Here is a 117747-nt window from a genome sequence, read left to right on the forward strand (position 1 = left end):
ACTTGGCAAGGAGAGAGATTTAAACCACTATGGTGACCAAATGCAAAGTATGTAACCATAACATGCACAGTGTTTCCCTCTTTTTCATGCACTGAAATCTTCATCAACTGTCAAGTCACTGCCTTATTTCCAGGTTCCACATACTTTATTTCACTTGCTCCCAAAGTAATGTGTATTAAGCCAGTTTTTACATAGAAACATAGGGCAAAGGAAATAAGGTGTTTCCAACACAGCAGGGAAGAGGAGAGCTGGAGTAATGAAGTTTTCCCTATGGAGGCAGAAAACTCGGGTTACAGAGTCGGAGCATGCTAGGAGGTAACTTGCTTTGAGGCATCTGTGGAAAGAAAGAGGAAAGAAAAGGCAAAGTGCCTGATGAATTTTTAGGAAGGTGTCTGTAGACTAAGAGATCTTATGGGATGAGTTGCAATCTTTTTATCATTGACATAGGCATTTTCAGTTGTACTTAGATTTGGGATGCTGTGAGGACTGTATGGAAATTAAATAAAAAGAGATAATTTAAACCTTCTATGGTATGCTCAAGCCTTAGTCTACACTGAGATTAATACCTGGGCTAGAAACTGTGCCCACAACACAGTTGTGTTGTAGTAAGTAGATCCCAGTTGTGATCTAGTAAGTAGATCCCAATTCAACCTGCATTCCAAGAAAGCTCTACATCACATGGCAGGATTAAATGCAGAGCAGAGGTGGGATGGTTTTCCTGCTCTGTTCCAGCTGGAAGCCTGTTGACACTAACCTGAACTGCAAGGGGAAGCATATTCTCTTGCCGTGCGGTCACCTGTAGAAACAAGAGGGAAAGGGTGGTGAGCTGCAGGACTGCATGGCAGGGTACTGACAAACTTCTTTCTTAGTAGCACAACCATCCCACTGCCTTAATTTTTCACTCCTCAGACTGTGAATGCAGGAACAAAGAAATGTCTGTAGTGGGTCAGGCCAGTAATCTGTCCCCACAACATGTATTCCATACAGCTGTAAAAGATCACCTTGTGCACTGTGATACCTTCTAATGCAAGGACATTTTTTGCAAATAAAAAACCTTTTCACAGCATGTCCTGATAGCCATGCTTATTTAGTGATAATTAGTATTTTCACATCAGATAACACTCTTTAAATTGTATGTACTAAGCACAAAAATTCTTGTACAGGATGAAATAGCAGAGAGAGAGCATATTCAGTTCTGTAACAGCTGAATTAAAAAGTTTCCTTTTCTTGCCATGGTGTGGAAGGGGGAAGAAGAGTGGAATTTAGTACAAAACATGTAGTGCTGCTTTCTAAATCTCCAGCAGCAGTTTTTCCATTTTGTTCTCAAATTTAAAAAAAAAATAATTCTTAATGTTCCATCTGGTGTTTTGTCTCATACTGAGCACAGAATAATCAGAGGGACTTAAAATATCATCAAGATCTCTCTTCTCTGTGCCAACAAATCATTTAGAGCTTTAAAGGGTAAGAAATTATTTTCCTGTTAACCTCTGAGACATGGCAGGACACAATGGATGGTAGGATTATTACACAATACTTGAAATGCATACAACTAAATTTTGCCTTCTAGTGGACCAGGGTAGCACTGTGCGAGACTGATGTTAAATAAATGCCTGAGTATTCTCAAGGGAGCTAAAAAGCTGGAGAAATCATGGCAAATTATCAGAGAAGTCTTCTAGCTTGGAGCTAGAGGAAGAAAACAAACAGTTGGGGAACACATAACACCCCATAACATAATCATAGTGCTAGGCAGCCTTGTCTCAAGAACTTTTCTAAGCAAGTGGCTACTTGAATATTGAAGTTTTGTACAGAGGAAATCCAAGTTTGAAGTTGCAGGAGGACATGCACTGGAATAAGGGAGTTAAAGGGAACTAGGATCACAGACATAATTATGTCTGAGTGGGGGGTAGAATAGTTACTTTACACAATGTCAGTGAAATCTCACCTGGCTTATAGTAGTCATAGACATGCACTGTGGCAGCTTTCAGATTCTGAACTTCAACATCTTGTTCCACTGAGATGTTAAGCTTCAGAGAACTCTCACCCAGCTGGAGAGAAGAATGGAAGTGAGCAGAAATGCACTGATCATCTCAAAATCACCTACATACTAACTTTACTCCCTCTGCATCAGAAGGTTTTTTTTTCTCTTTCCAGGTTCTTCCACCCTCTTCCTCTTCTGTGAAAAGTTTAGCCTCCTTGATCAGCCTAGAGATTTGCATTTCTAATCTTCAAAAGTCCCCATGCAAAGTACTTCATTTGCTACTGCTTGAATGGGCAGTTCCCCAAGGTCTTCCTCTTACCTCCTCCAAGTAGATTGTGATTTTGTCTGGTTTTATCTCTGTCTTTTTCACGAGGGGTACCTTCTCCAGCTGTATAAGAAGGCAAGAGATGAGCTTGGTTAACATCAGCTTAGTGAACTTCCCTGTTTCACAGCAGGTTTGGTATTTGTCAGTGAACCACTGTTGACAAGAGCACTTAGCCTAGCCTGAAGACTAGTCAGGTTTGCCTTCCTTGGCATTGAGATTGTTAGGAGCACACATCAGGCCTTAGAAAATATTTTTCAGTTTTGGTTACAGGAGTCCTTGGACTTTGAGTCCTACTTTCATCACTTGTAGCAAAGGGAACTGGTTAGTACAAGGCTATGTTGGATCTTCCTAGCTGTTGTGTGGAGCATTGGAGCATGTCATTGAGCAACTCAATGGGATTCAACACCACTTTATGGAATATCCCTAAAAATGGCACTGGTAACTGTGAAGAGGTCCAATGCGCCCCAGATGATTCTAAGTAGGTGCTTTTTCATCTTCTCTCTGACCTCTTCCTATGTATGCAATCCTCACTATGAACACGAAAAACTGGACAACCACTTATGCAAGTGGAAAGTTGCCTTGTGAAATAGCCTGTAATATCTGCACTTGTAATTACTGTTCTCTGACACTTCTTAAATGTTTGGATATTTCTGACTGAGATACATTGGGAAATTAGATTTTGATATCCTCAAGGAAAGCTGAAGGAAAAGTCTTACCTCTTTCACAGAGTTCTGAACAGGAATGAACCCTGACAGCATCTCCACCTCCAGCAGGGCCATGTTACTCGTCCCACGGTCCCCTACATATCTGAAGGGGGTCAGGAGAGAAGCACGTTAGATGTGGAAGGCAGCACAGCATTTCTAGGAGATACTAATGGAAACTTCCAACCTTTGCCCTGCCTACAGTGATATGAAAGCTCAGCAGTATGTCTGATTGGTGGGACAAATGGACACAAAAAATGGTCCCCATCTACTCATTCAATATGGACACAGATTCTGCAGAAAATGCATTATGGTTAGTGTGGAAATAATATAGTTTCATGTTGCCCTCTCCAACAGGTGGAAATGACCTTTGCTGTTACATACTGAGAGTGGAAACATTGCTGTTGTTCTCTTTCAGTAAAGGGATGGAGAATATGGATCAAGACTCTCACTGTAGACAGCAGCAGGCAAGTGAAATGTGGGTAGGGACTGGAGTTTCTGTTGTCTAGTTCCAGCAGAGGTTCCCACTGCAGGGAGATGCACCTCAGGGCTGGTTCAGCCCAGGGTGCCAAGGGTCCCCCAACATGGGAGCTCAGCTGCTGGTGCTCTGGGGACTGCTGAGCTGATCTGTGCTGCCTGAGATGGTTGCTGTAGTTCCACAAGACACTGTCAGTGCACTGCCATGGTTCTCCAGGACTTAATTCTCAATTAACTATTTCCTTGGGATCTGTAGAGAAGAAGAGGGTCATCCCTGTGTCTCTGATTCTACAGACAGGAAGCTTTCATGGGATTCTAGGCATACAACTGGGTTCATACTTTTTTTCCACTGAAGAAAGAGCCTCAAGGGATCTCATACCTGACAGACACATGGATGTCAAACTCTTTCCTGACACCATCACATTCTTTTGGTACAGTTTCCACATCCAGGACAAAGACCACTTCTGTTTTTGGTGGTGGGATGTTATAGTACAAAGTAGTCTGGGGGAGAGAAAACATGGGTGTGAGATGCCCCAGAATTTCCCTGAGTAAAGCACTACCTGTGCCTCCAGCTTTAACAGATTGCTAGCCAGTGGCTAACACAGTTGGATTCAGATGCACTTTTTGTTCAGAGATGTGCTGTTTAGCACATTGCATCAGATACACCTGCCAAATGCAACCCCAAACCTGGAGACTCATCTATCTGTGATTCAAGACCTCATTCAGTCTCATTAAAAAAAGTTGCTGTTAAGGTTCAAGGCAGCACATCAGCTAAAACACTGCCCCACAAGGTGAAAGAAGTCTAACTGTTAATAGTTATAATAATATACTGACATGCTAATAGTCAGTAGTTCTAGGTCTCAAGGAGAAAATACTGGTAAAACAATTACAAATTCCTTAAGAAGAACAAAAAATTGGAAAAAGACAACCCAGCAGGTGGGATGGTCACACTCATTCAAAAAGCAGCATAGGCAAATCTTCCTTCACCTGCCTGGTGACTTACTGCCTCCCCAGCATGTGCTCATCAGATGTCTTATGCTCATTGACTGTATGCAAGTGTATCCAAGCATTATGGTTCTAGTTACCTCCTACATGCATTAACAATTAATAATTGTTGTGTCCCCTTCACTAGACACTGCTTGCAGATTCTCTGTGAGCATTGTAAGATTCTCTGTGGTCATCATCTGAACAGAAGTGACCCAGCAAAAAAGGTTTTCACAGGGAGTGACTTGAATTCTTCGTTGCATGAATGGCTCACAAGTGAACGACTATCAAAACTGCCAGAAAAATAAGATGTATCCTCCTGACGGACCAGCTGTGTTGGTGTACTGGAATAAGAAAACCGTGGTACCACATCACTCCTCCTCTCTGCATAACGACCCAAATAATTTTGTGTCAGAAGAGATACACTGCTCCTGAAGCAGTGACATCAACAACAGAAATTCAAAATAGAAGCATGTACTCTTCTGTGTCTCATTACTCGTGACTTAAGATCTACGGGTCTCTTAATAGTGGCATGCCTCCCTAGGATAGGACAGCAAAGCTGAGACATTTCTGAGAAGATACCAGAGACAGTTACATGAAACCCTGTCAACAAAGTACACCTGAGTACCTTCAAGTTTGACATGGTTATGCCTTAGAAGGCAAAATCCTACTCAGAACTTGAGGCTATAGTACCTGCTTAAAGCCAAACCTCACTTCAGCAGTCAGAGGCAAAACCTGAGAGCTCTGCTCCTTACACATACACACCTGGACATAAACGCAGCCACTGCCTGTCGCTTCCACAGTGTACGTCCCTGTGTCTGCAAGGAGAGATGCCTGATGCAGGACCAACTTGTTGTTCTTGTGCACATGGAACTCCAGTGGAGAAGCCCCCATGCCTTTCACTGCCACCTTGACATCTCTGATCTCCTGAGGAATCAGGGCTGCATACTGAGCGAGGGCCTGCAGGCTGACAACCGTGTCCTGGGGGGAGAGTCAGAGTCACTCTGCTGTGAGGCCATGCAGGACAAGACCCAGCACACCAGTTCACCAGAGAGAACTGCAGCCCTCATGGCCCTGATTCACACTCTGACACAGACAGGCTCTATCTCACTAAGTGCATAGGTAGGGTCTATGCCAGAAGCAGCAGGATGATTTCTGTTACCTGGAATGGGCAGCTTGTGAGCTCTGGGTTTAGCAGTGCCAGAGACCCTGGGTAATCCCAATTATACTACACAGAGAAGAGTTTCCCCATGGCACTCTCTTTCCCTGAGCAAACAGGGCTCATATACCTTTGTCTGCAAAGAATGGGTCTAGGGTGACATGCACATGAGAGATGTGCACATCACTCCAGGCACAACAACTCCCCCATGATTTTCCCTGTTTTGTTACCTGTGTGGAAGCAAATCCTCCAAAGGCATTTCTCTGTGCACTGAGCCAGCGCACAAGCTTGCTCACTGAGGCTTCATTGGGCAACAAGTCTGGTTTGGAGACATGAGCCAGGAGGATGTAGGCTACTGTCTCAATCGTGGAAGAAGACTTTTCATCAGCAGATTGTGATGTCAATAGCTGTGCTGATGGGGGAAGAAATATGTGGAAGAGAAGAACTGTAGATCCCTGTATATTTGAACTTATGTCTCCAAGCTTCAGCACTTTTGCTGTTTCTGTATTTGCCTAGCATAGAGTAATGAAACCCTCCGTGCTGAAAAGCTCTAGGACTCATTTCCAGTCACTTGTACCTATTGTACAAGAACTGCTCAGTCTTTGGGCGAATTGCTGTCAGGCTGCTGGAGGAGAAAGACTACCCAACTTACTTTGCTGGCATCCTCACTATGCAGTGCAATAGTGAAAGGCAATTTAAGCAAGAGCTGGGCTCCCACTTCAGGTCCAAGCTCACAAGCATTGAATACATCTGAGTCCAGTTGAATATTTGCTGCAGTGGTAGTAGAGGATTAATGAAATTCAGCTAAGAATTTAGCACAATTAATTGTGCAAGGCTTAATTATGTAGGAATCTTCTGCTGTGGTACAAGTGTGAAAACCTGATATGCTTTTAAGTTCCAAGTCAGTTTTCAGAACAAACTTTCACTTTTGAAAGAAGAGCCACAAAATCACTTGTTTGCATAATACCAGCCTCAAGATTTCAGAATTTAGCTAACGTCCTCTACAGAGAACTTTCATTTTGTGTATCACAGTGGTAGGTGTTTTTCCTTGTTCCATGTATATTATCACAGAGGCAGCTCTGAAGAAGTACTGCACTAAATGTGTGCTAATCTGCTCCTTCCAGTTTGCCCACTGGCTGTCCTGTGAAGCCAGCTGGCAGCTTGAGTGGCTATGCATTGAGGAACACTCAGCACTGGTAGCTGGTCAGGCTGAAAAATCATCTCTTCCTTTGGTTTTTTTTGTATGTTACTTTACAACCCTCAATGTGGTTCACCACACTGCCAGATAAGCAAATGTGGGAAAGAACTCACTCAAACTAACTTAGGTAATATTACCAACTGTCTAACCACAGGCTTAGGTTCTTTGAACACCCACCCCAGCATCCTCACTCAGGACAGAAGCCTATTTTTTTCCCCAAGCAAATGAGACAAAAGGAAGAACCAAGCTTGGCAGCACAGCAGTAAAGGTACACCCACCCAATGGCCCTCAGCTTGAGCAGAGCAGCAGTGGGAAAGCAGTCAAAAGGTTTGAATTTTTCAAGTCAGTGTCCTGACCAGCAGCTGAACAGACATAGTGAAACAAGTTTTCTCTGCAAGATCTCTTTACTATGCATGAACTGCTGAAGAATGAGAGGAGCACCATGACACAAATAAGCATTTTAACTGCACAAATTAGGCATGGATCACCTCTGCTGCTTTTGATTAGCAATTGTTTCCTGGGTTTGAGAAAACTAGAGATTCTCATAGCTTGAATAAATTATGATTGTCTGACACAAAAGCATATTTGTGAATAGCTAAGTTTCCCAGAATATTGCAATTAAATGCTACAGATATCATACCTTGAACACAGTCATGATCTCTAGGACCCCAAAGCAACAACTTACCTGTTTCCTTCTCTACCATATCCAGGACCTGCTTTCTCATCTCCATGTCCTTACTCAAGGTGAAGACATAAGCCATCAAAGCCTTGACATAAAGGTTTGTCTCATCAAGTTTTACTTTCTTGAGGCAATGCAAGGCATTATCCAACATGGTGTCCTGAAAAAGGAATCCAAACCAAGTGAATTTCCTCTGACCAAACAACATGTTGTGAACATCTATCCCAAACACATCCTTGATGTATTTTAGTGCTAGCATCTCTCCCAGGACTGTGAAGTGTGAGGTAAAGTGGTCAAAGCATCACTGACTGTGGGTTGAAAGCAAAGGTGTGCTGGACTTATCCTTGGGATAGGGGATTGCTAATACACTGGAGAATCCAGCTGTAGGAAGGGTCTGGTAACATGCTGGCTCAGAATTGTCAGACACACATGTTGTGGGTGTCTGATCCTGAAGAGTATGATGTATTTAGAACTACCATTCTGCCTGGAATATCAGTTCTATTGTTCTAGAGCAGTCTACACTTGTCTTGAAGATCATTGCTTTTATTTGGAGAGAGTGCATACCTGAAAAGTAGTCCTTTTTTTCTTCTTTAGCTCTGCTGATCAGTTTAATGAAAGCCATTGCCTCTTCCTGCAAGCCTTTTGTTATTTTCAGACACAATTGTTTCCCTTGAGGTGAGCTGGGAAAAGCAAGTGCTCTGCTTTGCTGCAATTCAGGCCTTTTATATTAAGAACTCCTCGCCAAGTTAAAATTTTCCTTTTTAGTTTATTGTGTAGCAAGGTGGGAATGACAGAACCTTTCACCAGCTCAAGCTGGATATTCCCTGAAGCCCCCAGCCAGAGGAAGAATGAATGGTGGAACATGCTCCCAAGCCCTGAAGGAGTTCAGGTGTGACTTACATTCCTCTCCAGATGGAGTTCCACCAGTGCAGCAGCAATATAGGCTGTTAATGAGATCGTATCATCCACACCGCCCTGCAAGCACACAGACAATCATCAGAAAAGGACAAACCCAACCTCTGCTTGCCTGTCATTGTATAGACCCAAAAACTGCTTCTGAGACAGTACAGCAATATGCTTCTAGGCATTCTTGGACAGGAAAGCTCTCCAGGCTCACTTGCTGAATATCCTGAAAGTTTGCTGTTGAGGGCAGTTCTCAGCCGTGTTGTTCACACAGCCTAGACATCCCTTCTCATAGAAAGGCATGAAGCAAACTGTAAACCAATTTATTTTATTAAATATGTTACCACTGTACACTTGAATAAAGTTTTTATGATGCAGGATTTGCATACAAGAAGTTATGCAAGTTTACATATAAGTCATCTGACTTTGGCAAACCATGGGTTAATACATGTTAAACAGGCTTCAGGAGCTTTTCATCTCAGAGGACATTCATTCTTGGGGAGGTTCTGCTTATATCCTCAGATATGAGACAAGAATACATCTAAAATGAGAGGAGGAAATTGGGCTAAGATGCTAAGAAACATCATTCACACTGACTAGAAGAAAGTTTGTAAGTGTGAAGCAGGTGGTGGTGCAAAACCTGTTCCAAAAAGTTTTGTTCTGATAGAAAGCTCAAGGCAGGAAATGAATGACAGTCAGACAAGGATGAACAGTCTACATGTACACTATGCTTTTATTTTGTACTGCATCCAAATTTTAGGAAAAAAATGTGTAACCCTCTTCTTTAGTAATGTAACAGCCTGTTTTCTTTCATAATTTTGCCATGTATTTAATGTGGGCAATTTTGCAATCTGACCGGTGTGGATTATTTGTACTTTTACAAGGGCAGTGAACCCAAGTACTGCCATACTGCACACACACTGTTCAGTACCTAAGCTCTAGGGCATGTTCACCAAGAGTTTGATGCATTTCCAGCTACACTGCAGGGATAATTTGGGGGATGCCAAGGTCCAGAAGAAGTAATATTTTTGGTGCAGTGGAGGAACAACTGTGTCTTCAGACAATCCTGTATTAGAGCACATAGAATACTGTGCACTGTAAGATACGAGAAGAGGGAAAATCCAACCAGGGTATTCTAGACAAGCACTAAAATATAAAAATATTTCTCATTTCCCTGTGCCTTTGTAGTACCTTGGCACAACTAGCTCTGTTGTCTTTTGGTTAGAGTGAAAATTAAGAAAGCCTAGCAGAACCTAAAACCTCACACAGAGGAAATGATTGCTGTTTTAGGCCATATTTTTCATCTTGCTCTGGGCAGATGCCTTAGCTGTGCTAGTCCATGGGAACATTGCTTTGTGCTACCGTTCACTGTGGAAAAGCCTGAGGAAGCAACCCTGTGCCTCACATGGAGTTCCTCCTGCTCCCACTCCCACGTCAGGCAGCCATACCTTCAGGTCATTGTTGAAGAGCTTCCCCACACTCTGGAAGCAGCCACTGGGCAGCTGGTGCTCCTGCAGCCAGCGCAGAGCGCTGCGCACGTGGTCCTTATCGATGTAAATGTGGGAGCTGGCCTGTCCAAAGGACCTGGCTACAAAAGCTGTCAGCCTGTGAGCAGAGCACAGGGAATCTCATGTCACAGCCAGGAGATGAGCCAGCAGAGGTGATAGGTTTAGGATGACCATAGAAATTCTGGTCACTCACCACGTGTTGCCCTGCTCATCCCCTTTCCCAAAGGCGCTGTAGGAGCCATCGTCGTGTTTGTAAAGCAGCTGGCGCTGGTAACCTGTGACAACAGGACATGACTGATCGTGAGCACCTGTAGCACCTCAAACTGTATCCTGCCCATGGGAAGATGGCTTCACAGAAAGAGGCTTCACCAGCTCCTACAGTCAGAGCTATTGAGATGAGCAAACCCCCCCCCCAGTTCCCCCTGGATGCCACAGCATCACTGAGACAAGAAGCAGTTGTACAGCACTGCTGAAGTGGCCATGCAGCTGCTCTGCATTACTGGAGCTGTTTGGAGCAGGTGTTGTGGGTTCCTGCCCTGCTGTTTTGCAGAAGGTGACATGCTCAGCCACCTCATGGCTCCCCACGTGCCAGGGAGCTGTGAATAAAAAGAGCAGTAGGAGTGAGGAGGAAGGCTTTTCCTAGTGGGGACACAAATGAAATCCCAAGTGCTTTTCAGCACTTCTCCCAGCCCTGTTGGGACTCAACAAAGCACTTTTTAATGAGATATACATGAAGCAACAGGGCCATGCCTTTGAGCTCTGAGGGCAGAATGCTGTCTGCATCTATTTGTTCTCCCTCTACCCTCCTCTGCCTTATTGTTTACCCTTTGTCTTTCCTCTCTGCCCCCACCACCCTCTTGGGTAGGCCCCCCTCTCCAGATACATGTACATGTTCTCAGTACATGCTTGCAGTACCAGAGAAAAAGGAGGAAAGAAAAGGAATCAAATCCTGTCCAGACAAGGAGACTGGCAGGCTGAAATATGAGACACATTACAACATGAGACAGACACTGCCACTATATTAAATTCAGATTATACTGGAGAGAACTGACATGACCCCAATATATGTTTTCTAAAACGTGGGAAAACACTAAGCTACTGAACTCCTATCTATTTCCAAAGGCCACTCTTTATTCCATGTAATAGCAGCTGATGCCCTCTTTTCACAAAGTGCTTCTGTCAGCCTCAGACTGATAAGGAAACAAACAGGCATCACATAATGATGGAAATCACTAATTACCTACACCTTTCCCAAAAAAGCAGACTTTGTACCTCAATTACTAGCAAAGACAGTACTTTCTTCAGAAACTTCTTTCCATGAGATATTTCCCTTTTCTGTGATACTTTCCTTTGTCACACCTTTGGCAGCCCTTCAGCTCCCCACCAGACCTGTGCCCCACACTCTTGATTTATTGCAGCTTCATTTTGCAGCAGAAAGAAGGACAACACTTACCTGTTGTCAGAAACCTCAGCGCTTTATCCTCAATTTCTGGGTTCAGTTGTTTAGTCTTGTTCAGGTACTGGAGTATGAAGATGTTTGGTGCAAACTGGACCATGTTCTGCTCACCACAGCCAAAGGGCATGCTTAGCAGCCGGTCTAAGTTTTGAAGTGCTGGGCCCATGATGTCACCTTACATTTGAGAGGAGAGACAGGATAAAGGAAAAGCACAGACACTGAGCAGTGTGAGTCAAAAGGACTGCTGCCCTCCCTAGATCCAGATGGGATCCTAGAAAAGAGCCCTGACTGAACAGACTTGATTGAGATTTCTGGTGACCCCTCCTACATTAGGCCAGCACCACAAGGGAAGACAGAATGGTTCTGGGAGAAGGAAGGACAGTTTGAGGGATCTGAAGAAAGGTAAAGAGAACTGTCTTTCCTGAGTGAGTACCAAGGTGGGAAAAGAATTACACAGACAAAGTTGGTGGAAATATGCAAAGATTACTTGATCCACATTTCTGAGGCCAACATCACATCCCTTACAGATTGGTCAATGCATCAGTAAGGCCAAAGCTTTGTGCATTTATTTTTTTTTTCACTACAAACCCAAGAGCAGAGAAAGCCTTTCTCACCAATCACAGAGAACGTGACTCGGGCAGATCCCTCCAGCACTTCTGCAGGCAGAGTCAGGGAGAACTCTTCAGAGATGGTGTTATCTGAAGAAGGCAGAACCCAGACATTTATCCCATGGAGTATTATCCCATACGAGTGTAACATCCAAGGAGACTCAGGTGAAGCTTAGTGTCACATCAAGGCACAGGAGCCAAGACTTGCAAACAAATGCCTCAATATAGGAAATTTTGCCAGGTAAAAGATTGATATGGACAAATTATAGTGGTTGTTCTCCCAGGCAGGATGGTGTCACCAGTGCTTGCTCTCTGATTAATTTCACCACTCCACCCCCCCACCCCTGGGTATTTGCAGTAACCCTGTGCCTTCCATCCTGGTCTCATGATCAATGGCAGTCAGGAATTTTTTCCCCTACCTGCAGGACAGAGAAAGGCATTTTGAGTCTTCTCTTGTAGGACACCTCCTGGCTGCAGATGGAGAAAGAGTAGTTCAGATAAGGAAGACAGGAAAGGAAGACAAACTGCCTTAGCAAGTTTGTCTGATGTCCAACAATGGGTTAAACTTCCCCTTAGCATCTTCCTGACTGCCCCAGGGGAAAAACCCCCTGCCCCAAGGGGTCCTCCACCCTGAGATGTGACCAACCTTCACAAGCAGAGATTTTATCACTGTGTCTCTCCCTCCTTGCAAAGGTGTCACAGCAATCCTGTTACCACACAGACTGTGTGACTCTTCTGCCACACTGCTCACAGTGACGTTCACTCTGCCTGCAGGGAACACAGGGACACGTTGAGCTCACAGTGTCTGCTGAGCACTCACAGCAGACAGCTGTATGTACAGGCATTAGGTCCAGACATGCAGACTGGGCAAATTCCCTCCCTCTTCCCACCAGCCACCACACAATCCCTCTGCCCAGCCTCACCCAGCCTGGTGGCCGTCACGTTCCACACAAAGGTTTTTGCTTCGTTGGCACAGAGGCAGCTGGAGAACTGGCAGCTTGGACAGGCATCCACTTTTAGTTCTGGGATCTCCGTGAGGGTGGTGTGGACCTGAGCATGGTTGGATGTACCAGCACACATTGTGTTAATGTTAGTAACAGGCACTGCACCAAACAGCAAATATCCTGGGTCATAAAGTGCAAGGTTGTGCTTTATGGCCCAGACACCAGTATCTAGGGCTCCTGAGGAGCTCAGAGCTTGCCTCTGGGCTCAAGGTTTTGTTCTGATAGATGCCATGTAATTGGGGAAACCTTCTTGGAGGAACTCACCTGGATACAGTCCTTGAGGTAGTTGAAAACAGTGGCTTTTAGCTTGAAAGTCTCTCCTTGGATCACAGAGTAAGGCAATGATACATCCACAAAGAAAGGCTGAAAGACCCTAAGAGGGGTCAGAGGTGAGAAACCAAAGCCAGTATCGGCAACACAGAAGGTGTTGGCATTCCATTCTGTGATGGTGTCAGGTACAGCCACTTGGAGAGATGCTTGTCCATCGCCCCTACAGCAGGAAGCAGAAGAGAAGGACTTGCTTAGAAGCAATCAGAATACTCTAGGAGCGTCCCTGGGGAAGGAAGGCAGAGACTTTTACCAACCCAACAGAGACTAAATCCCAAATCCAGGTCTCTGGGAAAAGTGTCCGTGGTTTTGGCTTCTCCTTGTCATCAGAGTGAGGTTTAGAACCAGCAGGGATAGCTTGGCTGCCTGGTAGAAAGCGAGTGATACCTCAGAAAACAGCATATATAGCTACAGGTGAAAATAGCTCTTCATTCACAGCCAGTCTAACACAAACCACAAATGTTCTGTGACACAGAACAAGAGTGGACAGGGCTGGTGTTTCAATGAGAATCTGACACAGTGTGGGTATCTTTGGGGAGCAGACCTTTAGGGAGACAGAATTGGACAGAGTTTAGCCCAGGGCTCAGTCTGATGGATTCAAATTTTGTCTGGATCCAGGGAGAGACAGCATGCTAAAATGGAGTCACACTCTTTTAAATAATCTGTGAAAGTGCTGGCAGAAAGCACACTACATTTTATATGAAAAACACTGAACACAGGAACATGAAGAAAGCATGGAGATTTGAGCTTTTACCCGTGATTTGTAAATCAGCTCAATTGAAATGGAAACAAGTTTTGTTGCTCTCAATATACAAACAAGAAACACAGCAGGAATGGGGGTCAATTGTCTCAGCTGCAGGCTGACCAGAACTGGGAAAGACCTTTCACTCAAGAAGTTGGACATGTGTGTTCCTTACCAGTAATAGGCTCTTTTATTAGATATATCTTCCTTTCAAAGTCTGGAAGCACACAGGAAACAGGTTTCTTAATTCTAGTGTTGGTAAATATTTTCATGCGCAGTTTCTGGGAAAATAGTGCAGACAGTAAATAATTTATAAATAAAAGGGAACAAGGAATGTTGAAACTATCTCATGATCATGGGTATCAAATAGGAGCTGGTGGTCAGTGGTGAAACACTTAAGTGCTGCTTGTTTATAACAACATGTGTAACCTTGTATGCTCAGACTGACCAGTGCATGAGGAATGGAAACCAGTTTCTGAGGAATGCTGGAGCCAACTATTACTTCTCATACAAGTAGATTTCAACTAGATGTGCCCTTCATATGCCCAACCCTAGCAATGATACATAATCTAAGGAATAAGCATCTAGGAGACAGCATAGTAACATGCCTTTTGAAGGGAATCAGAGTCTGTATTTGAATGGTAGAGTTGCGTCAACTTAAGAAACCCATGCAATTCAGACTACATTTTGGGTTGTTTTCAGTGTGTTGTTACTCTCTTCTCCTATTTTGAGGTGCTTGCATATATTTTGTTAAAGAGCATTCTGCCAGAAGCAGCACTTCTTGCATTTCAGTTAGCAGACATGTTAACACTTTTCTGGCTGGCATGCTTGTTAGCACATTAGTTTATTTTGTTGTTTGTCTCAACAGTTAGCTATAAAGCCAAACTGTGACAGACTTCACTTTATTAAAACTGCTTTGAGGATAAGTAAGTAGACAGTCAATGAAACACTGAGTAAAGTAGTTTGTAAATAAAATAATAGCCAAGTGGTGATTGGTCAGAATACGGTGAGGTGCTCAGGTATTATTGCTGTATTCTTGCCACTCCCCCTTTGTAGTTACGAGAGCCTGAAGTAAATTTGTTTGTTCTTACAGTATCTTTTTCTTATCAGGTGGTTTGTATTATGTTTACTCAGCTTTCCTCATAATCCCCAAATGAGTGGGAACACTGAACAACAAGGAACAGATGACTTCTCGTAGGCATTCAGGACTGCATACTGGAACTCACTAGCTCAAGAAAAGTTTAGAGGAGATGCAGGCACTCACCTTAAACAGGCTATAGACATCAGCCTCACTTTGGTACCACGGTGCACCCATCTGAGCCTTCTTGCGTGGGCTGGGCTGCTGGGGCAGGCAAGGGTATGCCTCAAAGTCTTCCAGGCGGTAGGGCAAGCCTCGGCCTCCCACTGTGAAGCTGTCCTTGAAGATTTCCTCATACAACTGCCATGGGAAAACATGGGACTTCAAACTGAGCTGGCCAACAAGCATGTGTATGGGTCAAACTTTTGGGTTGTAGCTCTCTATTACATGTTGAAGAGCTTTGGTGTTGAGAAAGTTGGCACTGACCCAGCTTACACTAAAGGACATAATATAAAGGACACATATAGGATAATATATGCCGAAGGACATAAATCCAAGCAGTGGATGTAGGCAAGCAGCTTTTAGGCTGCAAGACAGTTCAAGCCTTTCAACACTAGGGTGCAAAATTAGGATAAAAATGCTTCAGTTTAAACACAAGGCATTGACACCTCTGACCTACGTATTTTAAGATTACTACTTTAAATATCTGTTAGTAGATGATGCAGTTCTCTGCACTAGGATAGCATCCTTATGAAATGGACCACCAGATTACACTCTCGGCCCTATCAACAGGTGTAGTGTATCCCCCTGGATTCAGTGAGGCTTTGTAACACACTGTACTGATATAGTTTAACTTACAGCTTTGCATGAGGCATATACCTGTTTTATCTCTGGTACACGTTGTGGATTTATGTTAGGATTTTCAAATTTGCAGTATTTTTGCTCCAAGTTTTAAATTCATTCCTCTGAAACACACAGCTGCTTTAAGGTAGGTGCCTCCAACCCTTCTGATTCTCAGAATCCACCTGGGTGCTGACAGAATACTGACCACTTTTCACTAGCCACTGTGTGTTTGGGGTGCTCTGGTCTAGTTACTGTTTTCTAAACAACTGCTCTGAACCACTGACCTGTCACATGGTTATAACTCAGCAGTGATTGGGCCAGAGGGATAGGAAGACCCTGCCAGGGCAAAATTCAATTTTAAAGGCTTAACCCCACTGGCTGGTGGAAGATGGTAGAGCAGAGATGTGGATGTGAGGGAGGCTGCTAAGCCCCCTCCCTCCAAGCAGGAAGCAGCAGCATCTCCTTGAAGCAACTCTCCCTGCAGTGCCGTGTAACATCCACCACCCTTCAGGCAGAGGCTGACAGCACAGAGCTGAGGTTGAGGAACAGGATCACCCCATAACTGCTTAGACAAGGCTGAGGAGGGGGAATGGCAGGGCAGCCACCTAACCCTGCACTGTCCTGGGATGTACTGTGGGCTTCCTGCCACCCATGCATGGAGGCAGAAGGCCAGCAGACCTGAGGGGGTTGGACAGGGCAGGCTGCACTCACCCCGTCTGCTGTTAGGGTTTGGTTCGTCTTCAGCAGGACACTTTTGTCAACAGCTCGAACAGAGCACAAGGACCCTGGAGCAGCCTTGAGGTTCAGTCTGACTTTTGATCCTGGGACCTCCTCCTTGTGTGAGAATTCCAGTGCCACCTGCAAAAGAAGACAAGGTCTGGGGGCTTAGCCTTGGAGAGTGGGACCCTGTGACTCTTATTTTTCTGGGTAGCAGAGTGAAAGCCTTTGAATAAGGTAGGGAAGGAGGATGAGGTGCTGAATCAGGCCATCCTGGAAATCCTTTGGGAAGGTTGAAGAGGCTGCAGTGCACACAGCCTTAGCCAGAATTCCTCTACCACCACACATCTACAACCCTCTGATCCAGAACTACTATAGGGAGCTAAACAGATGAGCTTCTCCTCTGCATTAGGGAGTGCATGAGGGACAGTGTGTTCCCAAGTCAGTAAAGGGGAGCAGGGGGAGAAAACAGAGTTCAAGGCGACCTGGTTTACAACCCTGAGCAAAGCTTGCCAGTTGGTGTTGTGGAAAGCAGGACTAGGAATTCAGGGAGAAGGAGGTTACCTGTCTTGTTCCCCAGCCAAAAATACTGGGCATCTGCTTTTGCATATATCCAGCTTACACCATTCAGATGAGGATAAAACAGGACCAGGACCCACAGCAGACCAGAGCACATCAACGATGCCATCCCACTCCTTGTGTGATTTCTACTCACCTTATGTCTAAAGCACTTTTCTACTTCAAACTGCTCCACATCAGCCACCACCTCTCCATCTGAGAAGACCGCAAACACCAGAAGCTTGATGTCAGGCAGGAAGTCATTGCCAACAGGCAGAGTCAATGAGAAGGAGCCCTGCAGATCTGCACAAGACAGCAGCCAGGAAGAGAGGGAGAAGAGAGGGACAACATCCAAATGAATCAACTCACTGGAGGGGGGACACACATTAAGAATCAAAGGAGGGTCTTAATTTCTACCTTGCAGATAAGAGCACCCCACAGAGACAATGTCACAAATTAACAATAAACCAAGTCTACCAGCCATTTCTTTGACTCATGTCTTCTCCAAAGCAGCAAAGTCAAAAGACTGGATATTAGATCAATTAGACAAGACAGAAGGAGGACAGTTGCCTAGAAAGACACTGAGTTGAGAGGAGATTGTGTTGGTCTTAGGAGAAGGATCACCACTAAGAACTCAGTTCAATATTTCCCACCTGCAGATAAGAATAACACCTACAGACAGAGTCACTGGAGAGTGGTCAGTTTTCTGGGGTGTGTTATGAGACACTTAACTTCTCATGTTTGTACTCACTCTCATGCTGGGTAATTCGCACCTTCTTCTCTCTGCTGAAAAGGATCTCTCCTTTTGCTATCACCTGAAGAACAAAGAGAAGCACCACTCAAGGGTCTGAATTCTGAGAGCATGAAGAGTGGAGTGTATGAAAAGAACACAAGAAGAGAGAATGACATCTGACAAATGTTGCCTTGGAAGTTCCTCTGGCAGGACATGATTTCCAGAGTTCTGCAGCAGAGATGCTGATGGTATAGCTGGGTAGGACTTGAGATTTTTTGCTTAGGCCATGAGAAGGTGGGGCTGCTTGCAAAGCCAGAGGTACTTTTGAAGCTATGGGCTGATGCTCTTTAGACCCAGTGAACTCTGATCTTTGCATCACTAGGATACAGTCCTTTTTGATTGTATGAGTGAGTCCAGTTCAGTAACCAAGACAGTCATAACCTCTCAGCTAGGCTTTAGTCACACCCTTGCTTTGACTCACTTTCTTGAAAGTGGATTTCATCAAAACACTATTACATATCTCTAGTGTGCATCAAGGCCCCATGCAAGGGCCTTTCAAGCTTTTCCCTGCAAAGACACAGGCAGGGGAATGTCAGCTGCCCCAGAGACTGCCTCTTGGTTCTCAGACAGATTGCTCCAGATACAGACAGACATCTGGGGCACACCTTCTGGGCAGATTTTGGGCTAGTCCTCCGCTGCCATCCATGTGGACATAAGCGAAAGTAGGGCAAATGGCAGGCATCTATCACCCAAGCTTAGGTCAGGACATGGATAACAAAGTGACACAGCTGGGGGCTAGGAGCAGGTCCAGGAATTGGAAAGCAGGCACAAGTTTGGGCAGAACAGAAGTCACAAACTGACTGTCTATGAATAGCTTTACCTTTCCTTTAAGTATCTCTGTGCTGTGAGGAAAGGGTAAAATGCCAGTAAGCATAACCTTGCCCTGAGAATCAGCTGTCTTCTGCTCACCAAGTAGTAGAAATGAATGTGGTCTTCTTCAGAGCTGAGCTTATTCTGGGAAAGGATATAATCCACCTGCACTTCCTGCTCTTGATCACAGGACATCACATCATCCTTGGCCTTGATCTCAAGGAAGCTGTCACTCTCAGAGTAGAAAGGTTTCAGCCAGTGGAAGCTGTCCTCTCTTTCACTTTCACCAGGAAATGGACTGTTGTCACTTGGAGGGTTGTAGGTACCCTTGTGAGCACAAAAACACAAGGCGGCAATACAATTAGTATCAAGTGGTGCAAGGGAACTTGTACACCTGCTGAAACTCTGTTATCACCTGAGCTGATGGCAGACTGCACATCTGTATACATAAAGTAATTTGTTGAAATGTCATTTTAAAGTCTCTTATGAGATTACCTCTTACAAAGTTGTAGCAAAAATTTCAGGCAAGTAGATTTGACCACAATCTCATTTTTTCTCCTTTATCTTTTCTTGGGACACATCCCACACCTGACAAAAGATTTTCAGTGGCTGATACTCACCCTCAGAGAAACCATAGTGCTGTTCCAGCTGGTGGTATCCAATGTGAAGTGAGCTTCCCCCTTCTCATCTGTGAGGAATGACAGCTGTGTCTCTTCATCATTGACGTCAACTATTAGATAGACTGTTTCATTTCTGAGGGGAGACTCTGCACTGTGGCAGGACATCTGTAGGGAAGGGGATGAAGTTAATACCCTGTTGTGCCAGTGATTAATATTAATAGCTTCTATCACTGGGTTGCCTCAGCCCTCCTAGCTTTCAGACTGGTTGGAAGGATCCAAATAGAAGTCCAATAAATACACAAAACCAACAATTTGAAGCTGTTCAGGACTGGAACAAAATGGTAATACAGGCAAATGAGACACCTCTTTTGGAGGAAAAGGTGAATTCCTCAGATTCTGAGATGTTTCTTGAACAATGCTGCAGGATCTTTGATGATCAGAAAGAAAGAGATTTGTTCCCAACAATTTAACTCTTGCTTTTCTTTGCCCTCCATGCTGGAGTCAGTGCTGGCTCAGGTGAAAGTGTTTCTAGCCCCAGGACAGCATCACCCAGGGGGCCTGAGTCAGAAATGACTGCCAGTGAACTGATATGCAAGGCTTTAGAGATTTCTGCCAAGTTACCATCAGTAACCAGCTGATGTTACCAGCTTTCATCCAAAGGGAATGTTATGTGCTTGCTGATGCCACCCCCATCCCATATGTACAGATTAGTTTCAGGAGATGCCCCTGGGGAAGCCTCCAGAAACTGCAGCTGGCCCCAGAATTCCAGTCCAGGAAATACAGTATGTTAGGATGGGGAAAAAAAATTTCTTCTACTGGAGGCTTCACTCCTAGTTTCTGGGTGCCAGCAGAGCAGCATTTACTTTCGTGGAGACTATTCATTTCTTCCTACAAAAGGTTATATCTGTCATACGTTCTTAGCAGAGAAGGGATCCATGAATGTTACCTTCCCTGTGTATGGTATCCCACGTTTGTAGAATGGATGGAGGTTGATAAACTCTACAGATTTCGTTATCGTTGCAACAGGAATTAAAGCTGTTTCCACAGAATGGGCTCCTGGTGGGGAGATGAAAAACCTGTTGAATCTGAAGCGTTCTTAGGAAAGCAGAAGAAAAAAAGGCACTTCAACACTATCTACAACATCTACAAGCTCTAAATTTAGGAGAGTAAATACATTCTTCTAGGATATGATTCCCTCAAGCTTTCTGGGCTTCCTGCTTCATGACATGATGCATCATAGCCGATAAGTATTTATTTATATGTTTATTGTTTATGTTTTCTGGAGATAAAGGGAAACTAGATAACTTATAAACAGTCTGGCTGAGGAACACCCTGATTTCCAGGCAATCACTAAAAAGTTATACACATGCAAAGTGAGATGAACAGTGGAAAGGATTAGGAAATCTGGTGAAAACAGATGGAAGAGGTACTAGAATAGAGACTATTACCATGACAGAAGATTTGGGAGCCTTCAGGTTACTTTTTCAAAAGAAATTCCACTGCCACAGAAAGACGAAAACCAAAAATGTTGCCTGAGAATAAGAGAATGCTCCACATATTATTCAGTACCTGTCCCATTTTCCACTATTTTTCCTGCTGCAATTATGTGGCTGTCAGCTTCATTTATTTCCAGAGATGCTGTCTTGATTGTGAAAGTAGTGCAGCCATCCTTATTTGTCTGCAGAGAGAGAGGAGAGGAGAACAGAAAGACAGAGAGTGGTGTGGAGGAAGACAAGCAGTTCCACAGATGCCAGGCAATACTAAAGGAATATCTCCAGATATTTCTGGAACAGAGGAAAGCTCCCGAATCCTAAATGCAGAAACCCATCATGGATACCTTAGGCAGAAAAGAAAATCAATATGCTTGGATTAAACAGTCACCAAAAATGTGGCCAAAAAAAAAAAAAGTACTTAAGGCAAATTACATAAGAGTTAATTATGTCACAGAGAAACTCAGGAGACTGGATTCAGCCCAAATCCTGTAGCTGAGAGAGCATGAATTTCATTATGTGAACTAAAGGTCTCCCTGAAATGCTATGGTCCTGATGAATAAAGCCTGACAGTGTGGCTTTCCAGACATGACCATTCCTGTGACATGGCCATATTAAACACAGGCACCCTGCCAGGTGCAGATGGCAAGAGCTTTGCCAATCATTGAGGCAGAGCCTGGGTATAGCCAGTGTTTCTAGCCATGCCTGTGAAGAGCTCCTCAGAACCTTTCAGGGCCTCTTACATGCCATGTGGAGCTGGCATTCAGCTGATGTTTTGCACAGCTAAGACTGCACAGCATTCCAGCTGGAGTGCATTTTAAAAGATGCAGAGATCCAGCTAGATTTTTATATTCTGGCTCATTGCTGGCTGGTCTGACATTTGGAAATATTTTCCTGTGGCTCTCAGGCCAAAAGAGTTGCGTCTGAAACCCGTGGGAAAAAAAGAAATGTGAAGCTTAACCACAAAAAATAATGAACACAGATGAGAAGGAAGTGTAACCAGAAATGGACACAACTTCAGACCAGACACTAGCAAGCTTAAGATGACCCATTGTGCAGGGATAGAGCAAGAAACAGGGCATGGATCCACAGTCCATGTGATGCTCTGATAACCTGTTCATTGGTGGGAGTGGCCACAGGGCTGAACAGGCGATGTGAATAGCCCCACCTGATGGGGTGATCTGGTTGCACACAATATGATACAGACCTTTGGAAAAGGTCTCAGGCACCACTGCTTCCCATAGGTTACACCTTCTCCCAAAGCACGGAGTCAAGTATGGGCAGCTAGAGCAGTAATTCAAGCAACAGGGTTATGGGAAGAGGAATCAATGGTCTGATCATGTCCAGCAACTGGGAAGACACCAGACTGAACAGGTTGGTGCCTATCTGAGGTGCATTGAGGCAGGTTAAGGGGGCAGAAACACATTTCCAGCACATGATATTGTTTGATCTCCTATTTGTTCACTTACCCAGTGGCTTAGATTCTGCATCTCTGAACTTGTAAAACTTTTGTCAACAGCCTGGGAGAATGTCATAACAGCAATTTCTACTTTCCCTTGAACAGGCTTCCCATAAGTATACCTATGTGAAAAGAGAGGAACATTCACCAAAAGACAGTCTGCTGACTGATACAGGACACCTTCCAGCCTCATCAAGGGAAGTGGAGCCCAGAGAGCTTTGCTTTGTACCTTGTTAGCTCATCCTTTAAAATCATTTTACCTCCCTCTCCACCCACTAAACCCAGCGTCTTTAGTGTCCTTCAGCCTCACAGTAAGTGACCAGGTGTGAGAAGGAGCCCATTCCAGGGAGTGATCTGTCTCCCCAAGACACAGGGTAATGCAAAACGATTATACTGACAAGTGGAAGAGCACTTCTTTTTTGTGAGGAATATGAAGGTGACAGTGGAATCAAAGGGCAGAGGTCACAATGGTATCATGTACTCACTTGCCACAGACATTCAGCTGAAATTCCTCATCTGCTGTAGTGATATGTGGAGGGTGCTCAATTTTTATCTCAAATTTTTTCAGCACTGTATGGAAGAGAATAAGATAAGGATGGAGGAAAAAAATAATGGATGGTATGGATGAGTATGAACAGTGACAGAAGTTGTGTTATAGCTGCAGTCCAGATGAGGGAAAGACAGTGATCTCCCCAGTTCTTCTTCACCATGCTGCAATCAAGTTACTCCCTCCAGCCACACCACCCTGTATTTGCTGCTGCAATTGCACATGGAACTGCTTTCTACTCCAGCTAGTCAAGCTTAAACACTTAAATGGCACAGGGTTTTGTCTTTACCAATGCCAATTAATGAGGTCAAGACATGATTCCATTTCCCATTATAGCAGCTGACTGGAGTGGATGACAAACCTAGCCCAGAAACGGTGACAATGAGCAGCAAAATGTGCCCATAGAGGGCCCAGATGCAGATAGAGTGAGATGTCAGCCCACAGCCTCTCCTTTGTATCCTATGCAGCTGCAGAACTCCAGCCCCATGTGAAGTGTGTACACAGACCCATCCATCCTTGTCCCCATTCTGTTTTTCTCCCAAGGCAAAAGGTGTGATGAACACAGCTGCATCACCCTGATCTCTCCTCCAGCTACCCAAACTGCTTTTCCTTCCCCTCTGATGTTGGAGCCTCACCATATTCCTCAACACTGAAGGTTTTTTGAGCCATGTCCTGCTGCACTGAGATGGTATACTTCCCAAGGGATGCCTCAGATGCCAGGGGGAAGGATAGATCCACAATGCCATGATCTGACTTTACATTCAGCCACTCAGCAATACGGTTGTATTCAGGATCCTGTTTGGGAAAGGACATGCAGAGCCACGAGTCATGTTGGGAGCACAGGTACCTGGCATACTCCAGCACAAGAAGGCACTACAAGGCCTCAAACTTGACCCAGCAGGGAGGGCTCCAGATTGCCAGGAGAGATACCTTTGCTTCTCTCCAGTATTATTTTAGTAAACTTTGGAATTACAAAGACTGCCAAGAACAGTAAAGCTACTGGGAATTGGCAACATCATAACACCATGGGAAGGAGAAGCAGCTGTGCTGCATCTATTGATCACCTGTCCCTGTGCTCTGTGCAGCCAGGGTGTTGGGCAAAGGTTTGGTACTGCCTGTCTTTTGTTGAGCTCTGTGCACCACAGAGGTACTGAGCTGAGAGGAACTCAGGCTGACCCCATAAACAAACCTTCAGTTGAACCTGAACTATAACCATAACTTCATGAAGTTACATTTGTGGCACAACTGTGGGAGCGAAAAGATCACAGTAGAAGAGACAAATATATCCCTTTGGTCACTTCTTTGTCACTCACCTGCAGCCATATCTGGGAATACTGTAAAAACAAGAGAAATACAATGTCAGTTTTGTAAAACAGCATCCATATGAACCAGTATAAAGAGCTCTGCCTGACATGGGTCTCTGAGCAGAAATTTCTGCCCCATCTAGACCCCACAGTACATCTCCCCCTCCCTCTGTGCCAGCTTACACTGGTCTTTCTCCAAGGGACCAGTGGATGAGTGGTTTCCTCCTAAGATAATTTATTCTTATGGTTTAACAGGTATGAAGGGAGATATCTCTTTCATGAGCCTCTCAATGTATCTCATGGGGAAGCTCCTACTTCTAGAAAGGCACAAGGTGATACTCACCTCATTTTTAATGACCTTAAGGTTCTCATCAAGGTTCACAATTCGAAATTTCACTGTAGATATGAAGACAAACATAGTAAAGCATTCTGGCTGCAACATGTCCTTGAACAAACCTGCTTCTCCTTTTCCATGCTCAGTATTCAGGTCTCTCTGTTTACCTCAGAGATACTCAGGTCTTTTCCCAAACAACCCTCCCCAGCATCTCCCAGCCCAGAGGGCTTTGTCTGGGAGGCTTATACACAGCTGTGTGCTGCAGAAACCCACTGCCTTTACCTAGAAAGATTACAAAGTTGTGGTCAACAGTGGAGTTGTCTGTAGTGGGGTCTGTCTGCAGTCCATTCACATTGTGAAGACTGGGGACTCTGTGATTCTACAGCTTGGAACTGACACTCTAGGTTTTACTCAAATATGAACAACAGTCTTTAAGGCTGTCCAGTGTCCTAGAGAGACCTGGCTTTCCCTTTAGGTCTCACTAGAGATATGACACCAAAACAATAACCAGGAGCAGTGGGCTGGGAATTTGGTGCAGCATGCCTTGGAGGGGAACATCCTGACTTAGACTGTTCCTAGAAACACTGGATAATAGAGATCTACTTCCTTCCATCTCCAACACTCTTAGCTTGCTGCACTTGGTGAAATCTTCCCTCCAGGTGTGGCTGCTTTCTTGACCCTTCCCTCCCCATTTCTGTATGCTGCCTTCTTGCCTTACCTGTTTCTCCAGGTTTGTATAAGCCCTTGTCTGTCTCTATCAGAATTACATTCTTCTGGGGCTTGACCAGAATTTTCTTGTGACCCTCAAGGAGCACATTGTCTCCACTGTGGATCAGGACATGCAGAAAAGCCACCTCCTCTGACTGTCAGGTAAAAAAAAAAAAAAAAAAAAAAAAAAAAAAAAAAAAAAAAAAAAAAAAAAAAAATTACCTGAGGCTACAAAGAGCTTGAAAGAGAACCAGAGGCACTTTTTCTTCCAAAATCTCCCTCTTTCATCTCCTGTGGTTTAAGTTTCTCCTTTCCCTAGTCATAGTCTACTTTTGTTGTTCAGCTTCTTCATTCTCTTTTCTTTGTCTTTCTTCTTGTCATGTTTGCCTCTTTGTACATTTATTTCTCCTCTTTGCTATATTTCCTGCCCTGCATCCCCAACATTAACATGGCTCAGGAGAGGCTGAAGCCCTCTAATTTGTAAGAGGAGAGGCAGACAAGAGACATATCCTACCTGTGTCTTGGAATCATCTCTTTTCTTGGGAATTAACATGAGATCTGGCACCTAGGTTGATTGACACAAGGAAATGGGAAGAAAATCATCAGAAACTTTGTATCTTATCACAGATATAAGACATCATCTCACTGTTAAAAAATCCCCAATCTTCAGAGTCCAAATTCTTCTGTATGACTCTGTAACCCACTTGGGATTCTAGGGAGAAGCAGTCACTGCCTTGTTCATGAGCTGAACAGTCAATGGACCAACATCACTCTCCCACTTAACATAAATGTGAGAGTTTTATGGAACTAAGTAAAACCATAGGAAAGCCAGATCTGGAGTAATGGGAGATGGGATATTCATGAGGCAGGACATGCCAGCATCAGAAAGACTGTGCTGAGCAAGAGAAAGATTTTTTGGTGTTTTTTTATCTCTTGCTAACAGCAGGCTTCCTTGGCTTTCCAGAACCAGGGCTTGCTCTCTCCTAAGGGCTGGCACCAGACTCTTAGTTAATCATTGTCATGTTGATGTAAAAACCAAAAGTGACTACAGCCCCTCCTTGAATTCTGCTGAGTCTGCAGGGCAATCAGGGCATAGGCACAGAGACTTTGTGCAGTGCTGAGGAAGACAGGGGCAGTTTGTAGAGCCTCAGCACCACACACATCTCCATGGCTCTCCAGAAACATAGCTGAAGGTTCTGTAGTCAGTGTGTCTAGATAAGCTAACTACAGTGGTGAGCAGTGAAAGGAAATCAAGCCACTCCAGAAATATCCAGACTGCCTCAGTGAAATTCAGTTCATTGTGGGCTCGGTGCCACCACAGCTAAATTAAAGCAAGCTCGATGTCTATGCAGGCTGCAACCACATCTGGCAACTACATCTGCATCTTTAGAGCAGAATGGTCCTCTTGGAGCTGAAGGGGCAGGCTCCTGAGGAAACAAGGATGAAAAGAACGTATTCCCAATGCATTGACTTTTTCTGTGATATATAAACACTTTTAGGGACAAAACACTGAGTAAACTGAAAATAAATGTTTAGCACCATGATTTAAGTAGGATGAAATGTGCTGATGCACATCAAAAGAACAGATTTTTTTCTACACAGGAAAGATTCCATACTTAGACTCCAGGACACTGTTGTGTTTTGCCTAGCACTGGTAGAGAAATATACTTAGCCTGCTTGGAACCTATGGCAAGGAGAAGGACAGCATACCCAGAGAAGTGCTGTGCTCTTGTGTGAATGTGAAAGCATCCGCTATCAAATCAGTAGCCACATCTACACTCACCTGGAAGGTGATGCTCTGAAAAGTGCCTGGCTTCTCCACATCCTGCTCCACCAGTGTGTGATTCTGGGTTTTTGTCTGCAAGGTGACAGCCAGGTGGACAGCCTCAGTTAGGGAGCTGAAGTGAATGTAGAGCCTCTCCTTGTGGGATTGCTGAATGACAGCAGGGAACACCACCATATAGTGACTAGAAGAGAGCAGCACATGTTCAAAAACAGGTCAGAAGCTGGGGCAGACAGGCCAGAATCCATCTCTGTTGCTTTCATGAAGAGGTAGACCAAGGGTGAGAAATGTCTGGAGGACTGCATTGACAAAAGTTTAGCACTTTTAAGCTCCTTTCAAGAAAGCTCCAAACAAGAAAGGAGGAATATGTCCAGTATAGAGAACTCCCAGTTTCTCTGTGTCACCTCCCTGCCACCAGGCAGGACACAGCTACCCAGTCCACGATGCTCCAGTTGTGAGTACACAGAGCAAGGCTGTGTGAGGAAACCAAAGAAGCCAAACATTCAGTGGCTGAGGCAGAAGACTTCCATCCTCACACCAGACTTCACCCCCACCAGCACAGCATGAACAGAGACAGAACTCCTGTGGCCTCTGTAGCTTTGTGGTGTGTGCAGGGCAGTTCCTGCAGAAGTCAACACCAGGGGCTGCCCTTGCAGCAGGGACTCTGCAGGAGCTGCTTCTGCTCAGCCTCCCTGGGAGCCAGGCCCTCACCATCCAGCTCTGTGATGCCAAAGAGTGCACCCCCCCATTACCACCCTTCAATGACAGGCCCTTCCACCATGCCCTCCAAAATCAAAAGGAGAGAGTCTCACGGTTCCAGGCTTGCTGCAGCTGCAACTGGGAATAGGGTCAGGGCTAAGAGGAGCAGTGGTGCTCCCATTCCTTGGGCTGGGACAAGATCCACACTGGAGGAGAGAACTGCATGTACTGATGGGTTGGAGCAATCCTAATTACCCCTCAGACACTCCTAGGTTCAAAGAGTAGGGAGTTAATATATGGAGATAATATTTTTTCTAGGCTAATGACATCAGCTAATATTTACTTGCTCCCACCAACAGCAGAGTGAAGGTCACATAACACAGCTCTCCATCCACACTTACATTCAGGTGGTATTCCAGGCCGTGGGTGCCAGAACACTGTGAAGGGATATGTGGAAATACATACCTCTGACTCAGGCTGAAAGGGTCTTGGGAGAGTCTCTGTTAGGCTTTTCCAAATAAAGCATGACATTTTAAGTCCACACATATTTTATCAAGTCTCTACTTTACATGTGCCCAAGCTGCATGCCCAGTCTTCTGCCAGGTTCCCCCAGCCATAAGGTGATTCCACACCGACACCACCACCCATCTCCTCCAGACTCTTCCTGGGCACTGCACCCTTGTGTTCCCATCTCCTGAGTGGCAGCAGTGAAGTGCACAGGGCTTGGATGGATTTGCCCATCTAGTTACAACCTCACTTGAAGGTGGACATTCTCATTCCGTCCTGGCCCCTGCTCTGTTTTAGCAGAGCACAACCAACGGTACACAAGCACCAACAGAATTTGCCATCCACCCCTGCCTTGCTCCCAAATGAAGCAATCCCCTGGATTTACTTTGGCACAGTCCCCATGTGTGTGCTTAGCACCCACTCTTTTAGACCACAGTCTGATGTAACAGGGGCACACCAGCCTTTAAACTAGCACTGGCATTGCAGATAAATCTCAGGTTTAAACCACTGTATGTCACTGATCTGAGAGCATATTTGAGTCTCCAAACTTCAAATGGGGCTTAAGTTCAAGTCTAAACTTGAAGTTAATGAGACAATAGAAAAACAACCAAAAGATAATAAAATGCTAAAGTTCTTCCCTTCCTCCAGGGAGGAATGGGGACACTGCCAGAGCTGCATGTGGAGCCCTGGGCTGGTCCAGCTGGAGGCTGCAGGTCAGGAGTGAAATTTCAATAAGAAGCAAATAATACCTAAGAAGTTCTACAGAAGTAGAACCACGGAGAAAAATACATTGGCATCACAAAGAATTAATTTGTATCCAAATATTTCTGATGACAGCGAGTAAAAAATTGGGGGAAAAAAAATTAAAAATTGGGTGCCTGTACCAAATACAGTAACTAAGTACTCCTGCTGCCAGCAGCTGTGCTGCATAAGGCAGACAAGCCCTCTCCCAGAGAAACACCAACGAGCCTTACAAAGTCTCGAAGCAGCTGCCTCTGGTTTGTCGGCAGTAAACACTGTCGCCACCCCTTTCTCCCGCCCACATTCCAGCCACGAGCAGCCTGATCTCCACCTTGGTTTTGAAGCCAAGGAAAGAACGGGCGTCTAGTCAGGGCAGGAGTTGTGCCTTTGGCTCTGGATGAGGGGGAGAAGGAAGACAGCGGGAGCAGGGGTGAAGGGGGTACTGAGGAGTGGCTAAGCTTTCCCTGGAGGAATTCGATCTGCAATCAGCTATGCGGAGGATCATTTTCCTGTGGGGCTGCATCCTTCTCCTGCCCAGCACGGCTGGAATGCCTGCAATGCTGTAAGAACTTCACTGCTTTGCAAATGTGCTCTGGTCTGTGAGGGATCCTGCGGGGAGGGTGGCAGTATGACAGAAATGGGATGGAAGTCTTAAGGTGAGGAGTGTTTCTCCAGAGAGGCATTATTTCTCACGTTCCCAGGGTTTCACTTGGTTTCCATGTGCCCTTTCCCCACATTCCCCCTGCTAATTGGCTCTTCCTTTAGTGCCTTTGATGTAAACCATGTATTTCAGCAAGGACTCAAGCAGAACAACTTTCTGCATGTGATTAATTCTGAGCTGCCAATATCTCATCTCCTGCTGTGTTCCAGAATATGTTTCCTTTGGGCTAAGCTTTTCTTCCCCCAGTCATAGGTCACCATTTAACAGTTTAGCCAGCAAAGCTGAGTGTCTTTACAAGGTGAGCAAACAGGAGCCCAAGTATCTGTTAGGGATGCTCTTGGTAAAGCAGTGTGTTCATTCAGGCTTGGCTGGCCTTCTGCTCCCACCACACCTTTTCTCAGACCTCTGACAAGGACAATTCCCAGCACAGCTTCTCTTCATATACTTTGTCAGGAATGCAACTCCTGTTCCAGCAGGCACTGCTGTGATATCCTGGCTTCTGAACTTGTTCTTACTTCTTTGAAGGCGTTTGGTTTTGCAGCTGTGGCACAAGTGCAAACAAAAGCATGACTGTGCTTGAACAATAGATGTAACAGTGAAAAATATGGCAGTGGGTTGTAGCTGGGGCTGGGTTCCCTCCTGCTGTATGTGGCGTGGCATGCACAAGCCCAGTTTTAAAAAACTTCTCCAGTGGGAGTACTTCCTCTAGGACATGTTTCATAGGCTGACAAGCAAAGGATGTGCTTGCCACTGTTAACCTTCAGCATGAAGATTTTCTTTATGGAAATACCACTTGCTTCAATAGGTTGTCTGCTGTCCTGCCTGTATTCCAATTTTTTTTGTAGATTCATGATCCAGCTTGGATCTTGGGATGCTTGGATGACAGCCCCAGAGATGTTCTTTCTTACTTTTACAGCTCAGAAGGCAAGGGCAAGGGATGAATTTCTAAAGGGATAAAAGAAAATGTTCCAGAGTAAAGGATCATTAAGAGCAAGGGAGGTATGGGAGGTTTCAAGCAGTAAATTTTCAGTGCTCGCTCATCCCATCCTTTGGCACCAGTGGTAGGAGGGAGGTGCCATGAGTCAGCTCCAGTAGGAAAAACAAAATGTTGTTGGTGTGTGTTTTGAGATCCCCAAGGCAGCTTGGCAGGACTCAAGTGTGACAGCAGTCAAAGTCTCTTGGCCAGCAGGACTTTGACTCCCTCCTGCCAGGGTGCTGAGCTCCAGCTGAAAACTGCCAGCAGGTCACCTCCCTTCCTCCTGCTTTTCTGATCTTTCCAGGTCCTGCCCTCTGCTTCCTGCAAAACATGCTGCTGGCTGAGCAGTCTGTGGGAGGAGTCAGTGATAAGAATTTTGAAATCTGCTTGAATATTGGCTTTTTTGTTGGTCCTAGATGCTACAGTACAGTAAAAGATGAAAAAGAAACTGTGAACAGCTTTTTGGTGTTATGGATGCAGCTCAGAGTAGATGCAGAGATGGGAGAGCAAGTAGAGAGCAAAGAGGCCAAGAGTGTCAGGAGCTGAAGTGAAAGTGCTCATCAGTCTCTGTGGCTAGGACATGAACCTGGGACACTGGGTCCCTCACATGGGGATCTAGGGCATTGTTTCTGAGCCCAAGAGTAGTAGGAAAACCAACCAACAAAACTGATGGAGATAATGTAGTGTGGTTCAGTGAAAACATTGAAGACTTGGGAAACCTGCAGAGACTCAAGCTGCTGCTGATCCCTTGGGTATGTGAGGAGGTTCCTTCACCTTATTTTCACTTTCAATTTATAAGGCAGTGACTTTATAATTTTATATGGGCATGCAGCATATAGTGCTGCCTCACTGTCAATGTCTGCAGTACCCATAGATGAGAACAGTATCATATCCCACTGGTGTCAGGACAGCAGAATGAAGAGACCAGAAGTCTTTTAGGAAGTACCTAAATAGAGGTCAAAACCTGCCCTCTTAGAAAATCATTTAACCTGATTTTTTTTTTCTTTTTTTCTTCTTTTTTCTTTTTTTCTTTTTTTTTTTCTTCTTTTTTTTTCTTTTTTTTCTTTTTTTCTTTTTTTCTTTTTTTCTTTTTTTCTTTTTTTCTTTTTTTCTTTTTTTCTTTTTTTTCCCCTCTTTCCCTCTTTCCCTTTTCTTTTTTTCTCAACAGAAACTATGCTGTGGCAATACCATCTCAGCTCTACTACCCCTTCTCAGAGACAGTGTGTCTCCAGCTCAGCAGAGAGGAAGTAGTCCCAATCCATGTGTCAGTCACCTTGCAAAGCAGAGCTGGGAATGAGACTTTGATCACTCAGTCCATCTCTCAATTCCCCTTCTTTCACTGCACAAGCTTCCAGGTGAGGAAGATACTTTCAAGGATTCTCACTAGGGTGGATATTGCATGAGTTCTGCTCTTGCTGGGCCGGAATGCAAAGAATTGTGTCTTCCCAAGAAGGCATCTTAAATGGCCAGTGAATCTGGTGCTTCAGCCTGCATAGGGCTGCCAGTGTCCTTCCTGCTATGTAGCCCCACTAATATTTTACCCTTCTAGAAAACCTTTTGAAATGTTCTGTGAAGTCTTTCCAGACAAAAAGGACTAGAGCAACCCAAACGTAATATCATAATCATTATTCCAAAAACCTCAGGATCAGTGAATGGATCCACCCTGAGTGATGTCTGTAACTATACCTGCAGGTCCCTCCTCCTGTTGGAAACCCTGATGAAGTTGCTTTTGTTGTTATCACAGTCATGGAAGCCAACTCAGAGTTCCAGAAGAAACAGAAAGTCCTAATCAAGCACGCAGACAAGAAGACTTTTATCCAGACAGACAAACCTGTATACAAACCTGGACAGATTGGTATGGACAGAATGCCATGTCTTGTGAGAGAGAGAGTGGTCCTCAGGCCACAAAGTGTGGGGTACTCTGCAGTCCTCTGAGCAGGACCTGCTCAGGAAGGGAGGTGGGCCTCAGGCTTCCTTTTAGACTTTGAGGGGTTTGGGAAAATCTCTCTCCTATGTCAGCGTGCCGTATGCCACTGTGAACAGGGCTTGTATGTTTCTCTTGATGCATGAGAAAAGATTTAGAAGCCACTCATGATTTCTTCAGTCAAAGCCATGAGTCTTTGTCAGGCCCTAAATTCCTCTTTTCCCCACAGACTTCCTCACGTGAGGATTGCATTCCTACAGCTCCCACCACTGCTCTAGCACAGCTCAGATCACCACAGGGTTCAGCTGTTTGCCCCGTGCCTCTCCACACTTTCTACTGGGATGACCTTCACTGCAGGCAAGACTGAGTGGCCCACCACAGCTCCACTGTCCAGGAAAATGCTCTTTCCCACCACCACAACAAGTCTTCCCAGAAAGCCCCACACTTCCTCTCCTAACACTTTTTTTTTCTAGCAGGCTGCCAACTCCTAGCAGGGCTTTGAGCACAGGCCTAGGAGTGGATGGCTCTATCTACTGCCCACATCCTCTCAGTGAAGCAGTGTACATATCTATCTTAGCCATGTGTTCGTGTTATTTACTATTGAGAGACTTGATTTCATTTCAACCAGTCCTGTTTTCCTTTTGCTTTATAGTGAAGTTGCGGATTGTGACCTTGGATCAGAACTTTATTGCCAGCAGTGAAACAGTAAGTCAAGAGGGAAGATACCTGAAGTCTGGAAACGTTATGAGCTGCCTGCATGTCTTCTAGATCAGTGCTTGTACATGTGTGTACAGCTGGTCTCTAAATTGCTTTTGGTGCTTACGAATAGTGTTGGTTCCCACCTGCAAGATAGGAGCTGCTCATGATGTTGGGTTATGAGCAGTCCCTGGGAATTGCTTAGAGAAGACTGATGGATGGCTGAGGAAATAAAAAATACCAGGGAGGTGGATGGTAACTTACCTGTAAGCATCCCACCAGTAACTATTGTTTCCTCCCCACAGCAGCGCCTGGTGGAACTGAAGGTAATGCTCCTACCTTATTGAAAGTGATGAACTCTTCTCACCCTGGGGAAGACACAGGTTTGGAGATGGTGGTAGGGAAATATGGATGCAGAAAGTCAATTACCTCAGAATGAATGGGAACAGTCCTTGGACTGCTTGTCCTTCCTTCATTCCATGTTGACAAGTTTGGCAGAGCAGTGTCATGACACTGATCACACAGGGATCCCTGCAGTAAATCATGGGTGCCACTGAAAGCCAGCAAATCTTCCTAGAGTGGTTACTGGAATTCTAGTCCCTTTAGCCTATGAATTGAAGACTTGTGAAAATCCTGAAGTTTCCTTAAGGAGACTTTTATATTTACCATATAGAAAACAAAAGTTTGACCACTTAGTGTTATGACTGCACAGCTAGAAACACTTCCTAAAGCATCTTTTAGGCTATTATTCTCAAAATCTGTTCAGTGTAATTACTGTGCTGAGGAAAGACACCTGATAGTGGTGTTGGGGTTTGTAATACCCATGCAGAGAGGTCAGAGCCCCAACTAGGAATGGGCAGTAGTTAATGTACATGTCATACTCAGCAAGGAATCACTACATAAGCACACAGTTTCTGAGACATCTCTGCAATGCTTTATGCCAGTTTATGCAGACATAGTGCTCTGATCCAGCTCTACCTTTTCCAACAGCCGTGCCCACTTGTTCCACATGAGGTTCCCCTCACCCATCAACTCATCACAAAGCTCCTACTGGCTGGACAGGGTGGCTGTACCCAGAGGTCTGCATCCTGCCTTCTCAGAAGCAGCAGTGGGAGAACTTCATGACTGGGCCTCAGTGGTTCCCCTGCAGGGAGTCCTGGACTCGTTTCCCCTTTCTTTCCTGGGGATTCAAGTCATCACTCCCTAGAAATCACTCCCCAGTAGCTCATGCCTTGGGCAGAATGTCTCCACAGTGACCTTGTGGGCTGTGCCAGCTTAGGTGGCCACAGAGAACTCTAAGAAGGACCACTTCTTTCTCTTAGTGAGACAGGCAGGCAGTAAACAACAGCTTTGCAGCAGTCAGAGATTATAGTGCCACCAGGGAACAATTATATGATAGATTTACTTTGTCAATGAGACAGGGAGAAAAGTCCTTTGCTCTTTGAGCTTGGACTCACCTGAGCACTGTAGCTGTGGCATAGACCTGGACTCTCAGGAGAAGAGAAGATGTGGTCAGACCATGCCCTGGGATCTTGGACATCCTGCAAAAGAGTCTTTTTGCTCTGGAAAATAACTACTCTCTACTACACCTGTGCAGGACCCCAAAGGGAACCGAATTGCACAGTGGCTGGATGTCACACCTGTGGGAGGCATTGTGGATCTGTCCTTCCCGCTAGCTGCAGAAGCACCGGTTGGAGAGTATACCATCAAAATGCCTGACCTCACACGCACCTTCAGGGTAGAGGAGTATGGTAAGAGCCTCAGGAAGCTGGTGGCAGCAGAGAAAGGTGTATTGCCAGCCTCCAGCCCCCCGACACAGCTGGATGGGCCATGCAGCTGTGAACAGCTGTGCTGGTTGTGCTGTCTCCTGCAAAGTGCAACTGCCTGCCCATAGGTGTAATCACTGACCCTCACCCAGGCCCACTGGCTTTCTCCTCACCCATGTCCTGAGGATGGGACTCAGACAGTGTCCCACAGGTGTGCTCTGGGGAGCAGACCCAAGCTACCTACTCTCATCCCGTTCTCCTAGCTGGGTTGTTGGTGTATTCCTACCAGGCCCTGTGCTAGTAGTCAGGGAATTAAAGGAGAGATTTATTTTTTTCTTCTGTAAACAACCACTTAGGAAGGATCACAGCAAATTAAGTCTTTCTAGTCTCACTGAATTATATTTCTCTTGCTTTCACACAGTGCTGCCCAAGTTCAGTGTCTCCATCCAGATGCCTCAGGTGGTCACCATCCTAGAGGAAAACTTCCCTCTCCACGTCTGTGGCATGTGAGCTGACTTATCGTGGCAGAAGGTGCATTTTTACTGGTTTGGAAAATGCACAGCCATCAATAACTGAGCTCAAAATGCTCTCTACCAACCCTACCCCCACCCCAAGGGCTGGTACTCTGGCATCCTTTGCTAAGCAATTCTCCTGAACTCTCACCTTTCTCCATATTCTCTCTCCCTGCCTTCTCTGTGAGTCTGAAAGTGTGTCAGTACATTCCTTGAATGTAGCATGTGCCCTACAATACAGCACCTCTGTTGTATTTGTTAGTGACAGTATTGTAGGAATAATGGCTCAGCTTGTGGCCAACACAAAGTCCCTTAGCCCTGCCTGGTGGGACTAGTGTTGACTTGGAGAGAACTCGCCCACCACTGCCTTCTGTCTCAATCTGATGAGGTCATTTGTAATTTTTGGCCTCCTCTGCTGGTGAATACACTGCAGGCTGCTGGGCTGTGTAGCTGCAAACCGCAGGATGGAGCTGACATTACCCACTCTTGAGCCAATGTTTCTGTGTAAGTCTCCTGTGCTCCCTTTGCCAGGTACACGTATGGGAAAGCAGTCCAGGGCAGCGTGAAGGCTGTGGTGTGCCGTAAACACCTCCGCTACGGCTGGAAGTCTTCCAAAGCCAAGCGCAGTATTTGTAGGGAATACACTGGAGAGGTGAGCACGTGGGACACCCACCCCTTCTGCAAAAGGGAGGAACAAGGGCAAAGAGACAGAATAGTCTTTTGCCTTCATGATTGGTTAACAAATGCAATTTCGTATTCCCAGACAAATGAGGATGGCTGCTTTTCCACTGAAGTGAATACTAAGATCTTCCACCGGAAGCATGGTGATAATTATGATTTCAACCTGGAGGTTGAAGCTTTCCTGAAAGAAAGTGGAACAGGTAGAAAAAACTGATTTTACACTTTGTGAAAAATCTTCTAATTTACACTCATAAAATGTATTTATCTTTGGGTTTTTATCTATAAGATAATTGAGTTCATCCAATCTTGATGCCTGCTCTGGCAGTCATTTTGACAGAGATGGGCAAGAGCTGCTTTTTCTTGTCTTCTCATCACATTAAAAATGTGTACAGAGGTGGGCCAGGCCAGGTTCTCTTGCTTTTAAACATATTTTAGAACAATCCAAGAATGAGATGTTATTCAGAGCAAGTAGAGATAACCAAGGCCCTGACTGTGTACTGTTATTAGCTACTCATTAGATTTATCTCCACATCCCAGATAGGGAGATAAGGTTTCTTATAACAATCTGGCAAGATTTTGCAAAGCCTTCCTTACAGGGAAATGTTTCACAGCCCCTTGCCAGAAACAGTGACACATTCACTTAACAAACAGCTGTGGGGATTTCAGATGGGTACACAAGGACAAGACATCAGACTGCAAGCTACCATGGGAAGGGCAAGGAAAAATGCTGCCTTCTAGTGACTGCTGTGAGGAGGGAAGGAGAAGGAAGAAGACAATTATGAGTAGGACCATCTTAAAGTGGGAAAGAGTGTTTGAGAACTCCAGATATACTGCTGTCATTCTGTCACATCAGAATGTAGGAGGCACTACAGCTGAATGCATGTGTTTTAACACACACATTCACACATAGGAGACTGTAGTTTCTCCATGCAACTTCAGGAGAAAATTAAGTTGCACAGAGAAACTACAGTCCCCTATGAGTGACAGGCCACCCCTTAACTGAGTTCATCCAATCCTGATGCCTGCTTAAACATGATACTCATCTGCATGTGCCTCCTGTCTTTCCCAGGGGTGGAGTTCAACACCACTGAAAACTGCAAGGTCACTTTTGATATCACAACTCTCCAGTTCTGGGGGACAAGCTACTACTATCAGCAAGGAGCTCCCTACTATGGAAGTGTGAGTGAAAAGGAAAGAAACATATAAAGCCTAGTGACTGGGCCTAAGCAGGTGGTAGGCACAGAAGTGCCATGGGGTCCCCTTGTTCTGAGTTGCCCAAAGCTGACAGCACAATCCTCTGTCCCAGTCCCTCCTTTGACATATCTACCAAGAGGTTATCCAAAGGTATGACTGCAGGATCTGTGGCTTTGCAGGATGAGACGGCTGCTGCATAAATGGGGAAGGGTTGGAGAGGTTAAAATTCACACTGAGAGTCCCTTTGCAGGGTGAGGGACTGGGACTTCTATTGGGAGGTGGATTTTCAGTTCTGACGCCTCCAATTCTCTGACTGTTCTTTGCATTGTTACAGCTGGAACTCAAAAGTGCCAATGGGACACACCTGAAGAACAAGAAGATAATTCTTACAGTGTCCTATGGGAACAGGAAGCAGAGCAAGACCTACCTCACGGATGACACTGGGATGGCCTCCTTTGTCTTAGAGACGTCAGCATGGGACAACAGCAGTAAAGTTATACTACAGGTTAGGAAACAGTTACTGCAAACCAGTCTGGAGCTAAGTAGGTAACTAGAATTGAAATACATTATAAGGGCAGATCCATGCTAATACTTCATCCACAAACACCACACAGAATCAAAGAATTCAGTGGTTTGATCCAGGCGCTAATAAGCCACTGTACATAGTCAAATGATCTGGCTTGCTCCCAGGGCAGCAGCAGCATTGCAGAATTTCAGACTTCAGCCAAAGCCCTAGTAGAGTACAGCTCCCTGCTCCTGTTCAGGCACTAGTTATCCCAGGGTGTGGTACAGCAGGCAATGCCAAGCTCCCAGAAGAGGAGTGATTGAACTTGGCCTAGGTGGAAATAGACACCTTACCCTGGGATAGTTCAGAGCCCACTGTTCAGTCAGTCCTGGTTTTGGCATAGGAAGAGCTGTGAGAAATCCTCAGGCAGTATTTTCTGTGCCACAGGCCAAGTCCCAGCCGGAGGACGCGAGCAGTCGGAACATGAAGGTGTCTTACGGCATGGCATCGCTCCCACTGAGGGTCTTCTACTCCTCCAGCCACAGCTCCGTGAGGATCCAGCCTGGGCAGGCAGTGCCAGCCTGTGGGGACATGCTGCAGGTCACTGTGCACTACCACATACTCGCCACAGAGCTGGGCCACGGGGCTGCCAGGGCACACTTCTATCACCTGGTGAGTGTGGGGCAGTGAGATCAGCTCTGTGCCAGGTCTGTGCCAGCACAAGGCCCTTTGCTGGTCCAGGAATGTGGAGCAGAGGTACTCTTAACCCTTTGTTCTGGTCATTACCCTTTAGGTTATGGCCAGAGGGTTCCTCGTGCATCATGGCCAAACAACAGTGCTTCTTGATCCACCATCAGGTAAGAGCCTTTAACTACCAGGAATAGATTAAGAATTCAATGAGAAAGTCTTTCCAGCCTAGATGGAGAAGGAGAGAAAATGGATCTGAGACTAACAGGAAACCACAGAGCTGGCACAAAAAAATTATAGGAAATATGCTATCATTTTTCTGTCTTTTAATTTCCTCCCCCCCCACTTTTTTTTTTTCCTGCTGATCAAATGATTAAACTGTCAGAGTTTATCTGCCAAGCAGGAAATTATCAGCGACTTCCAAGGTAACTTATGGAGTCTTTCTGGGCTCAAGTGGAAAGTAATTTCTCTTCCGAGTGCTCACTGTTGCCAAGGTGTGTCGTGCTATAAAAACCTCCATCCTGGCCTAGCTGTGGTCTCCCTAAAAGCAAGGCAGAATAGTTTTTTTCCAAGAATCTCTACAGAAGTGTTACAGAGAAAGAGCACGTTGCTGCTGTAATCCTTGGATTGCAGACTTCTTTGCATCTTGCCATACTTTTTCAATTTTTCTTTCTTCCTTCAGGTCAGTACAATGGGGCTTTCAACATCACTCTGCCCACTGACCTAATTTCATCCATGGCTACCCTCTTTGTTTACACTGCCTTCCCTGAGGGACAAGTGGCAGCTGACACCTTCCGCCTGAAAGTCTCCAGCTGCTTCAGGAACCACGTAAGCAGTGCACAATACATGGAGGGGCAGGTAGGCTGGAGGGTGGCTAATGATCTGCAAACTGGCAGTAGATACCCAGCAGAATCCAATAATCACAACTTCCCCTTCCCTTCATCTCTCAGTGTCTGCAGTCCCCCTTTCTCCTGCTGTTTCAGGTGAAGCTTGGCTTCTCAGATGCAGTGGCTCTCCCAGGATCTACTGTCCATCTCCATTTGCAGGCTGCACCAGGCTCCCTGTGCAGCATCCGTGCAGTAGACAAAAGTGTCCTTCTCCTGAGGCCGGAGGCTGAGCTATCCAAGGATACTGTGAGTCACTTCAGTGCTGACTGTTGCTGGTTAATAAGGCAAGGTGGATATACCAACAAGTACATGAATGGGGACAGGCCATGGTTTAATGAGAAAAAATGAAGGCCAACATCAAACACCAGCCAAAATTTCCAGTCTCTATGGAGGGTGGGTTATTCTAACAGAATAATCCACTGTTATCCCCAGCTACAGCCTGAAGTCACATCCTTGTTAGACTTACAGTGCTTTACCACAGTGGCAAGCAGAAGGCAAGAAACATCCATCTCCTAAACTGATTCATGGGAGTGCTCTGAAAAAAAGAGTCATGCTAAAAAAATGCCAGACATGGGATAGGCTCCATGTCTTTGTTCCAGCTCACATGAACCAGACAGTCCTTCCAGAGAGTGGGCTCTAAGTGGTGTACTGGCAGTGGAAGGGTCCCTTTCCTCTGCTAGACCTTGGTCTAAGGACACCTGAATTGCCTCATGACACTGTCTTGGTGGATCCAGGATGTGTCTTCAGTCAGACAAGAAGCTGTCAAATGTTTCCACCATACAGGGAAGATGTTCTTACTGTTTGCATTGAGTTCAAAGGTATAATTATTAAGATAGAAGTGGCCACAACTATGCAGCCATTACCCAGAGTTTGGGGCTCATGTTCTTCTCTGTTTGCTATACATCCAAAATTTGTGGAGGCTCTCCATAAAATTCAAAACCACTTGAGGCTGGATTTTTGTGTCAGGCAGGATCTGAGCTCAGCCTCTGAGGTCACAGGATATCTCTGGAGAGAAATGAAAATCTTCCCACCTCTCACACTGACCTGTACTGTTTTCATTCTCTCTCTACAGGTGTATAATATGTTCAGCTATGCTCAGGAGCAGCTCAGCATCCTCACAGATATCTACAGTGACTACTGCACTATCCACAGGAGCTCAGGAATCACTGATGCCTCTCAGACCACTCTATCACCAGGAATGAAGTCACCATTCATGTACAATAGATACTCTTATGCAGTGTCCCAACCAGATGTTTATGAATTTCTGAAGGTAAATCTAATTTCCAGAAAGCCTGTAATATCAGAGCTGAGCCCTTTTGTATTCCAGGTCAACACTGGGTAACTTCACAGCTTGTCTTTCCTGTAAATGCTGGTAACTTCACAATCTTAATTTGCTAAGCTTCTGAACTAAGAGATCAAGCAGATTCCTAGAACCCAACTCTCCATTAGTCCCCTTTAGACTTGCTAGGGATTGGAAGTGGAGTGGATTGTCAGCCTGTGTCAGAGAAAACTGGAGGTTGGAAAAGCAAAGTACCTGAGAGAAAAGGGGGACCCAGGGAAAACAGAGAAAGAATCGTAGAAAGGAATGGCAGTGAAGGATAAAGAAAAGCCTGGGTTAAGGTGGGCAGCAGACTGTGGTGCCAAGATAATGACTTTGTGTACAGGCATGCACATGCAAGTGATCATCCCCACAATCCTCTGGCATGAGGACCAGGCTCTGGGAGCAGGACAGTTCTGCCTTCTCTCCTGATATAAATTTGCAGGGTGTGCTGGGGTCCAACAACACAGAGTAGCTGTGATATGCTGGGAGGTGGGGAAAGAGACAGACCCTTGGACACACCAATACCCTCCACCTTCTTTTCTTCCCTTTCTTTCCTCCAGAATGCAGGTCTAACATTTTTAACCAGCCTTAAAATCAAGTCTCCAATAGAGTGCCGCACGCAGACCACTTTTGACTACGACTACATGTGTACATCTCGATTTTTCCTGTTTCTTTGGATGTCACGGGTAACATATAGGCTGCACATGGGCAGCTGAACATGCAGAGCACTTAGGAGCTGGGGATGGCTTACAGAGATGAGTGGGAGGTTGCACAGGAGATGTGCTCCACAGGGAGAGGAGAAAGGCCCTGGCATGCGTGTGTGTCCAGTGCACTGGTGGGGCAGAGGGGTGGCTGCACAGTTCAAACCTGTTTGGAAGCTTCAGCTGGTGAGCAGAAAGATAATATGGTCAAGGAGGGAAATGGGGCATCTGTGTCAGGAGAGAAAATCTGTTTGCAAGACTAGGAAAGTCCTTCTGGAAACCAGAGTATGAACCAAGATTGGTATTGGGCAGTATCTAGGCTTTTCTGCAGGGAATGAGAGCAAAACTGTGAGCAGGTAAAATGTTTCATGGGGGAGCACACATACTAGAATCCCCCTGGCCTCCTGGGTTGTCTTGTGGAAGATAATGATTAAGTTGAGGGCATCTTGGAGAGGACAAGGGGATGTGGGCTGGGAGTGGGAGGGATGGAGAACTGGATTTTTCCCAGCTGAACTCTATCCTGGTTTGCTCTGCCTTTGAATGAATGCTTGTATTCCCAATAGCTCTTGACGAGCTGGTAGAGTTGGACAGCTTGTACCCAGAACTAGATGCTGCTATTGAAGCTGCTGAGGCAGAGCACACTGAGCTGGACAGCGAGTCAGTGCCAGCACGTACCTGGTTCCCAGAGACATTCATCTGGACTCTGGTTCCCATCAAGTGAGTAATGACTTGGGCTGTGGCTACACAGGTCTACAGATTTTCTGCCAGACACAGTAGAGGGAATGGGCAGGAGCAGAGACAGGGCATTATTGCCTGCCGTGTACAAAGTAAAAGAGGGAAGGGAAGTATTAAGAAGTGGATAAGGACAATGGAGTTTTCGTTCAGTTCTTATCTCTGCTTGAGGTTTTCCAAATGCTTCTAGGAATTTACCATCACACACTCTTGCAGGGTGTAAAAGGCCTCCACAGATCCATAGCTCAACATTCTACACAAGGCAGGTCCCAGTAGATCAAGCTGTAGTAAAGTACTGTATCCCCAAGGATGGAGATCCCTCAAGCTGTTTGCATCTTTGACCACCCTCATGGTATTTTCTTATGTCATGTCAGAATCTTCCATGTTTCACCTGTGTGTTACCTTTTATCCTGTCAATATGCATTTCACAAGAGACATGTTCCATTGTCTCCACACCTTCCCAATAGGAAGTGTCACACTATATTCCATGGCACAGATTGGGTGTATAACACCCTGTGAGCCCTCTGTGCCCACACAAAAAAACAATTTCAGCTGCAGCACTATTCAGAAGCAAATTTTGGGTTGCATTTTCCTATCAAGTAATTTCTTACCCACCTGTTCGCTATCCTTCCCATATCTCTGCCCCACTTGCCAGGAATCCCCACCCCTTCACATGTGCTTCCATTTAATAGTCTGAATTTTTGCATTTGTCTTCCCAAGAGAAATCTTTCCAGGGTGGAGACAACCTCTTCCACTCTGTTTTCTCCTCAGTGATTCAGGGGCTGCTGAGCTAGCTGTCACAGTACCTGACAGTATCACAGACTGGAGAGCCATGACCTTTTGCACCTCGGAGAGCCATGGGTTGGGAATCTCAGAGGCCGCCAGCCTGCGGAGCTTCAAGCCCTTCTTTGTGGAACCCACTTTACCCTATTCTGTTTTCCGGGGAGAGTCATTTCCCCTGAAAGTCAAAATCTTCAGCTACCTGAAGGAGTGCATGGCGGTGAGTGGCTCCCTCCAGGCTGGTTTGAAGCAGAGGAATGTGTGGAAAGTACTAATAAAAACCCAAACAAAGGGGCTGCCTGCTTAGGCACTGGGCAAAAGACACCAAAGAAGTTGTTCAATTTAATTCCACACAGAGCTGTCACTGACCTGTTTATCCCTCCCCAGAAGCCTAACCTTACATAACTGCATGTCCATGGGACACTGCTGGTGTCCCACAGATACTGCAACAGGCCATCATCATACTCACCCTTGGCTTCTGGGATTGATTGTTATTTGAATTAAGGACCTGAATGGAAAAACACAGCAGCAGCAGCAGCTCTGTAACCTGAATTCCCTTTTGTTTCACCTCTAGCTCCAACTTAGCCTAATGGACTCCAGGGATTTTGAATTTCTGCATGAAAATGTCAGGTTCACTCTTTGCCTGTGCCCTGATTCAGCAAAAACATTTTCTTGGGATGTGAAGGCTACAAAATTGGGTAAGGGTTCAAGGGAGGGGCAGAGATGGGAGGCACTGGCAGAGCTGCTTGAGGAAGCCAGGGGTGGGCTGGAAGGGAGACTGGCCTACTGTGAAAAGCATGAGTGAGCAGCCCGAGACTGAGTGAACTAAAACATAGGCACAGATGTGCCAACCGGCCTCCTGATGTCTTGTTTTTCAGGGAAAGTGAATTTCACTGTCACTGCTGAGGCGATGGAGCGGGAAGATGTTTGCACGGAGCGTCCGGCTGTTGTGCCAGAGTCCGGAGGGAAGGACACAGTGGTTAAACACCTGCTGGTGAAGGTCAGGCTGCACTGCAGGGTTCTGGCAAGTCTGGAGCTGAGGTGGGCTCAAGACAGCCTGGTGGGTGGCTCTGGGAAGGATGAGTCAGCTGGGGAGGTGGGCACATTTTTCAGGGAGATTGGTCAAGGAGCGATTCTAAGGGTAGATGGGATTGGAGCTCCTCCACTAGATGGAACAGAAATGTCAGAACTGCTTACTGGCAGGGCAATGGGGTCAAAGGCCATGCAGCAGCTTAGAAACCTGGTTCCCAGTACAACTTCACTGTTGGCATGGATATCTCTGCTGTCTGTGTGAAGTCCTTTGCCAAGGCCCACAAGGATGGAAAAGGTGCTTGCACAAAGGTGGGGTGCTGCACAGCTGCTCTCTGATTTTACTGCTCTCCCTTCTGAGCTGACCAGCCCTTTCCCTACCAGGCAGAGGGGCAGCTGGAGGAAAAGACCCACAGCTCAATCCTGTGCCCTGAAGGTAGGTGCAGAGACCCCCAAATACTGTCTTACTGGGGCTGTGCTTGTGCACAGAATAAGGAGATCAGATGGAAGCAGTTTAATGGTTGAACAACTCTAGGACTCTTTGGAGGTGTGTAGGGAGCAGAAAATCAGGGATTTTGGAGCTTTTATGGGTAAGCAAAGCCATTCAGCCCTACCCAGTACTAAAAGCTCCTGGCAACTTCAAGCCACAGTCTAACCACATCACAGACCCTCACAAATGGGTGGCTGGATCTGTGTTATCCTCTTTTGAATGCTGATTTCACCAACAGATGAGATGATCCCAGACCTGTTTACACCCTCTCCTGGGGGACGGACACCTGTGACTCTGCCATCTTCCTCATGCCTGTTGTTCTGATGTTTTTGCCATTTGCAGGAACCTCAGCTTCGGAGACAATCTCTTTCACTGTACCAGAGAACATTGTCCTTGGGTCAGAGAGAGCCCATGTCTCTTTCTTAGGTGAGTCTTTAGAAGAATCGTGGGAAGAGTATTTTCCCCTGCAGGACACATCTCTTCTGGTGCCACTCTGTCTTCTTTAGCAAACAAAGTAATGAAAGGGAATTTGTACAGCAAGGTGTGGTACTGTCTTCCAGACCAGTATCCTATTTCTCCTATACAAGTGGCACTAGATGCATGTATAATTTCACCAAGCCAGGGGAAAGACAACCAAGTACCATGTCACTGTTCCTACGGGTATCACGTGAGCAGAGGTGAAGTGAGACCAGTCTTAATGGCTTATCTGGAGAACCTGTGAGATCAGAACAGTTTTACATGCAAGAATGTGTATGGCCCCCAAAGCTGTGGTTCTGTCCTACAGGTGACATTATGGGAACAGCACTGGACAACATAGGTGAGCTTCTCCAGATGTCCAGTGGCTGTGGTGAGCAGAATATGGTTCATTTTGCCCCAAACGTCTTTATCACACGATACCTTGAAGAAACAGGACAGCTGACTCCAGAAATCAGACAGAAGGCAATTGGCTATCTGGAAAGCGGTGAGTGGATTTCTCCTTGTTAAGCTGGTGATGTCCACTACAGTACTTGTATGGAAGGAGCCTCAGCAGAGGCCTGGTGCTGAGCAGGATTTGTACAGCATTACTTGCCTGACATCATGGTAGTTGCAGAAGTGTAAATCAGGGTAGTGCATGTCAGCAGAACAAGCAATACACAGCAGCTCTCTGCTAATTCCTGAGAGATAATGCTCTCTGTAATGATCAGCAGGATTGGTGGGGCAGGTTGGCACCTGGAGAACAGGACAGGCACACAGCATCTTCACTACCCCCAGCCTCTTCCTGCAGGATATCAGCAGCAGCTCCTGTACAAGCACACAGACGGCTCATACAGTGCCTTTGGGGAAGGAAGTGAGCCAGGAAACACTTGGTAAGCAACAATATCCAGACATAACTGAGGAATAACAGTTTGACCTGATCAGGCTTGAACTGGCTTGGATTTTGTTCTGGGTAAACTGAGGCAGTCTGAAGGTGTGGAGTTTTGAACAGAAATTGCTCCTGAGACCTTTTGGAAGGTGTCATGGCTTAAGCCCAGATGGAAATTAAGCAGCACTCAGCTGTTTGCTCAACACCATTATCATGCCAAATCTAAAACATGGCACTGTAACAGCTAGTGAGAAGAAATTAACTCCACTCTAGCTGAAACCAGAGCAATATCCATCTCTTACTCCATAAAATTTATGTCATGCTGGGTTTCACACTCCCCAATATGCCATCACTTTCCCTATTTATCTGTTTTGATAAATACACAAAATCTTCCTCTTAGTCTATGGAACACCTCTGTCAAATGTGACACTGAACTAACTTGAAGTACCCCTGTTGGATTGTTTGTTCTTAGGCACTCCAAATGAGACTGAAAACATGGCAGCACAGGCACCTTCTTTGCAGGTTTTCAGAATGCTTTCCAGTCCCAAACAGGACTGGAATGAGTCTGAGTGAGCTCACTAAATGTCAGCCCTCCAGGGCAATAAAGCACCCTGTTGGAATTAGCAGAGTTCTGAAGGTCTGAAGAATTGAATTCTTTTTCTCTTGCTGCAGATGGCTCTGAACTTAAGCTTTTTGAGCTCATGTGCATTGGTTCCCATTCTCCATCTGCACAGAGGCTGTGGCCTGCTGGTATTTCTATAGAGAGAATGTGGTAGAAGACACAGAGACTCTTGTCTCCTCTTGGACACGTGCATCAAGTGACAGTTCAGTTCTATTTCCTTCTTTCTTCCTTGGCTCTAGGCTTACTGCTCTTGTCCTGAAGACCTTCAGCCAAGCCCAGGACTTCATCCACATAGATGAACAAAATATAAAGGATGCTGCCAGTGCCCTGATTAAAAGTCAGACTCCATCTGGCTGCTTCAAGAGTGTGGGGAAGCTCTTCAACAATGGTCTGATGGTATGGCATGTCCTAGTGATTCATTAGGTACCTCAGAGCTGCTTCACTTTCTGTAAGGTCCAGTTTGGGTGCCAAGGACAAATGAACTCTGTTGCAGGAGGAAGGCTGTGACGTGTCCATGGTCACCCTTGGGTGACATTCAAGGTTTTCTAGTTACAGTGACACTTTTTCAAAGTTATGAATGATGAAGGTTTGCATTTGATGATGTGCTCTTGGAAAGTGAAACAGTGTCCTGCCCTACTTCCATCTCTAGCTAACACAAGCCACCCATGCTGCGAGGTTGTGGGAACATCACTTTCCACAGGCATTGAAATCTGTTACTGAAAATCTTGTATTTGGGAGGGGAAAGGGGAATGTGCTTAGCAGAGGGAGGGAATCACCTACACAGAAGAGATTGGAGAACCCCGGCAGAGAATTGCTCTGGTGCAGGACCTTTAAAAGTGGATACCAGTCCTGTCCCTTCCTTAGGAGAAGGAATAGGACCAGCACTGTTGTCTGTGCTGGTGTTTGCTAGGGGACTAAAAGGCACTGGAAAACTTTCCCCTGTCCCTTCTCACAGCATCACTCTTCTTGTTTTGTGGTGTCTGCAGGGTGCAGTGGAGGAAGGCCTGGGGCTGAGCTCTGTGATTGTGATAGCTCTCATACGGTCGGGGATGCCTCACTCCGTGAGTATCGGCAGCAGGAGCTGCCATGAGCAGCCTCTCGCAGGCAGTGCCTGGGCTCTGCCTTTGGGCTCCACCCTCTTCTGCACAAATGAAATCTGCATTCCCTTCCAAACACCCTGCACATAATGAGAGTGCTTTCAATTATATCCTAGGACCCCGTTGTGGAGAGAGCTCTGAAATGTATACAGGACCTGGTCACTGCTGACACTGGCAGTCCCAACCTCTACAGCCTGGCACTGGCTGCAAATGCATTTGCAGTGGCAGGTGACAAGGCCCTCAGGCAGAAAATCCTCAAAAGATTGGATAAGGCTGCCATAATATCAGGTACCAAAGACTCTGGGGCAGGAGGGAGAGCCTCTAGCAGAACTGTGTGGAAATCCCTGGGTCGAACAACCATGAGATGGATGGAAATGGAGGTGTAGGGGGGTATGGTTAGATACTGCCAGAGCTTTGTGGGGAGTCCAAGGCTTGGCTATCCAAGCCTCAGTTTGCCAAGATGTCCCAGGTTACATCCACACAGTGAGAAGGATTTTCTCTATGGATGACACCACAGTCCTGGCCTCCCAGTCATCCAAACCAGGGAAGCTTCACGAATATTGTGGAGCTCCTCCCCAGACTGCAGGCCTAAGGTTTTGCTGGGAAAAGCAGGGTGTGGGGAGGAAATAGGGAGCTATGCATGTATCTCTTGTCCAACTGTATTATGTCCAATGTACGTGTTTGTTTAGTACCTATATACAGGGGCTAAGTAGAACTCTGGGGTCACTATATGCAGCTACGCACTCCATAAATATTTCCACTTCACCTCTAGATGACCAAATATTCTGGAGTCAACAGTCCAAACAGGAAGAAGATTCCCTATCTTGGTATCGGGCTCCATCTGTTGATGTGGAATTGACATCTAGTATCCTCATGGCTCACCTTACAAAGTCAAGTTTGTCATCAGATGAAATCAAAAAGGCATCCCAGATTGTGTCTTGGCTCACCAAGCAGCAAAACCCATATGGAGGCTTTGCTTCAACCCAGGTAATCCCCTTGAGCCGCCATCATCATCATCATCATCAGGTTTGATGCTGTTTTTTTGAGAGCAATGGGTTCTAACAGCCCATAGTAAAAAAAAAGAGAAATGAATAAATTAAAAAAGGACATATGGATTTACAGGTCCTGGGAGTTATGGATAGTCCCATGTTAAAAGCCAAAGGGAAAAGCTCAACTCTTATTGTACTATAGCTGCAGTATGAGGGAGGGAAAGGCTATGGACTGGGCATGCATGGGAAGCAGGAATTCTACTTCTCCTGATGTTTTTCTCTTTCCTCAGGACACGGTTGCTGCTCTGGAAGCCCTGGCCCTGTATGCAACCAACATCTTCAGCAAGGATAGCCCTGATCTTCAGGTTTCTCTCACTTCCAAGGGGTTCAGCCAAAACTTCCAAGTAGACAAAAGCAATCGCCTCCTGCTGCAGACAGTGGAGCTGCCAGCCATTCCCCAAGATTATACCTTGCGTGTGCAGGGTCATGGGTGTCTTTTCCTGCAGGTAAGCCCAGCCAGGAAGAAAAAGTTTGTCTGGTGAAAAGCCTTGAAAACCAGAGAACATCTTATCTTGCTACGTAGCCAACAGTGAAAACAAACTGCTGTAGTAACTTGCAAGAATCTGGGCTTCAGGGCTGGTGGGGGTAACTGTGATCCAACAGGAAGGTAACGTCTTCTTCACAGATGAAATCTGGATCATCTCCATCTAGTCAGAGCAGCTCCTCTCCTCCAAGAAATTCACCAGGAGCAGTGCACTACTAGCAGAACCTCTGTGTCTGCCACATAGTTTTCTTTTACACCAATACAAGACAGCAAACAGTAGCTGAGTCTAGACAAGAATACTCTCCAGCAAAAAAACCTTGCTATTTCTCTGCCATCCGGCTTCTCTCTGTCCTGGCAGGCCATCCTGAGGTACCACATCCCTCCTCTGAGGAGCGAGGCCACCTTTGCCGTATCCGTGCAGACGGAGTGCACCGTGCCCGACGCCACACGGTTCCCTGTCACCATTCGTGCTCGGTAGGAGACATTCCATTGCCCCTTCCCTCCCCTGTGCTGAGAGGCTCTGGCAGCACACCAGTCTCTTGATGGCAGGGTTCCCCTTCACTTGTGGCATCCAAGTGCTGAGGTGACCCCACTGTGCTCTCCCTAGGTGAGTGAGAGGCACAAGGCCCCAGAGGGGTGGCTCGGGCTGTAATCCTGTCTTGTCCCATGCCCCTCACCACAAATTCTCCCAAGGTCTGTGGGTCTCACCCCCTTCTAGGATTAGGTCTTAAAATGCTAATGATGTGAAGGTGCTGTGGGACTGACACATACTCCTGAGTATTCCCACCTCTGCTCCCTGCTGTCTGTCACACCACTCTCCTCTGCTGTACTCCTGCCTGGCTTGGGACAGAACTGCCAAGAGAACACACATAGGATGTGGTATTCCCTGCCATGCCTAAAGAAGGTAACACCAGAAGGCTTCCAAGGAACTTATTCTCCTTGGCACAATTACAAGTGAGATCAAGGGAAGCACAGAGATTTATTACAGTACAGAAACAGGTATGATTACAGGAGAAACACTGGAAAGAAAGGCACACTCCTCCACCTGAGTACCAAAGCTAGGCTGGAGTATCTGGAGATCATGGCTCAGAAAGTAACATTAGTGCTGTCCCCTGGGTTCCTACTGCAGCTACACAGGGAACCGTGTGTCCACCAACATGGTCCTGATCCAAGTGGAGCTGCTGTCTGGATACAGCCCCGTGGCAGGTTCACTGGAAGAGGTGAGACTGTGAATTTGTGACCAGATGGGATGGGAACAGTGATGGATGTCCATCATGCAGGACTGTATGCTGAAATGTGATCATTCCTGTGGGCAGAGAAACAGGGTTATTTTCTTCCTAAGAAATCCTTGTACTCAAAGTCTCTTCCAAGCTGCACCTTGCCTTTCCCTACATCAACAGCTTCCCTGGCCACATAAATATTTTGCCCATAGTCTCACAAGGACAAATACCCCTGAATATTTCTGCTTTTTATTAAAGCCTTTCTGATATTTTCCCCCTATTTTCAGCTAAAGAAAATGCCTTTAGTGAAGAAAGTTGAAAGCAAGGCTGACGAAGTCGTTCTCTACCTGGAGGAAGTGAGTGTAATTTTGGCTAACATCATGATTAAAGGGGCTGACAGCTTTTATTCTTGTTTACTGGTTTCATTACTGTTTTAACTATCGAGAGCTGTTGTTCCTGCATACCAGCCACATTTGCTGATCTGGAGAAGTGTCAGTTGGCAGTTGTTCATCTGTAGAGCCTCTTACAGGGCTACTTAACTTGAGTGAAACAAGGCAAACTCTCATGTTAAGCCTATATCTGTTTGCACTGTTGAGAGACTGTTGAAAGTCCATATATATAGTGCCTGATTAGGACTGGGGAGTAGTAATAAGATCTATCTAATAAAACCAAGAAAGCCTGAAATCTTAGAAAGCTCTTAAGCAACTTGAATGCAGCAGAGAGCATGGAAGATTGCTCATGCAAGGGTTTTGCCAAGATAATTTGAAACTAAACCAGATGGTTGTGTGAACAAAAGTGCTCACTCCACAGCCTCAAGAATCAACAGATTAACAACCACTCCAGTTTTTCTAGCTCCATGAATACCTAAACAGCACCAGAAATGAGACCTGGTGGTATTTAAAACTCCAGCACTTATAAGGAGCATTTCTGTGATTCTTCATCCTCAGTTTCTGTCAGTAGGCTGAGCTAAGCTGGCCCATAGGAAGTGGGTTAGTGTCATGTGGATGCATTAGTCTTGCAGAGCTGCTGCTTTTGTTACATCCACAGCACAGAGCAGAAAGGCAATACAGAGAAATATTTCAGCTTGAGCTGCCAAGTAACACAAGGTGCATCCCAATCAACAGCAGGTCATGTAACTACTACCCTACAGCAGATGTTCATCCACAGCTTGTATTTGTCAGCTTAATGATGTGGGTTATGTGAGACTGGAGAATAAGAGCTGATGTCACTGTGAATAAGAAAGTAGCCACTGAGGCAAGGTGCATGAAGGAGCTCAGAGTAGAGCTGGATGGGAAGGTGGGATTTCTGGGGAACACCAGCACTCCATTTAGTTAGTGCACACTGACTCTGTATGTTTTTGATGTTCCTCATGAGCTGAGTTAAATTTGCTGACCAAAATGGGGAGATAGTCACAGAATGGGAAGTAAAAGATATTTCTGAGATGGACTAGAAGACAGAACAGATCTGTTAAAATGGTGAGGTCTCCACAAAGCCTGAGTTCAAGCAAGTGAAAGGGGTTGTCTTACAGGACTTCTGTCTTTTTCTGGTTTTAATCCTTGCATTTCTTGGTCTTAGCTGACTAGACAGCCTCAAACCTACACTTTCCTGGTGGAGCAGCACATGCAAGTGAAGGATCATAAACCAGCTAATATCAAGATCTATGATTACTACATGCCAGGTGAGTTCAGATGCTGTACTGCAAAAACTGCCCAAATTTACTTCTGGAAAAAAAAAAAAATCTGGATTTTGTTGAGTCTAAGACAATACTATCTCTGGCATGGTTATCTGACTGTCCCTTAGAAGCTCTCTAGGCATGAACTCAACCTGTTGGTTTTCAAAATGATAGGTCCTCTTCTCTCTGGCTCCAGAACTTGCAGGCCTGAAGCTGGCATGTAGAACCACTGAGGGTCTGGCTTTCCCAACAAGGGTGGAGCAAGGAGCTGTGGTTTTGAACACTTATTTTGTGGGAGACAGCAAAGGCAGAGGGACCACAGTGAGGGGATGACTCAGAAGAGTAAGGGCTCCCTTGGAAGAATAACACCAAAACCAACTTGTCCTCTGTTCTGTGTGGTTCCTAGTGGGAAGAAAAGCTAGAAATGTGCCAGGAATTGCTATTCCTTCAGAAAGTGAGGAATTCATAACTGTGATGGAGCTCTTTGGGACTTGCAGCGTCATCATGACTTGAGTGAATCCTGACCAGCTGCAGAGTCATGGGTGCACACCAGTGGTTTCATGCGTCAAGTAGAGGAGAGTTGTAGCCTGTAAACTGAGGGAACATCTCTCCTAGGCACAGTGGCACAATGCTGGATTGCTTTTGTGGGTTTTTGTCAGTGTGTCTCACCAGCACTTTCTCTGTTGTCTTCCAGAAGAAACTGCAGTGATGAGCTACAGTGTCCCATGCAAGTGAGGTGAGGGCGCAACACCTCTTCTGTTATCACAGGCATGGTCCTGAAGAATATGGAAAGGGAGGGAGGTGCAGGCAAAGGCCCTTGCCAGGCTGCAGGTTCAGGGTAGAAAATAATTTGCAATGCCAAGTAAGGGTGAGTTACTGTACCCAGTGGTTAAACTGAGGGAAAGAGAACTGAAGTAGAAGATTTGATGTGACAAGGTCATGACAAAGTTGGAGGTATGTTTCAGAAAACAAGGGCTGCATTTCCCAAGTACCATCACCAGTCCTGGCCCTTTGCATCAAATACACTTTATTCAAGTCACCACACTTCCCTTTCCTGGCACTTTCCCTGTAGTTTTGCATCCCTCCAGCCCTGTGCACACAACATGCCATGCTCACCTTTACTGCAGGGCCTGGCTCCATGTCAGTGCCAAGCCTTTCTCCAAAGGAAAAACAAAGCTTAAGCTTGACCAGTGCCTACCCCTGCTGTAAACTTCCTTTGCACCTGTGTGCTTTCCTGCCCAAAGCCCACAAGACTGGGAAAACCACCTGCTCCATGAATCACCTGTAGGGAGGCACATGGGCCTGTCCTGGGATGTCTGCTACAAGCTCCACACTCTTAAAGGAGATTCTGACATAGGCTTTGTATAGATAAAGTGAGAAAGAATCTTAGGTCATAAAATATTCTGAGTAGGAAGGGACACACAAGATCATGGACTCCAGCTCCTGGTCCTGCACAGGACGGCCCCAAAAGTCACACCATGGGCCTGAGTGCATTGTCCAAATGCTTCTTGAACTCTGTCAGTTTTTCCCTGGGAAACCTGTTCCAATGCCCAGCAACCCTCTGGGTGATAAGAGCACTCTCCTTCTTGGCCTGACAGTACCATTTGGTCACAAGGTGCAAAAAAGGCCCCTGAGTTTCCAGAGGTTAGTTTTAATACTTCTGGAACATTTTTTACTTTTTTTGTTCTTTACTGTCTTCACAGGAACAGGGATAGATCCCTCCTCTCCAGTCCCTGTCCATCAGTCCTTTGTCATCCCTGCCAACTGTCACCACATGGAGATATGAAGAAAAGAGAAAATGCTTGGAATTTCCTGCTGACAGTTAGTTTCTGGAAGGCTCAGACTGTGTGTGGCATCTTATTAAAAGTAGAAGACTAGAACTGTGTGATTGAATGATTATTCAGATATACAGTTTTTCTCCCAAACCAGGAAAATTGCATTTAAGAGCAGCTGGGAAAAATCAGTTCTCTACCTCTACTCATGTACAAAACTCTGCCCTTCCAGGTTTCCAGGTGCAGAAGTGCACAAAAGATAGAGAGAAAAAAAAAAAAATCAAAAAAAAAAAAATCCATAGACCTAGAAACAGATACTTCCTGTTTCTAGCTGGGTACATGTTCCCCACTGTTTACCATTCCCCTTCCTGTCTTTGCTTATATTCCATGTTTCCCATCCAAGACCCACCGTCTCCTGATGCCACTGTTGGTGTTACACAGGAACTTGCTGCCTACCTCAACTACAGACAGCACTGTATTCAGCCAAGGCTCGCTCCTCTGCAAAAGAAAATTAGGAGAGTGATTGCACATGGATGCACACAGAGAAGATTGTATGTCTTTCTCCAGCCAGAGAACTAGGAACCCAGAAGAGTAGGAAATCTGCAACCCACCTGGCTGGTAGTAATCATAGATTTTGATGCTGGCTGGTTTCAGGTTCTTCACCTGAATTACTTGTTCCAGTTGCAGAGTGAAAGTCTGAGATTCATCATTGAGCTAGTGGAGATGGAAGGAAATTAGCAAGGAAGGGGAGAAAGAAGTCACAGCATCTTCATTAATGTTTTCTTGCATTACATTTCTGTAATCCATTAGAGATTCTGGGCTTTGAAATGGAGTATTGTGTGAGGAATTGCACTATTCTAATCCAATGACAATGACAGTGGGCAAACTTCCTCTGTCCCCAAATCTACCAGTGCTCTTTTCTTACCTAGATGAGCCTCAGGCTTCTCACACAGCTCCTTGTCCTCTTTTGCTCTCACTGTGCCACACCAAATGCTTTTGTTCTCACTTACCTTCTCCAGATAAATGTAGACCACATTAGCTTTCACTTCTATTTTCTTAACAATGGTTCTGTTCTCCAGCTAGGATAGGAAACAATAGTAGAATGAAATCTGTGAGCATTTTCCTTGGGGATTCCTGACCTGAGGCACCCAGTGTTTTGGTGAAGGGAAGGTATACAGGTGGACACTGGGGAACTGTGCCTTTCTCATGCATAAAGGCTTTAGTGGTTATATCTTTGCTAGTCCCTCTTGAACATCCCTTGTGAGTGTCTCATGTATGAACCACACTGACCCTGCCCAGGGCAGAGGAATCTCCCTCTCAGGGACCAAAGGCTGGGTGGGGAGTACATCTGACATATTGGTCAGCAACTCGGTAGGCAGGCACCAGTAGAGAGTCATATTTCATCTCACTGCGTGTTCAACTGCTTTGAAAGACCTGCATGGGGGCTGTAGTTTAATTTATGATTTAATTGGAAAACAAAAGAATCTTTTTAGCTAGAACTAGAGTATCTTTGTGAAATCCTGTCTTAGAATTTCTGACAAACAAATTCTGGCGTCAGCACACCAAGCACTACACTTTGTTTCTGGCTCAAGTCCAAATACTGTCAGTGGGAGAAGCTGAACCACCTCTGATCTCCCTTGTGGGGGCTGTAGGAAAACAAGACATTTTGATGCAATTGCAACAGCAAAGGTCCCCTGCAAATTTAGCTACTGCCTGGCCTGAAATGAACAATTCTCAACAGAGTAAGCAGGCAGGATCCATTTACCACAGCTGGGTTTTCTTATTCCAAAGTTCTTACCAACATTCTGGATCTGGAAGTCATGACGAATCCAGATAGCAGGGAGACCTCTATGATCACCATGTTGGTTGTGACTCTGCTCCCGATATAGCTGGAGAAGAAAGACAGAGGGTTTGTCTCTGTGAGGATGGTGCCCTCCCAGCCCTTTTTATCTCCACCACTACACCCTGAGCCAGGTATCCCATCTGGGATGGGGGCACAGCAGCCACTGCTCCCTCTCACAGGAGTTAGCCAGCACCTTCCCCCTCCAAGCCTTCCACCTGCCCGATTCACCCTCCGTCTTGTTCACTCCAAGGGCCAGGTCTCTCCATTGGAGCCCTGGGACTTTCCTGACTGCTGGCCCCAAGGTCACTCCATCTTTCTGGAGGAGGAAACAGCCCTTGGGCGTCACCTGGCGAGGATGCGGACGGTGAGGACACGCGGATTCCCCTGGCTGCAGTTGGTCAGCTCCGTGCTGACGTGCAGTGTGAAGATCACAGGGGTCCGTGGGGAAGGCTCGTGGTACCTCAGCACTGCCTGCAGGATAAGGGCCAGGAGCAGAAAAGAGAAGCCAGGCATGATCTCATGCAGGGGAAAAGAGGTAGAGGAGTCCTCTCTCCACGCTCATCCCACCTCCTCACCTGAGCAAAGACACAGTTACCGCCGTGGGCCTGCACCAGGAACTGCCCTGGGATCTCCAGCAGCGCTGCCTGCTGCACCAGGAGCCGTGTCTGGCGGCTGACCTGGAATGCCTTCCCGAAGGCCCTCTGGGAGCGCACCCTCACCACTGCCGGGCCTGCTGTGCTGAACGTCCGCGCTGCGTACTTCGCTAAGGCTTGCAAGGCAACCACTGTGTCCTGCACAGGGACAGACTCACTCAAGAGACAGTCACTCCTCTGAAAGCATCAGCTGTAAGGAAAATGGCTTGGAACAGGGAGACCAAGAGGCCTTGTGCTGCCAAGCTGGGGTACAAAAGGATTGTGATAGATGTAGTGTATACATTCGTGTATAAAATATTGTATTAAAAGTTGGACTATTAAAAGCTACTTGGGATGTCTCCAGGATTCCAAGGCCCATTGTGCAGCTGTGAAACCACAAAACTTGCAAAAGAAACGACAGAGCTGGACTGGAGATGGCCCATTCATCAAGGATGCACTTCTACTTCATGGCTACTCAAGATCTGATATCACTCTTGGTGGAGGATCCAGAGGATGATCAAATCAGCACCCCAAAGCAAGAGTCTGGGAAGACTCTTGAGACTTCTTTCATACTTACAGGAAATTCTTTCAAAACCTTACTGGGGAATAAAGAAATGCATGAATATTCAGACTTTCAATAGACTTCAGACAGAAAAACTGTATAAAAGCTGTATGGGCAAGGTTGGATGGCACCCTTGATGCTGTCACCCTGTCCACCCAACATTAGATCGATGTTGTCCGATTTTATTGTGGCATTTTAAATTGATCTTTTGTGGCAATTTAAATTTATTTGCTAAATAAATTCTTTTATTTTGGATTGGTTTCTAATCATTTATAACAGGATCCACGGGGAGCTGCTGGTTACCTGGGTGGAGGCAAAACCCCCGTAGGCATTTTGCTGCCGCGTCAGCCACGCCGCAATGCCAGCTGCGGTTGTCATGTCACCGGCGTGCACCCGTGGCTTTGAGAGGAATGCCAGGAGCACATAGGCTGTCAGCTCTATGTCCACTGACTGGGTACCAGGCCAGAAGTCTGTGGAAGCTGGAGAGCTTGGCTTGGGGCTCCAGTGGATTTGTCCTCCTGCAGAAGGAAAAGGATTCTATGAAGGCTATTTAGGGAGGACATAATTTGGGTTAAACTCCACAGTGCTTTCAGGGTCCCTTCAGTACATTCCCTGTACTCAGGCCAGGGTTGTTTTCTTGAATTTATTCTCCAAGGTTTCATCTTGTTTTACCTCACAGACTCCTACCTCCACTCTCAAAGGGATCTTGAAATCCTCCACTCTGGGGAAACTATTTTTAAGTCACCCTCACAGCTTGTGAAATACCTTACTGTATTTTCACTCACACAATGCAATTACTGCACAAGGAATATCTATAAATACATATCTAATTTTTGACTGCAGTAGCTGAGCATACATTAGTCCAGAATGCCAGCAGGCAGCACCTGATTTGATGGCCTGTTCCTCCAGTTTGTACAGCAGCTCCTGGGTTGTCTCATAGTCCCCAGCCAGGGCAAAGGCATAGGCCAGCAAGGCTTCTGTGTAGATGTTGGTGATGTTGTGAACCACTTTCTGCAGGCAGCGGAGAGTAGTCTGCATCAGCTTGCTCTGTGTTGGGAGGAGACACGTGTCAAACTCTGACAGGGGTGAAACTGAGGGCTGGGGAACTCATTCCAGGGAGGAGGCACACTGTATCTTCCCAATACAGGGAAACAGCTTATATTACAGCTCCAGGGAAACCCATTATATTACAGACTGTCTTCAGGAAACAGGCAGTGCAGCCCTGGTGTGCACTGGGAGCCATTGCCACCAAGCACCACTGCATCAAGTGAGTTTCACAACACTGGCTCTTTTGAGGAATGATTTCATCATTTGACCAAACATTGGCTCATTCCCAGAAGTTCCCTCCCAGTTCATGGCCTGGAGAACATCAGAATCACAAGCTGGTGTATCCTTGTGGTGGTGTCCAAGATACCAGGAGGGAGCAGGAGAGAGCTGAGTGTGCTCACCTGCAGTGGCAGACCCATCTCCAGCAGTGCTGCAGCAACATAGGCCCCCAGAGAGATTTCATCATCCGTGCTGCCCTGTGAAGGGAATACATCGTTCACTCCTACAGGGTGTTAGGAGGGCCCACTTCTCAGAAGGAAAAGCATTCCTCTCATGTTTTCCCTCTCTTTAGGGCTTGCACAGGCTCCTCTGGGATCCCACAAGCTTCTGCTGTGACAAATCTGTCCAGTTATTCCCCAGCAGTGCTCTGACCCACCATTACCTTTAGAGAGGAGTGAAAAAAGTTCCCTTTGGTGGCAAAGCAGCCACTGGGGAGCTGGTTTTGCTCTAGCCAGCGTAGGGCATCCTGGATATTCTTGTCATCTATATAGATGTATTTTCTGGCTTGACCAAAATTCTTGAGTACAAAAGCTGTCAACCTAGGAAGAAGATGAGTTGCAAGAAAAAAAGGCAAACATTTAAAAAAATGCAAAGAGACAGTCAGAGTCTCCTGGTACTTGTTCCTGAACTAGTGACATAGTGGGGGTGCAAAAAAGAGTAATTTTCATAAAGAAAGTCAATCTAAAAGTGGAAATGGTCCACAGGACCACCCCAGTGGCTCCTCTCCCTGCCTCTCTCCACAGATATACTACTTCAGTACTACTTAATGCTTTACCCAGTCATTTCACAAGTGAAAACCCTCCTGCTCCTTTTACTTTACCTGTTCCACTTCATCTTCCCCAAACTACTAGAGACAGTATGGAATTCCCCATTTTCTTCCTCTCTTCCTTTCTCCATTCATCTCAGCCAAGCACCATAGGTGTAGGCTATGCCAAGGCAGCTCCCCTACATTCACTGAGAAGAGGATTTTTTATTGATCTCACCTGATTTTTTTCCAGACATGTGTACCCCTCTTGGCTGCCTGGTCACCAGTAACATGACCTGGTGTTGTCTGTGGGCCAACAGCAGGGCCATAGAGACAAAAAAAAAAAGACCTTTCATTCCCTGGGATAACATCTTTGCTGTTCCACTTTCCCAGAAACTCTGCTGCCCTGCTTGACTGATTTTTCAAGTGGCTCAAGTGCCTCAGACTCTCCCTGTCAGAGAGTTCCTTCTGTCTCCATCCCAAAGAAGCAACAACTTGTCAGCTTTCTCAGATACATTAGGTGCTCTGACCCAGACAGGAAAAATCAGAAGTGAGGGATGTTTGCAGTGCTTACCAAGTGTTTCCTTCTCCATCCTTCTGCCCAAAGAAACTATAGGAGCCATCTCTATGCCTGTAAAGAAGTTGTGTCTGATACCCTGGGAAGATGGGAACAGTGATTAACATGGCACAGTAACACAGAAGGGACAATGCTGTCAGGTGGGTACAAGGGCAGGAGTTGGACACAGGGGAAGGCAGAGGGGCAAGGCGGGCTGTTTTACTCACCACTGCGCAGGAATCCTGTTGCCCTGTCCTTGATCTCTGGGCTCAGCTGCCTCGTCTTCTCCAGGTACTGCAGCACATAGACAATGGGGGCAAACAGCACCATGTTCTGCTCCCCACAGCCATGGGGCATCTGCACCAGGTGGTCCAGGTTCTGCAGTGCCATCCCCATGAGGTCACCTATGCAAAAGTGTGAGAAAGTGTAAGTATGATTTGAGGTGCCTTTTCAGCCAGGCAGGGGATAATAGTGCTTTGTCTCAGCAGGAGGAAAGCACTGGAGAAAGGCTGAAAGAGGAGTAAATAACTGAGTGAAAAATGGAGAGTGGTGACTGTTTTGCCTCTTTCCAGCTTGGCATCATGACTACACTATGGAGTTCCTGGAGAACTTCCCCTTATATCAGCTTTTGCATTCTGAAGAGCTCCAGCTATAACAAATACTGTTTGTAAAAGGCTACGAGCAGAGCTGCACCTGCTCAGTCTGTGTCATATAGACAAGCAAATATAACAGCACTCAGGAAAAGGTTGAAATGCTTCTGGTCTTTAGCCAGGCCTGTTCTACCTGGCCATATGTCACATATGTCAACCATCAAAATGTGAGGAAATCAGCAGGGGTGCTAGTCAGATGGTGTGAAGGTGTCCATATATCCTCCAGCCAGTCAGAAAATCCTTGTGTTGTTCCCTCTGCTGGGGTTCTGTAGCACAATATTCATGGCTAATTATGCCAGGCCTGGCTTCATACCAGTTCTGGCCTGCAATACAAATAGATGTATTTAATGGTAGGTATGGCCAGTCCCAGTACCCTCTCCAAAGTGTTCTTTTGCAGTTCTATAATGCTGAGAAAGATTTCTTCTCTCCGGGAGCTTCTGCTGTAGCATGTTTTTGAGCTTTACTGTTTGTATCTACACAGAAATAGCCAAGGTCCTAGCTAGAAAAAGGATTAATGCAGATTACTCTTCCCATAAAAGCCAAAAGTCTGAAAGCCTGATGTTAGCAGAGAATAGAAACACAGCATCCTCTCTTTTGGGCAGTTTCTTGTCCAGTGGATCCTCTGACACCAAATTAAGCCTTGCTCTTTGGTACCAGCAGTCTGTGAGCCCACAGCAGAAGTCACTTACCTGTGATAGAAATGGAAGCCCTGGCAGATCCCTTTACTACATTGTCAGGGAGGTGAAGGGACACAGGTTCTTCAGCCATGTTTCCTGGTAACAGTAGGATAAAAGGTGTAGCATGAAAAACCAAGCCAAAAGCCTCTGACTGGAGAGACAAGACTGGCCCAGGTAAGTGGGACACTATCTACATTCTGCTCACACCAACTGTCCTGGTCTTTGCACCAAGATGCATTGCCTGGACACTTTCCAGGTTAGGCCATACATGAGAGCTGCTGCTGGGGCCAAGGGCCCACCAAGCTTCACTTCAGCTCAGTTCACTACACTGCAGAAGGCTCACAAGAATCACATCTGGGCATCACTCAACTGGAGGACATTCTGGAGAGACTTGTAATGCTGCAGGGACATAGTGGGAGGGTTGGAGCATCTCTCACTGTCAAGCCCCAGGAATACCCAAGGGTTGCACTGTGGGAAGGAGACTATAGAGCAGGATTTTACCACTCATACTCAGCAGCAAATTCAGTAGGACAGCACATGTGGGAGTAATATTTCTTATTTGTTCGTCTCTGATAGGAAGTGAAATTTCCTATGTGAAAAATAATTTCAAAACATTCTTTCATGAGACCGCCCACAGTTTAGTTCTACTTTCAAATGTAGCTATTTCAGTCTGCAGAACCCATTTAGGCTATGCACGTACCTCATCTCACAGGCACATACCTCCTCTTGGGCACAGAAGGGAGCTGTAGGACTTCTCTACTAACACACCCTCTGGCTGCCAGGGAACAAACATATACATGCAACAGGAGAAACAAAAATACACATAAAATTCCCAAATGACAGCAACATTTCAGAGCAAGTTCAAGTCTGAATTCAGAGGTCAGGGAACTCCACCCTCCTCATTTTTGGCAGGTCTGCCTGCTTCACTGCTCAAAGGATCAAGAGTAAGCCTGAGGGACAGGGCTCTCTGGCCAGTGAGCACATACAAAAGCTCAGGTACAGCATGAAAAGTGGGGAAAGGTACAGGGAGAAACAGACCTGGGAATACAGCTCAAGAAAGAGTACTGCAAGAATAGATTTGGCTAGGTCCTGGGAGAAATAAAGTGAACTAAACCACAGCTTTGGTATACTGTTGCTGGCCAAAATGTGAGGTGATAAAACTATTTAACCCACCTCAGTCTGCCATCCCTCTTGGGCAGGGATATCATAGACAAGAAGTGAGGCTGTTCTCATACTGACCTGGACCAGCAAGTGTTTGGTCAGTGTGTGCCTCCCCCTCACAGCAGCTGGCAAGGGCTTCCTGCCCCCACAGCGTGATGTGGTGTCCAGTACCTCTGTCCTCACTGAGATATTCAGAGTCCCTAGCAAATAAATGCAACAGAGTCCTGTTTTTATACCTGTGGCCAAATGGAGTAAACTTTCTATAACCAATGGTGGCCTGAGATGCTTCGGGTTGTTGGTCTTCATGGCCTCGGTGGTTTGGCCAGTAAAGGTGAGCCAGCCAGTGCTGACAGCTTGTTCAGACACCCTGAGCATGAGGAAACTCTGTAACGTCCCACCAGCAGTGACCTCACTGCACTGCAGTATTACTTGAACAACAGAGGGTCCAGCAGCCCTTGGACCCCAGTGTACCCTTCCCATTGCATGTGAAGCACAGGACCAGCAATACAAAATTCCCCCACCCACATCCACACAGCCTCTTCCTCCCCAGCTGGTCCCACAGCCCTGTCTTCAGGAGTGCCTGCCCTCTCTGGTGGGTCTGTCTGAGAGAAAGAAAGCAAACATAATGGATTGCATGTTTGCACCAAGGACAAACACCAGGATTCAGAGGAGACATGGCTCTGCCAACTTCTCTGGGCCTCCCACACTCTTTCACTTCAGTTTTAGAGTTCCCCATCACCAGTCCCTTTTTGCTGCCATACCCAGTTGGACTGCTGTCACATTCCACATGAAGGTCTTGGACTCTTCTGCACACAGACATTCCTTGTCCCTGCAAGTCTGACATGGCTCCACCTGGAAGTCTGAGGATTTAGCCAGGGCCACCTGGATCTGAGGGAATGACAGATGCAGGTAAGCAACTGGTCACCTCAGGTGAGATGGCCTGGCACAATGAGCTCCAAAACTGGAGGGCAGAGTAGGCCTGTCCCACACAGTGTGGCACAGGCACACACCTGTGTGCACTGCTGCAGGTAGCTGAAGATAGTGGTTTTCACCAGGAAGGTCTCTCCACGGATGACGGAATATGGCAGTGTCATGTCCACAAAGAAGGGCTGGACTGTTCTGAGACTTATGGTCGGGGCAAGGCCAAACCCCCTCCCAGCCAAGCAGAACATCTTGACTTTCCACTCTGCAGCAGCAGCAGGTGCTGTGACTGAGACATTCCTGCTGCCATTGGAGCTGAGAGGAAGAGAGAACTTGCATGAAGAGATTCATCTGCTAATGGAGAGGGAAGGAGATGCAATGAGGAGTGCTCATGGCCCTGCTGAGGGAGGTGACACAGGTCCTCATGCTTGGATCAACCTCTGCTGTATTGCCAATGACTTTTGCTCAAGTGGCTCACCACAAGGCATTTCTCAGCAATTTTTTTCCCTAGAGCCATAAACCCACTTTAAATGCCACCAGTAATTATGCCCTAACCAGGCATTATGTCCTTCTCCTGAGCAAGACACTGCCCAAGCATTCCAGCTCTGTACACTCGAGGGGGTTTGGTCTGGAAGTGTACTCCTGTTCCTTAAATCTATCTACACTTCAGCTCTGCACCTCAAAGTCTACTAGTTTGACACAATACAAATGCAGGGAAGAGCCACATAATTTGCATGCAGAGGTCTCTTCGCATCTCTTTTACACAAGCTCAAGTCAGTCAAGTCTCTATAGCAAAGGCTCATCCTTCTGTCCATTTGTAAAGTCAGGAATCGCTTACCCAACAGAGTACACATTCCAGATCCAAGTTTCAGGGGTATAGTGGTGAAATCTTCTGTGACTTGTGAATTGGGGTTGTTCCTCAGTGGTTCTTTGGTCTTCTGTAGAAGGCACCCCTGAAAGAAAGAGAAAGGAGTCCCACCAGAGAGGGAGAGGTGAACCTTGGCAACCATAGACAGCCTAGCCCTAGTGGGGCTGGAGGGAATGCAAAAAAGTAAGAGAGACATGAGGAGAGTCTGGCAGAGGAAAGCACAAGGGACTGGACTGATTTCATGGGAGAGATTAGAAATTAAGGGAAAAGAGAGGGATAGCAGGAGAAGCAGCTGGCAGTGAGCTGATTGCAAGGTTTCCTAGATTTGGTTACACAAAGCTCTTTCCTGACCTGACCCAGAGTTGTTGCTTAAGAGATTGAGAACCTCCAGAGAGCCTTTTAACCAACACCTCTATAATGCTGTGAGTAATAGTACTGTTTGCTTGCTGCACAAAACTCATATTCCACAGCAAGCAATGGTTTAAATACAGGCAGGCAAGTGAGCCAGCTGAGTACAGTTATCAAGTGCAAACTGAGACATAGAGGAAGAACATGACTGTCCCTGTGGCCACAAGTGGGGACAGAAGCTGGGTCTCAGTACAGCCTGGGGAATAGGAATAGACACCAAGGAACAGATCCTGGACCCCGTTTGGGTTTGTCTGTGAGGAAAGGGAGTGCCATCCTTTAGTGTCAGGGAACATCCAGGTAGTGACATTTTTCAGAACCCTTTTTTATAGGGACTTGGTTACTCCTACTGAGTCTGGTGGACTGGGCAGCTAGACTGTGGCAGCAGCACCAGATGCTCCTAAGAGAGACAATATCCACCACCATCAAACCCCAAAGATCAGAAGGCTCTGCCACCTGATGTGATCTCTTGTCCTGGGTAGGCTCAAAATGCAGCTCACCTATGATTGTCTTCCTATCCACCCGACGAGAGCATTGAGAGGGCTTCTTGATTACAAGGTTTGAGAAGACTTTCAGTCCCATGTTCTGTAGGAAAAGAAGGAGGGCAGGGGAGGCAGAAAAGCATCTGTGAGTGGGGAAGATCGACTGCTGCTCTTAAAAATTTCTCTGGAAACCATGGGGGTCAGGACAACCCAGTACCCAGACAGGCCAGAGCAGCACTGGCCCAAGCAGACACAGTGCTGAGGGAGGCACTAAAGACACCAAGAGGTCTGCCTGGGAACTGCCCAAAACAGTGGCAAAGAGCAGGCTAACAGCTAAACCGTGTCAACAGTAAGTGGTCTAATGTTTGGGATCACTCTCTGTCTCTATTTTCTCTAATACTGTAGATAAATAATAGACAGCCCGGGACCTCATTCCCCATTCCCATTCAAGTCCAAAAAAATGGTATTTGATGGTCCAGGATTTCATCACCTTGCTTTATGCATGTGTGGAGGGGAAATACAAGTATTCCTACTCAATGGGGTTGTACATCTTTTGAGACAACACAGTTCTGTGGGGGCAGACAGCAGGGTCTGTCTGGAGGAGGAAAGGCCTTCTCAGACTGCTTGGGGAGAAAATACCTCAGATGCTCATAATTGCAACAGCTCTGGGAAACATCATGAGGTGATTACCCGGAAGAGGTTGAAGATGTCAGGCTGAAAGGAATTCTGTGGCTTTCCTCGTAGCAGAGATGATGAGGACTGGGGCTGCAAACAGCGATCTGAATGCTCTTCTACTTGGGCAGGGTATCCACGTTGGTGGGCAGCAGGGAACAACCCATAGACCTAGGGAAACTCACAGGCAGGGAAGGATTGGGCAAGGACCTCCAGATACTTCACTCCATCCTCCCCTAGCATGCACACCAATTCCTGTCCTTCTTCCTAGGCAGGCTCCGCTTTCTCCTTCACACACAGACCTCCTCATCCATTGGCCTCCAGCTCACCTTGCCACAGTCCCTGCCTGCCTCACCCAGCTCATCCATCACTTCCAAGGTTTAGCCAGGTTACACAGACACTCACCATTTGGCTGGTCAGCTCATGGTCTGGTCTGGTGAAGAACATGTTTTCATCCACTGCCTGGACTGCACACAGGGAGCCAGGTGCTGCCTGCAGCTGGAGCTGCACTGCTGACCCTGCCTGGGCTTCTTTATCTGGGAATCCTACCTTGACCTGGAGCAACACAACAGGAAAGGCATATGAAGGAGGTGAGGAGGATGACAGACAGATGGCACAGACAGAAAGAGGAAGACTAGCTGGAATCTACCCTGCTCAGCCTCTGCTATCAGAAGTCATTGCTGAAGATTTCTTTGTCCCTGGGAACTGTGCTGCAGATACCCCTTCCATCTCTTCTGCCCAGTTCTCCAGGGAGGATCTGAGGGTCTCCTTCCCTCAGGCCTCATGACTCCTGCTCAGCAGCTCTTCCCCATCCACAGAGGTGAGTCTCACCTGGTTTTGGAAGCACAAGGCAACATCCAAGCGGATGCTGTCAGCTGTGACCCCTCCGTTGGGGAAGATGGCGTACACCACTAAGGAAGGTGACGGGGACAAGTTGGCAGTGAAGGTCAAAGGGATGGAGAACGAGCCCTTCAACACTGAGGAAGAAAAGCCAGAATATTTTCATCATAGGCCCACCAAGACCTCTCTGTGCCCTTCTTTTTGTGCTATATAATCTCAAAATGTCAAACCAATTCCTGCTGCTGCATTGTCTGCCCTCTCCCTCCATTCTCTGACCCTATATACTCCATCTTCCTCTACATCCTCCCAGTCTCTCTTCCCATCATTGTTTCATTCTGTCTTTTTGCCTTCTTCCAGCTGACACAATTGCTTTCTCAACCTCCCTCTGTCCTGTTTGCTGACTGCTCCAGGGCTATAGATTGAGGGAATTTGTGAGAAACTCCTGCAACTCTCATGTCCAACCTAGAAACCAACTAGGTGCAACTGTTTCTACTCCTCTGCCATGACTTACTGTTTAATTTCCCGATCTGGATATTCCTCTGGCCCCTGACAACAATTCCAGACTTGCCAGTGACCTGCAGGAGGAGGGACATGGGATGAGCAAACTGCTGTTTGCCACCAGTGCGTCCACTCTTACCTATGTGCATCTTGCTCTCAAAAAGCAAAATAAAACCCCCAAAATTAACTATGGGCTCAATCCAGCTCCAGACTTGAGGAGATTTGCAGACATCACAGTTGGGAGAAGAAGATTTAACACAGAAGTGTCTGGTCTAGACTGTTCAGTGAGGACAGTGGATGGGTAGTGGGTTCACTGCAGATTGGTGAGTGATAACTGAAGTGTTTCTCCTCTCATAGGGTGGCTTCCAGACCAGATCAAAATCCATTTTCACTGAGCAGCTGTTTGATAACCAGAGTGAAAAAGGGATATCCCATCCAGTTTTAAAGGGAGAAGGCCCTTCCAGCTGCAGCCTTAGCAGAAGCTAAGGGGTGATGGGTTGCAATGACAGAAACCTCCTCCAATCCATGGAGGTGACTGGAGCCCCAGCACCAGGATCACAGTGTGGCCAGGCTGAGCCCCACTAGGTGTAGCATTCACCCAGTCCCCTGAGAACAAGGTTTAGCAGTCATCCATCCAGGGATGGCCTAAATCATATCCTCAACTTTTCACTGGAGTCTGTTCCTGTCAGTACAGCCTTTCCCCCCAGGTTATCTACTACCCTTACTCACATAATATGCAAAACTTATACGGCTGGTGTCTTCTCCCAGGTCATCCCTGCTGAGTGTGAAGGTCACCTGGACATTCTGCTTCAGCCCACAAGGCAGTGTTTCCATGGGTGGGTGTATGTCCAGGAAGCTCTTGGTTGTGACGTGGAAGGGCTGCAGGTGATGGTAAGCGTTCCTGTAACTGAAGTCAGTCCTTCGGGGAGTGCGCATGAGCTCCTCCAGGGTGAACCTCCCCTGAAAGGGTGCCAGAGACACACAGAAATGAAGAGTTTCATGCTTCAGTTCTTTGTTAGGCTGTCATCAGCTTGGTTTGGGAAGGCTTGGTGCCTTCCAGCTGGCTCTGTGCAGAGCTGTGTGGTGAGCTGAGGCCTGAACTGGCAGGGGGGCTGCAGGGCAGGAGAGGGGAGCATAGGTAGAGCTGAAGGATTCTCACTTTCGCATATGCAAAGGTGTTGTTTACCTCCAAAGTGACTGATGAGCTATTCCAGGCAGTTGTGTCAAGGTTGAAGGATGCTATTCCACTGTCATCTGTGATGTATGTTTTGATAAACCGACGCCTCATGAACCTTATCACAAGATAAACTTTTCTGTTTTTCATACCAGTTCCATAGTGATCCTGAACCTTAATCTGGTGACAACAAGGTGAGGCAGGAAAGCCAAAGTCAGATATTTCTGCCAATGTTGTACCCAGAACCTTCCTCTCTCTGACAAATATAGACCTTCCTGTGTAGGCGACCTACAGATTTCAGTCTGGCCACAAGAAGACAGGAGAGTTGTACAACTCCCTCATCTCTAATGTGAAGCTGCTTAAAAGCATCATTTAAATCTGCCTGCTCCAAAAGGTATGTGTGGCTAGAACACGAGGAGTTTCTCTCATTAGCCATCAGCTGAGACATCCTTGCATCCCAGCATCCCTGCTGAGACACCACTCACTGCTCTCAGCAGATGCTGGAGGTGTAAACACAACAGGGAACCTGAAATGCAGCAACTGTAGCCACACTGTCAAGCAATATGACACAGTGCAAGGTAAGGTTCTCTGTCTGAGGAGCAGGAAATGCTTTGGGTCAGCTAGATTTACCAGATGCCATACTCCTTGGCAAATGACAGGAAGCGAAAAAGCAAAGGAAGAAAATCACCTTCCCCCTGTATGGTACTCCAGGGATGTAGTATTCATTGGGTGTCTCAAATACTGCCCTTGCAGCTGTCCTGGAGATGAGGATTTGACTGGAGGTGTTGATCTGCACCCCTGTTGGAATACAGAGTGCAAGGGAAACAGGATCAGTACCAGAGATTAACTACTGCACAGTAGTTAATTCTCACTTTGTTATTCCCAACCCCTCTTAGCAGAGCATCTGAAACTTCCCAATACCAGCATTCTTCAAGGTTTGGGGGCTGCTCCTGTGGCAGCTCCTTCTTTAGTTAAGCTGTCTGCAAGCCTCTTTGTAGCCTCATGGACCCACACAATTCATCCAGCTCCCAGCCACTCCTCATCCTCCTGCTGCTGGCAGAGTACCTCTCCATGTCCTGTGATGATGCCAGCAGCAGGGAGGAGAAGGGGAGGTGTGCCCTCTCTAACCCTCAAACCCCTAGAATGGTTCCTCTTGCCCCTGTGCCTTCCCTGCTGAGCTCCTGGGTACCTGTGCCCATCTCCAGGAGAGAGGCTTCTGCATAAAGTTTGTTGTCTTCCTCACTGGGGGTCAGATTGAAGATGGATGTGCTGACAGAAGGGGTGAAACACCCATTGCTTGCTGTCTGCAATAGGGAGTGATAGGTGTTATTTGGGGCTGGGGAGAAGGGAGAGGGTCAGAAGTACAAGGGATTAGTCATTCTGTCATAAATAATAAGGCAGAACTCATAAAACATTGGAACACGTTCGCCAGGGAGGTGGTGGACCCTTCATCCCCAGAAACATTCAAGGTCAGACTGGACAGAGCTTTGAGCACTTCATTCTGTTTACTCAGCCCTCGACACTTTGTCCACACCACTTTGTGTGGTGCTTCTTTACTGCCCATATACCTCCCAGGATTTTACTCACAGGACCGCTGTATTCCCTACAGATGTCCTTGCTGGCACTGTGGGGCCACCTCCTTGTCTTCTGGCACAGAGTCACGTGCACAGTCCCTCGCACTGCTTTCCCATAACTGTACCTGCAGGGAGAACACCACAGGAGCTTCTGGGCAGAGGCACCATGTGCTCTGTCCAGCACATTGGTCCACACAGGTGGCTTTGTGACAAAGGTCTTACTGCAGCTGGCAAGCAGGCAGGCACAAATTAAAATATAGCACTTTGAGTACTTTGGGAGTGCCATAGCATGGTCTGGCATCCAACAGATGCAGAAATGAAGGAACAGATGCAGAAACAGACAGGAACAGACCCACACCCTCTGGAGCTCTCCCACTTCTGGGCATTTGCTGTCTTGGAATTGCAGACAGACACGGAGAGCGGACCTGATTTATCCACTCAATAAAGATATTAGTTTGGGGGGGAAAGCAGCAGAAATGGGTGTCCCTGCACACAGCAACAGCAAATTGCAGTAATAGAGCCACAGAGTGACCTCAGTCTTCCCTCACTATGGGCTTATCTCATGATCAGGGCTCTTATTTCCATCATCAGACCTGCTCTGCTGATATTTAGATATTTCCACTGCCTGCTTTGCTGCCTTTCCTTGCTTTCACTCCTCTCTGACTTGCCCTTTGAAGCAATGCTCCTGACAGTATTAGTAAAAAGATGACATCTGTGACCCATCCTGGTGATGTAGAGTGGTGTGTACTATTTACTTCTACAGCCTCATATGACCTGATTGTAACTGTTCCAATTAAGGAGAAATTATGTCAGACCAATCAGTGCTGAAAGAGACACCGAAAGTCTCCAGATAATGCAGCCCCAAATAAAAATGATCTCATTAGATTTTGAGTGCTTTTGAGCTCACAGTCCTCCCTTCTTTGTGTTTATAGTGTCAGAGGTCCTGCCCTCCTTCCCACCCTCATTTGCTCATTTTTTGCTGATAACCCCATAACTAGAGAAATTTATATACTGCTCCTAAGAAGGAAATAAGTTCAGTAGCATGTGAGTGAGGAGGAAAGGCATAAACTCCTAAAGAAATTCAAGATCCTGCTCCTTTACCTCAATGTGTCTGTCCCATATCTGGTAAGTGTTTTCCCCCCATAAGATCTTTCAAAGCTGGACAGACACATCTTCCAGAGGAGGGTGTCTGTTGCCTAGGGCAAGTCTCCCTATAGCTGGATGTTCTATCTCATGTGTGGCTCAGGTACCTCTTCCCCAAGGAAGAACCCATTAGTTTGACTCTTCAATTATTTGGCATTCTTCTAAAGGAATGGCCCTGTTTGACCCTTCTTGAGCCACCGCTCTTTGATGGGTTGAAAAGATGGGAGACATGGAAGGAGAGACAGAGTTTTAATGGAATCTTTCCTTTCTCCTGAACATTCTCCTTACCTGCCACATACTTGTAGAGGGAAAGTTTTATCTGAAGCATAAATCTGAGCTGGTCCCTCAAAGAAAACATCGAACTTTTGCAACACTGGAACAAAAAACCTCAGAGTTACTCCATTAAGGACAAAAGACTACCTGGGCACAGGATCACAAAAGGGAAGAGTATATTCCCATGAAGGAATGTGTAAATGAGATAAAAGCAAGCATTAATTAAAAACAGGGAAACCAAAGCAAGAATCCTTTTTTTTTTTTTTTTCCAACAGTCTTGCAGAGATCTTTAGTTTATTCTCAATCTGCCAAAAGATACCTTCTGCAGGAATCTCCAGCACAATCTCTCTTGTGTTCATTTCTGATATTGCCCATAGATTTGTGTTCAGTCATAGTTCTCAGGCAGTAAATCCTATTTTACAATATTTGCCTTTACATTGTTATACAGACAGGTAAGCAACAAACAAGAAACTTCTTCCATCCCTTTCTTCATTCTCCTTACCATGTACCTCCACCTTGAAGCTACTGGAATGGACTGAGCTGGACTTGAAGGACTGGGCACTGATGGTGTAAGTCCCCAGGGAGAGTTCAGGAGCTAACTGGAAAGAGAGCTCCGCAATGCCCTGTTTTGGTCTCACATCCAGCCACTGGCCAATGCGGTTTTGGTTTGGGTCCTGTGGTGCAAGGGAAGGAAAGAAGAGGCAGTCATCAGCAATGCTTGCTGTTCTCCACCCAGAGCCCACTGGATTCAAAGGCATATCAGACATCTCAGAGGCTTTCACAGGTTTCCTGCTGGTTTTAGCCCAGGTGTTGATGCTGGAGCACCAAGAGAGGTAAACCCAACCCACCCAGGTTTACTCTGCTCTGTACAGCCACAGAAAAAGAAGGTGTGGAAGGTCCTGACATTTAGACTCTCCAGTCTCCAGTAAAGATGAACTGTAAAAATTAGTTAAAGCCCAGCTGGCATTCCTGAATGTAGAAATGAATGAAGTCAAACCATCTGTATCATCAAGAACTATTAACAAGAAGCATTTGAACAGAGAATGTGCATGTGTAGAGCCTAAGAAAAGTAACTTGAACCAGTAAGACAGCATCCTAGGTACTATCCATACTGAAATACCTTTCCTCATAATATCTGATGAGTCTGGAACACCCACCTGGATTTCCACCACAGAGTACTGCAAAGCAAACAGACAGCACTATCAAAAACTGGCATAACATAGCAGGCTGCATATAAACTTCCCTTACCCACTCAGCCCCTGTACTGTGACAAACATTATGATACAAGAATCCTACTGAAAGCAGGATAATTGCTTTGAAATAGTAAGGAATAGTAAAAATCTGTGCTATTCTTCAGATTTGCTTTTTGATCCCTGAATATTTAAGATGCATTTTAATAAGTATTCTACAACCACAAAAGCTAGAATTTGCTGTATTAAAACAGAGAAGAGTAGGAAGACCCTCAAATACCATCATCCCAAATTCACAAATATTAAACGGCCTCAGTTTTGTAACATATATCCCAATAAATAGCAAAACTGCATCACTCATAAGAAGAATAATCCACACATGTTCCTTTAAAATCCCTGGCATAGGAGGTAAGGCTGGGAATTATGAATTAATGCTGACTGCAACTGACAGTAACAGGGAGGGACAAAGGAGGACACACTTCAACCCTTCTAGGCCCATTAATTTTCTGTTTGTTCTTATATCACTGCATCTATCATCCAGGAGGCAGGTGAGGAGCCCCTAATTTGGGAGCACAAAAGCATAACAGCACAAAGCATTAGGAGGCAGGAGCAGGGCTTAGGAGAGTAACCAGGCTATAGGCATGCAACTGACATGTAATTCACATTATTCATCATTCTAAGCTTTCATATAAGTTATCAGGGCAACTTTGTTTTCATTGAAATAAAAAAAAAAGTGTAGGTTAAGCTGCTGGTGAACAGCATCCATGTTAACTTCAACTCATCTAATTTACAAACTAGGTATTAGAGATTTAATCCTGCGATGGACCAAAGCCTTATATAATAGCTTGGGCTAAACATAATCTCTTTGAATTTGCATCACAGCATAATTAACAATGTTAACAAAGTTACAATGTTAATTTGTTTATACCCACACATAGACATCAAGCATTTATGGTCAAATATGTACATGAACCAACTGTAGGCAGGGAAGCAAATGTATGGTTTATACTTTATTATCAAATTAATATAAGATATAGGCCTTCCCTTTGGGGAGAGGAAAGGAGTATTTATTTGATGCTAGGACCTCACCAATAGCCCAAAAAAGAGGAAATTAAGTCAGCAATAAAGAAGCTGGAAGGCTCTCTCCCTTTATTCTAGTCTAGAAGGATTTGATCCAAGTCCCCTAATGCGTGCCCTTCAGCATTTAATTGTCACGGCATGAATTCCTGTTGGCTCTCCTTAAACTGCTTGAGGACTGAGGGGTGAGATAGCTTTAGCTGCTGGCTGCAGATATAATTGCTTGCAGGAGAATGGCACTAGCCTTGCAGTTTCCTGGCCACCACATATGTAAGTCTCTGGCAAATTGTCACTCCCTTGATATGGGGACAATGATCTGCTGCCAGCAGCAAGTCAATGTAATTTGGTTACATTGTTTTCACTCTTTTTTTTTTTTTTTTTTAATGATGACTTCCTGTGTATCCATCCCCATACTAATTAATTTTTCTTAAAATTTTGCAGCTCGCTTCAGACTCTCCTACCACCCTCAGGTGACAAACATTGCACAAATCACTGAGCTTTCCAGAGCTGTGGGAGGGGATCTTCCAGTCCGGTGAAGTCTGCAGACAATTTTGTCTGATTATTGTGCCCATGGCCAGCAACCCACAGCCTGGTCCTCAGAAACCCTGCCTGCTTTTTTGGCAAGAGCAGGTGCACTCAGCTAACTCAGCTAGCTGGGAATGGTGGCACACTTCCCAAATACTATCCAAGCCTCCCATGAACCAGCAGCTATCCTATGAGAGAAACAGCAGAGCCATCAGCCAACAGGAACTGCTGTTTAAATTTGGTTTACTCGAGGGTTGGCATTGGCTACTCTAGGTGCTGGGAATGTCCTTGCCTCCCTGGCATGGGGCTGGTAGAGGAATCAGAACCATCTGAAACCTGAAGACTTCCTTGCTTCCACTTAGACAGGATTTACCTTGCTATTAACGGGAACAAAACCTTCAGTCAGTGTCACAATCCTGAATTTCACTGGAGGGAGAAAATGGTGTAAAGCACATTACAGACAGAGTGCATGGGGGAACGGATCTGCCCCACACTTATCTCAGCCCAGAATCCCAGCTCCACACCCAGCCCTAGTGGCAGCCCCATGCCTGCTCTGCAGCCCCTCTTACCCTTGCTCAGCCCTGCTCACCTCTGCTTGTCCCAAACATGTGGCAGTAGCACAGCTGCTTCACAATTAAGTGGTTTTCCCATGGGCTGCACCCAGGGTTACCCTTACATTTCCTTGTCTGCAGTGTAGGCAGACCAGTCCTACCTGGCCAAGAAGACCATGTTCAGGTCTGCTCCCTTTTCCAAGCCCACTCTGCTTCTAGGGCATGTGAAGCATCCCCTCCCAGGCCCCTCCTGCTGCTAAAACACGGGTCATGGATACCTCAGTGCAGAAGGCAGTGGTCTCCCCCTCCGTCCCAATGGAGGCCACACAGCACAAAGTGCTCAGCACTCCACCCACAGGAAATTGGGAACAAAGCCTGGGAGGGTCAAGGCAGGACCACTGTCAGGGTGCTCTGTGCTTTGCTCACCTGTCTGTCCTGGATTATAGATGGGCTTATCCGTCTGAATGAAGGAGCCTGTTCCAGCCCTGCGGATCAGGACTTTTTTCTCTTCACTTGCACTGAAGTAGTGGCCATTGGAGATGTGCAGGTGCACAGTGGCCACCTCCTGGCTGCCTGCAGGTTGGGGCACCTAGGATACCAAAGAGGAGAGCCACTAGGTTAGCAGGCATCAGAGCAGTGCTCTGCACTCACCCCAACTGCACTGCAAGGCCAGGCTCTTTGCTGTCTTGCTCTGGAGGCCAGCATAGGGTGTCCCCTCAGTGGCTGAAGGCTGTGTCTGTGGAAGCACAGGGAACAACAATTAGCAGCTGGGATAGATCTTGGACAAGAGAAAAAGGAGTCTGTTCTGACACAGAAATTTTGTTTACTCCTTCATGGGACCACTGTTAGAATCCACATGGAGCAAGATGGAGAAGACTTAACCCAAGAGGAGAAAAGGTCTAATTGAGAATTCTTAGAGTGTGAGGGTCACACAGGCTGAAATCCCCTCTTATTATCAGTGCAAACTAAGAAAATAAGGATCATTAGTTTGGCAAATAAGAAAGATTTGTGCTGAGCTTGTGTGTACACCCTCCCATGTATTTCCAGTCCTGCAGGACATTTTCAAGCCCAGAAAGAAAAGCTTGGAAGGAAGCAGACATGAGGGAAGCTGTCTGAGATGAGAGGTCTGACCCTTTCTGCATCACAGATTCACAAATAACACACTGTGACAGTGCATCCTCTTCAGGGGAGAGAATGAGCTGCACCACTGCACCACTGCACCACTGCTTCTAAGCTATCCACCCTCCACAGACCTTTGCTGCCCAGCCAGGCAGCCTTTCCTCAGTGTGCCACCAGGATATCCCACAGGAAGAGTACCATGTGGACAAAGACAAGGAGCAAAGACACCAGGCTGCCACTAAACACTCCCCCTGATTCTGCATTCACTCCTTTCCATGCCCTCTTATCCTCTGTCTTCTTCATTCTCTCTTTCTTTGGTGAGAGGCAAAATGAGCACACTGGGAGCTGCCAGCTACCAGGAATGACTCTGACCTGGAATCTGGTGCACTCGAAGATCCAGCCGTTCCGGACGACCTTGCGGTAGAGGCTGAGGTTGCCAGATGGATGCACAAGAGTTAAGGCCACACGAACAGGCTTTTCAACCCCACGAAGGTCCAAGCATGCCCTCTGGGATGAGGGGTAGGGCAGGGCAGCTGGAATGATGATCAGGTACCTTCTGCAGTGGGGAAACAAGATATCATCACATCCCGGGAGCCCTCTTGCCCACTCTTTGCACTAAAAGGCTGGCCGGAGGAAACAGAAGAGTTTGCCTTCTCTCTGAGGCTAGGAGGTGCTGCTCTACTGGAGACACTAGGACAGATTGCCAGAGTGAGAAAGTTGCAAAGGGGGAAAGAAGGTAAAGAATTCATTTCAGATAAATACAAGACAAATACTTTCAGGTGACAGAACAGAATTTGCCCTTCTTGCTTTGACGTGGCTCCTCAACTACCCTGACAGCAGATTGGTTCCTGCTTATCCACCCCCTGTCTTGCAGCCCTTTTAATTTGCCCTTCACTTTATCCTACACCTTTCCCTTCATCTCACCCCATCCCGCAGTCCCCCACTCTTGTTCCCACCACAAGTGCTCACCTAGTTCTTGTACTGCAGCCATATCCATGAGAGAGGTTCCCACCTTCAGCAGGGCCCTGCATTCGCAACAAGGCTCTGCACCCCACCCAAGTCTAGCCCTTCCAGGAGGTGACACACAGGGTCCCACACTCTCTCCCTGCTATCTTGGCCCCTCCCTCAGCATTCATAACTATCAATCACTAGATTTTTAAATGGCACTTACGGTTGTGCCACTATCCCCAGGGTGTAGAGCAGGCAGCTCAGGAGGAAGGGAGTCCACATTTTCATGGGAAAGCCCCAAAGGGGTGGATTCCTCTGGAGGGCTGGTCAGGAGAGAAAGTAGGGTGCTGCTCCTCTCTTTCCAAAGACACCTGCAGTTGTTACTGTTTCTCCCAGGAAGCAGACACAAACCCCCAAGGTTTCCTTCCCTCCACCTCATTCCTGCATTTATAGTACCACAGGCACAGGGTTGTACCATCCAGGATGTTCCCCAGCCAATCCAAGTCATTTTGGACTCCAGCCTCACTGCTCTCCTACTCCCCTGTGGATGGACCAGCATCATTCAGACAAATGTGCCTTTTATTTTGCTAACCAGCAGCCTGTTTCCTGTTCCCCACATTGCCCCTGCTCCCTGGGCCAGCTGCAGCCCAAGTCCCATTGTTTTGCCTCCAACTGGATTGTCCCATGACCCCTTGGCATGTGCACTCAGCTGGAGCTCACTTTGAACTCTTGTGGTCATACTGTCCCCAGGCTCTCTGAGTCTGTAGCAGCCAAGGCAGGTCTCAGTCCTGAAATGGAGACCAGGCTTTGTACAAATTCAGTATATTTGCATCGTTCTTGGCTCCTTCACAGAGGAGGCAAGCACAGGGAACAAACAGAGCCAGAATCTTCGCCTTGCCTCTGCTCTACAGGTATTTCAGTTTAAGGGAAAATTGAACAGCTGCAACTCACCCCAGCTGTATCACATTGCTCTGTGCTCCACTTCAAGGCCAACATACTCACACTCTCACCAGTGGAGGAACTGGGGACTAAACATTGGCCAGGCAGGTCAAAATCTGCACAGGGTGTTGTCTAGCTACCAAAAGGCTGTGCTTGAGCTCTGGGTCATGGGAACACACACTGTCTCATCTGGGGCCTTCTTTCCACATGCTAATTTTATATATGTTAGCCCACTGATTATACTGAACTTTTTTCTGAGTATCTTACCATAATTGAAAAGAGAATCTGCTTCTTGAAACTACTTATTCTTAAAATAAGAAGCTCTTCAATTTTAGTATTAAGGTCATTTAATTTCAAAATGTACCACTAACTTATTCTTCAGTACCAAACTGAGCTCTTAAACATGTAGGGCCCAGTAATATTTTCCTTTGCTTTAGTAGAGACTGACCATAACAAGGAAACTTGGTTTTGGGGCTTTCTTTTACCAACTCACACACACATAATGGGCAGATACAACTCCTCTCTCTCCTTTCCCTCTCCTTGGGCTTTGTTCAGGTCAGAGCTGCTGGTGCCAGCAGTTGGGAAAATGCATAAATGCACCTGGACAAACAAGCAAACAGGAACTGGAGCAAGAACGTGAATCATTCTCTGACACTAAGCTGCCCTTCATTTCTTTCCATGGTCTCAAAAAGTACAGGCAGTGCTTATTGAGCAATCCCAGCTGACATTTGTTTGTTCCCAGTAGATCCACAGCAGTTCCAGGGGACAACTAGATCCCTCATAACACCACAGGGGCTCACAATGGCAAAGGTATTGAGTGTCCTGACTTCTACTGACTCCAGCAGCTGTTTTGTTAGAGCAAAAAACACCTCTGAATTCTGGACTTGGCACTGATTGGCAATCTACACCCTGAGCACCCAATCCAGTCTAACTCCCAATGAAACAATCAAATAAATGTAGGAGCAGCAAAAGTGAAGTGTCAGGCTTGATGTGTGTCATTCATCTGCCTCAGTCCTATCTCCATCTCCTATTAGCAGCACTGTGACCAGTTGCAGGTGGGCAGGATGCACTGGGGAAGGGACACAGTGCCTGGGTGCTGTCCTGTGCTAAGATCTTTCCTCAGCCCACAGATCCATTCATCACCTGGCCCAGAGACAGGCAAGAGGCACATCCATAGTGGATTTGTGTCCCTGGAGGCCAGCAGTTCTCAGTGTTCAACTAGTGAGCTGATCACAAGTTAAATTGAAGGATGCACACCACCAAGCTCCAGCCTGAACCACCACAACCCCTCAGTTTTGTCAAGGATAAAAAAATGACTGGGATGTTTGACATCTGCTGCTCTAAGCAGAGAAGGGGACATTTAAGCCAGTGAGAAATCAATGTATTTTGTACAAAAGTGGTTTTTTCCCTGTCTAAATTCTCTTGGAAGACATCCACCTCCTTCCAAATGCTCTCTAGTAGCCAGACATCACAGGTACTACTGTTTAAATCTCATAAAGAATATTTCAATGGACATATAAGAGTTATTAAGAGAGTGAAACAAAAATGACAATGGATATTGAGTCAAAAGTGACACCATTGTAATTTTTACACAGAGTGTGTGTACACATATGTGTAGGAGTAGTGAGGGGTTGTGTGGGACCTCCTGCAATAATGGGCTCCTGCATAAGTTATCCCTCATGGTGTCAGCAAGGGCTAGGTTGGATTCCTGGGTGTGTATAACCACCACAGAAGTTGTTTTCCCAATAAACCTCTGTGCTGGGGATTTTTCTGAGACTTGTGCTTTGCTAAGCTCTGCAAAGCAGATTATGTTTTGAATATGGTGGCATTGGCAGTGATAGGTGGAATTCCTCCCTCTCTGCAAGACTCCAAGCTCTAGGCAATGTACTCTCCAAGTACCAGTACCAGCTGCAGGCCTGGCTGGCTCCAGTTCTGCTTTTTGATATCAGCAAGGACAGACTTTGCCAGTGGTAAAGGCAAGGGAGAGAGAAGACATTTGCAAAGAAAGCAGAAATATTTGCGAAGTGTTGTTAAAAACTTTCAACTAAAGTAATTAAAAATTCTGTTTGGCAGAGTTGAGACCTGCGTTGCTCATGGACTACTGAGGAAATTGAATAAACAGAGGAGGAAAAGCACCTGTTTAAACAAAGATGCAAGAGGAGAAAGTGACACCTGCAGCATCAGCTCAGCCACTTCTGGCACTGTACAAGGTACTGCAACCATCCAGCTGATGTGCTGAGCCCATGCTTTCATTCTAGCCCTGCTAAACTGCACACGAAGCACAGAGCAGGCTGTCAGCAGCCTGTCTTGCTGGCACATCTCTCCTTGGTGTGTTCACTCTTAAACAAAAAAAAATTGAAACACTCATATCTTTGTGTCACACACAGGACTTGCTGAGTCTTCAAGATTACTCTGGAGCATCATAGTTAAAATTTAAACATTCTTTCCAAATCCCTCCATTAAACCACCACAAATCCCAGCCTTGCTGCAGGGTATGGAGAGTTTTCAGGCCTGTAAATCCTGACCTTCAACCCTCACCTGTCTTCCAGACCTTCCACTCTTAAGCCTGCCTTTGCACTCAGCCATCACACTCCTACAGCCAGCTCTAGGGAGAGTCTGTGGAGATCTACCTGTTTTTACAGAGACATGTCACTGTCAACCTAAAAGGTCCATGATCACCAGCAGTTAAATCGTGAGGTATTATTTTAAAAAGCAGTGATAGATGTTGAATTTTCACATACTCTTTGGCTGTCAAATTGCCTGCCCAGATCCTTTTTACGTGGCAAAGACTCTGCTCACTTTCCTTGCTCATTGGCAGGGGGTTCAACCCCAGGGCCCCATCCCTTCCTGACAGCTCATATTTGGCTAGTTCTGAGCAAGATCCAGCTCCACAGGAGGTACAGAAACTAAAATCACTCCCTTTCTGCTTTCTATGCCAGAAGGACAGAATCAGCCTGTGAGGTACACAGCAGGGCAGATTTACATCCACATAAAGTGCACCAGTAACCAAGACCTTATGGCTCAGCTACATCTGTGTGCAGTAGATGATGTTTGGTGGGATCAGTCTCCATGCAGGACTAGGAATCCTCATCCTGTACTGACAGCTGCACAACACTGCTGCAGGATGTTGCTTCGCATATCTGTCTCTCAGGTCAGCTCAGCGTCAGCTGGGCCACCCTGCTAGCTCTGATACGTCCAACAGTACCTTTGCGTGGGTCTTTGGCTCCGCAGTACCTTTGCCTTAGCTGTCTCGGCCGTGGTTCGAAAGAGGGGACACTCCAGGCTCAGGGAGAAAGATTTTATTCGGGTAACTCAGGGGCAGCCCCTGGTTCCAGGCCTGTGCCTCTGGGGAGTGACCCCCGGCCTCGGTTACAGGGGGTTTTTGTTCCTCCAAAATCTCGGGGGTGGACACAAGTTACAAGACCAATGAAACAAAGCCAGGTGGGTAAGGCCACAATGCAATACACAACATTAACAAATCAGGTGAATTTGGGATGTGGTCCTGTGAGACCCACCAATCACTGTCAGACACCTCTTCTGAAGGTTCTGGGGCCTGGGGGATGATGGACATGGGGAGGGGAATACAATAGGATGGGGGAAAATACAATAGGATGACCGAAACCCTGGGCAGAGGATTAGGTTGCCTTAGTAACTCTTATCAACTTCTGATAAGAACCCTCCAAGACAAGAACTTTGCCTGGCTAGGGTTAAAGTCCAAATCACATCAAACCTACAACTAAAAAACCTATGATACCATTTCAGCACCCCCACAGCAGGAGAATCCAGAGCTGGAGAAAATGAATGCCAGTAACACAGCTCAGATACAGAGTTTTGCTTCTGCCACTCTTCCTGGATAAACACTGTCACAGAGTCCAAACACACACCACACTATCCAGATTTGTGATTTATATTTTATTTTCATTCTTTTACAAGCAAGAAAATCCCTGGACTAAAACAATCAGAATTAATCAGACACCCACAAAAATTCACCAGGTATTGGCTGTCAGGATGAGGAAGCATAGGTTAGGCTGGAGTTAGTCCTGAAATCCAACCTGAGATGTGTCACAACACCAAAGTCCCAAGCCTGAGATGTGACTTTCCAGGTGACAGGTCTCATTACAGCAGGAGCAATAATGCAGCAGCCCCACTGTCCTAAGGCATCTTGCACCAGTGGGATCCCTGTGCGCTAAAGCAGTGGACAGTAAGGAAGCAGTCCAAGTCCCTGGAGAAATGAGAGCAGAAGAGAGTAACCCAGAGAGCAAATAATATGACCCAAATTATTAACTTTGGGATGTTAACAGCTAAGGAGCACAGGCTCTCACTAAGGACTCTAAAGGAAAGGGTTTTTTTCCATTTGGTCCAGTATCTTTGTTTTACTTCAGCCTCTCCTCGGAAAGAGAATCTCTCCATACCCAAATATAATAAGCTGAAACATGTACCATGAATTCTGCTTAGGGAGTTTCAGATACAATCCTAGATGAAAGGAACATGCTGAATCAGAGATATACAGGACTCCAGTGGAACACAGAGTGGATGGGGTGCAGAGGAAGCATAATAAGGCTGCTAGGTCTGTAGAGGGGGCTGAGGAGGGGATTTGCACCTACCTCAGATACAGAAGACATTATAGTCAGCCAGGGCCTGCTCCTCTGCAACAGAACAGGAGAGATCTAAGTTATCCTTGCACAGAGCCAAGTGCAAACACCCAGGCAGCCCTGGCACCCCATGGCTCCACACTGACCTGGGTTGTAGTAGTCATAGACCCGGACATGGCCTGGCTTCAGGTTGGTCACCTCAATCTCCTGCTCCAGGTGCAGGACATATGTGTCAGAGATATGGCTCAGCTGGAGAGAAAATAAATGACAATTCACTTACGAGCCGTTCTTTTTATTCCTCACCTGAATTTGATCCTATTAACTAACAATAACAACTCTGTAGACTCAAGCACTGGACTTCAAGATGAATCTTGAGTATTCTGATCTGCTAGCCCCAGTTCTGGATTCTCCCAACAACTCTGGCAGTACCCTCCACTCCTGCAGCTTTCTAGAAGCACAGACATTCATTACCTTGTCCAAGTAGATGGCAACACCTCTTTGTGTTTTCTCAGTTCTTCTCACAGAGTGCCCATGCTGCAGCTAGGACAGGAGAGAGGAGGAAGCAATTTAGTTTTGTCTTTTGAGAGGAAAGTGTGAGACACTCCAACAAGGTTTATCTAAGTTTGAGTGGGCAGATTCTCTTTCACTCCCTTCCAAATGTACTTTGGACTCTTACCTCTTCAGGCTGATCTCCCTACAGGGCCACTCAGCTCCTGCAACTCCCAAGGACAAGAGCCTAGGCTACTTAGCTGACAGGGATATGCTAAACTGATACAGAAGTATCATCATCCTCAAGACTCAAAGAAAGAGCTAACAGTATGTGTTCAAGTTTGTTGTGTGGCAGAGAGGAAGGGATGGTGAGATTGCTCAAGGAAGAGACAGGCAACACCTTCCTACACAACCTTCCCATGCAGCCTTCCCCTCTCCTTGGGCACAGATGGTTCCATTGACACCACATCCCCACCCTGATTCCACACATCTTACAGACACCTCAGATGCTGGAGCCAGGGTAAATCCAGTCAGTAAGGACACCTCCAGAATCACCATGTTGGAAGTGGATTTCTTCCCGTTATACCTGGGGGAGAACATTAAAAAGAGAGTCTCTGGGGAAGAACATTAAAAAGAGAATCTCTCCCAGCTTTCCCTCCCCTTTACCACCAGCCCCTGTGTGCAGTGCCCTGAGCCAGGCAGCCCAGCCAAGGCTGGGGCCGAGGCAATCACTGCTCCCTCTCACAGAGTGCAGAGGATGGTTGCACTGCTCTGAGCATCCCCAGTCTGAGCTGATTACTGCACACACTCTCCAGCAAGAGTCAAGGCTCTCCATCTGGCCCTCCTGCTGAAACTGCCTGCTGCCTCCACTGCAGCCAAGAAGCAGCCCTCAGCTTTCCAGCCATTCCCAGCTTTCCTTCTCAAGTGAGATGAGATCTTTAGAGTCACCTGACATCGACATGGACAGTAACAGAGCGTGCATTGTCCTTGGTGCAATTGACTGGATCAGTTTTCACTTTCAAGGCAAAGGATGTTGTGTCTTGTGGGGAGGGGGTGTTGTACCTCAGCACCATCTGTAGGGAGAGACAAAAAGACAGACTAAGACTTTGATAATCAGCTTGATATCATCTATGACACCTTTGTTTTTTTTTCCCCACTGGCTACTGAACTCCTCAAGATGGGACCCCAGATAGTGAATGGATAAATGATATGCAGTAAGCACATTCATCCCAGTACCCAAAACAAAAGTCACTCAGATTGGAAACCTTCTAAGGGCTCCTTCTCAAACTTTCAATTGAGACTCTGCAAGTCAAGCACACAGCAGTGGGACCACTATAAGACATTTTCATCTTCCAGTACTCTTGAAAGCTGTGGAAGCATCATGGTTCTCATATTTGGGCAGGCTCTGTTTCCTCCCACACACAGGTTTATTGCATTGGCACCAGGCTGGGATTACAGCACAGTCAATGCACATTTCCTTCCACAAAAGTGCAACAGTGTTTTGGTTACCACAAGATGAGGAGATGAGGGTGATCTCAGCAGGGTCTGTGGGAACCTACCCGAGTAAAGACACAGCAGCTGCCGTGGGCCTGCACCAAGAACTTGCCCGGGACCTCTGTCAGAGCTGCCTCCTGCACCAGCAGCCGGTTCTGGTAGGAGACCTGGAACTTCTTCCCAAAGCCTCCATGGGACTTCACCCTCACTTCTGCATCCCCCTGCGTGCTGTGTGTCAGTGCTGCATACTTAGCCAATGCCTGCAAAGCCACTACTGTGTCCTGAAAAGGAAAACACAATTACAATTGCATCTCTGACACCCAGAGACACTCAAAATCAGCATCTTGAGGACCTCCATATCCAAGGGCTCCTTTGCCCAAAGCATTTACACTTGCATACATTGTGTGCATATCTTGCAAAGGTTCTTTCTCAAGAAACATCCCCTTCCCTGGCCATGAGTTACCTGTGTTGAGGCAAAGCCTCCATAGGCATTCTGCTGCCTGGTGAGCCAGGCCACAATGCCAGAGGCCGTGATGAGGTCAGACTCTGTGACATTTGGCTTGGAGAGCAGAGCCAGGAGGATGTAGGATGTCAGCTCCACATCCACAGACACCGGCTGTGACCAAGGCCTGGTACTGGTTCTGGGCTTGGATGAGGTCTGACTCCAGTGGATCTGCCCATCTGGGAAAGGAAGGTAGTAGAGGGAATCTTGAAGGATGTCAGGGAAGACCTCCTGTGGCCTTGCCTTCTAGACACAGTGGCTTGTGTCTGCAGAGACCATTGAGTAAACGCCTTATGGTTGGATGATCACATCACGAGGGCGGCTGAGAACCAGTGTATTTTGCAATACCTAACACTCCACAATCCACATCAAGGTGACATACAAAAACTAATATGCCAATAATCTGCATATGCATTACCTTCCAGTTGTCCAAATTCTGTTTTGCCTTGTTTTCCAGGTCCACTAACTACCTGATACTAGCCAGCTGTTCACTGGCCAGCCCTGAGGGTCAGGGACTAACAAGACATGGGGTACCTCGCTTTCCTCTCTGGCATTTTGCAGTCCTGCACAAGAATTCCCAAACCTCCACTTCAGAAAAGGGCAGGTGATCTGAAGGAAATCAGCACCCACACCACAGTGTTGGCAGCACATGCCATGAGCTCATTCAGCTGATGTCTAAAACCCTCCTTAGTGAAGGATCTGGAGGGTAAGCCATGTTGCTCCCAGGCTGCACGTTACCAAGGGCTCAGAAAGGTCACCTGTCCCTTCTCTGCTGCTGCCCTGGTGTGATCCCTGCACGTGGGTGTGGACCCTCACAGAGGACAGCAGGCAGCAGCAGGGTCAAACATGGAAGGCTCTTTATTATCTGACTCTAATAACTTATATACACTTTTGACAGAAGGCCAGGATTGGCCTAAGGAGGATATAACCTCCTGACTTCATTGGTCACTATGACCATCAGTCACGTTCTCTTCTCAGAGAACAACTATGCAAAACATACAGATAAATTCTAAGAAAACACATTGTTTACATGAAGCAGCGTGAGAATGGTGCTGCAAAGGTTCTAACACTTGAAAGCAAGAAAATCAGGGGTGACAGCCCTGGCACTGAGGCCCCCGTACCTGCTCTGACAGCCTTTCGGTCAAGCACCTCGAGGAGCTGCTGGGTGTGCTGGGAGTCCTTGGCCAGGGCAAAGGTGTAGGCCAGCAGGGCCTGGGTGTAGGTGCTGGCAGCCCTGGGCAGGGCAGGGGCCAGGCAGCCCAGAGCCCTGCGCACCACCGTGCTCTGCGGGAGAGAAGGACACCGTGCTGGTCACACACAGACCCCTGTGAGCCAGCAGGCCATGGGACACCAGCAGAAGCATGCACTGGGATGTGCCAGCACAGAAAGCACCCCACTCATTCACCCAGGTGACTCTGTGCTCGGACCTGCACTCTCTGTATCAGTGCAGCACCAGCAGCCATGTCTTCAGCCCTTGGTGGAAGGTGCTGGACAGACCTCCCCCCTGAGCTGGTTTGGGGCTTCAGCAGTGCTCTCTCAATGAAATGAACCCCTTTTCTGCAGGAATAACACCACCATGTCTTACTTTCCCAGTCCAAACACTACAACACCAAAACCACACAACTGCAAATGTGTACACATAGCTTGCTGAGCAGGGTGACTGGGTTTAATTCACCTTCAGAGTGAACAATTGTACTTGTGGTGAAAAAAGTGACCTGAATGACATCTATTGCCAGAAAGAATGTTAATTTCTATCTGTCTTCTTTTTTTTTTTTTTTTTTGCCTAAGCCCACTGCTTTCTGTTCCACTGAAAAGCATTGCGGTTTCACTTACTTTTCTGATTTCCAGAGAACTTCACTTCTCAATGTCTACAATTGTGTTTCTCCATCAAGTTAATTGGTTTTTTATTTGCCTGTACCACAGTCTAGCAGCTAGCTACAATCCTCAGCACTTGTAAGAGCTCTCTCTTATTGTTTTTACTTAAGCATGCAGTTCCAGCTGCCCTACAGCACTCCTTTCCCAGACTCCTGCTTTTTTTTTGTGAAACTAAACCCTATTAGGAGTTACATCATGTCTATTTACTTGACCGTGGGAGCAGCTCCACTCACATCACCATCAGCCTTCAGCTTTGTAGGACCAGCAAGAGGATGGGAGGTAGTGGGAGCGGGAATGAACAGCTCATTCCTGGGAAATGGCCAACACAGTATCTAGCCATGAAGTCCAGTGGTCCCCAGTAGTTTAACCTCACCTCTTCCCTGCCAGGGATGCTCTCCTCAAAGGAAGAGTTTTTCCTGAGAAGCTGTAAAATCTTCCTCACCCACCTTATCACTTTGCCCAAAAGTCCCTCCAAGGTGGTCTGTTGCCTACCCCAGTGTCACCCCTAAGCTTTTTAAGATTCAGGTCTTAAGGCAAGAGCATGGCAAAGAATCCCAGCATTTACCTCTGGTGTTGCTCCCGCCTCCAAGTACGCAGCAGTGATGTAGGCAGCCAAGAGCACTTCCCCATCTACACCTCCCTAAAAAAAAAAAGCATATATATCCAAAAAGCTGTGAAAATTAATAGGCAAATACTGAAGCTTTTCAGGAGAGGTCTCACCTATCCCTGGCTTGCTTCCTCTGAAGAAAGCACAACAACACGGGCGAGTGAATTTAAACAATTACCAGCACACTTGGCAAGAACTGCTTGGTGTTGTCCTTCAAGATGCACTGTCTCCTACCTTCATGAATGTGTGGAAAAGTTGTCCCACGTTTTTGAAGCAACCACTGGGAAGCTGGTGGAATTCCAGCCAGGTGAGAGCAGCTTGGATAATCCGGTTGTCCAGGTAAATGTACGGCTTGGCTTGGACAAAGCATTTAACAACAAACGCAGTCAGCCTGGGTGAGAAGAACAGAAAAAAAGGCATGAAAGAAGGAAGAGAGAATCAGATAGAGGTGGAGTACATGAAAGAGCAGGAAGAATTACTGGAAAGAAAGAATCTAAGCAGAAGTTGAGGGAAAAATGTGGGAGTTTGAAACTGGTGGATCTCTCTTTACCTATTATGCTATTTCTAATGTGCTGGTTCAAGGTCAGTTCATCCCCAGGACTAGGGATGCCACCCATGGGGTGCCCCAGTCCACAGAGCTTCTAGAGCACTTTGGATCCAATAGGACAGCAAGGGTTTCATGCTGGAAGCAGAAAGCTGCCCACCTCCTGGCTGTCAGAGAGCAGGTAGACACGAGGGAGAGAGCTCGGGGCTTACCAAGTATTACCATACTCATCCTTGGTACCAAATTCACTGTAGGAGCCATCAGGGTGCTGATACTGCAGCTGTATCTGGTACCCTGGGAAGGAGGACGGGACATGAGTGCTCACAATGGTATTTGCAATGAAATTGCTGTGAAGGAATGGGGTGGTTGGGTGATCCAGGTGGCAGGGGAGTAGGAACCTGGGACTGTTGGACACAGGGGAAGGCAGAGGGGCAAGGTGGTCCTGTTGTACTCACCACTGCGCAGGAATCCTGTTGCCCTGTCCTTGATCTCTGGGCTCAGCTGCCTTGTCTTCTCCAGGTACTGCAGCACATAGACAATGGGGGCAAACAGCACCATGTTCTGCTCCCCACAGCCATGGGGCATCTGCACCAGGTGGTCCAGGTTCTGCAGTGCCATCCCCATGAGATCCCCTGAGACAAAACACAAGCACCCTGACCACCTCCTGGGCAGTAGGATCCACCTCCTTCTACCTGTGGCTGTTCCCAGCAGGGCACCAAGCAAGATAGGCTTGGCACAGCAGTGTGGGGACACCTCTGTGCAGCCACCTTCTCCATTCTACTGTTCCCCTCATATGAACTGTACACATTCCCATCCTGGCAGGAAAGCTCATTTACACAACACTCTCTACGTTGGTGAGTGTTTTAAGTTGTCAGTAATCAGGAAACACAGCCACACACGTGGGAAGAACAGGGCAGTGGAGCTTTGGAAACCTCAAAAGGGGTGTGGGGGAGTTTGGGTTTGAGCTTTCCTTGGGCTAAACTCAGAGATATGGGATTTGCAAGGGTACTGCCATGGCTTAATTCCTTACCAGTGACTGAGACGGTGGCTCTGACTGAACCTTCAACCACATTTAGAGGCAACACCAGGGACACAGACTCCTCTGCTGGATTCCCTGACACCAGTCAGGTAAGGTGTGGGGAGAGCAAAGAAGAAAGAGATTCTGATGAAAAAAGCCTCCAAAATCCCTAGAAACTGTTCAAGGATGTTCTGTGATAGCTTCCCATTTTTCTGTCAGAGTCTGTAAATCACTACAAAAATCAATGTCCCATTCCACCCTTAACTTCCTCCTTCCAAGTTCATGGTAACTGTGCTATCCTAATGCCACTCTTTATAAAGAGGTTGAGAGGATTTTCTCCTGGAAACCCTCACAGGTCAAAGCCACCTGTTTTTCTCTACAGAAGTTATTCCATCTCATTAAAGATTTCAGTTGCAGGTTTGTCTTCTCAATGATCCTCATGCTCTCAAAATCAGCTGATGGTCCCATCATACACCAGAAAATTCAAGACAGGAACAGTGATCCTAAGCCATGTCCTCCAGCCTCACCATGTTCAGTAGTGTGGTTTTGTTTACACAGGTGAAAAAGGCCTCAAGCTGTCACATTAGTGCCAGGGATGTTGATGGTAAAAGACCAAATCTCCCCCCATCCCTGCCTAGGAGAAAGCCCTAGCTGGCACCACAATTAGAGTACACTCCTGTGGCTTCATCATGCGGACAGAGAAAATAGTTCAACACATGGAAATATCCAGAAGGTGGATAGGCAGGAAGAGGGGGATGAATAGGATGAAAGAAGAAAATAATCCATCTACCTTTTTCGGGACACAGGATGGAGCTGTGAGTCTTTTCTACCAACACTCCCTCTGGCTGTTGGAGCACATAAAAGTAGCATTTTAATGAGCACCCAGGAGAGAAATGGGATTACAAGTGGATTAGAAGAAGGTATGTTCACAATCATGGTTCAGGGTGGACAGTCAGCTGGAGTATCATCATTATCATACAAAAATGAAAACGACTTTCAGTCATTTTCACTTCAGATCAGAAACCAGCATGCATTTCCAGAATATCCTAAATTCTGAATATCTGTGAAAACAGTGCTATAAGATTCAACAGAGAACTCAGGGGGCAAGGACATGAAAGAGTGTTTAAAGTTTTCCATGGAATGAAGTGGAGGACATCCCTTTACCTTCTACATCCATCAACCCTCAAGCCCTGAGATGACAATTACATATTTTGAATAGCTAACTCCCAAAATTAACACGCACAAAATCTGGGAATTGCACAAAGCCTGCTTTGAGGCTTAGGTAACAGAACAGCTTGACTGACCCGGACTTGAATGAGTTTGGTGATGATGTCTTTCTGTCCTTGTTTTGGGACAAATGGTATCTCCTCACCACAGAGCTCTTTGGTGGCCACAGCTTCTGTGCTGAGGGTGATGTTCACAAGTCCTGAAAATAACACACATTTAGGTGCATAAGACACCTTCTGAGGAAACAGTTCCCATTAATACAATAGGCATCACCTACTGACAACAAAAAATTTGGTCAGAGCCCTATATGTCTCTGTATCTCCTAGCATAGGCTTGTGAGTAACCATGACCATAGGTTAAGTGCAAATAAGCACTCTCTGGGTAACAGAGCAAACAGCTCCTCATTCTATGTCAGCTCTTACAAAACATCCCCACCTTGGTCCCACCTCTTCCCAATTCCACCACCCCATCTCCCTGTGCTCCTCACCCAGTTGCTCAGCTGTGACTCTCCACTGAAAGGTCTTGGATTCCCCAGCACATAAGCAGCTGCTGTAGACACAGCCTTTGCATGGCTTCAGCTGGAAGTGTGCAAACTCCTCCAGAGTCACTTGGATCTGAAAGGGCAGCAGGAATGGCAGGTGGCAATAAATAAACATAAACAACACAAAAAGGAAGCCTACAGAGGGTGGAAGCAGGGGCACAGCCTGAGAGGAATACACACAGATTGTTTGATTAGCCAGGGATCAGGTTGGGAAAGCTAAAGTCCCGAGGTCCTGGCAACCTGGCCAGGGTTATCAAGGACAACATGTGTGTCTGTGTTTACGCTTGGGATTGCCCCAGCCCAGGTGTGGGACCTTGCACTTGGTCTTGCTGAACTCCACGGGGTTTGCACAGGCCCAGCTCTCAAGCCTGTCAAGGGTGCTTCCTTATTTCTATTTTTAAAAGTGAGGGTAATGTTTTCCCTTTTCCAGCCAGAGGGAATGTCACTGAATTGCCATGACTTCTCAAAGAGGACTTGAAACTGTATGAACCTTAAGGTCCCTTCCCCTATATTTCTGTGATCACAGGCCACAGGTGTCAGCCATGTCCCACTTTCCTTGCAGAAGCTATCAGGGCTCACCTACCCTCATGCATTGCTGCAGGTTGTTGAAGACTGTGGCCTTCAAGTTGAAGGTCTCACCCTGGACCACAGAAGATGGGAGTGGCAGCTCCACATGGAAGGGCTTGGAAACGATGAGCCGGGAGGCTGGAGCAAACCCAAAGCCATTACTTCCTGTGCAGAACATTCCTGCTTTCCATTCTGTGATGGTGTCAGGCACAGTGACAGGGATACTCTTGTTCCCAGTGGGGCTGGGGAGAAGTAGACAGCAACAGAAGCATTTAATTGAATGATGCTGTATGCCATGCCAGGTGACCTGCTCTGTGTCCTTCTCTGTAGAGCACTCCATCCCCTCGCCTCAGCCCTACCCCTGCTGAACCTGCAGCCCTTGCAGGGTTACAACCAAGTCCTTGTAGAAGAGGGGACCCCACCTCAGGTTCAACAGAACACTTGGGTCAGTAGGTTACATGGCTGCAAGATGCCATCAATCACAGACAGCACTTGCCCTTTGCACATCTAAAAATGGCTTACAGATGTCAGCAGTCTTATTCTTCTTGGCCTAGAAATGAAGAACCAGAGACCAGCAGAGCAACAAGACTAGCAGCAGTAGGGCTTAGCAGACAGGGTTGATCCAGCCATTCTCTGTCCTGTGAGACAGTGACAGCTTAAAGGCCAACATGAGGGCAGGGCAGAGACTTGCCCTGTGCACATATCACAACTTTTGAGAGGAGCAGACTGTTCTGCCACCACAGCCAACACACAGGAAATATCTGCTGCTAGGGGTGAAGAGGTGGATGTGTCTGTAAGGACAGTGGAAGAGGGCAGATGTTGATGGGAAATATGCTCAGGATCTGGCCTGAGCTTATTTCAGTCTTCAGAGAATACACAAGAAAATCTTGAATTCTCAAATGAAAACTCTCCAAAAGCTCTCTTGGCACACCCTGTGTACATACTGAGCCTTTCTCACAGGATAGAGTTTTCAGTCCTGTGAAGGACTTCTATGGACATCAGCTTACCCTGGATACCAAGGTACGTCTGTGAGCACATTTTGGGAAATGCAAGCCTACAGGACTAGCAAAAGCAGAGCTTAGGCAGTAAACTAGGCTGTTTTGCTGCACCTCATGCTTTCCTATCTTCTTGTGCAACCACCAGCACTTCTAGTAGAGGAGACTGCATTTAATGCATATATCAGCTCCAGCAATGAACAGCCTACAGGTATGAGCCCTATGATGTGTGTCCTTAAGTGCCTTGCACAGCTGCCTATGATCTAAACTCAGCTGTATCTTTTGCCACTCCCAGCCACACAAAGTGACCCAGACTAAACCCCCACTGCTCAGTTTACTCACCCCACAGAATACAAATCCCACAGCCAGGTCCGGTGAAAATGCTTGTGTACTTTGTCTTCAGCTGAAGAAAAAGGTGGAAACATAGTGGGCTGATAGGTGGATGTCAGATGCTCTGTTGGAAACAACAAAGACCTGTAGTCACCACGGGGTCCTCAGGTTCTGGTTAAGAGCAGAGGAGCTCCAGCAAAGCTCAGGCTACAGCAGATTCAGTCAGCTCTTGGGGAGCATGGCAACAGAACAAAATGTGCTGTACCAAATTTTAAAATTCCTCACCTCATTTCAAATGTCAGAGGTGCTTTGGGCTTTACTTACACGTGGAGGCACCATGGGACAGGGAACATTTCCCTCTCTCCAGAGATAAAACCTGGGATCCAGACATCCCTCTAACAGCCCTCACATTAGCACAATGGGTTTAGGGACAGGAGACCTTCTTTCTCCTCCATTTGCACTCAGAGCAAGCACTGCCTCTTGGCTCAAACCCAAGGCTGCTTTCACACAAAAGACTAAGCCTCCCATGTAAGAAGAAAGCTGGTAAATGCTTACTGTTATACACTTTATGGGGCTGGGCAAACGTCAGCATGGACCTGGAAATAAACATTCCCGTTCCCCGCAGCATAGATGTCAATGGAGTGGTTGGACATACTCTGGGTTTCTTGATATTGGTGTTGGACATAATTTTCAACCCCATTTCCTGTAGGAAAAAATTAATCACTAGAAGATTGTCCTCTTCTCTCTGCCCTTATGCCTTCCTGTCCCCTCATGCAGTGAGGACTTGGCTGTCCTCTGTATTTTCTTATTTCATTATAGGAAGGAATAATTCAGATCCCCGGTAATGGGCAAACAAGGTCTTCTAAGGTAATTCATCTGGTCTGAGTCAGCCAAATTTATTCCTTTTCAAACACATGGTCATTTGGGTACTATGCCTTCTCTGCCTGCAGGGTGCAATCGCTCATCCTATGAAGATTAAACAAATTGTGTGAAATCCAATTAAAGAAATGAATAATCATTGGCATCCTGACTCACACAACCCAAGTGTGGCAACACACAGTGATTTTTCCCTGTACATTTCAAGTCACCTATTCAAATAACAAGTGAGTTACAAGGGCCTAAACTGCACCTGTTCACAGTCCTGTCTGGAATGACATCCCTTAGATATTGATAAGTCAAGGGCCACATTTCCCTCAGTTCATGAATTATCTCAACCCACCAAATCAACCATTTTTACCCTGAATGCTGTAAACACATCAGGCTCATCAGAATTTGGTAACCCACATGAACGATCATCTTCAGACACTTGGTGAGGATACCTGGAGTTATAAACAGATGGGAACAGCCCATAGATCTGAGAAAGCAAGGAAAAAAAAAATCAGTGCCAAATAAGCCTGGCATTTCCTTCCTCTCATGCATCCCAAGGCCCGTTTGAGCTGCCTCTGGCTACTGTGTGTGAAGGCATGCCAGAAAGCCCAGGATCGCTGTCACTTCCTGGGCTCTCCTCTGATAGTGCCAGCACAGAAGCTGTTTTACCACTGAGTGATGCTCAACCTCTTCCTTAATCCCTAATCCCTACCCACTCACACTGGGAGTGCTGCCGACCTCTCCAGGCCATGCTTCCAGTTTCCTGGAGTTAAGGTCTGCACAGGTGCAGTGGCCTCCCTCCCGCCTCATGTCAGCAGGGAAGGGAAAAAGTCAGAGCAGGCTCACTCACCAATTGGCTGCTCAGTACTTTTCCTGGCTTTGTCCAAAAGGCACTTGGATCCACAGCCCAGACAGCACACGTGGAGCCAGGAGCTGCCTGCAGGCGGAGGCCAACCTGTGAGCCAGGAAGAGTCTCTGGCGTTGAGAAGCTCAGCTCCACCTGGATGGGAAGAATGCAGGCAATGCCTGAGGGACATTTCTAAGGGTGGCCATCCTACCACTTCCCAAGCAGGGAAGAGACCTACACAAAGAGGATTTCCAAAGACCTGCCTTGGATAGAAAACCAAGGAACCTCCCAAGGACTCCCAGAAGGTATTTAAAAAACCACCACATTGAGGTTCTAACAGGAAAGACGGCAGAGGGGGAGCCATCAGTGTGCACATGGAGACGTTCCTGTGTCAGAGCACAGTGCTCTCTTCTTTTCTAGCAACCAGCCAGCCATGGTCACACATCTCACAGCTGTCTTATGAAGCCCCTTCTTCTGGGGTCCTAGATCAAAAGTAAGCCTAGTCCTTATCCCCAGGCTCTTTGTGGGATTGGCCTCAGTTTCCTGAAACTCTTCCTGTTCTTGCTTGAATCTGACTGTCTATGGCAGACAAACAGCTGTGGAGTTGAGAAGCAGGGATAATGCCTTTTCAGAAATTCACCTTTGCAGTGCAAGACACAGCCAAGAAAGCAGATTCCCAAGGATGTCACAATGACCAGATGCACTCAGGCCTTTCTGGTTGGCCAGTAAAATCCACTTCTTCCATCATCCACTTTCAATATCATCCCAACACCATATACTAGCAATTCTAATTGTCTGCTGCAGCAGCAGAGCAGCCCTGAGCTCTCCTGAGAACCACATAAATGACCTGCACTGGGCTGGATTATCTATGATCCTACCAGGCTGCAGTTGCCTATGGAGACAGACAGCAACTCCCTGCCTTTCCCAAACATTGCAGCAGCCCCCACAATGCTGAGCACACACTTGCTCCAAACATCACAGCACACCTCAGCAATCACAAACTGCAGTTCATGTGACAGCATCACACACAGAATCAGCCACACACAGCGACACAGCCCTCCTTTCATTGCAGCAGACATATCCACACTCACACATTTAGTCATTAGTCACTCAAACACAAACCCTACCTTGTTTCTGAAACACGTGGAAACACTGAAGATGGCAGAGTCAGCAATGATTTTTCCGTTAGGGAAGATGACGTAAACGACAAGTCTTGGAGCTGGGGCATAGGTCAAGCTGAACGTAAGAGGGATGGAGAAGGAGCTTTCCAGCACTAGATGGAGAAGAGAGGGAATAAGAGGAAGTAGATTTGGTAGTGAAAATGGAGTCTGATCAGCTTTGCCATTCTGGATGTGCCTATTTAAATCCTCTCCTCCTTTGCTGAGTCTTTCAAGACCAAAAAGGTTTCTGAAACAATCAGCACATCTCTGGATCTGGTATTCAAGACCAGCAAAAGTCTTTTCTGTTCATTGCCTTGGGGATACAAAACAGTATTTTGGAGCTCAAGCTTGGCTCCACAAAGAGTGAAAGTCTCAGATATCTTTCAAAGCCTCCTCTCACCCAACATCTCCCATCCCATCACCAGTGACCTTGGTGACCTTGTCCCAAAATATTGATAATTCAGGTTTTAAAAACAAGAGTTGGAGAAATAGACAACAATGGGTCCACAGACATCAAAATTATAAACTGTAGCATCCTAATTACCCAGATTATTTGTAGATAGAGTTGCTATAGAGGATAAGGCTACAGTTTCATGCTGCTTGCAGGAGCAGAAGCAAAAGGAGACACGAAGACAACAGAGGATGAGCCCATGGGCTGGGAAATGCCAAGTATTCCTCTCTTGGTACAAAGCAGGAAGGGAAAGGGAACATGAAATATGGAAAGGCACAGTGCTCTGATGCAGCTCACAAGTGATGAGCCACCTCTACATTGCAGGGAGGTTTATGCCACTTATCCAAATAAGAGTGGATACCACAGACCACTGAGTGCTTGCTAAACATGACACTGGGGAGTGCACTTACTTCTTGGCAGCCCAACCCAAACAGTCTGCTGACCTGCATGGACTATCCCTCTTTTCCCTGTGACCTAGAGAAGAACGCAGAAACGGATGGTCACATAGTCATATAGCCTTTGGGATCACTAAGAAATCAAAGTAACTCTGAAATTAAATTGGGAGATTAAATGGGGGTTGGGGGAGGAATATTAGCTTTGTTTGCTCTCAGCTAGTAGGGAGAGCTCAGGGATGAAGTGAGGTGGGGGAGGACAGGTGAGGCCAATACCTGCCCTGCACCTGTGCAGAGCCTAAAAGAAAGATTCTGCCTTTGTTGCTATTACTGCAGTACCAGAATCAAAAACAGAACCCAGTTCCACGATGACTGGGGGAACTCCCTGTCCTGGCCTGAGCCAAGACTATCAAATATTGGGCTTGAACCTCTAAGAGATGCTGATCTTGGGCCTCCAGCTGTCACCCACTAGGGCTTTCCCAGAAACTCACAAAGTAGGAGAAAATGACGCGCTTGGGCCCATGTTCCAGGTCTTCCTCATAAATTCTGAAGTCCACCTGGACAGATTGTGTTTTACCACAGGACACTGTCTCTGGCACAGGGACGATAGAGAGGAAGCTCCTGCTGGTACTGTAGAATGGATGTACGAAATAAGAGGCTCGCTGGTAACTCGAGTCAACTGTCCCAGGCCCTCTGTCTGAATCTTGATGCAGAACACTTGCCTGGTGAGACAAAAAAAAAACAAACCAGTCAATTTCTCTAGTTAAGCAAGTCAGCTGCAAATCACCTTGGTGAGAAGATCTGAGCTATGCCAAAGGACAGGTCTCTCTGCGGAGAGCTCATGAGGAAAGCAACCAGAACTTGGAGAATAAGCTCTCAGAGGAAGAGCCAAGATCTCAGCCAAGATCTAGAACTTGCTGAGGTGTTTCAGGTTTGAGTTACTCTCCCTCAGAAGATGAAAGATGTCTGTGGGGCGTAAAAATAACTCTGACATGCACAGATACCCTTGCCACAAGATACACCCTTCCTCACTCACCTCCAGGGAGACCAAGGTGCTGTTCCAGGCAGAGGTGTCCAGGCTAAATGAAACTGTTCCGGAGTCTCCAGTGATGTACTTCTGCCTAAATTGCCACCCAGCACAGCTTACTACAAGGAGGACTTCTTTGTTCTTCAGTGCCTTGCCTTGGTAATCAAATACTTTAATCTGAGAACATCATGGGGAGCAAGAGAAGTGCAGAAGAACCTAGTTAGCAGACAGAATCTCAGGCTTCTCCAAGTCAGGAGCAGTGTTTCCAAAGACAGCAAGATCACTCTTTCAGTCACTAATAATTTTATCAACACTGCCACTGCTCCTTTCATATTACCACTTGCACTACCATATTTATTCACAGAATCACAGAATGGGTAAGTTTGGAAGGGATCACAGTGGGTCATCTGGTCCAACCTCCAATGCTCTCCACTCCTTCACAGCAGAAGACTTGCTGACTGCTGAAATTCCAAATGTTTGGGTTTGCACCCCACATATTAAAGCCCATAGCTGCTCCACTTCATGGGTTATTTGGTAAATATCAGTCTTGGGTGTTATTCTGACATTGGACGATTCAAGAGTTTTGTCTCTGGGAGTCATTTGTGCCCTCCCAAGCCCCTGGCTAGAGATAGGGTCAGAAAAGACAGTAAGTAAAGGTTACTGTGAATTATTGCTCAGGCTCTCCCCTTCAAAGAACTGAAACTGGGAATTACCTTTCCTCTGTACATCTGTCCAGGGTGGTAGTAAGAATTCAGATCATCAAACAAAGCTATCCCGCCAATCCTGGAGATCACTAATTTGCGGGAAGCATTGACCTGTATCTCTGAATGAAAGCAGCAAGACAGAAACATGAGAGAGGGAGCAAGAAAGCCAAGCACTCCTCAGCAATTTCTGTACAGAGTGACCCACTGGTAATACAGATGGACATGTTCAGCTGCACACACATTTCACATCCCAATGGTGATCTCCCCAAGATTCTGGGTATCTGGTCTTCCTCCCACTTCTAGCTTTTAGAAAGCCACCTGACACCATACTCAGAGTGAGCATGTCACACCATCAAGAGCTGCTGTTTCTGTCTCTATCTGTGAGATTGGATAGCAGGCCCCAATGGGCTCAGAAGGCTCAAATCCCTTGCTAAGCCTGAAAGCCTCCAGTGCTTTTGGTCAGATTAGCACATCTTCACCTGCCTATTCTCAGGCCCCAGAAATTCCAGAGTTACCTGTGGCATCCTCCACCAGTGAGGCCTCTGCATCTATGCTGTCCCGATAGTACCGAAAGTCTCGGCTGAAGGAGGACAGGCTCACATTTGTGAAGAAGCAACCAGCCTCATCTGTCTGAAGGTACAAAGAAAAGAAACAAGGTCTGAGTGAGGCATTTGGATCAGAAGTTATGGAAGTGGCAGAAGAACAGTGGAACGAAACCACTGGTCTCAGGATGCTTTCCCTTTTGGCATTGCAGCCCAGGATATGGAGCAGGCACACGATGAGGCACAGCTGATGGGAGGCAGCACCAATAGCAGTGGCCAAGCAGCCAAAACAATGGGTTAACATTGCTATTACTTCAGCTAAAGGACCCTGAGCCTGAGCACAAATGCCTCCAAATACAGCTCATCTCTTCCTAAGCATCTCACCTGGTTGCTGAATTTGTGACAGATATCGGGTTTGGAACCACTGGGCAGGAATGGGGCTATCTTCTGACAAAGGCTCACATGAACCTTCCCCTGGACACTTTTCCCACGAGTGTATCTGTTTGGGGGAGCAGGGAAAGGAAGAGACAGTCAGACACACTGGGAGAATACATGGCTTGCTTTGCACAGCCCCAGAGACCACTCACTGTGCTATATTCACAATACAGCACAAGAGTGGCAGCCATACAGCAGGCCCAGGAGTCCTAACCCAGCAAGTGGGGTCAGGCCAGGGCTGTGGAGTGATGGGAGATAAAAGACTTTATGACATAACTAGCATCAAACTAAATTATTTTGGGTAACTAGAGTGGTAGATGCTGACTGCACTACATATCAGCATAACCTGCAATAACCCCAGGCTGTGCTTAAGGTATTCATCATCTTACAAACAGAAACATGGGGGATTCAGAAAGTGCCTTCTATTTAAAAAAATCACCTTTACATGGGGCTAACTGTAGCACTGTCCTTGGATCATACCTGGGGCAATTCCTTTTTGCCTCCCTCTAGTTTCCACTTGAGCATAATCTGGAAAACCTTCCCATCATTTCCCACGAGTTTGTTCTTCAGGGAGAGGAACACCACATATCTGCTATGGCCTGTTCTACAAACAGTTTCTTGTCAAAGGGTAGATTGTTCCCCCGGGTTTTTAATGTGGATATTTGTGGAGTGTTTTTAGAAAAGGGGAATTAGAGTATCACAATGATAGTTACAAGAATGTTTTGTGTTGCCTCAGGGTGCAAACAGCTGCCATGGAAGATTCTGGCTTCCTGTGACTGAAGTGTAGTAAATTTGCCCTTAGCTCCTCATGGTTACCCATCCAACTTGTGCACATCAGGCCAGAAATCAACACAAGACTATCCCTCCCGTCAGAATCCTCACCTGCCACACACCCGGAGCAGGAAGGTTGTGTCTAGTGCATAAACCTGATTTGGCACCTCAAAGATCACTTCAAATTTTGGCAGCACTGGAAGGGAAAAACAGAGAACTGTAGGAAACACAGGCCAGGGACAGCCTTCACAAAGAATTAACATAAAGGCAGACTGTGGTGGAATAAGAGACAGGAAATGGAGAAGGAAGGTGGTAAGAAGAGGAAAGATTTTCCATGTATGTTTAATAGATTTGTGTGTAGGCTTTGGATGATTTGTTCCTTCCCAAACTAAAGCCAAACATGCCCATGTCTCTCCACTTCTGTTTAATCTTACTCTGAGATCCATAGGAATCAGCTGTGTCAAAGGTCTGGGGCCATGCACAACACTCCTCCCACACACTAAACCAAGGTCCCCATGCGGTCTCCTCTCCTGAGCCTCAGCTCAGACTCTTTTCTATGACAGATGCTACTACTCTTCCTATTTGCTCCTAGGATGGTTATCAAGGAATAAACACCCTGCTCCCTGGCCCAGGAGTGCAGGATCCTCCCTGGAGCTCAGACTGTGTGCTCATACCATGCTCCTTCACGGAGAAGCTGCCGTAGGCTCCGGCACTGGTGACATTGATGACGTACGTCCCCAGCAGGGGCTCGTCGCTCAGCTGGAAGGACAGGTCTGCAATCCCATCCCGAGGGACCACGTCCTGCCACTGCTCTATCTGGTTGTTCTTAGGGTCCTACACCCACAAGGAAAGAAAGAGTTGTTCCAGCATCTCATTGATCCATATCCCACAGAAACTGAGCTTCAGGGTTTCAGTGTTGTAGGTTACCAGGATATATAGCTAAGGAAATGTGGTTTAGTATAGAGTAATCAGGAAATATTTAAGGCATGATAATGTTCAGATTCTGCTCCCAGTATCTGAGCCTCCTTCTACACTTATTTAAATTCTGATCTTAAACAAAGATCCTTCATAGTTCTTTCTTTCATAAGCATCCAAGTTGTCTATTTATTCCCTTGCAAGTCTAGAACAACAGATTTCTACTCAAGTGCCTGGGAGCACAGCCTCAAAGAAGTGCTTAAAAAAGAAGCTGAAAGGAGTATGTTAGTTTAAGAATTTAAAATCCAACAACAAAAAAATAAGGTCTACTATTCACTCAGAGATCTGTAAAATCTACCAGAAATTGAATATGAAGAGCACAGTGAAATGACTGCCGTCACCATTACTCTAACGTGAGATTTCAGCATCACTCACCAGGAGAAACAGGGAAATCTGGGGAGAAAAAAATGCAAAAACATTAGAAAAGAGAAACACATGTCAGCACCACACACAGGGTACTTCAGACTCAGAGCCCTCTCTGAAGGGTGTGCAACTGGTGATTTGGAAACTTAAGAGCACTGACAACAATACAAAGTAAAACAAATGCCACCAAAAAGGAGAAATACCAGGTGGGTTCATTACAGTAAGATCTGGAGAAAGGGAAAGGAAAAACCAATCTGGAGGCCACACAGCACTTGCTAATGACTTCCCAATAGAAAAACTCAGAAGTTACTACCCAAACAAACCTAGCTCTGGTTCAGGTGCAGTCTTAAAAGGGTTACAGAGGTATAGACTCATGTAATTTGGAAAGAAATTTTGGAGGCCACCTAATCCAACATCCTGCTCAAACATGTCTTCCTGAGCAGATTGCTCATAGCCTTCTTCAGCTGGGTTCTGAACATCTCCAATGATGCAAATGCCTTTTCTGGACATATTTCCACACTGTTGCGATCAAAAAGTTTGTCCTAATGTCTAAGCAGCACTTCCCACATTCCAACCTGTAGGGTGCAGATTAAAAGCACTCTTCCCCACAAGAAGGAAAACCTGATTTACAATCTATTCACTCCCCCCGTGACACCATCACTTCAGGAATTAGTATGTCCCATACTTGCAATTGCACGACTATTCTACTAAGATGAGCAAGAGACACCTCTGCCATCTTCCTGGCAGTTACTGTTCCCCTCTGCATACTCATAAAACCTGCCAGGGATGACTGTGGAAAAGTTGGAGCTTTGGCAGATGAGCAGGGTGGAAAGGAGGTAGGATCCATGCATGGTACAAGGCAGCCTCTTCCACAGCCTCCAGGACTTGCTTACCGAATCGTTGAGTGCAAGGAGCTCCTCATCCAGAGTCACAATGCGAAATTTCACTGAAGGCAAGGAAAACAGGGAATATATTAGCAGATCCCAGTTTTTCCCTGCACACCCCTGGTTCTACATGCTTCCCCAGCTCCTGTCTTCATTCTAGACACAGCTGTGCTAACAACTGACACTAATATCCCCACATATAAGGTACCATGGACATGGTTATCATTATCTACTGCCTCCTGTGACTCCACAGCCATCACAAGCCAGACACGACAAACACTGAAAACACCACTCAGCAAGAGACACGGTCCCAAGGCCTTCTGCTAAGGCTGTTAATGCATTTCAGGGCATCACCATCTTTCCATATGATGCAACCAGCAAAAAGCCTGAGACCCTCAGCTGCTCCCATTTGGATCTCACCTGTCTGCCCTGGTTCATAAATGGGCTTGTCTGTTTGGATGATGGTGCCACTCCTGGCCTTGCAGATCAGGACCTTTTTCTGCTCCTCAACATTGACCTCATCTCCTGTGATGGTCAGTTTTACAGTGGCAACTTCCTCTGTGCCATCAGCTGGAGGGGCAACCTGTACAGACAGAGAGAGGAGAGCATACAGGCCCCAGGTAATCTTATGAGAGTAAAGTGGAACAACTAACTGGTTCCCTCCCACTGTGCCAGGAGGGAACAATCACCAACAACCTCTGAAATCAGATCTCACACAGTCCTACACGAACAGCAGGAAGCCCTGCATGACATGGAATCTGTCCTTTTACCCACTAGTGACAAACAAGCACCTGGCACTTTTGAGTCTTCAGACTTGTTCAGGAAGATGGGCAGATGACAGGAAGGTGGGAGATGGTAGCAGAGAACCAAAAGAGAATAATCAAGCAGTTGCACAGCCTCAACTATTAGGCTCTCAGAACTACCCAGCACTTACAAGCAAGAAATCCAAAGTAGAAAACACAACCAGAAAGACTCTGGATGCCAAAGACTCCAGCAGCCTCAGCACAGAATATACAGTATAACAGAAGGGATATTGCTTAGACATGTCTGCCTTATCCCAGATCTTTGCTAAGTCCTCACCAACAATAAATAACCTCTAAGATGCTCTTTAGAAACAACAAGCATATCTATTTCCATCCAACTAGTCTTCAGTAGCTCCCAAGAGCTGAGTTGCTGCCTGACTTCAGGTACTACAGAAACTGCAGTATGTCCTGCAAGACACCAATTCCCCAGGCTTTAGCTGTGAACCTGCACAAGTCCTTCAGAAAGAGCTAAAGCTGCTTCATCTGGTCTGTAATGGAGGAGAAGGACATAGGTGGTATCCAGAACACTGGCAGATTTTAACAAACATAAATTCGATTTAAAAATTAGATTCAGAGAAGAAATTCAGTGCTAACCAACAGACTGTGTTGGGATGTGCATCCCTAGACACCACCCATTCCCTTCCTGAAAGGCTCACACCAAGACAAAGTAGACCCTACCCACATCACCCCCAGTTAGGAAGTAACACAAGCATTTTCCTGAAAGGAAAATCAGTGATGGAATTTGCCTAGGGTGGCTCACCCAAAACTTAGTGCACAGGAAAGTCTTCTTCTTCTGGATGGTTTCTTGCATTAAGAGCTCCTGTCCTGCAGAGCGCTCCAAGGCCAGTTTCACTTGAATTTTTGCTTCATGACAGGTGATATGGAGGCAGGCAACCTGGGTGGATGGGTACCGGAGAGCTGCAGGGATCACCACCAGGTAATGTCTGTGGTGGGGGGAAGACAGCAGAGGTGCTATCAGTTTGAGGTCTCCAGAGGTATAAGAAAGCTTCCCTGCTATGGCCAGCTACTGCAGAATCCCTCAGCAATGTGCCATGGCTTCCATCAACATTCAAAAGAAACAGTGAGCCCAGCAAAGTGGTTGCTTCACTGAAACTTGAGAAACAGTTTCTGCTTGATTAACTTAAGTATAGCCCTATAATCCTTTTCAAAACTCTTATTTCAGTAATCTCCTGAATTCTCAAAAAATATCCCATGCAGTCTTCAGAAGAAGTAGTTTCATAACCTTGTAGTCTAGACACCAGTGATTTGATCTGCATTGCAACTGCAGAGCAAACATCTCTGGGCCTAATGTCTGACCTGGAGGACCCCCAAAAAGCCACCTTATATTGACCTGCAGGAGTCAAATTAAGGCATAGGAGGCAAGGTGTATGACTAAGCTACTCCTTGGGTGATCTAATAGATCACAATAGATCCCATGCAAGAAGCAGGAGAACTGATGGCATGGGATGCGATCCATCTAGCTAAATGGATGCCTTCACAAAAGAGACTGAAACAGGAGTTCAGCATCACTCACAGTTGGTGAGAAGCAGCTGCAGCATGGAACAGAAGGCTCAGGAGGATGGCTATCCTCATCCTGGGGCTTCTGCTGCCCAATCTCAAATGGCTCTCTTCCTCTGAAATCTCTGAGGCTGTTTATAGGGGGGGTAATTTCTTTCTAGCACAGCCTAAATGAAGAGGTGGGATGTGGGGAGGAGCCAGCCTCTCCCCACCTCTCCCTCTCTCCTGAGATTCCACACAGGCAGCTGTAAGGACAAATGTACTGTGCCAAGTGCCCCTTAGCCAATAGCAGCCACTCTGGCTGCCATCCACCAGTTCAGAACATCCCCTCCTGCAAGGCTGCCATGGAGACACCTGACCAAATGGACTTCTCACGGCAAAAAAAAAAAAAACAGTGAGAACTTTGCTGATCAGTGACCCAGGCCAGGTCCTGATCACTTGTCACTTGCATCCCTTTGTTTCAGCTGGAGATGGATTGCTGCTGTGCAGCCTGCAGCAAGGGCTGCCCCCTGCACACAGCAGTGTCCTTATTTGGGACAGAGCTCAAGAGATCTGGATCAGATTAGGGGGATGTGGATCTCCTTAGGCTGTCTGCCTTGAGAATGGAGCAAATCCTTCCATATATGTAAGGAAGCGCTGCAGCAATACTGCCACCAGCCAGCAAACACTAATGAGCTAATGACTTTGCCTTTTCCTTCCCAGCATACCACGAAGAAAATGGAAACAAATACTGGCCCACAGAGGTCCCCAGAAGTGTCCTGCAACACTCATTAGTCATGGCACCATCTGCAAGGAAGGGGCTTCAGGAATGGCTTCCCCTTCTTCATTATTCATGTCTGGATCTAAAAGGTCCAGGGATAGAGCCTTTTGGTTCTGCTTTTGAACTTGAGGGTCAGGTTAAAACTCACAAATTAAATATGTGGGACATTTTGTAAGCACTGATGGCAGCCTGTAGAGTGGGTAGACAATTTTCCTGGTTAACAAGTTTTGCCTTCAGAAAAGCACAGTCACCACATAAACTGCCTGCTGTGAGCAGTCCACAAACTGCATCTGAGTCTTGTGTGAGACAGCATTAGTTAGCCTGGGCTCAAATGTACAAACAACTGTCCTTATAATACAGACAGCTACAGTTCTGTGCCTGGAAATATTTCCCAGTGCTATTTAATAGTGACAATGCAGCCTTAGGCTTTCCATACCTGGGTCTCAACATGATGTTACCCAAGCAGGCAGTTGGGATCTCTTCACCTGGCAAAAACAGCAGGAGGCACAGAAATGTTCAGCTAACTCAGGAGCCCTGATCCCAAGGCTTTCCACAGTTTCTTCCCAGATGGAGTTGGGAAGACTGACATGCATCATAGGGGCTGGACATTATGTACAGGATGTTACTGCTAGCTAGTATTGCCTTTGTCTCAAGTGAACATCTCACTGTTCAGCTGATTGAGATAACTGACCAGAGGCTGATAGAAGTCAACCCTGAGTTAGTCTAAATCACTTTTAGGCTCCTTGGCAAGGGAGACTAGACACTTTTTATTTTGATGAACACATTCTCCCCATTCTTGTCTCTTTGTGTCCTTCTCAAAGAAAGAGGTCACATTTGAGAATGACAAGCACAGAATCACAGAATGGGTGAGATTGGAAGGGGGTCCAACCTCCCTGCTGAAGCTGATTCCTCCCACAGCATATGGCACCAGATTTCATCCAGTCAGTTTTCAAATATTTCCAGTAAGGGAGAATCCACAACCTCTCTGGGCAATCTGTTCCAGTGCTTGGTCACCTGCAAAGTAAGAAGTTCATCCTCATATTCATGTGGAATTTCCTGTGCATCAGTTTTTGCCTCTTTTCCTATTGCTTAGCAGTACTGAAAAGACTCTGCCAGGCAAACCTACAAATTTTTTGTCTAAAACCAGATTATCCTACAAAAAACATGAACCAGATCTACCACAAATCACAGCTGGAGAGGTCCAGATGCTGGCAGATTTCTGGCAGGAGCTGCACCCACTGAGGCCAGCACTGGGGAGATTTCTCTGACCCTGTCCCACCATGCCCTCCTACTGTGTTTGCCCAGGTGTGCTCTCTATTCCTTGTTTAGCTTTGGCAAACCTGGCTTTTGGTCACATGAACGCACATTTGAAGGATCTGCATCAAAGGCAGTGACTGACAGCTGCACAGGTGTCACAAACCCAGACAAAGTCTCTACAACAGAGAAAGCAAATCAAGCCTGTGAAGCATTTTGAGTTCTTCATTTTCTTTCTCTAAACGTACTCCAAGAAGGCCTTTGTGATAGAAGTGTTGAGCCAAGATTCCCATGGGGAGTAAAGGATCTACTCCTCCTGAAAACACACTTCAGGTGGAGCAAAGGACATAGTCCATACTGGCAATGCAAAACCATGTAGATACCTCTCCTCCACAGTTAAAACCCTTATCAGAAACTGAAAAGGAAGAAGAGAAGTCTTAGTAAAGGTCATACCTGTGATAAATGGATAACATTGTCCGTGGTTCAGAATGAGGAAAAGAGCCTTGGAAATCACTCCTCTGTTTTAATGTCTTTGAAGAAAATAAAAAGGCAGTGGTCTCAATGAACTGCATGAGAAGAGTGCTGGAGAAGTACCGATGTCTGCGGAGCACTTTGATAGGAGACTGTGCAGAGAGGAGGAAGTCCTCACTTTCTTTGAAGAATCACATCTGTTGGAGAGCCTGTAGTGCAGAATAATTCATCAAAGCAACTGAATCACTCTTCATCCTCCTCTAGACACTTATCACTGTTGTACAGGCCTTGGGCCTCCTCTGTTGTTGCCTTCTTTCCTTTCCAATCACAAACTTCATGCTCCTTATCAGTGACATTTCCAAATTGCCTCTTACACACACACATGCTCATTCCATAACAGCCATGTAGCATTTTCAAAGACAATGAGATTTGTTATCCTTGTGTTCTGATAGTGAAGTAAACTTTTCCATTAAGAATATTTCACCGTTCATGTAAGGTTCATAAAAATCAATCAGGCCTTAGTGTTTCTACAGCACGAACTAGCATCCATAACATAATGGAATCCCTTTAAAGAATCTCTCCACAATGGCAAAGTAGACTGCTGCACCCTCTTTCTTCTGCCTTGACAGCAGATTTGTCCATTGCACCAAAACCAAGCAAGGAATTGAGAACACACCTGGACAAACACAGCAGAAAGAGCAGGAACTGACTGGGTCAGAAAGCTTGAAGGAAACATAGTGTAAATTGTTCTATGCCTCTCTCAATGCTTGGCCCCTACACCAAGATCATTCAAAGAGCTGCAAATCTAACTAATTTTTTTTTTTTTTTTTTTTTTCTTTTTTTTTTTTTTTCTTTTTTTCCCAGCTTTTAGACTGTAGGCTTTAATTTCTTTAGTTGGAATTCAGTTTGGGCAAATTTCAAAATGATGCACAATACATTTTGGAAACTGTCATAAGAAGGTGCTCAAACCACAGGCAAGGCATGGATGTCTTCAAAGGACAAATGTGAACCCTGAGACCTACAACTTTGCATACTTCTCACAAAAGGGATCAGTAACTAGTGCACCAGCTAACACTCAGAAAATCCACATATGCCACTGAAAGAGTCTATTCCCTTCTGAGCCTTCTTGGCCCAATATCAAACCCTGGCTCTTGCTTCATTTCTCTTACTCACCTCACCAAACTGAGGAAATCTCAGGAGCATTCCAGGCAGAGTGACTTCTCTTGACCATAACATCCTGACTTGTCAATTCAAATCTAGTAATCAAGTCGATAAGCACTCACAGAAGTTGAAAACCACTTACAAATTAATAAACTGGCTCAGCCAAGCCCACAACAATTTCCAGATCTTAACACAGTGGCTTAGGAATCATCTCTAGTCTTAACAAAGAATCAAAACCCAAATGAGAACCTAGTGGTAAAGTTTGGAGTCCTACATAAAGCAAGTTCCACCTTGAAAAACCGTGGTGAAGATTTAACTACCTGTAATGTATTTGTGGGAACATTTGTCAGGTCTTAGGCTAGATTTCTAATTTTGGCCAAGCCACTTACTTTCTCAGTTAATTGGCAACTTTGATTACAACCAAGGAACTCCTCAGAGGAAAAACCTAACAAAACTCATCTTCTATGGGAATAGTTCTAGAAGACTGACCTGAGACATTGCAGAGAAAAAAAACTGACCCCAGGATAAAGGTCTGCAGGACTTAAGGAAAAAAAAAAAAAAAAAAAAAAAAAAAGCAGCAGTTTTACAGGCTCAGATTCAGAACCAGTTTTCCATGTTCACTTGCACTATTCACTACCCTGCTCTAGTGACACCCCACCTGGAGTGCTCCATCCAGTTCTAGGAACACTGGTACAAGAATGCACCTGCTGGTGCAATCCAGAGGAGGCCACCAGGTTGGTCAGAGGGCTGGAGCTCCTCTCCTGTGGAGACAGGCTGAGAGAGTTGGGCTTGTTCAGCCTGGAGAAGAGAAGGCTCTCAGTACCTAACTGGAGCTTATAAGAAAGGTGGAGAGAGACTTTTTAGCAGGGCCTGGAGTGACAGCACAAGGGGCAAAATTTGAAACTGGAAGAGGGTAGATTTAGTGTGGATATAAGGAATAAATTATGTACCATGAGGGTGGCAAGACATGTTTTGTTTCAGAATACACTCAAGTAATTACAGTAAAAAAGTTTATAAAGCCCTACACATTTACTACAATGTCTTAAAGGCAGACTATTGAGTAAGTAAAAGTCAGTGGTGAATGTCCAGAAAACACATTACAAAAGTGTTCAGCCAGCTTTTAACAAGAGAGGTCTGTTCATGCCTCCACAGAATATTTCCCTTCTTTTTTTTTTCCTGTTTTTTCACCTGGTTCAAAGTACTGACTAGCTTATTCAAACTGAAAAAGCCTTTGGGGGACTGCAAAAGTGTGGAAATTGCTTTTGCCTTCCATATCTGCAAATAGGAACTAGTGAGGAGCTAAGCTCTATAATTTCTGAAACACTGAGGAACACATTGACCAGAAAAAGAGGGAGGAAAAAAAATCAATCAGTTAATTATTTTTTGAGTGATAAATCTTGCCCTGTTTAAATTGAATCCATGTAAATGTCAAATATGTTTAGACAAGCTTACTTTCAGTGAATCCAAAACATCTAAGGTAGCTTTACTTAATGACAAATTTTAGGTGCTGAGGGATTTGTGCAGTAATTGAAGTCTAGATTCCATTAAGCTGTACAGGAATGAATTGTGGAAGGAAAAAAGAATTATATTTATCTCATTATATTCTTGTCATGAAAAACTACAAAAAGTGAATACTTACTCTAAACCATTATCCTGGCAGGGTTGATCAAACATGCACAGCCACAGCACACACTTTTGGATAGCAAAAATAGGTTTAAAAAGTAATGTTGACAATGTTTGTTCAGTGTGTACTGGTTATCAGCTCAAAAGAAGATGAAATTGATTAAACAAAGACTTCTCATTTGTTCATTGAAATCTATTTAATCAAATAATTTATAGCACTTCAATTGCCATCAACTGACCTCGGAAACATTGCAGTTGTGACTCCAGCTCTTTTCCCAGCACTGAGACCTGCTGTCTATTGGTGTGGGGCTGGGAGCAGAGTAAGAAGAGGAAAGAGGAATGGGGAGAGAAAACTTCAGAGCTAGGACAAAGGAGGAAGTCAGAGCTGAATCAGCCAGATCTAACACTATTCCACCCTAGAGTCCTTCCCCAGCCCACCAAGACACTCCTTCTTCAGTTATGCCATCTAATTTGGAGGTGTTCCTACATTCAAAAGGATGCAGTGTCCTTTACTTCAGAAGCAATTTTCCATACTTCCAACATCCTTCTCGAGGTCAAGGAGTTTCTGAAGATCCACAACAAGCCTGTCATTCCCACTACCTGGAAAAGAGTGCAGTGCGTGTCCACTTGAAAACTCCCCTCTCTGAAAATCTTTCCCATTCCTTCATCCTCTATTAATGCCATGAAAAAACATCATGAGATCAGACAGCAAGAAGTGAAGCAGCAGAGAAATGCATCTGGGAATATCTAAATGAGTGCAAAGGTGACAGCTCGTTACTATTCATGGAAGAAAAGGAGAACCAGCAGCAGGAAGGGGTGGACAGATGATGTGGAATATGAGGACAGCTGACTGTACCAAATCACCACCTCCAGGGCTGTCTGAGCTAAGCACAGAGCACAAAAGCTGCAGTCAAGACCAGTTTTGTCATTGCCCACAGCATCTTGGCTTTGGCCACCACAGGCTCATGCAGAAGTCCCCCTCCCACTTCTCACAAGGAAGTGATCCACAGGGTCAATATCACAATCCATCCAGACCTTCTGCTCCAGCACAGGCCAGCACCCAAAGCATAGCCCTGGCTTTGAGGTGTCTCCTGGGGTGCTGCACTATAGCTGCAGGTGCAAATACCCCCTCTGATAGTATGTCCCCAGTTCATACATGATTCCTATGTGCAAACTCCTCTTGAAAAGAAAATAGAGGAAAGAAATAAAGACAGACACTCAGCTATGCAGAGAGAGCATGACTTACTTGGGCATGAGATTCATCTTGGCCATCTTTAAGCATGTACATCTGAACTAATTCTTTAGGCCCTCTGTGACACTATGGCAGTGACTAGCTATTTCTTGTAGGGAAAAACCCATGGCAAGTGGAATGAGAGGAGGAGGTTTTCACTATCCCTCCCCTCTATTTCTACATTTCAAACAACAGGAGAGGGTGAAACTGGAGAGGGAAAATTGTATCTAGTTGAGTAGTTCTATCAAAAAGTTCTCAGCACAAAGCTAGTGGCTTTTCAATGTCCCTGTTACAGTCATCCCCCCTCCCCCCTGAAAAGTTATACTAAATCACCAAAATGTCCAGCTTCTCCCTCCTTTAGTCCTTTTGGCTGCACTACCCATGGGGGAAGAAAAACATCTTTTACGTGTTCTTCGTGGTTCCCATATCACATTATATCCACCTATGCACACCCACTGGGCACCTCCTATATCCTCAGCCCCCTAAATGAAGAATAATACATGAACACTCAAATCAAGGTGCCAGCCTCCTCCCCTCCCTCTTCCCATGGTATTCCCTATGCCTTTGCTATGGTTTTGCCATCAGACCTTTCATCCAACATGCATCCAAAACTGTAAAGTACTCGAGATAGGAAAAATTCCTGAGTATTATCAGGTAGGTGCTCTCAGCAGACCAAGCTCTGTCTAAAACTCACCAGCACAGTAGAACAGCTTCTGTGCAGTGGCTGCTATTTCCAGTGAGCCTGAAGGGGCAGAAGATCACAGATGTGGGCTTTGATAGCTCATTTTTGTGAGATTTAACAGACAGCTCAAGGTACTAATTGCCTCACCTAGGAAACATCATTACAGGACACAGCATAATGTCCTGGGATCACTCCCAGATACCTTGATTTGCGGGAAATCAAATTGTCACCACGAATCAATTCGATCTGGCCTTACAGCTCAGACTTTTCAAGTATGCCAGTTTGATCCTGGAGAAGCCCGTGCACAGTTTGAATTTTTGTCACTGTTAGGCCCCGTTTGGGGCAGGTGAGACAGACTGAAACCTTTTCAGATGCCAATCGCTGCCACAAAGACAGCAAGATAACAGGGGAAGAAAAGAGTAAACAGTTAAGCAGCTGGATGAACAGCTCGTTTAGCCAGAGGAAAGCAGTTACTGGAATGAGGCCGTTCAAAGGGGAGGCTGCAAAAAGTTGAGAGAGAACAATGGAAATAATTCTCCACTGCTCAGAATGAGCCTTTTCTGAAGGTTATCTACAAATTTAAATTTTGGAGGGTCTACTGCTTGCTGAGATTCAGATTGTAAAAGTAAAATTCTGTTTTACTGATGCATGCAGGTTATTTTCTATTCATCTGCCTTCTAGTAGGTTTTACAGTAGCCTGGAAGCTCCAGGATTCCAACAAAAGTTGCTTATATCCCTCTTTTTGCATGCTGAATGTATGCATATGCCTAGACATATGATTTCCTTTGTGGCTTTAAGTCTTCTTGCATATTTGCACAGCACTGTAATATTGAACTACCACTACTGCAATTTTCCAGTCACAAATATTTAGAAATCAGGATGTTGTTGGAGTCAGTAACAGGGAAGCACCTCTTTTGACACCTCTTTGAGATGTTCAATACCTCTTTTCAATACACTTTGGCCACAGCTAATGAACCAAGGAAGACAGGTTTCAGAAATAAGTTATATTTCTATGTATTGACAAGCCCATAGCAGCATATTCTGCTTTTTCCTGTCCTTGCATATAGGTAGAGTGACTTCTGGGAAGTATCCCAAGAACCACGGGAAGAGTTCAAGAAAGTTCTTAACCTCATTGCAAGGCTGATAGACACAGTCCCCACCAGCTGTTGGATGCTCGGGGTTTTTTAAGAAAAAAAAGCTTGCAAATAGCTATATGAGACTTTCTCTTCACTTTTTAACTACTCCTACCTGATTCTCTTAGCTAAACAAAACTGGATGCTCTGAAAATTGTTCTACTCTTCTCATTGGCACCCTAATTCCATACTGTGTTCCCAGTGTGTCTCCAGGCATCTTGTAAGATACCAAGAATGTCTGTCCAGCCTAAATTCTTTTGTTTCAACTTGTACAGGGACGTGGCATTCAGGCCCTCAGGACATTAGAGTTTCCATGAAACCACATTTCACTGCTTAATTTCTTTTAACATGCAAGCAGCTCTGGCAGAGCTGCCTGAGGATTTCCAGTTTAAAGTCAGGCAGGACAGTGAGAAACAGATAAATCAAAAAAAGTCAGAGAGGGAGAGAGAAAGATTATACCTGTTTACAACACATTTGTTTTTTGTTTGCCTTGACACGATTTTATCTTCATAAAAAGAACATGAATTTCAAGACAGGGAAGCAGAATCACAACTTAGAAACTATAGGAAAGTTAAGATCAAGGCAGCAGAAAAAGCTGAACAGGCAGAGTAGGTAAAGCTGAAGGATGATGGCAAATTCAGGCTGAATGTCAAGAAATCTTATTTAGCAATAGGACTCCTCAGCAATACTGCTAAGAGCAATAAAAGCTATTAAGAAAACTGCCCCTTCATTATTTGAGAATGGAACCCTATCCTGACCGTTTTTTTAAAACATTTGAGTCAAAGCGTGGTCCACTCAAAGACCCTCATATTTCATGACAGGTCCCCAAGTCCACATGCCAGGAGCAATAGATGGAATGTTTTGCTTACACTGTAACCTATATACTCTGCTCTTTCCACATCTTACTCCTTGATCTGCCTTTTCTCATTCTCCGATGTTTTATCCTTTGTCTTCTCTGCCTCCACTTCAGATCTCCTTAGGAGACAAACCTGGCAGGCAACAGTTTCTAACAAACTGGGATTCCAAGAAACCTCCACTGAGCACTTAACCTCATCTTTTCAGGCAACAGTCGCACAGTGACTGCAAATAAACTGATAACTTGACATCAATTTCCCAGGGCTTTTCCAGCATATGCAGGGAACTGTGGCCATCTTATCTTACATGTTCAGTCCCCCAGCATCTCCAGGTGGTCTCTGCTCTGAAACTCTGTTCACAGCCACTGTAACGGCCATAGGAGAGAGTGGAAAGTGCTTAAACTACTTGCATTTAACACCTTGTGTCCACAAAGTAAGACACCCAAAAAGGGGAGGAAAAAAGCACACACAGACCCTTCTAAGAGAGCATTCATATGCACTTACCTGCTATCAGTCATAGGTACAAGACAGAGTTTCACTGCTGTCATGGTACTTGTAACTGGTATCACTGTCTTCCCTTGTGATGTCTAAAAGCTGCATATTCCCAAGGACAGGTAATTTCCTGAGCAGTTTTCCTTAATTCAGAGAACCTAAGTTCATTGCTTTCCATTCAAGACTTTGCCTGGAACTAACTATTGATAACTTTACATTTTAATTTCAGCTGGGACTTAAACTACAAAGGCATGCTCAGACATGGCAGACAACAGACTTGGAAGACAGACAGCTCTGAAGGCAAAGCACTTCTCTGCCTCAAAGCAAAATTAGATCAGCTGCAGACAAATAATGAGATGTTGAATCAATTAACAAGAACAAAAGATGTTTTTGAAGTCAGACAACAACATCAGATAATAAAAATCAAGAGAGCATTTTACTATAGAAATCTTTACTGGGCTTTTAGAATCTTCCTTCTCCTCATTTATGGCCTAAGCAAAATACCTGGCACTTGGGATTTCTGCCCAGAGCTGGCTCCACTCAAATTCTGAAATGTGGACAACCAGGCAGTTTGGGCAGTTTGCTCCCTAGGAAACATCTGCTTTCCGGAGTAAAGGAATGTCTCTAATATAGTTGTGCCTTGCAGGCAAACATGCCTTCTTTACACAAGGCCTGAGCAGTTACTGTTTCAGAAGGAATTACCTAAGGAGATTCCATGATTGTGGCTGTAATTTTTACTTCTGGGCAAACCTGAGATTCATTCCGCGTGTGCAATAATAGAGTGTGTTTGCACATGTGTAGACCATGCAAAACCTGTTTCTTACACAGGCCAGAAATTACTTGAGAATCCAGGTTCACTCTAAGCAAATCTGTAGCACCTCATTAAGGGTCCTTCTCTTCACTGTAGCCAGCTGGTTTCAGCTGCAGTTACCCGTCCTGGGTCACATTCTCCAGGACTGCATTTTCCTTGCACCAAACACTTTGAAAGTTTCTGCCACAAAGTGCACACTTTCCCAAGTATGAAAGTTGGGAACTGTAACATTGAATTTCAACATCAAAATTTTCCAATGATCCTTCCGTAGTCACATTGGGACTGCAGCTTGGAAACAAGCACAGGCTCACTCAGAATGTGCTGGAGTTCAAGAGGTTGCTGAAGCCCCTCTGGTAGTGCTGACTAACCTACCACATGTACCATCCCCACACAGCAACCAGGCAAATTCCTTTTTGGCACTCCAAAAGTGAGGATAGATGTAGCTTCAACAGCAAGAAGCAAACGCCTGGGTTGAGACAGGTATTGGCCCTGTCTGCTGAAAACCTTCACTTCCTTCTCTACGTTACAATTCAGTAAGTGAAAGGCAAATGAATTCTCAGCTGCAGAAATGTCAAAAGCAGCACCCAGAGGCACGCAAAAGGGATGGATGACTGAAGCAGTGACTCTGAATCGCCAGACTTGGCCACAGAACTCTCTAAGAACCAGAACCAGCAGGACTGAGACTACAGAATAAACAGGGAAATAAATTATTGGAAAGTTTATATATACAGCCAGAAGTCAAGGAAGAGAAAACCATTCAAAGGTGAGGGACAAGGAGCTCTCAGCCTAGAAACCAGTGGGAACAGGGAAATAATCACACTGAACCACCTCTATGTTCAGCTACAACTCGTCAAGCACCTGCAGATACACAGGAGCTGCACACATAGCAGCTTAGAAATATTTCTGCATCAAGGATAATGTGTACCCAACATACTTTTGTGTCCCAAGCAGTAAAGAGTAGAATAACTCCTTCTGTCTTCACTTAATTTCTTATTTTTCTAGAATATTAAAATCACAGCAAAGTGCAAGAATATGTGTCACAGGATTTTCACTTGCCAAAAACCAATAATAGATCAGTAAGTCTTGGAATTCAAAAACAAACCCTTTTTTTTGTGGATCCCACTTATGGTAATAAGCTAGAGCCTGGTATAGGCAGTGCACTGAGTTGGGAGTTCACCTGAATACTATCCTCCCTACAACTAGTAGGCAATTGTGCTGGTTTAGCACAAAAGTGATTTTTCCAAGGAAGTTACAGCAAAACCCAATCAGTGACTAGGGTAGAATAGCTGCTTGCAGCAGCTCTGGAAACTGCTTAGGGGACCATGCAGAGGAAGATTTCTCTTGTCTATAGCATAAGCTATTCCAACTGGAAGTGTCTGCTGGCCTTTGATCCAAATTTTCTATGCTGCCAAAAGAAGGTATAATCAAAGAACCTGCTAAGGCATCTCATTTTGTTTGAGTCTTTGGGCTTAGAATGTCAATTCACAATGGTGTGAATAGTTTTGCTTAATTTCAGAATGATTAGGCTCATTGGAAAAAACTCAACTAACACAAAACAAACTTAAAAGCAAAGGGATTCCTAAGTCTTGATAAAACTCTGGCACCATTTTTTAGTTAAATGTGGGATTATGTTTCATGGTTCTGAATAGAATACTTTGGAAACTTTGATTTTGACATACAGTTTGTATTTGCAAGCTGAAATAATAGCCACTAAAAAGTTGTCTTTGTTAATAAACAATAGAGTGAAGAAGGAAATAGCAGTTCAAATAATAGTTTTGTGAAAGGTTGAAAGACCTGAAGTGCTACAGGGATGAAATCTTCCTGCCTTGGTCTGAGACACTGGATTTTTATGGCACTGGTAAGCAGCAGGCAGATATTGCCATTGAATGCAACTCTCTCCTACTGTAAAATAAGTTCTAACAATGACAAACAAGATTTCCAGTTAACAGATCTGGCACAGAAGAGCTTTGCTGTAGCATTGTCTAGGTACCTGTAAAACAATCTTGTTTTCACTGATGTCCCTCAGAAATACTCCACATTATGAGCTGAGGAATACCAGTCTTGATGGAACAGTAATTCTAAATTCTGCAACACACTATTGTTTTGAATAGCAGTAATGACTTCTGGTGATTGTGTGGACAGAGAACATAATACCCAGAGCTCTGAGGGTTAAACTGAAATTGATACCACTGAGCACTGTTTTCTCTACTCATTCCCTAAACCTCACTTATACTGAGAGGTGCTATGTAACAGCTAAGGCAATCTCTGAAGGACCTGCTAGTGATACTGAGTTATTCTGTTTAGAAGACCGAAAGGAAGACAATCTGGTTGTCTTTGGTCAGAAAGAGCCTCACCTTGGAGAAGGTAGATATTAATGGGAATATCCAGGGTACTAGAGGTGCTTTAGGATCAAAATACACCTGCAGAGATAATTTGTGGAATACATAGGATGTCTTCCTTAGATGGTCTGCCAACAGCTTGCCCTCTGTGCAGAGATGCATACCCAGTGAATTTACTGGATATTCAGCTCTCAAAACACATTAGCTCTCTAACTTCAATAATTTAATTCTCTGTGCTTGCTTAATGCTGTCAGATAGTCCAGGCTCTTACACACAGTGTCTTTTTTCTTTCCAGAGAGCCAACTGTATTCTGGGCTGTACCAAAAGCAGTGTGGGCAGCAGGTTGAGGGAATAGATTCTCCCCCTCTACTCCACTCTTATGAAACCCCTCCTGGAGTGCTGCATCCATCCCTGGTACCCTCAGCATAAGAACGACATGGACCTGTTGTTGAGAGTCCAGAGAAGGCCATAAAGCTGATAAGAGGCCTTGAGAGCCTCTGCTGTGAAGACAGGCCAAGAGAGTTTGGATTGTTCAGCCTGGAGAAGAGAAGGTTCCAGGGGGACCTTGGAGCCTCCTCCAGTACTAGTGGTGCTACAAGAGAGCTGGAGAGGGACTTTTCACAAGTGATGGCATGCAGTGATTGCATGAGGGGGAATGGCTTTAAACTGAAAGAGATCAGGTTTATATCAGGTATTAGGAAAAAAATATTTACTGAGGGTGGTGAGACACTGGAACAGAACAAGGGTCAAAGTTTTAAACTGAAAGAGGGTAGATTTAGATTGGATATAAGGAATAAAATCTTTATGATGAGAGACAAGTTTAAATGTTCCTTGGGATGATGAGAAAGCAGTAGCTTCAAAAGCTTGGTTTTGAGGAAAAAAAACCATCAGCAGTATTAACTCCACACCAGCAGAGGGAAACACAGCCTCAAGAAAACTAACTTGCCCTCCTGGGAGATGCTTTTCACCCATCACATCCACTGAAATGGACTGATTTAGCCAGGGATAAATTAGACCCGTTGTGATGCAGGAGGATATGCCATCTTGTTTCTGTATTTATTATGTACACCAACAGAAGTAAGTAAAAGACATCTCTCCGTTAAGATGTATCTGTTAATATGTGATTCAAAAATCTTAGGCTTGATTTTTTTCCATGTTTGTGTTTCCTACTCTCCATTAAGTTAAAGGGTCCAAAGTGCATTTCACAAAATAAGATCCAAGTCCA

General features: G+C 46.0%; 4 protein-coding genes across 5 annotated transcripts; 1 reads left to right on the forward strand and 3 right to left on the reverse strand.

The window, feature by feature from the left end:
• Positions 1-213: 213 nt before the first annotated feature.
• On the reverse strand, positions 214-27991 carry LOC310924018 (alpha-2-macroglobulin-like protein 1). Its single transcript, XM_083885005.1, has 37 exons — positions 27906-27991; positions 27094-27277; positions 25825-25875; positions 25321-25465; positions 24612-24664; positions 24278-24298; positions 23600-23759; positions 22903-22987; positions 22428-22539; positions 21038-21146; positions 20415-20524; positions 19469-19633; positions 18948-19175; positions 17997-18060; positions 17403-17548; positions 16682-16828; positions 15314-15487; positions 14225-14330; positions 13565-13673; positions 13245-13470; positions 12900-13026; positions 12623-12744; positions 12396-12447; positions 11983-12066; positions 11366-11542; positions 10106-10187; positions 9853-10009; positions 8402-8476; positions 7508-7661; positions 5855-6036; positions 5231-5446; positions 3861-3982; positions 3020-3110; positions 2298-2366; positions 1943-2045; positions 755-796; positions 214-334 (listed from the first exon to the last, which is right to left on the reverse strand). The coding sequence occupies exons 1-37, from the start codon at positions 27971-27973 to the stop codon at positions 309-311; spliced, it is 4344 nt and encodes a 1447-aa protein (XP_083741131.1). The 5' UTR covers positions 27974-27991; the 3' UTR covers positions 214-308.
• Positions 27992-29364: 1373 nt separating this feature from the next.
• LOC310905990 (alpha-2-macroglobulin-like protein 1) lies at positions 29365-54237 on the forward strand. Of its 2 annotated transcripts, none has more exons than XM_083854948.1 (36): positions 29365-29602; positions 31846-32032; positions 32370-32532; positions 33254-33306; positions 33606-33623; positions 34895-35048; positions 35485-35569; positions 36107-36227; positions 36339-36456; positions 37326-37435; positions 37785-37955; positions 38403-38627; positions 38749-38812; positions 39325-39470; positions 39626-39775; positions 40602-40799; positions 41411-41498; positions 42115-42268; positions 43055-43283; positions 43638-43761; positions 43942-44063; positions 44477-44528; positions 44925-45008; positions 45367-45543; positions 45847-45928; positions 46786-46942; positions 47533-47607; positions 47760-47931; positions 48416-48630; positions 48923-49138; positions 49535-49650; positions 50306-50396; positions 50684-50752; positions 51972-52074; positions 52763-52804; positions 53772-54237. In XM_083854948.1, exons 1-35 carry the CDS (start codon positions 29532-29534, stop codon positions 52801-52803), a joined length of 4401 nt encoding a protein of 1466 aa, XP_083711074.1. In that variant the 5' UTR covers positions 29365-29531; the 3' UTR covers position 52804; positions 53772-54237. The 2 variants fall into 2 exon arrangements, with proteins under 2 accessions (XP_083711074.1, XP_083711073.1); XM_083854947.1 differs by having other exon boundaries at positions 33603-33623; positions 53772-54236.
• Positions 54237-76534, reverse strand: LOC310905991 (alpha-2-macroglobulin-like protein 1; the record flags this gene model as incomplete). Its single annotated transcript, XM_083854949.1, has 35 exons — positions 54237-54338; positions 54452-54554; positions 54851-54919; positions 55639-55729; positions 56030-56154; positions 56259-56474; positions 57181-57395; positions 57762-57924; positions 58326-58400; positions 58586-58742; positions 59523-59604; positions 59732-59908; positions 60844-60927; positions 61552-61606; positions 62071-62192; positions 62754-62880; positions 63003-63228; positions 63752-63866; positions 64687-64771; positions 65359-65511; positions 65746-65895; positions 66172-66317; positions 66692-66755; positions 67408-67638; positions 67865-68032; positions 68541-68650; positions 69042-69156; positions 69440-69551; positions 70858-70942; positions 71345-71516; positions 72000-72020; positions 74008-74060; positions 74612-74774; positions 75677-75860; positions 76476-76534. The coding sequence occupies 35 exons, from the start codon at positions 76532-76534 to the stop codon at positions 54298-54300; spliced, it is 4314 nt and encodes a 1437-aa protein (XP_083711075.1). The 3' UTR covers positions 54237-54297.
• A 5262-nt stretch (positions 76535-81796) lies between these two features.
• LOC310906195 (alpha-2-macroglobulin-like protein 1) lies at positions 81797-103786 on the reverse strand (the record flags this gene model as incomplete). Its single annotated transcript, XM_083855256.1, has 35 exons — positions 81797-81837; positions 81930-82032; positions 82255-82323; positions 82768-82858; positions 83221-83345; positions 83832-84047; positions 84230-84447; positions 85390-85552; positions 86709-86783; positions 86985-87141; positions 87507-87588; positions 87750-87926; positions 88325-88408; positions 89103-89157; positions 89617-89738; positions 90027-90153; positions 90664-90889; positions 91985-92116; positions 92536-92675; positions 93210-93326; positions 93690-93839; positions 94814-94959; positions 95708-95771; positions 96181-96411; positions 96726-96893; positions 97430-97539; positions 97936-98050; positions 98347-98461; positions 99280-99364; positions 99843-100002; positions 100519-100536; positions 101400-101452; positions 101811-101973; positions 102954-103137; positions 103728-103786. 35 exons carry the CDS (start codon positions 103784-103786, stop codon positions 81797-81799), a joined length of 4341 nt encoding a protein of 1446 aa, XP_083711382.1.
• Positions 103787-117747: the final 13961 nt, after the last annotated feature.

This window comes from Zosterops lateralis, assembly GCF_965231275.1.
Source record: "Zosterops lateralis genome assembly, chromosome: 2".
NCBI classification, from domain to species: Eukaryota; Metazoa; Chordata; class Aves; order Passeriformes; family Zosteropidae; genus Zosterops; species Zosterops lateralis.

What these genes read in the sequence shown, in the direction of transcription:
- LOC310924018 (XM_083885005.1), bottom strand. Translation starts at nt 27,973, where the DNA reads ATGGGAGCACCACTGCTCCTCTTAGCCCTGACCCTATTCCCAGTTGCA. An exon ending in ATTCCCAGATATGGCTGCAG is followed by an intron (nt 23,760 to 24,277) that starts GTGAGTGACAAA and finishes TTTCCCAAACAG; the next exon opens with GATCCTGAATACAACCGTAT. An exon ending in ATGTCTATAGCCTGTTTAAG is followed by an intron (nt 14,331 to 15,313) that starts GTGAGTGCCTGC and finishes CTATTTTCCCAG; the next exon opens with AAACTGCGCATGAAAATATT.
- LOC310905990 (XM_083854947.1), top strand. Translation starts at nt 29,532, where the DNA reads ATGCGGAGGATCATTTTCCTGTGGGGCTGCATCCTTCTCCTGCCCAGC. An exon ending in GAGCTCCCTACTATGGAAGT is followed by an intron (nt 37,436 to 37,784) that starts GTGAGTGAAAAG and finishes GCATTGTTACAG; the next exon opens with CTGGAACTCAAAAGTGCCAA. An exon ending in TGTGAAGGCTACAAAATTGG is followed by an intron (nt 43,762 to 43,941) that starts GTAAGGGTTCAA and finishes CTTGTTTTTCAG; the next exon opens with GGAAAGTGAATTTCACTGTC.